At 42.1% G+C, this 144,179-nt stretch overlaps 1 protein-coding gene across 2 annotated transcripts; it reads right to left on the bottom strand.

Annotated features, from left to right (window-relative positions):
- Positions 1-14,728: 14,728 nt before the first annotated feature.
- On the bottom strand, positions 14,729-119,863 carry cpvl (carboxypeptidase vitellogenic like). Of its 2 annotated transcripts, none has more exons than XM_060825362.1 (13): positions 119,688-119,863; positions 94,856-95,037; positions 90,471-90,589; positions 82,110-82,224; positions 78,392-78,450; positions 60,800-60,879; positions 59,824-59,890; positions 50,598-50,720; positions 50,189-50,320; positions 46,126-46,224; positions 38,574-38,747; positions 30,218-30,400; positions 14,729-15,527 (listed from the first exon to the last, which is right to left on the bottom strand). In XM_060825362.1, the coding sequence occupies exons 2-13, from the start codon at positions 95,034-95,036 to the stop codon at positions 15,426-15,428; spliced, it is 1,434 nt and encodes a 477-aa protein (XP_060681345.1). In that variant the 5' UTR covers position 95,037; positions 119,688-119,863; the 3' UTR covers positions 14,729-15,425. The 2 variants fall into 2 exon arrangements, with proteins under 2 accessions (XP_060681345.1, XP_060681346.1); XM_060825363.1 differs by lacking the exon at positions 119,688-119,863 and adding an exon at positions 119,558-119,663.
- Positions 119,864-144,179: the final 24,316 nt, after the last annotated feature.

The raw sequence follows: 144,179 nt of genomic DNA on the forward strand, positions 1-144,179 counted from the left end.
TTGCAGAGAGTGGTAACAGATAACATCAAAGCAACAATTCACACATGTCCCAAAATTCTTACAGCTCAGTATGAGATCACTCAGCCCATCGTGTCAGCACTGGCCCTCTCAAGTGCTTTCCAGAATCTAACTGCTCGGTCTGTGAGATAGATACTCCTCATGTTGCTGTTACTTCTTTTACTAATGACTTTACATCAGTAGCCTCTCAGTCTTGATCCTTTTCATGAGTGGGAACATTTTCTCTCTATTTACTCCATCCAGACCTTCCATTATAAGACTTCAATAAGATATCTTCCCACGCTGCTGGCCTCCAAGGAATAGCCCAAAATGAAATCAACTTACGAAAATGAAAATTAAACTTGACCAAGGTGACTAAGTTGAAGAAAAAAAACATTTGAAGTGAAGAGGTATTCATCTGGGGATGAGGACACAACATGGAAACTGGTGATTATAAACATATCAAATACTAGGATGTGCCTTTCAACAGCAGAATCATGATGCTAAGCACAACATTGAAAGAACAGAAATCAAAGATTGTATAGATCACAACTAGAAACTGCAATGAATTCAGAATGCATACAGTTAAGTCAAAAAGGAAATCTAGGAACTAACATTTTAATGGTGAAAACTGTGGTGGAAGAAACTCCAAATACAAAGAATTTCAGACAATGGTGGAAATTATGTACTAAAAAGTAAAGCTGTTTTTAAGACTGAAATATTCCCAAGTGCAGAATAGGGAACAGTGTGGTTATTGATAAAATGGTAATACTGCTTGTGGGATAGTAATGCTCTGCATTACAGCTATTCATTAGACAGCACAATGTGATGGAGCAGAGATAAAGACTAGATGTTGAAAATAGCCAACCAGCAGCTGCAATGCTTTAACTGGAAACAGGTGAGAGAAGAAGGTTATTGAAAGGTCAGCACAGAACTAATCTGAAATTATGTGGATTTCTTTTCCAGGATAGAAAACTATGTATTCATTGTAGAATGAAATGGAAACTTACAGCTAGTCTCCTTGCACAGAAAGGATCACGCCACTCCAAGAGAGTGGTGGTATTATCAACAGAACAGCCCTAGAAACGTTTGCCCCTTGTTAAGGGGAGATTTACAATATCAGCATCCTCAAGCCAGGGATATTACCCGTCTGCTTTCAAGATCGGATGTTTTTCTGCTGAGGCAAAGTGTCTCTGGCCTCACATAGAGCATGGGCTGGATGTTAGTTTGCTTCAATGTAAAGTGATCAAAACATTTAATAGAAATATCAAGAGTTCACTAATCCGTAAGGAAAGGGTACATTTTATGCAACAATTTGTTGAAAGATCAATAGAAGATGACGACTTGTTAAAAGAGTTGGTGTTCAAAACCTTGAAAAGATTGACTAGAACAAGCCTAATACTTCTAAGGAACAGATCGTCTAATCGCCCTCCCCCTCAATTGCCTTTGTACTCACACCATAGAGGGAACAGCATTTTATAGTTACTAGTGACTATGAACTTCAGTCAGTTCTCAACTATCTGACCTGGGGGTACCGTGTAGAATGAGCTATCAGAGTTTCTGTAGTCTCAGTACTCTCCCAGGGATGCAAAGTAAAACTCCAATGGAATTAATTCTCTCAAGAGTTAATTGTATCCATAAGATTAACCGAAATATATTTCTGAATAGTTGTCAACTTTTATCTGGATAATGCGTGTTTAATGTAAGACCTGGTTCTATCTCATAATGACCGCGATAGCTTGAATTGTGATGTAAAATAAAGTTTAGTAAGTAACAAGTCCATTAGGAACTGTGCTACCGGTAAACAAGGAACATAATACATTCAGGAATGTAAATGGTGCACTTATAGCCATTTTCAATATGAAACAACTGAGACACAAAGGTTCAAAACTGGTAATTATCAACATATCAAATGGTGGCTAAAACATACATTCTAATCAGAAAGGGATATAGACAAGTCAAAGGAAGAAAAAAATGAGTTTCCAGTAATATATATCTTGCAATTCAAAAGTCTTTGTAATTGGTGTTCATTTTCACCTGTAACTCTAAATTCCACATTGATGCTGATGTCACCCAATTCAGTGTCACTGTCACTTCATTTGACCCCTCAACCAAATTTCTTTGTGGTATTTTTCTTGGTTGTGAACATACCTTTTAAGATTGCATGAAATGAGCTGCCAGAGGAAGTGGTGGAGGCTGGTACAATTGCAACATTTAAAAGGCACTTGGATGGGTATATGAATAGGAAGGGTTTGGAGGGATATGGGCTGGTGCTGGAGATAGGACTGATTGGGCTAGGATATTTGGTCGGCATGGACTGGTTGGACCGAAGGGTCTGTTTCCAAGCTGTACATCTCTATGACTCTGTGACTCTATGCTCCTTGGCCCCACATTTAAAAGAAATGTTGGTTGTTGTCTATTCAGTACATTCTGCGTTGCCATGCAGTCTGCACAGAACATTGCCCTCCATTGCCTATGATCTATCACTTTGTTTTCCTGAGATCCAGAGTCAGATGAGAAGACATTTGCTCCAACTAACTATTGAGAAGACTGAAATCATTGTTTTCAGTCTACTGTACAAAGTCTTTTGACATTAACTCCATTGATTCCTTTCCACAGCCAATTTCTGAGGTTGAACTAAACCATTCGTGGCCTTAACATTGAAGTTGAACCCAAGACTGATCTCATATCTTCTCCACTATTTAAAGAGTATACTTCAATTTGTGTAGTATTGCCATATAGCTGCAACTCACTTGTTGATGAAACACTCATCCATACCTTTGATAACTCTGAACGTGACCCTTCCAATGCTCTTCTGGCCAATCTTGCACCTTGTTGAATATTGAGCTTGTCTAGGACTCTGATGTTTCCGTCCTAACTCTCATCAAGTCCAATTGACCTAAGACCACTGTGCTTGCTGACTTACATTGGCTTCCAGTCCAGTAGCAGCTCAATTTTAAAATTCATATTTTTGGCTTTTCTTCTCCCTATGTCTGCAAACAGCTTTTGAGATCTCTGCTTGTTTTCCAATTTTGATTTCTTGCATGGTCTTGATTTTCAAAGCGGGGTGTGATGGCCTAGCGATATTATTGCTAGACTATTAATCCAGAGACCTAGGCAATGTTCGAGGAACCCACGTTTGAATCTAATCATGGCCGATGTTGAAGTTGGAATTTAATAAAGATCTAGAATTAGGAGTCTAATAATGACCATGAAACTATTGTCGGGAAAAAAAAAACCATCTGGTTCTCTAATGTCCTTTAGGGAAGGAAACTGCCATCCTCACTTACATGTGACTCCAGACCCACAGCAATGTGGTTGGCTTTTAACTGCCCTCTGGGAAATTAGAGATGGGCAATAAATGCTGGCCTAGCCAGTGATGAATGAATTTTTAAAAAGTTTCAGGCTTTCAGTACTGGCCTCCACATTCCTTCCCCCCACCTCTACCACTCCCCTTGCCCCTGACCCGACCCCAGACTCTCTAACTCAATCTTCCTTAAAGCTGTGCCCTAAAAGCTATATCTGACCAATATTTTGCTCACCTGTATTACCACTTGTGTCTGGTTGTGTTTTCTTTACACACATGTGAACCACCTTGGCATTAAAAAAAACATTCTAAATACAAGTTGTCGCTTGATCTGGTAATCTGATGAAAGCCTTTGAAGTTCATTTGGTGTGTAACGACTAGAGCTATTTCAGGCACAAAACTAGGTCAGCCTTATAACAGAAAGAGGGATAAGAAGTATCATAAGAAGTGAAATAGTGTGTAATTCAGACAGGTAGATACAAAATTCAGAAAACATCCATGACAGGGTAATTACACAACAAAATTATAGGGAAGGCTACTGTCACAAAATTTGGTTTCAGCTATATATGCTACCTTCCAGTATTAGCCAAGCTGGATAGCATTTTGGATAATTCATTAATGTGGACATCGGGCATATGTCAGAAATATGTAGGGTAGGCAGACTGTAACATCAGTCAGTTTGCAGTATTGATTTCAATTTAATGCAGGTCAGAGTTACTCAAGGTCTCCAGAGAATAATTCATCTACATCAATTTCAGTGAAAAACATTTTAGATACATATTACAGTCAGACCTTCAGCCTTAGCAGAGTGACAGTGCCTAAGAAATTGACCATGGCCGTGAGTTTCTGCCCATTAGACTCCAACCAGTGTTGAGCAGGGAGTGTGCCTAGTATCTTGCAGTTCACCATGCAGTTAAGTAAAGAAAATGTTGTTGCATTCAAAGTGAAGGGTGTACATTTCATTCTGTCTCTTAGGCGAGAAACAGGTACTTGCTAGAATAGCGATCTTCCCCAAGGTCCAGGAGACAATTCATTGCAAACGGTGCTCTGCTGCTGCCAGAGGCAAATTCTGGAGGAGTCTTGGAGTACTGTATTGAGCATGGGTCACAGTTTGTTTTGGTCTGCTACATCCTGCACACTATTACCATCATGACGGCACAGTCCTTGGTCACCAGGGATATGGAGAGCGGCTGAAGAGAGGAGGAGAAAATGGCAACCAATCCATCCCATTTATGGCTAGGTTGTCCGGGATTGCCTCATCCAACTGCGATATCAGTAACCACAATCCTATTTTCCCATACATCATCAGTCCCATACCTTCCAAGGAAGCAGGAATAATAACCGATAAGTGGATAGAGCTTTTGAACAATATATTGACCAAAACAGACAACTAAACTAAACTCTCAATGAGTCAAATCCCAGGGGAACTGTATTAAATGTTAAGATTCAGCAGCTATATGCCACGTGAATGTCTATCTATGTAACCCAAAATGCATATATATGTGGGAGATTTGAATGATCATTTTGAGCGTTTGCTGCAGTAGATTAATCATCTCCTTAATGCAGTGCTTTAAGTGTTTGAAAAGAGTAGAAAGCTCTTTATTCCATTTATTCGGAGATAGTATTTGTTCCAGATAACTGTTTGTTATGCTTTTGTAAAAAAAGATCAGCCTTGGGTCACAGCTGAAAGGCTCTGTGCATTTCTAGCCCCGTGATAAGGATGCATCTCACATTTATTGGCCTGGATAAAGGCTGGAACTTAGCATCGAAGGAACTCTGGAACCTTATTCAGCGTGCTGGTTTTGGAGCTGTCTGATTCAGTCCATCATGTTGACAATGCAATCAAGTGGGTTTGTGGTGTTTTCATGCTGCAATTCAAAACCCCGAAGTACGTCTAAGCTCTTTGACTGGGAAACAACAGGCATGAACGCAGGAATTCACCAGAATCTTCAGGGCTTCAGGTTTCAAGTCTGAAACATAGACAAATAGAAAATAGGAGCAGGTATAGGTCATTTGACTCTTCAAGCCTGATCATGGCTGATCATCCAACTCAGTATCCCATTCCTGCTTTCTCCCCATACTCTTTGAAAAGAATACTGCACCTATGATAGCTTCATCTGCCACATTTATCTTGCATTGTACAGCCTCTGTCACTGTTGCATAAACTTCCATGGTTGTCCCTGCGCTAGTCACCATACAGGCCTCCTGCAGAGAAATGACAAGTGCCTTAACGGATTGGTTGTGTCTTTTACTCATCATCTTGTACAATGTTTGGAGTCAACCAACCTGTCTGGACCCAATGCAGTGAAAGTAATCTGTCTGACTCATTAGCTTTCTTGCAGAAAGTGAGGACTGCACATGCTGGAGATCAGAGCTGAAAAATGTGTTGCTGGAAAAGCGCAACAGGTCAAAATGATGTGTGTGGTGAATTTGTGGTGGATATGGAAGGATCTCTTGGGGCGTTGGAGGGAAGTTGCGGTCTTTGAAGAAGGAGGCCATCTGGGTTGTTTGGTATTGGAATTAGTCCTCCTGGGAGCAGATGCGGTGGAGGCAAAGGAATTGGGAATATGGGATGGCATTTTTACAGGGGGAAGGGTGGAAGGGGGTGTAATCTAGGTCTAGGAAGGGGAGGGAGGAGTCTGAGATGGTCCAGGACCGTCCCAGACTCCTCCCTTCCTTTCCTAGACCTCTCCATTTCTATCTCAGGCGACCGATTCAACACGGACATTCACTATAAACCCACCGACTCCCACAGCTACCTAGATTACATATCCATCACAAGTTCACCTGCACCTCCACACACATCATTTACTGCATCCGCTGCACCTGATGTGGCCTCCTCTATATTGGGGAGACAGGCTGCCTACTTGCGGAACGTTTCAGAGAACACCTCTGGGACACCCGCACCAACCAACCCAACCGCCCCATGGCTGAACACTTTAATTCCCCCTCCCACTCCGCCAAGGACATGCAGGTCCTTGGCCTCCTCCATCGCCAGACCATAGCAACACAACGCCTGGAGGAAGAGCACCTCATCTTCCGCCTAGAAACCCTCCAACCACAAGGGATGAATGCAGATTTCTCCAGCTTTCTCATTTCCCCTTCCCGCACCTTATCTCAGTCCCAACCCTCGGACTCAGCACCGCCTTCTAGACCTACAATCTTCTTCCCGACCTCTCCGCCCCCACCCCCTCTCCGGCCTATCACCCTCATCTTAACTCCTTCCACCTATCGCATTCCCAATGCTCCTCCCCCAAATCCCTCCTCCCTACCTTTTATCTTAGCCTGCTTGGCACACCCTCCTCATTCCTGAAGAAGGGCTCATGCCCGAAACGTCGATTCTCCTGCTCCTTTGATGCTCCCTGATCTGCTGCGCTTTTCCAGCAACACGTTTTTCAGCTCATTAGCTTTCTTCACCATTTTCCATGCCCTTTTCACCATCAGCCTGGTCTCTAGCATCCTTTCTTCACGGGCTGATGAGAAGCCGTGTTTCTTATCAATGGCCTTAGAATCATTGAATCCCTACAGTGTGGAAACAGGTCCTTCGGCCTAACAAGTCCACACCGATCCTCCGAAGAGTATTCGCACCCAAATCCATTCCCATACCCTATTACTCTACTTAACATACACATCCCTGAACACTATAGACAAGTTAGCATGGCCAATTCATTTAACAGGCACATCTTTGGACCGTGGGGGGGGGGACCCAGAGCACCCTGACGAAACTCACGCAGACACGAGGAGAATGTGCAAACTCCACACAAACAGTTGTCCGAGGCTGGAATCGAACCCAGGTCCCTGGCGCTGTGAGGCAGCAGTGCTAACCACTGAGCCACCGTGCCGCCCCAGCTGAGCTGAGAAATCTGCTACCATTGGTAATGGGTTTTCTGATTCCTAATTTCTCCCTGATAGTTGGAGCTTGGCCATAGTCTTGGAAGGTTTCAAGCTGTTGCAGTGAGTAAAGTCAGGGTGCACAGGTCAGGTATCTATCTTGGTTGGACTTTCCGTTTCTTTTGCTGTTACCACATCTCAATTTTCATGATCCATGGCTCAGTAATGATCGAGCTCAGTTTCGTGTATTTGTTTGCTTTGATCTGTGTGGATAGCATCTTGACTTGTGCAAATATACTGTTCCTTCTTAGGTACCCTTAGCCCATGAAGTGGCAACATTTCAGTACCACTCATGTTGGAAGACACCATAGAAGTGGCACTTTTGTTGTGCTGTTTTCCAACATTACGGGTGTCTAAGCATTTAATATTGCTGTTGCAATTGCTGGGCCCTCATCACACACTGAGTGGAAGGCAATTCAATGCCTCATCTTGAATCAGTCCAGCCATCCATCCATGCAGGTGATCTCTATCTGCCCCAGCTTCTTATTCAGGACAACTCTCCTATCCTGCAGGATTGGGCAGGAGGTGGGAATGCCATTGGTTTGGGTTTCCTAGAACCATGTTAACAGAGTTTCTTTGACTTTACGATGAGTAGCCATTCTCATCCTCTTCCTTGCTGGAGCCAATGCTCATGTTGAACAGTCCCAAGATGTTCTTGGTTTTCAGAATGGAGGTAATTTGCTTGTGAAACCTCTCACTCTTTGGTTGATGTCTGCTTTCCACGTCACGACACATTTTCCAGTTGATCTGCCAATGTCACCATCTTCCCAGCCAAAAATACTTGTACTTTTCTCACAAGCTTTGTCATTCCAATGTGCTTTGTGTGTTGCATTTCAGAGAGATTGGACTGTGAAATGATGGCCTGTCCAGTGTTTCAAATGTGAGCGCACTGATATTGACAGAGATACTGATCAGAGATACTGACAGTCTGGTACCTGGCTCTGAGTGAGGCAATACTAAAGTCAAAGACTGTGCATGTGTAAATAAAGAGTGACTTAAACGTGGGGATAGTGGCTGTTGTGGAGTTATTTCAGTCGCACCCACTGGTGGAAGAGGCTGACCTGCTTGCGATGTGGGAGCTCCTTCTTTTGCACAGGATTACAGCATTAATTTTCGTGCTGGCACCAAACAAAACTTTGGCTAAAAGCAGATCAATCTCTGCAGATTTTCGACTTGATCATGGACATTATTATAGGACTTTTGATATTCTGTCAGTGAAACTGGTTGATAACTTTAACACAAGCTGAATTTATCCAAGTAGGTGATTCAGCAATATTTCACTGTGAACTAATTGATTAGAATTATTCAAAATTAATGGATGGAAACAGAGGAGTGAATGAAAGGAAAATAGGACAACAAAATTAACAACCTGGAACAACACCAACCCAGATGTTTAAAAGCATCATGTTGGTGTTTAAAGTTGGGGAAGGGAATGTTCATGATAATAAGCATTTGTACTCTTCACAAATAGAGTGAAACCCAATGCGTAACTAATGGTCAGACAATACCTGTACTCCAGTTCAGACCAATAGGCCTGCTGAATTGAAAGATGCTCATATGTCAATATGTATACAAGTTTTATTAACATAAAATGATGATAAAATAATTGATGTACATGATATTGATTAAATGGATTTGTTCAAATAAAATATTAGTTTAATCTTAACTATATCACCCAGATAAAAGTTGATGCCTCACAGATACTACAAACTCCATTAGGAAATTTTGTTTTGAAGGAGAAAAAATAAAGTAAACCTTAACATTGAGTGTGTTGTGGGCTGTTGGAATTTGGTAGAATCAGGATTAGATATGGCACTGACATCACATTACATGAGATTCAGAAATCATAGAAATGACTCCAAACTGGTTCCCATTCAGATACAGACAGTCAAGAATGTCACCGAGTGACATCGGAATACTCTAGGCAAATGTTGCCATGTTCAGCTAGGATATTTAATGACAAACGTGCTTCTAACTTGGCCAGCCTGCCATTAATCTGCCTGTTTTGAGTTGTCTTCCATTTTACAGGGAGGTGGTGGAGGTAGTGGGTAGCAAACCCATCCTTAAGCAATGGAGGCCCATGCCAGGTTCTTTTCAACAAACTGGTACCAAGCAAGACAGTGGGGTACTTGTTTTGGGGTCATATGCTAGAGGAAATCCCCTCATAAGGCCATATTCTTCCTTGTAATATTCATCTCACCAATCTCTCAAAACAGGCCCAGTACTCAATCCAATGGTGCATGCAGACCAGTGGGTTTTAGTGCTAGTGCCCAGGCTGGATGAAAGAGGAAAGCCATCGAGCAGTAAAACCATCATATCCAAAACCGTCATCAAGGCTGATCAACCAACATAATGGTGACCCTATGTAACATAGGAAAAGTCAGAAGAGGAAGAGTGTAACAAGGAGGGTACATTTGGTGAAGGCTACATAGATTATAGCAAAGCTTTTGGCAAGGTGTCTGTGCCTGACCACATTTGGGATCCAAGGGAAAGTGGCAAGCTGGAACCAAAATTGACTCAATGACCAAAGCAAAGAGGCTCCATGAAGCAGGTCTGTGATGGAATGATGTATCTTGCCTCTTAAATTTACCCAATATTTGGATGATGTTTTTGTAATATTTGATTCTGCAGTTTCTCACATATCTTTATATATCATTATTTACATATATGGGTTCTCTACAATCTATCACAAACCTATATTCACTGAAGTTCATACAGCTCCATTTGTTATTACTACTGTTTCTGATGCTCTATGACTGGCCTTAGTAAAAAATCTTATAAATAGGCCCCGAGCCATTTGCTCACTACACAAACTTGATGCTGAAATAGGGTGCTTCAAAGTGATTCTGCAAGATAATGGTGACCCTTGTTTGATCATTTCTTGCTGTTTATTGAGCAAATTCATGGACTGGTCTAATGCCATCATCGTCAATCTTGGAAAGTTCCTAGTTTACCTCAGAGTACCCTCTAAGGTATAATAGAGAAGAAGAAAGCTAAAGATTGTTGGAAGAGAGTTTTTGCCTGAAACATCGATTCTCCTGCTCTTGGGATGCTGCCTGACCTGCTGTGCTTTTCCAGCACCACACTCTCGACTCTAATCTCCAGCATCTGCAGTTCTCACTTTCACCTGGAAGATATTAATGGATTGGTCAAGTGGGCAGAAAAGGAATTTGGTCTGGAAAAGTGTGAACTTGCCATTTGAGAAGACAAACAAGATCAGGGGATATATCATGAGTGAAGGATTCTGAGAAATGTAGAGCAAAGTGGGTCATTGAGTGCATGTTCACAGAACCCTGAGGGTAACCAGACAAGGAAATCAGATGGTTAAGAAGACATACAAGAAACTATTATTAATTGAGGCAGAGAATATAAGAAAAGGGAGGTTATGCTAAGAATGTATAAAATTGTAGGGCGGAGCTACAACACAGCATACACTTTTAGTTATTGCATTACAGGATGGATGCAATTACACTGGAGAGAATATAGAGGAGGCTTGTAAAGTTGTTACTGAGGGGAAGAATTTTAACTATGAGGGAAGATTGGATAGGCTGGGGTTGCTTTCACTGGGATATAGCAGCAAGTACAATTTATCTAAGGTGGATCAAGTTACAAGGGGGCTGAATAGAGTGGACACGAAGATCAGATCTGTAAAGAGATCAGTGTTATAAGCAGAGGCATAGATTATAGGATGCAGTTATGGGCAACGTCACCAGTACGCTGTAGTATCTAGTCTGCAAATGCAAAATGTGAGAGAGCTGAACCTGATTACTACAACAGAAACACTATTGTGTTTGCACCTCCTGGGCTATAAACCAAACACAGGCCCATATCATCTCATCTGCCTTTGCTTTGTTTTGAAAGTTTTTATTCTGGTATTTTCACAGTCCCCTCAATGATGTTCATCTGAATGTGAATGATCCCTCTTCTCGATTCCTAAAATGTTAACTGATTCAATATTTTTGATAAATAGGAAATCTTTGCAGGGTAACTGCCGAGCTTTGGATTATTACAGGACAGAATAAAAACAGTTTGAGGAATCGACCCAGCTCCCTGTTCTCAGCAAGGGTCACTCAGTTGTCTGAAGATTAATTGGAATGGTTAATGCTGTGCACAGGGATTGATTCACACAGAAAAGTGCAACTGCGCCTGAACAGAGCAAACACAGTGGCCACTTCTGTCTTGGGAACAAACACTGTAGATTTTAAGTGGTAAAAGTATTAGATAGAGATTGCAGAATGACATTTTCACTAAAAGGTCTCCTTCCTGAAAAAGAATGCCATCACATTTAAAAAAAAATTTGCATATGCACTTGAAAAGAGACCAAAGGGGCAATGTTTTCATGCAGAGGCTGGTGTGGGTATGGAATGAGCTGCCACAGGAAGTGGTGGAGACTGGTACAATTGCAACACTTAAAAGGCATCTGGATGTGGACATGAATACATTCCTGATGAAGGGCTCTGGCCTGAAACGTCGAATTTCCTGTTCCTTGGATGCTCCCTGACCTGCTTTAACCAGCAACACATTTTCAGCTGGGGACATGAATAGGGAGGGTTTGGAGGGATTTGGGCTGGGCGCTGGCAGGTGGGACTAGATTGGGTTGGGATATCTGGTCGGCATGGATGGGTTAGACCAAAGGGTCTGTTTCCATGCTGTACATCTCTATGACTCTAAGACTTGAAGTTCGAGAACCCACAGGGTTACAAATCAAGAACAGGAAGCTGTTGTTGGAGTAGCTACCTCCTTTTCAGCTAGGATGGACTAACTGACCTCCTTCTGTGCTCTAACTCTTTCTACGTTTCTATGTATTGACAAGATTTGCATTAGATGGTCAGTGTTTTTCACTTGTCTATGGAAGAGCAGCATTCCTGCTGAATCACAGTTTATTGATGAGATTACACTCTCGTTTAAAATGTGGCTATGAATCCCGTGAGCCTCAATAAAATGTTGCTTTACTTACAGGTAAACATGCTTTCCAATGATGAAGCAAACCAGAGTCAGGTTTGTTTACAGGTCAGAAACCGATTAAAGTTCTGATTTTGCAAGGCTGATGCCCCCATTTGTTATGGGATATTTATGGCTTCTTCATAAGCACTTCATGCATTGAGCTGAAAATGTGTTGCTGGTTAAAGCGCAGCAGGTCAGGCAGCATCCAAGGAACAAGAGATTCGATGTTTCGGGCTAAAGCCGATGAAGGGCTTTAGCCCGAAACGTCGAATCTCTTGCTCCTTGGATGCTGCCTGACCTGCTGTGCTTTAACCAGCAACACATTTTCAGCTCTGATCTCCAGCATCTGCAGACCTCACTTTTTACTACTTCATGCATTGAGCCAAGCCTCCCCGCCTTGTGGTGCAGCAGGGAGCCCTTTATGGTAGATACCATTCCCCTCTGACTCCAGTTAAGAATTACTGCTACTTTCTGCTCCTCCTGCAATGAACTCCTTCTTTAAGAGTTGCAATGTCATCAAGGTTCACCTCTCTCTAGGGAAATGCTATGGAGAATCCACAAGTGATCGAGAGCCCTTCAGGGGAGTATTGCAAGGAGCCTTTCACCTGTGAACACATTGGAAGTGCATCGTCACAACTCTGATTGCCAGGTCAATGCTAGTCTTGCTGAGCAACTCTGAGTGTATTATCTTTGTACTTCTGTCTGGTGTTCATGTTGAGGAATGGAAGAATGGATGGTCACATCTTGAGGAGATAACTTTTGACAGGTAGAATTTGTTCAAATACTTTGGAGGGACCGAGGAAGCTGGAGTGAAGATCTGAGGAAGCTTAGCCAGGCAATGAATGAAGCTGCTCTGATGGCTGCCAGGAAAGTGAGTGCACCAATGAAAGAAGCTCTGGTTGCAGTCCCTCACAAGCTGGATTTGAGGGCATCAAAGCCATTTATGTTGATAACTTTCACTGGTAATCGTTTAACGGCCACAAATGCAAATGGTGATACACTGTACGTAGCAGGATCCAGCAACAGCAGGGAAATCCTGCAAGGACAAATCTAGGGCAAATATATTGGATAGCTCTGGCCAAAAAAGTCATCAGTGATTTGTGAAATGCTTTGACATTCAACTATTTTCAAGATGTTGTAGTTGATCTTTAGAAACGGCCAAAATGAATTTTTGATGGTTACACAGTGGTTAGTGCTGTAAGATGCAATGTCTTTGTAGATGAGGGCAGAGATGTTTATGAGCATCTGTATGAAGAGCCACAGGTTTGTTCAAGGATCAGCCATCTCCAAAAAGCTCACACTTCAAAGATCGATCCTGTCTAGAGTGTCTGTCTCCCATTGCCTTCTTGTCCCTCTTATTCCTCCTGTGCATACCTTACTCTCGTCTCTTTTTTAAAAATCATATAATTGGGATAATGTCAGTTTAATGCCAGACAGACCCAAATCACCCACACTTTTTATATGCCACCCAACTTTCTTGACTTCACGTCAACTAAATTTGAGCAGGATATAAAACTGGCAATCAGTTATTGCTCACCTTTCTTCACCAAGGTAAAAATAGCCCCATCAATTTTCTTGAAAACCAGGCAAGCATAAGATACTCATTATTACCCTGCATTACAGGTCATTGGTTTGCTTATGTTGACTACTTTTGTCCCATGTTTTGAACTAGAGATGCTTATGCACAATGCAGATAGTCATCTGCATGCTCCAGAGCTCTGTTGTTAGGCTCAAATCGGGGTCCGAAACCTATGTTGTGTGGGGAACAGTCACTCAATAGGTTTTCACCAGAACAGCCAATTAATGGCCAGAGAGCAGGCTTGCCCCACCAAGTTAAGGATGGGCTGTCTAAACTGCAGGGTCAATCAGGATATCATGGCAGTTGTAGAACTGTAAGTTAAAATTTGACTTTTCCATTATTTCCCACCCCACACCCCCATCTTCCCAGTGATCCCCCTGGAGATTGCTTCCACCTCTGAGAAATTGGAGAACAAGTGGAAAATTAACCATTTGATTTAGGTTGTCTGGCTTAGAAGATCTTTAAATGGACCAATTGGCTATCTGCTGCTTGCAGATGGGTAGACTTCTGCCTTCACTCACCCCATATTCCACCAAAAGTACTATTGGGAAAAGGGGGTTGAGCCAGAAGTTGACATGCAGACCAGAGATGTGATGTCCATTGTCAGCTCTCAGTTGTTTTCAGTAATCTGGATAGATCATTTTATCTGGGCCTGATGACAGTACTTTTTGTGGTCCTAGTAATTCAAAGTGAATATTCCTGGGAAAAGTTAATTCAAATAATCCAACAATTTTAAGAAACCTTTTCTATTAAGAAAAATAAGTTGAATATTTATTAGGTTTATTTAATATCCCATTATTCAAGTAAAATACAGCCCTGCTCTTTGCAACAAGATCCCATCTTTCAACTGTCCTCTTCTCATCCACTTAATATTTCTTTTCATCCTACCAGTATTTTTACATAAATACGGAGGGTAGATGTTTCAGATCCACCAAGGATTAAAGTGACTAATTCTCACAAATGTAGCTTCCTCCAAAGAAAATAAATTCTTATATTCAACCACAAAAACATTTCTTTGTAAATGAGTTTACTCAAAGTCTGCTTTTTTTTTCGCCCATTGACAAAGTGTTCATTGACATTTTAACAGAAATGGCTGTTGGGTAACATTGCCTACGTAGACATCAATTTATCACACATTATGAATCAACAATATCAAAGAATTTATTTCAGTTCATATTTGAGTTTTACAAGAACTTAATAAAAATATCAAATCACAACTTTTTAATACTTTCACAAAAGCAAAATACCACAGAAAATGAAAATCTGAAGTGAAAACTGAAAACCTAAAATAAAAGCAAAATGTGCTGAAAATACTCAGCAACACACTTATGGGCTCTCTAAACTGCAGAATCAGTCAGGATGCCATGGCAGCTGTAGAACTGCAAGTTAAAATTTGACTTTTCCATTATTTCCCACCCCATTCCACCAACCTTCGCGTGATCCCCCTGGAAATTATCCCCACCTCTGAGAAATTGGAGACCAAATGGAAAATTAACCAGTTGATCTGTGTTAGAGAGCCCATGCTGCGGTGAGAGAAGCAAAGTTAATGTTCCAAGTCAATGACCTTAGTCTGGTCCCTGCTCCTGGCACCAACTTAAAATGGAGGGATGAAAGTAAAATCCTGCATACTCTTATACTTTGATTTCTCATTTAATAAATGTGATATCATAAACTAAAAACGAGAGAGATTTAATTCCACAATACAAATCAAAGGAATTGTTCTTTTCTGGAGATGAAACGGTCAATCATGTCAAATGCCCTTTCAGGTTGATCATACGGTAAGATGTGTCCTCCACCTCGTATAATTACCTTGAAAAGAAAATATAAAATATACTTTAATAAGTTAATAACAACAAAATAAAAATCACAATCTAACATTCATATTGAATCGCTCCTAGATTTAATTTCCAAGAGCACTCAATACACATTGCAGATCAAAGTCATGTGAAGATTGCCCTGTTGTCAACCATGAAGTGAAATCCTCATCCATAATGCAATATTCTACGCATTGAAGCTCAAAGAGTAAAAATAACTTTGCTGGCAATGGTTTTTTAAAGTATACATCACACTGAAATTAAGTACAAATTTGCCACGATCGACCTCATTTCAAAAGAAGTTTGTTTCTTTTCCTGTTTTTAATGCTGTGACATGGTAGCGACTTGTTGCAGTTTATGCAGGGAGTCGGAGTTGCTGTGTCAACATGCAAATGTCCACGCATGGGGTGATATGGAGGTATGGATAGTACTGGAAGAAGCTCCAACTCTTTTTCCATCATAGAGCTGATCAGGAATCTGTCACTTTTACCACTTGCTGTTGGTGAGTCCTAGAAGGAATTGTATGGAGACATTCAACTTGTTTGGCTGCGCCATGAACACACCTTCCTTGACCACCAACTCTTGAAGTTGGACTCAAACTGTGCCAGCTAACACCTCTGAATTGATGCAGTTTAGGTCTCCTCTTATGGCACAAGGTGACTACGAAGATGTGTAAGAAATATTCTCCAGGACACAATTTCTGCACTTATTTGTGGCGTGAAAAAGTGACTAGCTCCTGTACAGAGGTCAGATTGCTTAGTTGGATGGATGGCTGGTTTGCAATGCAGACAGATGCCAAGAGTTTGGGTTCAATTCCCACACAAGCTGACGCTGGCATGAAAGACTCTCTTTCTCAACCTATCCTCTTGCCTGAAGGGTGTCAACCCTCAGGTTAAACCTCCACCAGTCCGGTAAGACAATGCAAACTTTACTTCCCAATAGCAAAAGGGAGAACAGCAGGTGAGGAAATGAAGTGCTGAGCCCTGATCTATTGCTCTGTAATTTGCCAATATTTCATTTTTGATCTTTTAACATAATAAACTGCTGGCATAGGCAAGGACACAACGTTGAAACTTCAAAAACTTCAATGAAACCATCAGGATTTGGGGGAGGTGATTTTGAAAAACTTATTACCTTTAAAATTCCTGGGACACAAGGACTACTAGGCACAGATTTGGAAATGTAGCAAACATGATGTGGAAAACAAACCTATGCAGCTGCCTATCCTCAATTCTTCTGGCAGCACTGGTGGGGACAGGAACTAAATGACCTTTCAGAAGAACTCCAATGATCCTTGACTGAAGCTTCCCACTCCCCAACCAGAGACAGTGGGGTGAATCTTTGTGGCAGTGGCAGAAGTCCAAGAGCCATGTCTGAAAGCGAGATGCCTATCTGCTCCAACTGGCAGCAGGACCCAGGGAGAGGGGGACAGGGAATGGGGAAATGTATTGCAAGCAATAGCCAGTTAAGAGCCACCTGGAGAGCTGCAGGTTTGGGGACAGAGAGAGAGAGCAAGAGCGTGACAGAGCGAGAGAGCATCTCAATGGCCTGAGACCCCCTCAGAAAGGTGAGGGAGGAGTTGGGGAATTGGGGACTTTAGAATTAGAACTAGCTTTATTGTCACATGTACTTACATGAGCACACTGAAATGTTCATAGGTCACCACTTAATGACACCATCTTAGGGACCAAAGTACCTAGATACAGATTCTTAAGTGCAAACTCTTAGGGGGAAAAATTAAAGAAATAAAATGTCTATCAATAAATGACACAAATAAAGTTTTTCTAAGAGTTCAGAATAACAGTGCTTCCAACCCAGACTACACCAGGCTTCACCTTGAGGCTGGGATCTCAAGTCCACGCTGAGGCCTGGAGACCACATTCACCCCGAACATCGCCAATACTGCCCGAGAACAGAAAGAAAAAAGAGAAAAAAAACAAAAATTGTGAAGAGAGAGAGAGAGAATGAAAAAAAAACAGATGGAGCAGATGAGCTCCAACTCAGGAATCCTATTCCGCCACATCTTGGCGACTCATGGATGGGGATGGGTCAGTGGATGCCATTAATCACCAATATACTATTATTGTTGCAAGGATGGCCATACTACAACTTTGTATGTCCAAGGCATAGAGGGCTCTCTAACGCACTCGCCCTCATAGAACACTTTGGGACACCACCATGTCTCCCCATATGCCACCCAAATTTGGGCAGTCAATTTGACCACTTCCCCACCATTGGCACAATCACATGACTACATAAAGACATAGGGTAACCACCTCAAGGCCATTTTGTTTGCCAAATGGCTTTGAGCCAGGAAGGCAATGTGTTTGAAAATTTCCAATCAACATTTCTAAAGTTGCTTTGACAATTCATGGATTTTGCTATGATTCCAAAACTCAGTATTTAAAGTTGGAAGAGAGATGAAACATTTCAATGAGGGACCCCATCTCCTGAGATCAGATTTGTCATCCACCTCTGGATTTGTTCGAATTTTCAAAAAAAAACGATTTTGACTTTCCACTCTACACGCAGCCCTTTCCAAAAACCAATCTTGAAAGTTAAAATTTCCCCTCATGAATCTAATCTTACATACAGTACCTTTTAGGTCTGCTTGAAGAGGACATAAAGTTCCAATTTCAAATGAGAATTTGTCACAGGATGGACTTTTTAAAGCTTTACTTCAGAGGACGGGTCAGTCAAAGCTCCAAATCCTCTTATCTCCAAGTCAGAAGAGGGTGAGAGTTCAAGACTCACTCCACAGACCTCACCTCAAAAATCTAGGCTGAAGGGCAATGGGAGGCCAGAGATAAGCAGGAAGGCTATTTGCACAAGGAGAGATAGGAGGCGAGACCTGCTCCAGGAGCGGCAGGAGGCGAGGCCTTTTCCGGGAGGTGCAAACAGCAAGATCTGCTCCGGGAGTGATGAGAGGTGAGGCCTGCTCTGAGAGATGCAAGAAGTGAGACTCTGAAGCCATCCTCCATTTTTTTTTGCACAAGAATGATGGGAAGGCTAGCGGTTGAGTTTGAAGCTGTCAGGGACAGGGTTAGAAATAAATAAACTCATTTTTATTCTGTTGTGCAGGCTATGTTATTTTACAGGGCGAAAGTGAGGACTGCAGAAATTGGAGATTAGAGTCAACATTAGAGTGGTGCTGGAAAAGCACAGCAGGTCAGGCAGCATCCGAGTAGAAAGAAAATTAACATTTCGGGCAAAAGCCGTTCATCGGGGTGAAGGTTTCCTGATGAAGGGTTCCAGCCCGAAACATCGATGTTCCTGCTCCTCAGATGCTGCCTGGTCTGTTGTGCTTTTCCAGCATCACTCTAATCTTGACGTTATTTTACAAGTAGGCATAGTCACTTTTACAGAGAAATTTGCTTCCTGATGCTGGAGAATGCTGTTTTTAAAAAACTCTTTGCATCACCTTGAGATTGCATTCGTTGGAAATTCAATCTTGTAATAACATTATATCAAAGTTGTCTCTTCTCTGTTCTTCCCCACCTGCAAATTTCTTCACAAATTCTTGCATATATTATCTGCTCAAAGTGCCCTGAAAATATGCATGTTGCATTGATCTCTGCACAAACTTAATAGTCTGCTGCTTGGAGTTTATGTTCTACAAGGGTTAAATTGCATTCCCATCCCTTACCACATAAACAGATCGAAGTTAAATTAATTCACAAGATAACAACTCTTGCGGTTAAGAGTAAGATGAAAAAGAGCAAAATTTTCTCAAAATATTGTAGTATTTCTCCTGCTACAGAGTTACACAGCAAATGTTCATTGACTTAGCATGCCATGAATAAAACTGCTGAAAACTTCAACCCAAATATGAAAAAATGCATACTTTAAATATAAAGACTTGACTCAACTGGAGTGCATTCTATTTGGAGTGCATTTGATGGTACTTTAATAATCAACAATTTCACAATCGTGATCCAAAGTGTTTAGTTTTAAGCAGATTGAAATCATTACAGTTGACTATGGAACAGCAGTGTCTGCAAGTTGAAAGAGCTAGTATTTATAACTGTGAAGTGTTGTGATGCAGACTGATTCACTCCGTCCCACTGCACTTCTGGTCTGCAACAAAGCAACTTCACCTGGATAGAAGTGGAATAAAAGGAAAAATGTCACCGAGGGAAAGTAATCAAACAGCACCACACCTTGGTGATTACAGTAACCACCAAACAGTGACTTTCAGGTGGTTTTGTTAAGAGGTAAGCAAACAGAGTTCCGTCCAGAGGCGATCAGGAACAAAATAAGAAAATACAAGGTGGTTACAAAGTCTTCAGCTACCACAAATAATCTCACTGATTCTATGGAGCTGGTTGACCCCATAAATGTAGTAAGCTCTTACTGTTACAACCTTGTCCACTTGTACAATAGTGTAACCAAGGGAAGCAACAATAACTAGAGCTTGTGCTTTGGTTCATATATTTGTTTCGCTTGCAGGAGTACACGACAATTTATTTGAAAATGTACCAAGCAAGGAGTGAGGGGACATGAGTTTGTCGCGATTTTTACATGTTTCCTAAATCTCCTGCAACACCTAACTTTAGTGTCCCCAGTCCTTTTTAAAATGTACTGAAATGATTTTCTTCTAAAACAGGTAAGGCACACTACAAATTTGAGGCATCATGGTATTGTCAAATTATAGTATAGAAATTCTATAAAATTAAAATTCAACAACCAGAAGGATTAAAATTTCTGTAGTTTGTGTGAAAATGCAACATTTTAGCATGGCTATTAACCGGTGACATTTTTCTTCAGAAAAGAAACACTCTTTAGATAGCTAGGTACCATTCATTTAAAATGAATTGATGTTATTGTTTGAGCCCAGTAAGGAATGCTCCAAATACACTGAAAGAGTTCACCAGCATCAAGTGAAATTAAGAAATCAGAAGACTGTCATAGAACATTGGGGATAGGAGCAGCAGTAGAACACTTGACTTTCATCTGAATTCCACCATTCAACAAGATCAAAGTTCACTTTCTACTGCAAGGCATTCTCTTCCCCCATTCCCATGTCCTGTAATTCACTTGGGAAGCTAACAATTCATGCTGAAAATCTACTTAAGTGACTAAACATCCACATCTTAGGATAGAAAATTCCAATGGTTCACAATTCAGAGTGAAGGAATGTCTCCTCATTTCAGATAATTGTAATGTCTCCAGCCAGAGAAAACAAACTTTCAGTGGCTAACCTTCAGGAAGGGAATTAGAATCATAGAATCCCCAGAGTTTGGAAACAGGTCATTTGGCCCAACAAGTCCACACCAACCCTCCCAAGAGTATCCCACCCAGACCCATTTCCCTACCATATTACTCTACATCTCCCCTGACTGATGCACCTAACCTACATATCCCTGAACACTATGGGAATTGTAAGAAACAAGATGGAATGTGGGCTATGGAAAATGGACACAATGATTGCAATGCATGGTTATCCTGTGACGCTTTATTGAAAAGCAGGAAACATACCAAGTTTGTGCTATCTATTCAGAATAATGATCCCTGGGTATAGAGTTAGTTGCATAGTACAGGGTCCAACATACTAACCTGTCAGCACCACAGATAGCCTGCATGCATTTGTGCAGGAAATCAGAGAAGAATGACACAAAAAAAATGAGACAGCAGGCTCCACAGTTTTCATATAATGCCCTGACATCACAGATGGAACAGAGTAAAGAGATGTCATATACCTGCAATGTTGCACAACTCTCTTAAATTTGCATGGTCAAGTCGTAGAGAGCCTTGGACATCAGTGTTCAAAGCAAAACACCAAGAAGCTGAATGCAGTGTTAAAGACAGTACTGTACACTGACCTCACAAAAATTAACAAGGTGACTAGAGGTACTTTCAAATGCTAAGTATTGACCGACTGCACCACTGGCTTCACATTACTGCATTCCCACCACTCAACTCTCTATTAAATCAGACCTCAAGAGCTAGATTGCCCATTCTGATGTACAGTGAAGCACATTGCTTAGGCTTTAAAAATTCTAAGTGGCACCTGGACGCAGGGCCCCAGATACCCCCAGCCCCTAATCATCACACTGCAATTTTCATTGGGCGTGTATTGGGACAAGCTGGGATCCAAATGCCTCAACACTGCTGGAACCATTGCAGAAGCGGGCATTGTAGAACTATGGCAGTGTGTGAGTTTTAGAAGGTGATGTGAATCACACCAACGCAGGTGTCATGAACCATGAGGCAACCATGGATTTCACTTGGGAACTGTGTAAAGGTTGAGTATAGAAGATGTTGCCTACTTTACATACCATTATGAAATGCATAGAATATAGTATATCTGTTTTACTACAGTGACTGACAAAGAGATTGAATTCAAAAAGGTAAGCAAGCATTAAATAATATGCTGCCTCGTTGTTAGCTCTGACAATTGTCAAAATCTCAAGGAAAAGAACAGCATTATGGAAGAGGTAAAAAACTTCAGATGCATGAAACATTCCACTGTATAAAGTGCAATTCTGCAGTGCCCAATTTTGAAAGGCAAGTCCAGTTTGAAATGCAAATCTAATTTTGTAAAACAAACTCATTGCTTTAATTTTTTTTCTTGAAGTTCAACTTAACCATCTGTTTTGGTGCTTTGGTGTCTTATCAGATGGCTGACCCCCTGTCATTCCTTAAACACTCAAATGCAATCTGCTCACAAGGGCTAATTTATAGATATTTTCCAATCAACCTGTACAGAGATGTTACTGCACACCTTTGGATTAGGTGGGACTTGAACCAAGAAGGGCTTAATTCGATAGTTTTTTTGGGAGAAGGTCAATTTGAATGCTTGGCTGCCTTTCAAACCACTCATGTTGTACTGAACAGGGGTTGTTCACACAGCTCTCCAGGGATTGCTCATTTTGACAGCTTTACAATTGCATAAAGTGTACTGCGTTTTTGAAAAACAGCTATTCAAGTGATGTTTCTTTATGTTGACAGCTTTAGAGCTTCAAAATGTTGTCATGGGAATGGAAAGTTCAGTTTAAAGTAAATATTGGTCTTTGGGTTTGAGGGTGAGGGCCTCACAATGGTATTAGTGAACAGGTGTGTCTTTTAACCTAGCCACTTTTATCTCTGCCTTAGGACCTGTCACTTCCTGACCCTAGGCCACCCCTACGTTCACCAGATGACAAATCCTGCAAGCCAACACTTCCAAGTCCTGGCTTACAATTCATGCCTCAGTCTGAAATTCTGGCTCTGTACTTCACATTCATGGTATAAAGTTTAATCTTATGGACTATTGTCAAAAACTGGGAAGAAAAACTCCTTCAAACTAAAGAAACAGTGGACAAAGATTTATTTTTACAATGTGTTCAAGTTACTCATTTTCATCTACAAAGTTGCTTTATTCAAGCGCTGGGGGGGAGTGAACACCAGACAGATTGTCTCCATGTGTGTTCAGGAGAGTTTTGCCTGCCTTTATCCTGAAACTGATTCCTCCCCTTTATTCATTTATAAATGTCACAAACCCTTTGGGGGGAGGAGGGGGGGGGCATCCTTTCTACACCCACTCTGTCTGTCCATTTAAGACTTTTGTAAGTTTCTTTGAGATCGCCCCTCATTCTTCTAAGTGTCAAAGCATTCTGACAGAGTCTTGTCAAAGGTCACTCCCACTATCCCAGAAATCAATCTGGCAAACTCCCGCTGCACTCACTCTATTGCAAATACGTACTTCCTCAGGGAAGAGGTCCAGAACTGCAGCTGATACTCAAGGTGCAGTCTCACCAACATTCTATATAACTGAAGCAATAGGTCTTTGCTCAGATCAGCTGCTGTATAGTTTGATGGTACAGCAGGTCTCAGAGCCAAGTGGGCTTATTGTGTTCCTAACCCGTGCTGGTATACTCTCTGCCTGAAAGTAGGTCCTTGGTGACTATATGCTGAAACCCCCGTTTACTGTGACAGGTAGGATGTGGAGGTAAGTCTTCGAGTCTGCCTCAGCCAGAATGGGGATTGAACCTTGTGCTATTGCTATAAATCAGGGGCATATGCTAGCCATCTAAGCTAACCATACTCCCAATGGGTTTGATATGCAAGTAAACTGATAGAAGCTGTGAAATATCTAAAAGGTACATGCAGATATGTTAGAAAGACACTCTCAACATGAAATACAAACTTTCTAAGTATTCACAGAATTGAAGCTACATTTCGCAGCTGCTAAGTTTTCATTCAAAAGTATTTCCTAAGAAAAATGTATTTGGCAACAGTAATGTAAACAAAAGAAGCATATTGATGCACATGCCAAAGATTTATAAGATAGTCCTTTAGAAATTTTAACACTGGCCTAAACCTTGGAAATATCTGGAGCTGTAATTTTTAAACAAACCCAGAATTAAGAATTGTTCCAGCACAGGAGATGGCTATTTGGTCTATTGTGCGCACCCCAGTCCTCCAAATGAACAATGCACTGAATGCTTCTCCCCAAGACCCAAAGTATTCTCGCATTCTTCCTTCTCCGACAGAAATTCAACTCCCTCTTCAATGCGTTGATCAACCCTGCCTTCACCACAATCTCTGGCTACACATTCCAGATCTTAACAACTCGCTGAGTAAAAAGGTTGTGGGTATTATGTCTCTATTGCTCCTTTTGCCTACTGCATGAATTCTACATCCTCCTGTCCTTGAGCCTTCCACTAATGTGAGCAGATTTTCCGGTCTTCTCCATCTCGACCTTTCATAAGTCTTAAATCAGTTCAAATCTCCTCTCAACGTTCCCATGTTCAAGGAAGGTTCTCCAAACATCCTGAATATATTGATGTAACTGATGTTATGTACCAGTCTCTCAGATATGTCTTGCATCTTCTAATACCTTCACATTTTCCCTAAGGTGTGCTGTCAAAAGCTGGATGCAATATTCCAACTGAATGAAAAAGAAAACTTAGATCTTGGTGTACAGGGTACAGTTCCAAAATTTCCAGATGACACAAAACTTCAAAGCATTTTGAACTTTGTAAAGAATGTTGTAGTACTTTGAAAGGCCACAGTAAAGGTACTAGATTAGGGCAGACAAGTGGCAAATGAATTTTCAAGTGGAAAAACATGAAAAGTCGTAAATATATGAGGAAAAAGGAGGAGTTACAACGTCATTAATTGGGCCCTCTACTACAAAACTTTCTTCCAGGCCAAAAACATCCATGAAGTACACCTGTTTTTTTAAAAAAAAGCAAAATACTGCAGACACTGGAAACAACCAGAAGTGTCGCAGAAACTCAGCAGGTCTGGCAGCATCTGTGGAGGGACAAACAGAATTGTCTGGACCAGATGGGCCAATGGGCTGAGAAGTGGCAGATGGAGTTTAATTCAGATAAATGCGAGGTGCTGCATTTTGGGAAAGCAAATCTTGGCAGGACTTATACACTTAATGGTAAGGTCCTAGGGAGTGTTGCTGAACAAAGAGACCTTGGGAGTGCAGGTTCATAGCTCCTTGAAAGTGGAGTCGCAGGTAGATAGGATAGTGAAGGCGGCGTTTGGTATGCTTTCCTTTATTGGTCAGAGTATTGAGTACAGGAGTTGGGAGCTCATGTTGCGGCTGTACAGGACATTGGTCAGGCCACTGTTGGAATATTGCATGCAATTCTGGTCTCCTTCCTATCGGAAAAATATAGTGAAACTTGAAAGGGTTCAGAAAAGATTTACAAGAGAAGAAACTGTGGAGATGGATCAGCAAGCTGTTCCTAGACCTCGATCAGTGTTAGTCAAATGGGCTTAGTGCAGCAGTATTGCTCCAGTTAAATTTGCTCAGGTTCACGTCTCTGGTTTGGGAAAGGGAAATACTTGATATCTTCTCCAGGATGCTTTCCATTTACCTGTCTACTCACATGGAGAACTGCTACTGAAAATTCAAGTCCTATAGCCTTTTGGTGTTTGATTGATTAGCCTTCTCATCTACATTGTTTAAAAGACACCTGAAAAAAGAACTGAAGTATTAGTTCTAGTGTAAATTATAAGTAAATAAATACAATTGATTTAAAGTCCCATTCAAAATCTAATTCAGCCATTGTATTGACCTGTCTAAAGGATCTGAAGTTATTTGGTTCATCAGGAATCGGCAAAGCATCGCTTTATTGATTGGCAACTGTTGAAATTCACTATATACTCAATTCTGGCCCAAGTCTTATGCACAATGTAAACACGAGGAAGAAGTCTTGAATAAAAACCATACTTCCTCACCCTTCAATTCTGGTCACAAGCCAGCAAAAGCTCTAAGCTTTGCACCTTGTTCTTTGACCAGAATCTCACCTAGACAGCCAAGTAACTGCTGTAGCTAGTGCAACAGGCTCATCAACCTATTTCCTGAAACCCAAAGTCTATCCACCACCTGCAAAGCAGACATCAGTGGCGTGTTGGAATACTCTCCATTTGTCTAGATGAATACAGTCCCAATAACACTTGTGGAATTTGTCTATTTGTTTGTGTATGGCAATTTTGAAGAAGACACAGTTAAGTTATAGCGTCACAAATTAATAATTCAGACTTCTTTCGTCTCATTGGTTAAACAGTTAATCAAACACTTTGATTTTAATAAATAACAATTTTTGCGTTAATTAAAAAAAAGTTTGCATTTTCTTTTAACCTGAATTAGACAGTAAGTAGCATTGTGCAATTCAGTGGTTTAATCAAATTAGTACAGTTTTGATTGGTCTAGGAATCCTGGGATTTGATTTCCACCACATTGCCTCATGATTCATGACAGGTAGAACAGTTCTATGTTCTAATTCTAACTGATGGTGAATGTCCAACCTTTCACTTTCCCAGCAACCATGTAGAAAACGAATGCACAACAGACATAATATCTGCAGTTCAGGCCATTAATGAATACACCCGAGAAAAACTAGAAGTCTTTCTTTCTTTTAAATATTGCACTGATGGCACATGACAATTCGCTATCAATGTTAACACTCTCCATAATTTAAACAAAGGAATACTTGATACAATGCCTCATCCAAACTCAATCTTGTCTTTCATTTTCAGCTGCTGACTTTCTTCATATGTTCAGCATTGTTATCACCAGAATACATCGTCTGTGTTTTGATTGACATTCATTTTTATGTTCAAATTCTGATCCTAAACATAAATGTACTGAAATGATAAAGTAGCTATTTATCATCAATAAACTATACTTCAGTTTGTACAAGATGCCTACACTTGTATAATGCAGAACATAGGGGATACTCCCTTTAGATATTTTAAAGTTGAATTCAACTTCTAAGTTGTGGTTTCTTTCCCACAGCACTCAATTCCATGCTCTGCACATGTGCAAATTTGCTATCAAAGTGAAAACATAATGGCATCATTCTGCTTGTGGTTTAAACAAAAATCTCAAACTTCCTTCTTCCAATTTCATTGCAGTTGCCATCTGGATGAGTTTTAAGGCATCGCTGGGCTTCTGAATTTGTACAAATATAATGAAACATGATTTCAGACCGCCTCATAAATTGGGCTATAACTGCTTTAATTTTCAAGAAATGGATGGTCTGAAGAGTTCCAGTCACCAAAACATTTTAAATAAAGACCCGCCACTGGAGGGTCTGGATTTAAAATGCATCTGAATTTCACCCAAAGATTATTTAGCGAATCGACACTATACATAAAATAAAACCTTGCATTTATATATGCTCTTTCATGATGCAGAACATAAAATCCCTGCAGTGTGGAAACAGGCCATTCAGCCCACTGAGTTTACACCAAACCTCCATAGAGTATTCCACTCTGATGCACCTCCACCTACCCTGTCCCTGTAACCCTGCATTTCCCACGGCAAATCCATCCAGCCTGGACACCACGGGCAATTTTGCATGGCCCATGCATTTAATCTGCATATCTTTGGACTGTGGGACGAAACAAGAGTATCTGAAGGAAACCCATGCAGACACAGGGAGAACATGCAAACTCCACACAGATAGATGCCCGAGGCTGGAGCCAATCCTAGGTCCCTGGCGCTGTGAGGCTGCAGTGTTAACCACTGAGCTACCATGCTGCCCGAAGCACTTCTCAAATCACTTTTCAACCAATTAACTATTTTACTGTTTTAATGAAAGGAACACAAGAACCAATTATTGTGCAGTAACTTTGCATATAAAAAATCTAAATAGTTCTGATGAAATGGATTTAAATCCACCTGAAAAGCAGATCAGGCATTATCTACAGTCTCATCAAACGAGGGGACTTCTGGCATTAATAGTTCCTCAGTAATGCAAAAAGGGGTTAGCTTTGACTAAGGACAATGAGGAATGGGCTAAATGAGATTTTAATAAATATAGATTTTGGCATTTGCTTAAAGTTTGGCTTTGTAGCACAATTTGGTGATAAGTACAGGCTGGATTTTTGGAGAAGTGGCAATCTCTGGCAGATTGCTGCTATGGCCCTTCTCTTTTAAAAAAAAGATGGAAGCTCTGTAAATTGAAGAGGAATCATCGAGTCATACAGCACAGAAATAGGCCCTTCGGCCCACCATTTCCATGCTGGCCAATAAACACCAAACTACACAAATCCTGTTTATCTGCAATTGGTCTATAGCCAGTCACTAGTTCATTTATTACATCCAAGACAAATACTCTTTTAATGGCCTCTTACTACGGTCTGTCAAAATGCATACGTTGCCATCCTGCTGGAATAAGTGTTTTTGGAGGGTTTTGCTCAGCTAGAATAAAAGCCCTTGTGGGGTAGGGGAGGGAGCACATCTCTATGACTCTGTGTTATAGAGTCATAGAGATGTACAGCAGGGAAACAGACGCTTTGATCCAATTTGTTCATGCCGACCACATGTCCCAACCCAATCTGGTCGCCAACCGCCAGCACACGTCCCATACCCCTCCAAACCTTTCCTATTCATATATCCATCCAGATGCCTTTTAGATGTTACAATTGTACCAGCCTCCACCACTTCCTCTGGCAGCTCATTCCATACACATACTACCCTCTGAATGAAAAGGTTGCCCCTTAAGTCTCTTTTATATCTTTCCCCTCTCGCCCTAAACCTATACACTCCTGTTCTGGACTCCCCCACCCCAGGGAAGAGACTTTGCCTTTTTATCCTATCCATGCCCCTCATGATTTTATAAGCCTCTATAAGATCACCCCTCAGCCTCCCATGCTCCAGGGAAAACAGCCCTAGCCTATTTAACCTCTCCCTTTAGCTCAAATCCTCCAACCTTGGCAACATCCTTGTAAATTTTTTCTGAACCTTTTCAAATTTCATAATATCTTTCCGATAGGAAGGAGACCAGAATTGCACGCAATATTCCAACAGTGGCCTAACCAATGTCCTGTACAGCTGCAACATGACTTCCCAACTCCTGTACTTAGTACTCTGACCAATAAAGGAAAGCTTACCAAACACCACCTTCATTATCCTATCTACCTGCGACTCCACTTTCAAGGAGCAATTAACCTGCACTCCAAGGACTCTGTGTTCAGCAACACTCTCTAGGACCTTACCATTAAGTATATAAGTCCTGCTAAGATTTGCTTTCCCAAAATGCAGCACCTCGCATTTATCTAAATTAAACTCCACCTGCCACTTCTCAGCCCATTGGCCCATCTGATCAAGATCCCGTTGTAATTTGAGGTAACCTTCTTCGCTATCCATTACACCTCCAATTTTGGTGTCATCTGCAAACTTACTAACTATGCCTCCTAGGAGAAAGTGAGGACTGCAGATTCCTGAAGAAGGGCTGATGTCCGAAACATTGATTCTCTTACTCCTTGGATGCTGCCTGACCTGCTGCACTTTTCCAGCAACACATTTTCAGCTAACTATACCTCCTATGCTCACATCCAAATCATTTATATAATTCTTCCAGCCTCCTGCTTGTCTACCTTGGATTCCAGCATCTGCAGCTTTGTTTTGTCTCCAAAACTGCACTGTAGCAGTAGCTAGCTGTTTCCTCTTCTACCTGACCTCTGTATTATCTTTTTCATGCTTAACAATCTGGGTTTTAAATTACTTCTAGTCGTGACAGTTAGCCAGTCATCAAAATTTGCTTCCTCCATAAATTGTTGTTTCCCCCTATGTGGGATTAAGATCCTTAGAACAGTAAAAACCAGGTCTGTTTGAACTCAGCACTAATTTTAAATGACCCTGCTGAGTTCAGGTTTCCCACCTGTTGTTCCCATCATGCTCCTATTCCCCGCTGCCAGCATGAATGGGATCTACTAGAAATCTTGGGCCTTCTGCATCCAGGCTCCACACCCACCATTTTGAAAAAAGAAAATCAGCCTCTGGACTCTGCCTAGCTCTGTGAAAATCTGGTCACTATTGTCAGATGTCAATCGGAACATCACCTTCCATAATGGTGGCCAATGTTGAAGCTCTTATTTATGGTTAAAAATATTGGAGATAGAGCATCACAATTTTGCAGAGTGTCCACTCCAGATTATTGAAAAATGCAGCCTGCTGTTTCAGCCAATCCCAGAGGGCCTTCTATTGATTCTCCAGCTTCAAGAAGACTTCTGCTGTCCTTGATTGGTTGGCGAGCCAGCTACATATCCAGTCACTGGCCAGTTTTGGGAAAAATCACATCTGATAACTGTCCCTCCAAAGTCCAGACTTCAGATTCTGACATCAGCCTCATTTTAGGCTCATGAAATCCAAAAGGAAAACTTGCCTAGTAACTCACAGCTACCAAACTGTGTTTTAAAAAAAAATTCAGCAAATAATTATGATCGCAGTACCTGATAAAAGTCACCAACATTTCGAACGTAGCCAGCCACTTCAGTGTCATTGGGATTGACAAACCAAAAGTTTCTCTTTGCGTTTTTGAATTCTTCAGCTTTGGACCATGGCACAGTAAGCAGAAAGCGTTCAGTTAAAGGAGCTGCCACAATTACATCAAGTTGACCGCTATACATCAATACCTGAAGGAAGTAAATCCAGAAGAGGAAATATGAAGGACATTATCCAAAATCCACTTTATTGCATTAGGATACAAAGTGAAGCATCTTGAATATTCAGTCTGTAAGTTCAAAACTTTTGGTGTAGATAAGTTTTTTGTTTAAAAATGGTCTGGATCATGACAATTCAACATACATGCTGCTACATCATTTGCTACTCCACTTGCTACCATGCAAAGTATTTAAATATTCAGCATTATTTGTGTAAAATAATCCAATAAATTGGATGAAATAGCATTTCTTATACTTTCAAAAATCTTTGCTGCACTTAAGAATTGTAACTGAAGGACAGAACAATTGTCAAGTGTTCTATACAAAGCCCTCACAGCTGTGCGCATATTGCAATGTGGAAATAATCAAGTGATCCCTGAACACATGGCAGAGACTAAAGTACATTATGCACTGCAGGCCTGAGAGGCGTAATTAGTCTAGATAACAAACCATGAATTACTTTCAGGAACTGACAAGTTTCCACCCAACATTATCTTGAGTAAGTTTTGACTTTCAATTTGTTTCTCTAAAACTCTGTGTGTGTGACAGAAGCTAACTGCGTCCCTCTAAAAATGGAGAGAGAAAAGTAAAAGGAAGTTTATCACAAACCTCAACATCCAATTATAAGATTACTAAATTTATTGACTGAGTACAGCACCAGGACATGTATTAAAATGTATAACATGCTAGAAACACTCAGCAGTTTGGGCAGCATTTCTGTTGATGCACGTTTTCAGCAGAAACCAGAAAAGTTGAGATGAAATAGGTTTTAAGTAAGTGTAACAATAAGAAAACAAAAGTGTAGACTTGAGAAGGTACACAGGAAAAGGCCTGTAAAACAGTGAAAGACAAGGGAGGTCAAATGATAAAGAGGGGATAACTAAAATGGCAAAAGGTATGGAAACTGGACAAATGACTGAACAAAACAAATGGTCTAGAGGAGGCATAAATGGAAATAACAGAATTGTTGCTCTCTGAAACAACAGAGGATAGGATTTGAAATTATTGAACACAAATTTTGAAAACAATAAAAGACTCAATCGAATGAGGAGATGCTGTCCTTTGAGTTTCTCTGCAATAGGAGCAGGCTAAGAACAGATAGGAGTGGAGTGGAAAGTTAAAATGACAGCAAACTTGGGGTCATGCTTGCAAACTGAATGGAGAAATTCCACGAAATGAGAACCCAATATGTGTTCCGTCTTCCCAAAGAAGAGGGAACAGCATCAGGAAAAGCGAACCATATATGCTAAATTTAAAAAAGTATAAGAAAATCGCTACTTCACCTGGAAGGAGTGGCTGCAAATTTGGTCAGCGTAACAGGAGGAAGTAAAAACGGCCTGTACTGACACAGGAAGCTGCTATGGGAATGGGAGCAGACACTATAAGTAATCGAGGAGTGGACTAGAGTCACAAAGCTCACAGTCCGGAAAGGGAGGAACATGTGTGACAGTGGTACCACTGTTGTGGTTCTGTTCGCCGAGCTGGAAGTTTTTGCTGCAAACGTTTCGTTCCCTGGCTAGGGAACATCATCAGTGCTATTGGAGCCTCCTGCGAAGCGCTGCTTTGATGTTTCTTCCGGTATTTATAGTGGTTTGTTCTTGCCGCTTCCGGGTGTCAGTTTCAGCTGTAGTGGTTTGTATATGGGGTCCAGGTCGATGTGTCTGTTAATGGAGTTTGTGGATGAATGCCATGCCTCTAGGAATTCCCTGGCTGTTCTCTGTCTGGCTTGTCCTATGATGGTAGTGTTTTCCCAGTCAAATTCATGTTCCTGGTTGTCTGAGTGTATGGCTACTAGGGATAGCTGGTCGTGTCGTTTTGTGGCTAGCTGATGTTCGTGGATGCGGATTGTTAGCTGTCTTCCTGTTTGTCCTATATAGTGTTTTGTGCAGTCCTTGCATGGTATTTTGTAAACTACGTTAGTTTGGCTCGTGCTGGCTATTGGGTCCTTTATTCTAGTGAGTTGTTGTCTGAGTGTGGAAGTTGGCTTGTGTGCTGTTATGAGTCCTAAGGGTTGCAGTAGTCTGGCTGTCAGTTCTGAGACGCTCCTGACGTATGGTAGTGTGGCTAGTCCTTTTGGTAGTGGCATGTCCTCGTTCCGTGGTCTATCTCTTAGGCATCTGGTGATGAAGTTGCGTGGGTATCCGTTTTTGGCGAATACCTTGTATAGATGTTCCTCTTCCTCTTTTCGCAGTTCTGGTGTACTGCAGTGTGTTGTGGCTCTTTTGAATAGTGTCCTGATGCAGCTTCGTTTGTGTGTGTTGGAGTGGTTACTTTCATAGTTTAGGACTTGGTCTGTGTGTGTTGGTTTCCTGTGTACCCTTGTGGTGAATTCTCCGTTGGGTGTTCTCTCTACTAACACGTCTAGGAATGGGAGTTGGCTATCCTTTTCCTCTTCTCTCGTGAATCGTATTCCTGTGAGTGTGGCGTTGATGATTCGGTGTGTTTTTTCTATTTCTGTGTTTTTGATGATTACAAAGGTGTCATCGATGTATCTGATCCAGAGTTTGGGTTGGATTTGTGGTAGGGCTGTATGTTCTAACCTTTGCATAACTGCCTCTGCTATGAGTCCCGAGATTGGTGATCCCATGGGTGTTCCGTTGATTTGTTCGTATATCTGATTGTTGAATGTAAAGTGTGTGGTGAGGCACAGGTCTAGTAGTTTAAGTATGCCGTCCTTGTTGATAGGTTCGGCCTCCTGTGTTCTGTTATGTATGTCCAGTAGGTTGGCTATTGTTTCTCTGGCTAGGGTTTTGTCAATTGATGTGAACAGTGCCGTCACGTCGAATGATACCCTGGTTTCTTCTTTGTCTATGTGTGTATTCCTGATGATGTCCAAGAATTCCTGTGTTGATTGTATGGAGTGTTTGGATCCGCTGACTAGGTGTTTCAGTTTTTGTTGTAGTTCTTTGGCCAGTTTGTATGCTGGTGTCCCTGGTAGTGATACTATGGGTCTGAGTGGGATGTCTGGTTTGTGTACTTTGGGTACTCCGTAGAATCTGGGGGTGTTGTTGCTTTCAGGTTTCATTCTTTGCTGGTCTGCTTTGGTTATCTGTCCGTTTTTTTGTAGATTCCTTAGTGTGTTGATTATTCTATTGGTGAGTTGTGGTGTGGGGTCGGAATCCTTCATTTGGTAGGTGTTGGTGTCTGCGAGTAGTTGTTGTGCTTTATTGATGTAGTCTGATTTATCTAAGATGACCGTCATTCTGCCTTTATCTGCCGGTAGTATGATTATGTTCTTGTCATTTTTCAGTGCTTCCCTCTCCTTGGTGTTGAGGTTATGTGTATGTCGTTTTCTTATCATCATAGGTACGACCGTTTGTCTCACTGTTTGTTGTGTCTCTTCTGTCAGTCCATTGTTCCTGAGTGTGCATTCTAGTGCTGCTAGGAAGTCTGCTGTGTTGGCATCCCTGTAGTTGTATTTGAGTCCTTTGGCCAGTATAGTTCTTTCCATGTCTGTGAGCTGTCTGTGGGAGAGGTTTTTAACCCAGGTGTGTGTTGTAGTGTCCTCCTGTTTGTGGGTTAGTTTGTCCATTTTTTTCTTTTAGTGCCGTTTTTTTGCGAAGTGTTGTCCTGTTCTGTCCTATAGTGATAGCCTGTTCTATGGTCCGGGTCCATTCCTGATTAGTGGTTTTTAAAATTAACGACTTTTGGCGCGCAATTTCTTGCTTGTATTTGTGTAGTCGGTTGTGAGCATCTGTGATCATTACCTGGACAATCCTGAATCCGTTCTTCTTGGCTGTTTCCCTGGCTTGTGGATTATTTACTGGAGGTCTGTATTTGACACATTGTGGCAGGATTTGATTTTTTCTGCACTCGTGGAGGAACCGGAGTTGTTCATGTGTTGCGCTTAGGCGGTTAGCGCAGGATTCCCATCTCCTGGCTTGTCTCAGCGTTTCTCGCCCGTAAGTGTTTAAAGTCTGGTTGAAGATTTGTAGCTTGGGTGTCCGTTGTTGTGGTTCTGTTCGCCGAGCTGGAAGTTTTTGCTGCAAACGTTTCGTTCCCTGGCTAGGGAACATCATCAGTGCTATTGGAGCCTCCTGTGAATCGCTGCTTTGATGTTTCTTCCGGTATTTATAGTGGTTTGTTCTTGCCGCTTCCGGGTGTCAGTTTCAGCTGTAGTGGTTTGTATGAGGGGTCCAGGTCGATGTGTCTGTTGATGAATGTTCTTGCCGCTTCCACGTTGGAGATTGCAGAAATGTTATCAATCTAAAGCATCTGTTGAATGTGGAGGTTGGTGACATAGAAGGTGAAGATAAATGTTCTGTAAGGGAGTAGAGTGGATGGGAGCGGGATTACAGAAAATGGCATAGATATTCACAAGAACTCTGATGACCACGTTTGAGGAAGTCCTCAATTTCAGGAAAGGAAAGATCACAATATAGGACAGGAGTTGGAAAGGTTGGAAAATGACATTTTGTGCGAAGACAATTTTAAAGAGGAGGAAAACAACGCCCAACTAAAAATAATATCAGTAGCGTGCACTGGATTTTAATTAAATTATTGCTGTATATTTCCTATGCTAACAACTTTCTATACTGGATAATCAGCCATTGCAGTATTTAATTCAATGACGTGACACCAAAATTGGAGGTGTAGTGGATAGCGAAGAAGGTTACAACAGGATCTTGACCAGATGGGCCAGTGGGCTGAGAAGTGGCAGATGGAGTTTAATTCAGATAAATGCATTTTGGGAAAGCAAATCTTAGCAGGACTTATACACTTAATGGTAAGGTCCTAGGGAGTGTTGCTGAACAAAGAGACCATGGAGTGCAGGCTCATAGCTCCTTGAAAGTGGAGTCACAGGTAGATAGGATAGTGAAGAAGGCGTTTAGTATGCTTTCCTTTATTGGTCAGAGTATTGAGTACAGGAGTTGGGAGTTCATGTTGCGGCTGTACAGGATATTAGTTAGGCCACTGTTGGAATATTGCATGCAGTTCTGGTCTCCTTCCTATCGGGAACTAGAGGGCATAGGTTTAGGGTAAGAGGGGAAAGATATAAGAGAGAGCTAAGGGGCAGCTTTTCACACAGAGGGTGGTACGTGTATGGAATGAACTGCCAGAGGAAGTGGTGGAGGCTGGTACAATTGCAGCATTTAAAAGGCATCTGGATCAGTATATGAATAGAAAGGGTTTGGAGGGATATGAACTGTATGGTGGCAGCTGGGACTAGATTAGGTTGGGATATCTGGTCAGCATGGACAGGTTGGACCGAAGGGTCTGTTTCCATGCTGTAAGTCTCTATGACTCTATGACATCTTCCTGTGTAGAATGACATCGATGTAACTGCTGGGTATTTCCATAGCCACCTGCCCAACCTGTCAATAACAACATCCAAACTTAGCTTCCAAATGATAAAGTAATGTGCACACAGCAATATTATTTTTGCTTTGATGTGGCTCCATTTGTAACACTTAAGGGAGATGGTGCTGTAGTGGTTATGGCATTGGAATTGTAATCCAGAACACCAAGCTAATGCTCTGGGTACATGGGTTCAAATCCCACCGTGGCAGATTATGTAATCTGAATTCAACATAAAACTAGTCTAATGGAAGTCACTTAACCTCTCTCGATCGATGTAAAAGTCAATCTGGTTCACTAATTCCTTTAGGGAAGGAAATCTGCCATCATTATATGGCCTGACCTACCTGTAACTGTGATGTGGTTGACTCTGGACAATCTGGGATGGGCAATAAATGCTAGCCTTGCCAGCAATGCCCACATCCAATAAATACAAAATAAAATTGTGCCTTTGAGTCAAAAGGGTGTAGATTCAGCACAAAATCTCAAGCACATAATCCAAGTTGGATGAGATGTAAGCCAAAAAAGTTCCACCTTCCCTTTCAAGTACAAGGTCCTATGACAACTGCATCAGGGAACATGGTAGTTATGGAGTCCTGGTAATATTCTCCTTTAACTGATACCACTAAAACAGATAATGAGGTCATTATCATATATGCTGTTTTCAGATATCTTCCCTCCATTAGGAAAGTGGCAAAATTTACAAAATATCTTATTGGCTGTACATTGGTTTTGCACATCCTAAGGTCATGAAAGGTTTTACATTAATGTCAGACTTTCTTCCTTTCTTTAAAATTGGTTGTTTCCCTCATATTCATTGGATGTAGGACAACACAAGCAAGTTCAATATTTATTGTCCATCTCTAATGGCCCTTGAGAAGGCAAGGGCAGAAAGACTAATTCTTGAATAATACTGAAGTCTTCCTCGACCATTTCAGTGGGCAGTTGAGAGCTAACCACAATTGTGTGCATCTGGAGTCATGTATAGGTTAGACAAGGTAAGAATGGCAGATTTCTTTCCCAGAAGGACATGAGTGAACCAGTTTTAGTTTAAGTACAACAATCTGGTACTTTTGTCAATACTGTTACTGGTGCCAGTTTTTTAAAAAAAATTCTAATCTTATTTGATTAAGTGAATTTGAATTCTCCAGCTATCATGGTGACATTTGAACTCATGTCTCCAGATATTATCCTGGATCTCTGAATTACAAGTCCGGTTACAGAGCCACCATTCTACCATACCTCTGATAAGTAATCATGAAAAATGCAATTTCCTGATCATAATTTGTTTTCAACATAATAATTGCATCACATGCAATGACACTGACAGTATTGGAGCCAAGCCTGTAAAGTGATGCCTATTTTTAATTTGTCTAGCTGTCACAAAGCTTATTTAATTATGAACTGTGCTACCCTTGTTAGCAAATTAAATATGCCCCTTTTAGTGGAGGGACCCTTCATTTTCAGTGATCTTCATCTTGGTCTATCATGCCCATGCTTCCCAGAATTCACTAGCCTTTTACCCTCAGTAAACCTCTCATCCCCAGGATCTCTCCATCTTTTTCATAGCTTTCCACTGGAACACAATGTCCTGTTCCCACTTGCTCATGGCCAGGAAAAGATGAATGCATACATTGCTAATCATTGGGTCTATATAATTATGGGGGCCCAGCCTGGGATGACACTGATTCTTAAAGGCCTCAATAAGCTCACAAAAAAAATACGCAATGGGCGCTCCACTCCAGGACTTTTGACGTGCCTTATAAATAAATGTAGAGTACAAACGCAAAGAGATTCTGCTAAGCTTATATAAAATAACTCAATCCCATTGCGATGATGGCTCCCAGTTGTGGGTATCCAGAGATCTGAAGGGAAATATAAAATATGTAGAGGTGGAGTGAGGCAGTAAGGAATCTGATACAGGAGAAGCAACATGGCAAACAATTTCTCCCTCAGCCTTGGTTTTGATTAATGATAATGCCATCTTTGGCTGTGACCTTGAATTCCTCATTGCTTGCATCTTTATTTAGATGATCCCTCTATGCTGCACAGCTGCCTGAAACTTGCCATGAGTTGGCACCTTTAAGCTATCACACATGCAACAATAAACTTTAAAAGGCCCTAACACAAATAAATTGCTTGATTTTATCAAAAACAGCATGTACTGGCTTGCATCTGTTTATACTTTTCTAATGCACTTATTGGTGTCCAGCCTCTTCATTCCTGATCTGTAAGCTAGGTAATGTTGTAAATAGCTCCCCCCTTCAGTTAAAGTCTATTTGCTTTTAAAATGGGATTGCTGCTCACCCTCACCTCAGATTAAAAATTCCCAACATTGCTGTTTAAATTTGTCCACTGCCTCATCCAGTTCCATCTTTGTCTTACCATATTGAAGCACCACACTCATGCTTCTCAGTCTCTGTTCCCTTCTGCATTGTCTCTTCCCTTTATCTCACCATAAGCTGACAATGCCTTCTGCCGGTAACCTCAAGCTCTGGAATTTTCCTTCTCATCTAAACAACTTCCTCTGCCCATCTTTTTTCTAAAACTCAGTTTAAAAAAAAACCCTCTTGTTGACATCCCCTCAATGTATCCTCTCTTAACTCAGTGACTTTTTTTATTATTTCATCTGAATGGAAAGTTTTGGAATGATTGTATGCATGCGCTGTAAGTGCAAGTGCTCAACACTCTTGCTTTATTTTTTACTATTATATTGTATTCTCCAATCTGACCAAAATGTTGGTATTGTGCTCACAAAGTGCAGCTTCTCAACTCTCAAAAACCATAATTATTTAAACATTTGAGAATTTTTTCCAGCGGCCTCACCTCTACAGAAAGTGCCACTTACCCTATAATTATTCATTAATATGGCTACCCATGGCTTCACTGATTGCATAATATCCTTCAAAAGATGTTTCTCCACTTCTGATCCATCATGGAAGGTCAGATTTCCCACATGAATAGAGTTTCTCACTTCAGGCAGTGATAAATAGTCACCATAGTAGCTTTGATCCAAGGGCTCCTGTCAAAAATAAATCCATGAAAACATCAAATAGCATCGTGCTTATAGAAGATTTTAAAATCCTGCATTTACATTATGAATAGGATGACATCACATAAGATTAGTTAAGAGATATTGATTAAGCAGTTCAAATTTTTCATTTGAATACCTTCAACTTCACCAGCTTTTGTTCAAAGTTCCCAGTTTGCTAAATACAAGAGAAAATCACCACTGTAGCTGAGTCTATTCATCCCACTCACCACCATCTAACCCCACCCAGAGACCTTTAAATCTGGCTTCGCAATTTTCTTTTTATATGGGCCCATTAATCCCATTCTCCAATGTCACTTGATTTGAAGACAGCACTTGGCGTTTCATTGCCATGTACAACCCCATATAAGCCACACATAAACCACCCCAGAGCCCATAAATAGATCAGCGGAACAAAGACCATTATCCTCCACCTCCAGGGATAGCCATGACGACAGAAAAAAACATTTGGTATTCGCAGAAAAGATAAGGTAAAAGGAATTTGGCTTTAGCATTTGACTAGCAATAAGAAATTACATGTGCATGATCACCCAAACATGTTTTCATTTGGTAACAACTGGTGAAATATTGCCTCCATATTCCCTGTACCTTCTGTTATAAATAACACAGGAAATGTATTGTAAGCCACATGCAAATCCAAGGAACGTTTTGTTTTCAGTGCACTCTTTGATGCACAAATTTATTCTCTGCTCCTCAGCAAATGATACACGTCATAAAGTCTAATTCCAAACTAGACTTAATTCTATACATTACAGAATAGTACTAGTGACACACACGTTTCTGTTGATAGATGCATTCCTTCCAATTCCCCACTCCCGACTGAACAGTTTTTAAACAATTCTGAAATCTGTAAATTTGGGTCAGATTAGATGTGCATCTTCGAACATTTGCTTTACATCTGTTAACAATCCAGTAAAACCTTTCAAAAGTAAAAAAAAAGAGTTAAAATCCAGCAAGGTAAGTTGTGCCATGTCCCTATAACTGAGTTCCATTATCAAAATGGAACTTGGAGGCGACAGAGAGGACCAGGAAGAATCTGCAAGTGAGCATTGCTTGGAGCATCCAGGGAAAAGAGTGGGAGCAAGATAGGAGCTTGATTAACTGTCAGAAATTCCTTAAGCAGGATGTCCTAGATACCAAATGTTTGATTTTTGCTGGAGATTGGGAAGAAAAACGAACAGGCATGTTTTTGTAGAGTAAAAGACAATGCCATTTTATGATACATATGTTCTTTATTTGTGCTACACAGCATTTCCCATTGAACTGGCATTTTACACGGTACATTTACACGGTCCAAAGATGTACAGGTCAGGTGAATTGGCCATTCTAAATTGCCCGTAGTGTTAGGTAAAAGGGTAAATGTAGAGGTATGGGTGGGTTGCACTTCGGCGGCTCGGTGTGAACTTGTTGGGCCGAAGGGCCTGTTTCCACACTAAGTAATCTAATCTAATCTAATCTAATTGAAAAATGAGACTGCAGCTCAGAGAATAAGGACGTACAATACAGAAACAGACCCTTCGGTCCAACTTATCCATGCTGACCCAATATCCTAAACTAATCTAGTCCCAAGATTATTTTAGTATCCGATCATTCCAACTTCACCAATTTTGACTGATATATATTAATTTCATCGTATATTTAATATATTTAAAATCTTTTGCTTTGGGAGTAACCAAACCAACAAAACAATATACAAATGGGACAGAAACCAAAATTATTTAAAAGTTTGGACAGTCAAAGCTTTCATACTACCAGTAGTTGGACTTTTCACAATGTGACTCAAAACCATCAGAAACAGAGCTGGCATAAAATACACGCTTCCACTTTCAGTTTCCTGGTGGTGAATCAATAGGGTTTATCAATTTTTTTTTGAGTGCGAGCAGTGACTGAGTTTAAACGAACCCGGAAGACTACAGCTAAGGTAAGACAGTTTGTTTTAAAATTACTTACCGGAAGCGGGCAGCGGTGTTTTTTTTCTCTCTCTCTTCACAGAAAGAGCAGGAGAAGTAGGGGGAAGTGACGACGACCAGAGGGGCAATCGGGAAGGGAAGCAGTGAGCATAAATACTCACCCTTCGACACCAACGGTCATTTTGAGAATATAAATCAGGAAGGCGGCTAAACCTGAGACTCTACAACTGTAATATCTCCCACCCACTCTCTTCCTCTAACCTCCTTAAGTACTTTGGTTTTTTTTAAGGTAAGGATTTTCTATTTCTTTACCAGTGACTGATTAAAAATTTACTCTTTTTGTTTATCTATTAATTCTTCATTTTTAGGAAAAGACTATAGCAGAGAGGTATCAGAAAGTATTTTAAGTCAAACCTGTACAAAGTAATTAACTAAGCAGAGATGGCTGGGCAGATGATGTACTGTAGCTGTATGATGTGTGAGCTGGCTGATCCCATTGTGAATGGCAGTGACCACATCTGCAGCAAGTGTTGGTTGCTGGAAGAACTCCGGATCAGAGTTAATGATCTGGAATCTGAGCTTCAAACACTACTGCACATCCGGGAGGGGGAGAGTTACCTGGATGCTTTGTTTCAGGAGGCAGTCACACCTGGGAGATTAAATAATTCACATTCAGTTAGTGATCAGGCACATCAGAACGTGACTGTAACTGAGGCAGGTAGGGGGAACCAGTAGGGGTTCTGAAGGGACTGGGGGCATTCTAGCGAAGTTTGCCGATGGTACGAAGTTAGGTGGACAGACAGATAGTACTGAGGAAGTGGGGAGGCTGCAGAAGGATCTAGACAGTTTGGGAGAGTGGTCCAGGAAATGGCTGATGGAATTCAATGTGAGCAAATGTGAGGTCTTGCACATTGGAAAAAAGAATAAAAGCGTAGACTACTTTCTAAATGGTGAGAAAATTTGTAAAGCCAAAGTACAAAGGGACCTGGGAGTGCTAGTCAAGGATTCTCTAAAGATAAACATGCAGGTTGAGTCTGTGATTAAGAAAGCGAATGCAATGTTGTCACTTATCTCAAGAGGGTTGGAATATAAAAGCACCATTGTGCTACTGAGACTTTATAAAGCTCTGGTTAGACCCCATTTGGAGTACTGTGTCCAGTTTTGGGCCCCGCACCTCAGGAAGGACATACAGGCACTGGAGTGTGTCCAGCGGAGATTCACACAGATGAGCCCTGGAATGGTAGGTGTAACATACGAGGAACGGCTGAGGATCCTGAGATTGTATTCATTGGAGTTTAGAAGATTAAGGGGAGATTTAATAGAAACTTACATGGTAATACATGGCTTGGAAAGGATGGACGCTAGGAAATTGTTTCCATTAGGCGAGGACACTAGGACCCATGGACACAGCCTTAGAATTAGAGGGGGTCAATTCAGAACAGAAATGCGGAGACATTTCTTCAGCCAGAGAGTGGTGGGCCTGTGGAATTCATTGCCGCAGAGTGCGGTGGAGGCCGGGACGCTAAATGTCTTCAAGGCAGAGATTGATAAATTCTTGATGTCACAAGGAATTAAGGGCTACGGGGAGAATGCGGGTAAATGGAGTTGAAATGCCCATCAGCCATGATTAAATGGCAGAGTGGACTCGATGGGCCGAATGGCCTTACTTCCACTCCTATGTCTTATGGTCTTATGGGTTCCAGAGCAATAATCTTACTGAAGAGTTTTAAGTTATAATTGTGATGCTGGCAGTTAAACTAACGTAATATGTCATGTATATCAATGTGTGCCAAATGGTCCATACTTTACTAGAACATAGAACAGAGAACACAGAAAAGTACAGCACAGAACAGGCCCTTTAGCCCACGATGTTGTGCCGAGGATTACCCCCTAATCTAAAATAAAGTAACCTAACCTATGCACCCCTCAATTCACTGCTATCCATGTGCATATCCAGCAGTCGCTTAAATGTCCCTACGGACTCTGCCTCCACCACCACAGCTGGCAACGCATTCCATGCACTCACAACTGTCTGCGTAAAGAACCTACCTCGGACATCTTCTGTATAACTTCCTCCTAATATCTTAAAGCTATGACCCTTCGTGCCAGTCAAACCTGCCCTGGGGAAAAGTCTCTGGCTATTGACACTATCCATGCCTCTCATTATCTTGTATACCTCAATCAGGTCACCTCTCTTCCTCCTTCTCTCCAGAGAGAAAGGTCTGAGCTTAGTCAACTTCTCTTCGTTAAGACAAGCCCTCCAGTCCAGGTAGCTTCTTTACAGCTTCTTTGCACCCTCTCCAAAGTCTCTGTACCTTTCCTGTAATAGGGCGACAAGAACTGGACATAATGTTCCAACTGTGGCCTCACCAGGGTTTCGTAGAGGTGCTGACCACATTCGCAAGACTGACTGATCTGTAACTATTAGGGATTTCCTTATTCCCCTTCTTGGAAAGAGGAACAACATTTGCCTCCCTCCAATCCTCCAGTACGATTCCCGTGGAGAGTGAGGAAGCAAAGATCTTCGTCAGCGGCTTAGCAACCTCCTTCCTTGCTTCCCGGAGCAGCCTAGGATAGATCTGGTCTGGCCCTGGGGACTATTCAATCTTAATGTTTGCCAAAATTTCCGGCACATCAACTTCATCAATCTTGATCTGATCAAGCCTGTTTCTCAGCTGCTCAAAAGTTCTCATTCACAACAAAGTCCCTTTCCTTAGTGAAAACTGAAGCAAAAAACTCATTCAGGGCTTCGCCTATCTGCTCAGACTCCACGCACAGGTTCCCTATGCTATCCCTGACCAACCCAACTTCTCCCTGATCATTCTCTTACCCCTCACGTAGGAGCAAAATGCTCTTGGGTTCTCCCTAATCCTTCCAGCTAAGCCTTTTTCGTGTCCCCTCCTGGCTCTCCTCAGTCTATTTCTGACTTCCTTTCTAGTAAGCCTGTAATCCTCTAAAGCTGTGTTAGATCCTTGCTTCCTCCACCTTACGTAAGCTGCCTTCTTCCTTTTGACGAGAAGCTCCTCTGTTCTTGTCATTAAAGGCTCCTTAATCTTACCCCTTCTTGCCTGTCTCAGAGGAATAAATTTGTGCATCACTCACAACTGCTTCTTAAACAGTCTCCACGTGTCTGTTGTGCCCTTTCTGTAGAACAATTGCTCCCAATCTGTATTTCCCAACTCCTGTCTGAGAGCGTCATAATGTCCTTTTCCCCAATTAAATATCTTCCCTTGGCTACTGCTCCTCTCCCTCTCCAAGGCTATGGTTAATGTGAGGCAATTGTGGTCACTGTCACCAAAGTGTTCTCCCACCCTGAGATTTGACACCTGTCCTGGCTCATTGCCAAGCACCAAATCCAAAATGGCCTCTCCCCTCATTGGTCTGTTTACATACTGAGTAAGGAAACCCTCCTGAACACACCTGACAAAAACAGCCTCATCCAAACTAAGGAGGTACCAGTCAATAATAGGAAAGTTGAAGTCACCCATAACAACAACCCTGCTACATCTGCATTTTTCCAAAAGCTGCCAGCCAATGAGTTCCTGCTATATCTGCATTTTTCCAAAAGCTGCCAGCCAATGAGTTCTCTCTACTGCTCTTAGGGGGTCTGTATAAAACCCCCAATGAGGTGGCTGCTCCCTTGCTGCTCCTAACTTCCACCCATACTGACTCAAACATTTTTCAGATTCTGGTCTTCACAAGTTGGTAACAAAAAGATTTGGAGGGAAAGGTGTTATGGTGTTTTGACAACTTTCATCACTTAATTGTAGGATGGATATTATCATAGAATCCTATAGTGTAAGAACAAGCCATTTGGCTCATCAATTGCACAGACTCTCTAAACAGCATCCCATCCAGATCCACCTCCCTACCCTATCACCATAACTGCATTTGCCAAGGCTAATCCACATAGGAGAAAGTGAGGACTGCAGATGCTGGAGATCAGAGCTGAAAATGTGTTGCTGGAAAAGCGCAGCAGGTCAGGCAGCATCCAAGGAGCAGGAGAATCAACGTTTCGGACATGAACCTGAAAGATTCCTGAAGAAGGGCTCATGCCTGAAAAGTCGATTTTCCTACTCCTTGGATGCTTCCTGACCTGCTGCGCTTTTCCAGCAACACATAATCCACATAGCCTACGTGTCTGTGGACACTATGGGCGATTTAACATGGCTGAACCACCTACGCAGCTTTGGACTGTGACAGGAAACCCACACAGACACAGGGAGAGCATGAAAACACCACACAGTCACCCAAGGCTGGAATCAAACCCAGGTCCTTGGGACCGAGGCAACAGTACTAACCATCTAGATTATTCCATGGACCTTTTTGTTTTCAGTGCACTCAGCATCTAGTTTCACAGGCACACTGGTAGGGAGCCAAAAGAGTTTTCCTGCCAATCTTTTTAGCCTGGGAGTGGGACTTGAAGAAGGGCGTAGAACCTTTTTCTATTAGCTATTTCCATCTTATATTCACAATTTCTGTTGCAAATTAATAGACATTAGGAATAGAGTGATGAGTCAGTCAACAGCTGGTAATCTCTACATACTTCCTGTGAAAGACAAATACTTTGTACAGCACGTTGGAATTATGCAATTTTAAACTCAAGATGAAAGACATTGCTGATACACAAGGTGTTGGTGGAAGGCATATAGAGTACGGCATGGGATAATCAAAAATTTATTGGTCTGGATATTGCAGTCAGCTGTGAATAAATGGCATTAGGCTTCCATTACATTTACACTGGTCAATAGACTTCCTTTGGGATTTTCCACTGAAATATGCTGTCATTAAGAATTGATTTTTTCATAGCGGCCTCTACAGAGGATCCAGCAAATGATCTGAATTCATTAGCCTGATGGATAAATACTTCCTGAAGTTTTCAGAGTTTGAAGCATCAATTATAAGCTAGAATAGCTATTTAAATGTAAAATCAGATAGGTGGCAAAATAACGGGATTGAAGAGAAGCAAGTATAAGGGACGGAAAGAAAAAGGACACTTAGAAATCCAACAACAATTAATATCAGAGGGAATGACATTACACATTTGCTCAACTTTCAATGCCAAAGATTATAAAAGGAACTCCAATAGCAGCTTGCTGATTTTATAAAAGGATATATTACAGCATTATAGTAAATGTGGAGTTGATAATAGATTCAATGTATTGCAGCAGTTTTCATGGACTACAGTCTTTGATTTTACATTACTTGCTGGGTCAGGTGATTGTCACACTAAAAATTTTTCTGATGTACGAAGAATATACTTTAGATTAGCTTCACTGAAATAATTCCATGCTCTGCCACAGTACCACCTTGGTGTAAGATGCCATTATGTAAAACTTTTCAATTCTGTTATCTTCCTCAGTTTCTCAGCTGAAATGCAAAGGATATCCTAAAGTACACAAAGATGGCAAGAACGTTTTTAAATTATAGTTACTCACTGTGCATTGAAGAAAATTATAATAGTTGGTACATCCTGTGACATTCTTGTAGAAGGATGGATATTCAGTTGTATCACCATTCAACAAAGTATCAAACACCTAAAGGGAAGCAATTAATACACAAAGCGTGAATCAGGAAATATCGTAAGTAATTAATTTTGATAAACAGCTTATTTTTTAAAATTGGATATGAAATGTTAGTAAATACATGCAGACTTGACTTTTGAAAATATGATAATAGGATTTTACAGGAGCAAAAATAAGTCATAGAGATCTCAGATCCTCATGTTGTAGAGAATAGGATCATAGGAAAACATGAAGTTCCAAAACTGACCAGTGGGCCATAAAAAAATTAGCTGGTCTCAGGATAAAAGGTGAAGATATAGGAAGTTAGACATGGCACCAATGGATCAGGTTATGGAAAAATAAGTTAACACAGGTTCTCACTCTGGAAATTTATCCAACACGCCTTGCCAAAAACTGTAATGATGATGACCAATTGTAGATTCCAGTTAGATATGACACTCTTGCCTTTACCAAGTTGCTTATATCCCCATACAATCATTTCCTGCAAGAGATATTGCACCACTCTTGAAAGGAGCACTGTATTTATGAATTTCAGAAGGTTATGGTACAGAATTAAGCTATTAAGTCAATCAAGACATTGCTAATTTCTATTAAAAAGTATTTTCCCTCTTTTAGATCTCCTGACCTACAGCATTATTTGAAATAAACAACATTACCTAATGTGGCAGCATTTGTAGGTAACAAATTAGCCCTGCCATTAAGGACTGGAATGAAAAGCATGCTAACTCCTCTACTGAAATGTAAGTACAGCTCGCTATCTTGTAACTGCTATGCGTTGGCAGTACAAGCACCACTCTGCCTCAATATCCTTAGTTAAGGAAGGGTAAACCCATTGAATCCAATGGAAGTGTGTGAGAGAAGATCAGACAGTGTGGGATTTTGGCATAGCTATAATACAGCCACAACAAACAAATTAAAAATAAGGTTAAATATATTGTTGTTGTTGTTGGGGTGGGGAGGGGGATGGGGCAGAGGTGGGGTTGCATGGAGGTATTTTTCCAATATAAATAATCTGAGTTACTATGTTCCAATTGCTAATCAATTAACCAGCCAAGAGGCAACAGAATGAGTGAAGCAATTTACTTATCCAATCAGTTAGATCAGAATACCGGCTGATTAATGTTTGAACATGAATGCTTCGATTTTTAAAACCTCCCAAAAATAGATAGGTCATTATTGGTATTTATATATAATTTCCTCCTTTTCCTTTCTTCCACAGAACTGATTTGCAACATGGGTCTGTGTCATATTCCTTTTAACTACAAGCAGCTGTAACACAAGTCTATTCTGGAGCATTTTTAAGAGGCATTACATTTGCTGTACTCAAACCTAAAATTATCACATGTGGAGATAAATTCAGCAATAGTCATCCTCAAGTTAATTAGTTTAATTTGTTGTAGGAAATTATTATTTTATGTGTGATTTTTCATTTAAAATTGCAAAGTCCAATGTAACTGCTTTGATTAACATGCAAGGAACAGTTTACCTGAAGAATTTAGATAGAGGAAATAAAAATAAACTTTCCAAAGTCTGAAAGGTCAAAGTTCAGAAGCACAGAGCTAAGGTGATTGGCAAAAGAAACAGAGGTGACACGCAACAAAGCTTTTTTACTCATTGAACTGTTAAGATTTGGAACGTACCAGCTGATACAACAGTGCACTGAGTTTCAATAACAGCTTTCAGAAGGAAATTATATAAATGCCTGAGGGAGATAAATGACAGGAATATGGGAAGAGGAAGGCAAATGAAACTAACTGGATTGCCCTTGGCAGATGCTAACAAAGGCCCAACGGGCCCCCTTTGTGCTGCATGATTCTCTGATTCTATGAATGACAAACTTTACAAAGGCTTTTTTAAACAACAAAGCATGTATTTCCTCATGAAATACTGTCATGTAAATACACATCTAAAGCAAATACTTTTTTGATACCTGTTGGTATAAATAAAACATTAGAATAAAGTAAATAAACCAAATTTTCAAATTCAAAAGCTGGTCCATTTTGAAACAGGAGATTTTTATTAAATCAGATATAAATCTCTCCCACGAGCCTTTAAAAGAATATGTACATATTGTAGCAATCATACGAGATTAACTATTGTGTTAATTATAGCTAATGATTGAAAACAAAGCTTGAAGAGGTCAGAAATGGTCTTTTTGTGAAGATTTATTATAAAGCTACAATGTTTGTTACAAACAGTGCTTGTCAAAGCAGTTTTCCCCTTCACATGTTTAAGAGATTAATGCGTATATACAACATTCCCTTAAAACAAACTATTTAAACAAACTACTTTATTGCTAGATCCAATAACTAGTGTATACTTCAATACCTCAGCACCTATAAATTGCTAACGTTTAATTTGTGCAAAGAAATCTGTTAATTGCTACATATGTGTAAACACACCAGTTATGATTAAATGCCCATGTGATATAAGTGAGCCCTGAACAGCGGGAAATTCTCAGTAATATCCTCAACCTGTCTGACTTAAGATACTTCCAGAGAATCTGGAGCTAGGGGTACTACAATTGGCACCAAGGTCACTGAGATAGAGCAAGGACAAAACATTAGCAATTGCCCCATTCCAAGTTACTCGACAGTTTACACTTTCTGGATATAAAAGCACATAAAAGATCAGGTGAAGATCAAATCATAATGTCCTGGAATTTTTGCCTGGCAGCATAATGGAGGGAAAGAAACATTTAATAATTTGAAAGGGAATTTGAATAGGGTCTTTGGTGAACTTAAGTCGCATCGTTGCAGTGGTTGACTGGAGGAGTGGAACAGGACTGGAGCAGAGGAATATATAGAGTAGACAGTCAGAAACTTTTCCCCCAGGTACAACAGAGTGTTACAAGGGGACATAAATTTAAGGTGAAGGGTGGAAGGTATAGGGGAGATGTCAGGGGTGGTTCTTTACCCAGAGAGTGGTGGGGGCATGGAATGCGCTGCCCGTGGGAGTGGTAGAGTCAGAACCATTGGCAACCTTTAAGCGGCAATTGGATAGGTATATGGATGGGTGCTTAATCTAGGATAGATGTTCGGCACAACATCGTGGGCCAAAGGGCCTGTTCTGTGCTGTATTGTTCTATGTTCTATATATGGGTACAATGTCTCCTGCAGCCCAAGGTCTCTCAGCTCCCAGAAGCACAAGTGATGGGTGGCAGTATAAGGTAGTGAAGAATAGCAGATACCTGTGAAACTGTAATTATAGGATGTGGTGCAGCCTTCAGGCCAGATAGCAGAAACAGGAAATGAAAGGGAAGGGACAGTGCTCATATTTTATTGTGGAACAGAAAAGGTTGTCACCAAATCTAATTATGAATGAGATTGTTCATAATACCTGCAAAATAGGTGGTAGATAACAGGGTTATTGAGAGAGTGGCAAACTGAAGGAATAAACGTCCTTGCACAATGTATTTTTCACCAAAATGTATTACAATATTAAATTACAGTAAGGAAAATGATTAATACGAAATACAGGGATAGAGCAACAGCCTGCTCATCCTGATATTGCAAGGCTGATTAAATTATCACCATATTTGGAACGATAAATAGCAGAGTGAACTAGAAAAGGAAAGCCTGCCAATCAATAGAACAGGGTTGAATTTAAATTTCTCTTACTTTTATAGAAATGAGGGCAACATTTAATCAGGCACAAACTTTTATTTCCTAGCATTAGATTACAGTATTGAGTCCTTCTCCTAATGCTCTTCAGTTGTCATTAACTCATCGATCTAATGACAAGTACAAAAGCATTCTACTCTGAACACCAAATATACAATTCCGAATTGCTCTATGAAGAATCATAGATCATATTGCATTTTGAAAAGGGGGAGTGTTCATGAAACAGATTGCTTTTAAGCTAACAACATGCCATTGAGCAACACACTTCTGACCTCCCATCATGCTCTCCACTGACCCTCATTTTACTCAGATGTTTCCAATTTTAAGGCCAAGACCAAGATTTGGGTACATACTTCAAAGGCTTCCCTCCATTTCTTCTGTTGGATGTAACGCACTCCTGTGTCTGTCTGCTGCTGGACGTACTGCTTTTGTTTCTCATCGATGATCCCAATCTGGTACATGAACTCTGCATAACCACCTAACATCTGTGTAACAGACGTACAACAAAGGAGTAACTTTGTTGCCTTACAAAAATTCAATTTCAAAATTTCAAGAGTGATTTTTCAAAGTCAAAGGCTGCAATCAGCTTGGTCAGCAAGGTATAATTTAAAGCAATCTAGTAGTTACTGGCAAGATGAACATATGGTAAAAATTAGTGTCTTGAAGTTATGAGGAAGTAGTCAGAGAACTGACTTCCTTTTATCATGATAAAACTAAATTACAACTCAAGCATTCTGCTTAATTTATAACAAAACCACTTACTACTTCGGGATCACTTAGTCCATCGCCAATAGCCATTCCCTTGAAGTTGATTTTTACTTTGGCAGTAGGATTGCGGACATGGATATAGTAACCAATTGCAGGAACATACTTCCCTGCATAGGACTGAAAGACATTTACATATAAGATGACATATATAAAAACATCAGTGAAACATCTTTATTCCATTCGTGGCCCCATTGCTTGGAATGATATTACTAATTTTCCATATTCCTCTAATAAAATCAATGCTTTTAAAAGACAAGAGAGATTTTATGCGAATTATCATTAGCAATATAAAATTCTCCAAACTTTGATTGGGTAATTGAAGGAAAAACAGAAGAAAAATACTTGGTTTTGCTAAAACAAAGCACAGCTGCAAATGTGTTGCTGGTCAAAGCACAGCAGGTTAGGCAGCATCTCAGGAATAGAGAATTCGACGTTTCGAGCATACACAGTATACATTGGTGGGTCATAATTACATATAAATAATCTGCCTATGCTGGTAGATAGATATATCTGATTGTATCACAAGCTGACAGACTTCAGAACCTCACCATAACAGTGCCCAAAACTCTTGTGACATTTGCTACATCAGAATTTTATGGGGAAATATTGACAAATCAGCAAATGCTGGCAGAAAAATATGATCATGAATTATGTACATGATTTTAATAAAAATGTGTAATTGTCCACTATCTATTTTTGTGTATTGATTCTTGTGGCAGGGCACAGCTTTGTACATACCAGGAGCCCGGTGAGGTCTCATCCAAGAGCTCTTTCCTCACTTTCAAATCTAAACAGCAGGCTCAGATTCAAGAGTGCATCCCTCAAATGAGTCTCACGCTTCTCTTAGTTAACGTTCACTGCAGTGAAGAGGCCATCACTAATAGATAAGCAGAACTACAGCTATGACCAAAGTGATCCTGCATCGTCAGATAATACTAAGCTCAAATATAGCAATACCATAAATTTGAGCTGAGTATTAATTAGCCATAAACAGGTATCAACCTTAAGATGTTTTTTGGCCCACACAGTTTAGCACCAGGTTTATTGCTCTGGATTTTCTGTTCCTCAATTCTGACCCAGATTAAGCAGATTTTCTGGACTCAATTCCAATGTGGGATTCACCCCAACAGAACATCCTAGTAATCTTACCCTCCAAGTAACTGCATCAGAATGGATTCTTATAGAAAGCATGCTCCCTTTTTTACAGCATTAGCTATCATACCCCAGTAAGTAAACACAGTTTAAAGGTCCTAAAGCCTTGGTGACAGCTATGGAGTGAAGGTACACATGTAAAGCAATGAGGTGAGGATGTAGAGTGGCAGGGGCTGGTAGGTGGGTGAGGAAGCAGGCTGGCAGGTGGACAGGAGGTTGGGTGACAGGTAGGAGGGTTGAGTTGGTCAGATGTTGGCAGGGAAGTTGGATGACGGGTGGAGTGCAGAGTGCTGGATGGCGTGAATATTTTAGGTCACTTCAATTTATTGGGATGATCCACAGGAAACTTAAGGGTGTGATGGTCAGTTTTGCAGATGTTAGAGCAGGTTTTCATTCCTCTAACTTGCCCTTGCTAACAATGAAGCTAATTAAACTGAGCCCTCCAAAGTCTCTGAACGCTAACTCAGAATTGGAGGCTTTTGCAAGGGTGTTCCAGGCATCTGGTAATTTCCCATTGGACGTTCAAACTTCCCAGCCAATTACCCCCATATAGTCTGTGCTTTTGAGACGTCCTGATGCACATCTTCCATTTCCCCTCTGACTGAGCACAGACCAAAAGATCTCGGTCCAATTATCCACTTATTACCAAATTATACATTTCCAGGACTATCAATCCAGCCACTGCTGACTGAAAAAAAAAGCACAGAGCATGAGAGTGTAATATTTTTAAAGATGCTATTCTGCTTCTATGTATTCCACGGGGAACAACAGAGGAAGATAGGGAGAGTGAAAATCCAAGTGGTTGATTTTCATCCTCTCCACTGAGTTGGATTGTGCAATTCCACGATCAAAATCATGACACAGACTTATTAGTGAGCTTCCAGTTCTTCCATTCTCATCATGATTTTGAAGTGGCCTGGGATATAGGTGAAAAGTGCTCCTTCCCACAATGTGCGGGCACCTACTTAGCGTATGAAAAAGATAGATGCCTCTTGCATATATCAGACACTGCTGTAATAATGGGCTTCCACTGGGTAGCATGGGCCCATAGTTAAACTATACATACAATAAGTTATTCAGGGCTCCTTAAAAGGGAGGTACTCTGAAAACCACGCAAGCAAGTTCCTGCAGTAATTCTTCTGGTGTCCAGGCAACCCAAATGCACCTCATGACCTCAAAGGGTTGTTCATCTTTGTAACACTCCACCCCCAAGAGCAGTAGAAGGCTCCTTGGAACCAGGAAATGTATTCAGGCCTTTCACGATAACATTGGGCAGGTCTGGGCAATTGAGAGAGAAGTGGGTTTTCACGATGCCTTCGAAAAGCAAAATTCTTCAAATGGTTAAGGGAATTATTCACTAAATTTACAAGACATACGTATCCATGATTTGAAATATTCCCGCTTTCACATAATTTGTGCCACCAAACAAATTGCAAGTCATTTTTTTTTAAAAATCAAGAGTTGCGTTAAATGCAAAAATACAAACATCTAGCTCTTCTGTGGCATAGAAATCACTTCCAGCTCTGTTGTAGCTTTGAAATTAAACTTTTGATATTTGAAGTATCTCTAAAAAAAATCTGAATATCCAAGCCCATTGCCAGCCCAGATTTCAGCCACATAGAGCGTAGAACATAGAACATTATTGTGCAGTACAGGTTCTTTGACCCTCGATGTTGCACTGACCTGTGAAACCAATCTGAAGCCCACCTAACCTACTCTATTCCATTTTCATCCATATGTTTATCCAATGACCATTTAAATGCCCTTAAAGTTGGTGAGTCTGGTACTGTTACAGGCAGGGCATTCCATGCCCCTACTACTCTTTGAATAAAGAAACTACCTCTGACATCTGTCCTATATCTATCACCCCTCAGTTTAAAACTATGTCTCCTTATGTTAGGCATCACCATCTGAGGAAAAAGGTTCTCACTGTCCACCCTAGCTATCTCTCTGATTATATGTCTCAATTAAGTCACCTCTCAACCTTCTCTCTAATGAAAACAGCCTCAAGTCCCTCAGCCTTTCCTCATACAACCTTCCCTCCATACCAGGCAACATCCTAGTAAATCTGTTCGGAACCCTTTCCAAAGCTGCCACATCCTTCCTATAATGCAGTGACCAGGATTGTATGCAATACTCCAAGTGCGGCCGCATCAGAGTTTTGTACAGATGCAACATGACCTCGTGGTTCTGAAACTCAATCCCTCCACCAATAAAAGCTAACACACCGTATGCCTTCTTAACAACCCTATCAACTTGAGAGGCAACGTTCAGGGATCTATGTACATGGACACTGAGATCTCTCTGCTTATCTACACTACCAGAGTCTTACCATTAGCCTAGGGTACTCCTTATTCCAGTTGCTCCCTCCAAAGTGAATCACCTCACACTTTTCTGCATTAAACTCCAAATGCTACCTCTCAGCCCAGCTCTGCAGTTTATCTATGTCCCTCTGTTACCTGCAACATCCTTTGGCATTATTCACAACTCCACCGACCTTAGTGCCAACTGCAAATTTACTAACCAATCCGTCTACACCCTCATCCATATCATTTATAAAAATAATAAACAGCAGAGGTCCCAAAACAGATCCTTGCGGTACACCACTAGGAACTGAACTCCAGGATGAGCATTTCCCATCAACCACGACCCTTCGTCTTCTTTCAACTAGCCAATTTCTGATCCAAACTGCTAAATCACCTTCAATCCCATGCCTCCGTATTTTGTGCAATAGCCTACCGTGGGGAACCTTATCAAACATCTTACTGAAATCCATACACACCACATCAACCGCTTTACTGTGATCCCCCTGTTTGGTCATCTTCTCAAAAACTCAATAAGGTTTGTGAGGCATGACCTAACAGTACTTTATAAAACCATATTGACTGTCCTGAATCAACTTATTCCTTTCTGGGTGATTATAAATCCAATCACTTTGTAACCTTTTCCAACACTTTACCCACAAACAAAGTAAGGCTCACTGGTCTATAATTACCAGGAACGTCTCTACCCCCTTTCTTGAATAAGGGGACAAAATTTGCTATCCTCCAGTCGTCTGGCACTATTCCTGCAGACAATATTGACAAAAGAATAAAGCCAAAGGCTCTGCAATCTCCTCCTTGCCTTTCCAGAGAATCATAGGATAAATCCCATCCAGGTAAAAACAATGACTGCAGATGCTGGAAACCAGATTCTGGAGCAGAGTGGTGCTGGAATAGCACAGCAGTTCAGGCAGCATCCAAGGAGCAGGAAAATTGATGTTTTGGACAAAAGCCCTTCATCAGGAATAAAGGCAGAGAGCCTGAAGAGTGCAGAGATAAATCAGAGGAGGGTGGGGTTGGGGAGAAAGTAGCATAGAGTACAATAGGTGAGTGGGGGTGGGGATGAAAGTGATAGGTCAGCGAGGAGGGTGGAGTGGATAGGTGGAAAGGAAGATAGGCAGGTAGGACAAGTCATGGGGACAGTGCTGAGCTGGAAGTTTGGAACTGGGGTGAGGTGGGGGAAGGGGAAATGAGGAAACTGGTGAAGTCCACATTGATGCCCTGGGGTTGAAGTGTTCTGAGGCGGAAGATGAAGCGTTCTTCCTCCAGGTGTCGGGTGGTGAGGGAGCGGCGGTGAAGGAGGCCCAGGACCTCCATGTCCTCGGCTGAATGGGAGAGGGAGTTGAAATGTTGGGCCACAGGGCGGTGTGGTTGATTGGTGTGGGTGTCCCAGAGATATTCCCTAAAGCGCTCTGCTAGGAGGCATCCAATCTCCCCAATGTAGAGGAGACCGCATCAGGAGTAACGGATACAATAAATGATATTGGTGGATATGCAGGTAAAACTTTGATGAATGTGGAAGGCTCCTTTAGGGCCTTGGATGGAAGTGAGGGAGGAGGTGTTGGCGCAGGTTTTGCAAGTCCTGCGGTGGCAGGGAAGGTGCCAGGATGGGAGGGTGGGTTGTTGGGGGGCGTGGACCTGACCAGGTAGTCACGGAGGGAACGGTCTTTGCGGAAGGCAGAAAGGGGTGGGGAGGGAAATATATCCCTGGTGGTGCGGTCTTTTTGGAGGTGGCGGAAATGTCGGTGGATGATTTGGTTTACGCAAAGGTTGGTAGGGTGGAAGGTGAGCACCGGGGGGGGGGGGGGGTTCTGTCCTCGTTACGGTTGGAGGGGTGGGGTCTGAGGGCGGAGGTGTGGGATGTGGACGAGATGCGTTCAAGGGCATTCTTAACCACGTGGGAAGGGAAATTGCAGTCTCTAAAGGAGGCGGCCATCTGGTGTGTTCTGTGGTGGCACTGGTCCTCCTGGGAGCAGATACAGCAGAGGCAGAGGAATTGGGAATACGGGATAGCATTTTAGCAGGAAGTAGAGTGGGAAGAGGTGTAATCCAGATAGCTGTGGGAGTCAGTGGGTTTGTAGAAAATGTTGGTGTCAAGTCGGTCGTCATTAATCGAGATGGAGAGGTTCCTGGACTAGGGGAGATAGGACAGTTTCAAGGTAGGTAGAGATGAGTTCAGTGGGGCAGGGGCTGAGACATTTATCTCTCCACCCTTCAGGCACTCTGCCTGTATTCCTGATGAAGGGCTAAATCCCATCCGGCCCAGGGGACTTACCTATTTTCACACTTTCCAGAATTGATAACACCATCTCGTTATGAACCTCAATCCCGTCAAGTCTAGTAGCCTGTATCTCAGTATTCTCCTCAACAACATTGTCTTTTTCCAGTGTGAATACTGACAAAAAGTATTCATTCAGCGCTGCTCCTATCTCCTCGGACTCCACGCGCAACTTCCCACTACTGTCCTCGATTGGTCCTAATCTTTCTTTGGTCATTCTTTTATTCCTGATATACCGATAGAAAGCTTTAGGGTTTTCCTTGATCCTACCTGCCAACAACCCTTCATGTCTCCTCCTGGGTCTTCTTAGCTCTCTCTTTATGTCGTTCCTGGCTAACCTGTAACTCACAAGTGCCCTAACTGAGCCTTCACATCTCATTCTTACAGAAGCCTTCTTCCTCTTGACAAGAGATTCAACTTGTTTAGTAAACCACAGCTCCCTCACGAAACCATTTCCTCCCTGCCTGACAGATACATACTTATCAAGGACCCACAATAGCTGTTCCTTGAATAAGCTCCACATTTCAATTGTGCCCATCCCTTGCAGTTTCCTTCCCCATCCTATGTATTCTAAATCTGCCTAATCATATCATAATTGCCTTTCCCCATGCAATAACTCTTGTCCTGCGGTATATACCTATCCCTTTCCATTACTAAAGCAAATTGAATTGTGGTCACTATCACCAAAGTGTTCACCTACCTCAAAATCTAACATTTGGCCAGGTTCATTGCCCAAATCTAATATGGTCTTGCCCCTTGTTGAAAAATGTGTTGTTGGAAAAGCGCAGCAGGTCAGGCAGCATCCAAGGAGCAGGAGAATCAACATTTCGGGCATAAGCCCTTCTTCAATTTGTTGCCCTTGTTGGCCTGTCTACATACTGTGTCAGGAAACCCTCATGCACACACTGGACAAAAACTGACCCATCTAAAATACTCAAACTATCATATTTCCAGTCAATATTAGGAAAGTTAAAGTCCCCCATAACAACTACCCTGTTACTCTCATTCCTATCCAGAATTATCTTTGCTATCCTTTCCACTACATCCCTGGAACTATTCGGAGGCTGACAGAAAACTCCCAACAGGGTAACCTCTCCTTTCCTGTTCCTACCTTCAGCCCACGCTACCTCAGTAGACAAGTCCTCAAACAAGTTCCTGCCACTGTAATACTGTCCTTGACTAACAATGCCACACCTCCCCTCTTTTACCATCTTCCCTGTTCTTAATGAAACATCTAAATCCCAGAACCTGCAACAACCATTCCTGTCCCTGCATTATTCATGTCTCCAAAATGGTCACAACATCGAAGTCCAAGGTACCACCCCATGTTGCAAGTTCACCCACCTTTTTCCGGATGCTCCTGGCGTTGAAGTAGACATTCTTCAAACCACTTTCCTGCTCGTCGTGCACTCTTTCAACCTTGAAACCTTATGTCTGACTTCACTATTCGCAACCTCCTGGACATTGGAACTACAATTTAGGTTCCCATCCGCCTGCTGAATTAGTTTAAATCCTCCCTAACAGCATTAGCAAATTGTCACCCCAGGGTATTGTTACCCCTCTGGTTCAGGTGTAGATTATCCTGTTTGTAGAGGTCCCACCTTCCCCAGAATGAGCCCCAATTATCCAGGTTTCCCAAACCCTCTCTCCTGCACCATCCCTGTAGCCACGTGTTCAACTCCTCTCTCTCCTATTCCCCACCTCACTAGCACATGGCACAGGCAATGAACCAGAGATAATAACTCTGTTTGTTCTAGCTCTAAGTTTCCTCCCTAGCTCCCGGAAATTCTGCCTTAAATCCCCATCCCTTTTCCTACCTATGTCATTAGTGCCTATGTGGACTATGAGTTGGGGCTGCTCCCCCTCCCCGTCAAGAATTCCAAAAACATGATCCAAGACACATCATGATCTCTGGCACTTGGGAGGCAACACACTCTACCATTGGTGACTGCATTCAGTTTTCTAGGTTCAAACTCTGGAATACCTTCCCTACCCTAAACTATCCACCTCAACGTCTTAGTTTTAAGACACTCAGGAAAACCTACCTCTTTGACAAAGCATTTGGTCATCTAATCGAATATCTCGATGTAGTTTGGTGTCATAATTTGTTTTCTAAATTTGAAGAAGCACTTGTGGTGTGACATTATATTAAATGCACTTTTATTACAAACATAAGTCATTGTTGTATCTCCATTTAAGTCTAAATTATTGAGATAGACATATAATCAGAGAATGACAAAAAGTGATGGACTGAAAATTGAGTCATGCCTGACCCCACAGGAAACAACATTCCAGACACAAAAGCACCAGTCAGCTCTTACTCTTGCTTTCCTATCACAATGAATTTGGATCCAACTTGACACACTGCCTTGGATTCCATGGGCTTTTACTTTTCTGAACACTGTTCCATGTGGCATCTTATCAAAAGTCTTCTGAAAATTCATTTAGGTTACATCAAATGGAGGGATAAAGACAAACATTTATTTACGTAATGTCTTATCTAACATCGCCACACCACAAAATGATGTGCAGAATTGTGGCCATTGGTTAAATAGATGTGACAGAATAAAAATCAAGAAATGCTATGAATGACCAGCTCAGTTTTTTTTTGTTTGGTGGCGTTGACAGAGGGATCAAATGTTGGCCCAGACACTGAGGCAAACTCTCTACTGTTGGGATTTTCTACATCGAACTGGCATGATATTTTCTGTAAAGGAAGACACTTCAACTGTGCAGTACTGGATTAAAGTTTCAGCTTAGAATATAAGGTCAAAGGCAAATTTCCTCCTTTCTGGTTTTGGTGTCAATAATTGCTAATTATTTAGAATGGAGAGTGAAGAGAGGTTTAAGGATTGCACGTCTGTAATGGTGCCTTCTGATTTCATTCATTTACATCAGAGAAGTACTTAATATCACAATTTGCTGAGCTGAATGCATGAGTTGTACTAAACATCCATATGAACATTAGAAAACAAATCAAACATAATGGAAGCTGGTGGTAAAAGTACATTCAAGTCACAACAGATTTTCGAAACAATTGCAATTAATGACCATTGACGTTACTCCAAAAAAATAAATTATACAGACAATGATCATGAATCTTTTCACTGTTTACACAATTACATCAAACGAATAATCTCCAAAGCAGTTTTATGAATTTTGCACCAAAATAGAAGGTCAATCTCTAAACGGTTCTCAACTAACACCTTGAACAGGCATATACCTTCCTCACTATGTTCTAGGTTATGTACTGAAATTACGAACACAAAAACCATCAAAATGTTACACCATGTATACCAATACATCCTGGAATTGAAGGGAGAAAAGGGTCAATGTGCTTTTCAGAAAATATACAATTGTATCTTTCAAGCATCATGTAACCAATAATACCGTTTTTTCCCCCAAGAACAGAGTCAAAACAGAGGCAAAGATTTGTTAAATACATAAATAGAAAAATTAGATGACCAACCTCTCCTGTAGCATAGAAATCATTCTGCTGATATTCATAGAATATCTGAAAGAATTGGATTAGAGCACTGCAAAAGAAAAACACTTTAAAATGTTTCATTTTGTATTAATCCTGTGACTGTACTTTACATCCAACAAGTTGAGAACAGCATTTTATTCTTTTCAAGTGTTTCAGATGTAAACAGGAACAACCCCATCTATACTGACAGAAAAACAATGTGATTTCACTACAGGTCTGAAAATCTTTGCCAGTTTATGGAAGACAGTCATTCATTCACAGTGTTCAGTGATCACTAACAAATCCAATTAATTTTCCTTAGTTAACTTTTTAAACTAACATTTAACCAGCATGAGTAACAGTGTAGCTTCAATGCAGATTTGAAGTTATTGATCCTATCTTCAATACAACCAACTTCAAGTCACCAGTGAAGGCCAAGACAAGAGGCTTTGCATTTCACTTACTGAGGGTTTAAGGACCATGTTTATGGGCAATATTCCAGCACACGGCTTGGAAAACAGCTAAGCACGTGACTATACCTAACATTGGTTGGGGAGGAGATGGACAGATAGTAGCAGTATGAAGTAAATTTTGCGACCTGAAGAGTCTGTCTCATTTCACGACAGAGTTTCTGAAAATTCAATTAATATGAAGTAGGAGTTTCACAAAGGCCTCACTCTACAGAGCTTCAATAAATTTGCACTGGTGCAGAGTTCAACTGGAGGGTCACCACACTTCAGGTGAAAGGATGAGGCTGAAAAGATAGGGACCCACATGGTGACCTTAGCTGTGAAGTGAGTCCACGTAGTTGGCATCACTCTACATCACAACAATGCCATCCAGCCACCTGAGCCAACCACACAGAATGAGGCAGCAATATGAACTGAACTGGTCACATTAAGGGCATTTATTGAAGGAATAGGAAAATACATTGCTGTTTGTTTAAAAGTATAAATACAAATTGTACAAATGTACTGACCTGTACAGGTCCCTTCCTACATCATCTTCATTTTGTGCATAGCCTTCATCGTGGTTAGTAAAGCTGAAGCCAGTGCCAACCTAATGTCCAAGAGTAATGAAATGTTATCTCTACATAAAATACATTGAAGAAAATACTGACACAGACTCCACATGGCAGAATGGCTGGAGATGGATTGGACCAGGCTGAAGTGTGGGTTACAATTAGAGATGGGGGTTGGTCTCTTCAGTTGAGGAAAAATGTGGTGCTGTCTCAGCCAGCCTTTTGAGGGACCAGTAGATGTGACACATATATAAATTGAGAGAATGCAACAACATCCTTGCAGAAAGCTGGGTGCGAGGTGCTGTACTCGAGCTGACTATGGGAGTTGGTGGGTTGACAATGAATGTTGGTGGGCAGCTGATCCTCAGAAATGGAAATGGGTGAAGTCAATGAAGAGAAGGAACAAGTCAGAGATGGACCAGGTGAAGGTGAGAGAAGAATGAGATTAGAAGCAAAAGCTGCTGATCTTGTGTGGACGACAGCAGGAAGCAGCTCAGATGGTCCAGATGCAGTCTCACCAATACCCTGTACAATTAGAGCTAAATCTCCTTGTTCCTGTACTCCAAACACAGAGACATCAATACAAGTACATACAAGCAGGCTATTCTGCCCCTCAAACATGACTGGATTAGATTGTAATCTCAAATCCAAATTCCCACCTGTCACTAATGACTTTCATCCCTTGCTTAACAAGAATTTATCTATCTCTGCTTAAAAAGAATAACAGACTCTGCTTCCACTATGTTTTCAGGAAGAGAATTCCAAAGATTCTCAAACCTCTGCGTAAAACGATTACTTCATCTCTGTTTTAAATGACTGCCCTCTGATTTTCAACTGACCCCTTGTTCTGATTCTCCTAGAAAAGAAAACATGCTCTCCATATCTGTCCTGCAAGACCCCTTGGGATATTTTGTGTTTCAAATAAAGGTCAACATGGGTATATGCATTCCTAATTGCATGCTAACTCTCTGTGCACCTTGCCTGAGCAAAATGAACCTCCTCGAACGTCAACGCTTGAAATATTGAAAAATTCTCTGCTCTTCTATACTTCTGACCAATGTGAATAACTTCACACTTACCTACATTTTTGGCCATCTTGCATCTTGTTGCACAATCACTCAACATGTTTCTATCTTGTTAGAAAATCTGAAACAAAAACGATCTGCCTCTATCTTTATACAGCCATTTTTTGTGTCATCCTCACAGCTCACCTTTCCAGCTATCTTTGCATCATCTGCAAACCTAGGTCCATTACTTCCCAGCTCTTCAGCTACGTCACCAATGGAGACTGTAAACAGCCGAGACCTCAGCCACTGCCTGTTAACATGAAAATTCCACCTCTGCCCACTGTTTCCTGTCCATTAATGCTATTATACTATTTTCAATTTCCTGAGCTCTAACCTTGCCTTTAACCTGTTATGTGGCACCTTATCAGAATGGCGTTTGGAAATTGGGATACCATAACTGCTAGTTTCCCTTTACCTACCTTACTAGGTACCTCCTCAAAAAAAAGCCAATAAATTTGTCAAACAGCATTTCCCCTGGTAAAACTGAATTGACTTGTTGTAATTATATTATGCATTGTTAAGACGTCTGTAATAATAGATTCCAGCATTTTCCAAAAACTGATTTTCAAGTAACTGGGGCTAGAGTTCTCAATTCTTAAATCGAAGGAATTTTGGAAAATAATGACCAGTGCATCCACTATTTCCTCTGGTATCTCTTTTTAAACTCAAGGATGTAGGCAGCAGGTCACGGGAATGTGTCAGATTTTAGACTCTTAAGTTTCTCCTTGATCATTTCCTTCTTGATATTAATTTCCGTACTTTTTATAGTCTCTAGTATACTATTTATTTCAGAATGAACATGTCTTATCCTATAAAGACAGGAAAATAAAATTGTTCAGTGTCTCAGTCATTTCCTCATTGCCCATAATATTTTCTCTTGCACTTTAGAGGTCAATGTTTACACTAGCTCTCTCCTTTTTATATGTCAGTAAAAGCTCCTACAATCTGTTTCCGCATACCTGGCTAGTTTACTGTTGTATTCCGATTTTCCCTTATCATCAACTTTTTGACAGTCCTTTGCTGGTTTCTAAAATACACTCAGACTTGTTATTATTTTCACTTATAATAGGAGCCTGCTCTTTTAGCCTCATACAATACTTAAGTTACTGAGTGAGCTTCGGACATATTTTTCTTGTAGAGGTTTTGTTGTTTTAATGGAATGCATATTTATTAAACATTCTGAATTATTTCTTTAAATGTCTCCCATGTTTATTTTGAAGTAAGTGGAAACAGAGACTTTAAAATCAATTGCAGCATTGCTATTACCATATTAGTTCAAATCTGGCAACTCAGCAGAGGCTGTAGGTTAGACCAGGAAATGGCCTCAGAATTACATTAACTCAAACAGAAGATAGACATTCAAAAGAATAGAGTGCAAGTATCTGTGGTTTTGGAATGTACAGGGTAAAGGTGCCAGTAAGAGGCTTGCCAATCTCTGGGCCAGCTGCAGAGCTGAAATAAATCAAATCCAGTGGGACTTGCTACATCAATAACTTTAGGCTGAGTGTATAGAATAGCAGAATGTATATTCATGGCTCTCCTCCATCTTGGTTTTGGAGAGCTATTTGTGAGTCCTTGCGGAGGCTTCCATCTGTGACTCCATGTGGCTTTTCTTTGGCATCGTGGGGGTCTAGCCTGGGATTCCAATGGAGGACTTGGGTCCTTGAGCCCAGAGCTGTGAAACGGACTAACTTCTCTTTCTAAAATTGCAGGTTGTTCTGACATAACATGCCTTTTGCTAACACAAATTGGCTATAATGAGATTGACAAATTGTGGACACTGTTGAAAATGTGTTGCTGGTTAAAGCACAGCAGGTCAGGCAGCATTCAAGGAATAGGAAATTCGACGTTTCGGGCATAAGCCCTTCTCATTCCTAATGAAGGGCTTATGCCCGAAACATCGAATTTCCTATTCCTTGGATGCTGCCTGACCTGCTGTGCTTTAACCAGCAACACATTTTCAACTGTGATTTCCAGCATCTGCAGACCTCATTTTTTACCCGAATTGTGGACACTGTTTGGATAACATATACTTTCTACTGATAGGATATAGCAAATTTTCTGGAGATCTCATACAGCGCCATTTTCTACAATGCAGCACTGCAGAGGAACGTAACTGTCAAGTTACAGCAGAACGACTTGTGGAAGAATTTTTTATTTCCTTACTTTTCTAATTTATTAATGTGATTTTGTACTTTTGAAGGGCTGTAACGTTGGACCTTTCTTTATATTTCTATTTTTCCTCCTAAGAATTTATACTCAAGAATCTGTACCTAGGTACCCTTGAATCTAAGATGGCAGCTTAAGTGGCAACTTAGAGTCATAGAATCATAGAGGAACTGCTAAAGGCCTTCCCGCACTCGGGGCATCTGAAAGGCCTTTCCCCCGTGTGGACCCACTGGTGGGTCAACAGGGTAGAGGAATTTCTGAAGGCCTTCCCCCACTCTTGGCAGAAGAATGGCCTCTCCCCAGTGTGGCTGCGCCGATAAATCTCCAGGGTAGGAGGGGCACAAAAGCCTTTCCCCACAGTTACCACACTTCCGTGGCTTCTCCAAAGGGTGGGATTCCTCCGGTTTCTCCATTGCTGAAGCTTCAGTTGCACACAAAGCCATATCCAGCCCCTCCCTGCCATGAATTCCTCTTTCCAGGCCATATAGCAGTTATACGCTCCACACTCAGTGCACTGCAACAGTAGGGTCTCTCATCCCGTCCCACTGAAGCTGAAAACGTACTCAGGCAGGAACCAAAAAGCTTTGCTCCTCCTCACAGAATCATAGTTGAAAATTGTTGTGGTCCTGGAGAGTCAATGTCAAAAAGTGCGATGCTGAAAAAGCCCAGCGGGTCAGGCAGCATCAGACAAACTTGTAAACTTTTCACTGAACTCACATGAATACATGCGACAATAAAGCTAATTCAATTCATTTCAAACTTCATGACTATGCACCTCTCTGCTGGGTCTTCTCCGAACACTTGTGTTCTTGTAACCAATGTCACAGGCTGTTTGTGAAGGAATGGGGAGGTGGAAAGGGGATGCTGCCCTATTGTTAAAAGATTTGTAGCATTGAGGTCTGTTGGTTAATGATGCCCAGGATCCTGTTTAATTAATCAACAGTGATGTTGTTAATGGGAGTTGCCAGCTTTGACCATGGGATTGGGATTTGGTATCAAACTGCCCACAGCTTGAAACCATTTCCAGATTTCCTTTTTTTAAAACATAACTTGAAAGTGAGCCTTTGGGAAAAAAAAGAGGCTGAGACCCAGGGATTTGTGTTAGCATCCTTTGCCAGTAGATGGCATCAGCCAACAGGAGGTGGCAGTTAATACCCTTCCCTTTGAGTTTGCTAGTGGCAGGTAGAGACTATGACTATACTTTGGCTTTAAGGAGTGTATACTGTCCTGGCTTTTCAACTACAGTATGCACTAGTACTACCTGTGATCCAGCTACATCATTACCAAGGATAAACTGCATTTCCAGAACTGAGCATTTCTTATTCCTTCTACCACCACTTCACCACTTTCATTGAACTCTCCAACCTCACTTTAAATAATAGAACATTGCTCTTCTCACTATGAATTCCACATATTACCACTTTTTCTGGCATTACTCCTTCTGGATTATGTAGCTCCTCATCTCTCACCAAAGATGGACTTGCTCCAGTATCTCTCAACATTTTTTTTGTACTCCTCCTGGTTTACATGAGTAAACCTTACCCACACAAGTAAATTCTTTAAAGTGATCTGGCACTTTCTTCTCAACCAATCCCTGACCAGGTTGTACATTCTGGTGCAGCTTGTCAGCTCCCACTGTACTTGCCTTTACCACTTCAACAAAACCCACTGGTTTATCCTGTTTTCCCACACCTGTCTTCCCAGTGCTTTTTCAAAACCACCAACACCGTGATTTCACACGTTTCACCCTATTACATTGAAAACACCTGAGCTTTTTCCCATCTTGCTCCCCCTCATAGGTTACCACAGGGTAAAAAGGAAAACTATATCTACTTTCTTCAATGAGATCTCATTTGCCCTTACCACCTGAGGATTTCTCTTTTCCCCAGTTTCTGTCTCTTACAGATTGAAGTTGATGTTGGAAGCCAAACTTGGATCTATGAACCAATTCATTATCATTGGTCCTTTCAGCTGCTAACCTGGTTTTAACCCTCTGCTCTTCCAAGAGTTCTCACTACTTCAGGAAGTGAATTTTTGAACTCCTCCAAAATAACCGTCTAAGCTGTCATACGTTTGATGTACTTTCAATGCCTTTATCCACCTATAAAAATCACTTTGTTTGATCCTTTCAAAGTCCACATATGTTTGACTATGTTCCCTCCTTAGATTCTTAAAACATTGTAGGCCGCTGGTACTCGTTCATATGCACAGAAACCTCCCCTGATAGTTACACAAACTACTCACTAATTGTATATACCAACTTTGTTTGAATCGACAATACCCACATGGTCATTGGCCATTTCTTTCATCTAGCTACTTTCTCAAATGAAATGAAAACATTCTATCCTTCTCATTGAACTTAGGCAATCCTTGAACATATTTAAACAGATCCCCACCAGGCCTTAGACTACGATGGGATTGCCTTCCGTCACTGTCCTTATCACTATTCTGACCTTTCACCTCTACCTCTGCCATTTTAAGTGACCTTTAATATTTCTTTCCTTTCTCCTCTGCTTTTAATCGTAATTCAAACTGTTTCACTTCCTTTTCTCTTGCTCTTGCCTCAAATTCAGCTTCAGCTGTGACTAAGTTTCAGACATTTCCAATGATTCTGATCGCACTCCTGGCAATTGTAAATATTATGCTGTTGCCACAGTTACTTCCCCTTATCTCACAGACACAGGCAACTCCAATTTGTTTACCAATTCTGAAGGTTTTGCCTTGCTCATTTTCTGTAAAAACACCTGAAGTGATTTCTTCCATCCCCCAGGAAACTCTTAATAACTGAAAGAGCCATTATTGCCCAAGGCACAGCCTATTTAAACCAACTGAATTCAACACCAGGAATTTAAAAAAAAAGCAACACTCACCCCTCGCTGCCAATAATTCTAAATGCAAATTGGAACTAGAGATTTTGATCCTGGACGAGCCCCCAATTTGTTATGGACCAGAGCAAGCCCCCTCAAAACACATCAAGGAGATAACCTAGACTCTGGCTTTTTTTTATTTTAAAGACAAGTGCCCGGGGTTGTGTTTCAGTTGCAGTTCGATTGGTGAAATTATCAAGCTTGAAGTAAAATCCACTTTATTCATACACTATAATTAAAACACAGACAAAATAAAAATAAAAGAATTGGTTTAACTGTAACTCTACCAAAATACTTCAGAAAATAATAAACCATTCATTAACTGTTCCAATATAGTAACATCCCATAAGCACAACCTTGGCAAAGGCAAAGTCAGTAAAACAGGTTGTCTCACATGCAATTGTAGCAGCATGAAGAGAATCCCCAGCTTTTAGCTGTAGCAGAGAGAGAGCAAGTGAGCATGAGAGGGCGAGAGAGAGACAGCGAGAGAGGGCGAGAGAGAGACAGCACTAGACAGGGTGAGAGAGAGAAACAGCGAAAGATAGTGATAGACAGATATCAGAGAGATAGACACACACACACACACACACACACACACACACACACACACACACACACACACACACACACACAGACAGATTTAGCAGTTTTCACAGCCCCAACAGGTACTGAAAGCCAGACTAAAAATCCTGGTTCTTTGGGAGCTTGACCCCACCCATTCAAGCTGCTTCTATTGTTCCACTTCAAAAAAAGACCAAGGTCTCACAGGCTCTTTGCTCTATTGAATTGAAGCACACTGCTCTGCACCTCTGTCTCAAGCTCTCACTATAAGAAAAAGACACAATACACATCTTAACACCATAGCATCATCACAAGAACCTGATGCCTTCACCCTGATGATGTTTGTAGGTGCCAAGGCCTGCGAACAGCAGAGACCAATCGAGCACCGTAACTAGAGAATTATTGCCCATTTATGGGCCTCACCAACTGCCAGTGGTCTGAAACCAGAGGGAGACACATCATTCAGGTGCATGGCAAGCAAACCCCTATGCAACACACTCCCATGGACGTTGCAGTCGTCATCTCTCATTCAACAAAGTTCCTTCCCCAATGAGGAAGGAGTCTACAAAGAGCAATCCTAGTCCTTGCAGCTAATGCATCTCAACTCAGTCTTCCAGGACTCCCTTTGTGGCATACCTCAGCTGGGTGCCTGGGATCCAGCAACACAACTAGGCCACAAACGGGTGTCATAACAACAGAGATAGGACACAGTCTCCCTGTGGTACTGCAATTCAACAGATCCACTTTGAAGCCAAGGAAGGCCCTCTATAGTCCAGGTGAATGCCCAAATGTGGCACTTAATCTAGTGAAGCTTCCCTATCTGAGATGATATGGGACTCTCACAGGTGAAATTTCTCATCTTCCCCAATACCTCACCCCAAAGCCACTAAATACCATGACATATTCGGTGACTATACATAATGCATGCACATCTGGAGGCCTGGCTTCCTCTATTACACACAAATTTTGCACTCATTCCAAACGTGCCCGAGGAGGGTTGCTGCAAAATTTAAATAAATCCAGACAACCTTTCTTAAAGCGGTCCAAGTGATGAATGGTAAGTAATGTCATACCACATGCATTGGCACACACGTTTGTTGAGGGATTTAGAATTCCTGCAGCTGGGGAATTAGAATTATTTTACAACGCGCTTAAAACAAGATTCTTTACAGAAAAGATATCAGAGCTCGAATTTCTTGGTTCCATCACTGCTCCTATGGGCCACTGACGTGCTGAATAAGGCCCACAAGTGGTCATAAATTCTGCTTAAGTAGTACTGTTGCAATTCTAATAGTTTTGTTTAACATATTCCATTAATAACATGATCACGAACTTATTAAACCATATTTCACCTCTTATTCCAGCCCAGCTTCCCTGAGATTGCATTAATATTCTACCAAGTTAAAATAACATTAAATTTTGTATAATATGGGGATATATCCCCCTTCAATAATTTTGATAGAAACACACAGTATTTTATAATGTACACAAAGTACAAAATGCTAAACCTTTAATGCCACTGGGAAAGGGTGGGTGTGGCAGGGTGTGGGGGGGGGGGGCGGGGAAGGGGTATTAAGCTGTCATCTGCTGGGATATCATTTGCCTACAATCTGCATTTGAATACATCAATTCAGAAACAGGCCATTTAGCCCATCGAGTCTGCACTGAAACCTTAAAAAAAAGAGAGACATATAACTCCAACCCCATAACCCCTCATTTACCATGGCTAAATCCACCTGGCCTGCACATTCCTGGAAACCATGGGGTAATGTGCCATAGCAGTACACTGAAACTACCACCCATAACTGGGTCAGATCACAAAGGGTAATTATTTGCAGTGCATGGGGAATGAAATACAATGCCTTTGGAGGAAAAATAGTAGTGCCACAGTTAACCAACAATGAAGGACTAAGAATTATTCTGTCCTGAGATCATGATCAAAGAATCTTTACTTTACTGAACATATCTTTTTAACAAGTGAACATTAAACCATTAATGAAGGTAGGTATTTGATAATTTTTAAAAAATAGCTCCACTAGCAACACATGCCAACAGAGTGAAGATCTGGCCCAATACTGATGATCATGTACAGTCCCTTATAGGGGAGCACTCTGACAATCCCCTTGGTGCAAAAACCATTTAAATAAATACCTAAGTAATAAATTAGACTTTAACAATGATGAATGATATTTGGACAATTTTGGAGGTTAGTAGCGAACTGCCTCTAACTTCTGTTATCCTAAATGCAAGATCCTGAACAGAGACATTAGCAGAAATATTTAGAGGTTAAGAGAAATCCCTTTGTATGGAAATGGGAATCTGGGAATTTGCAAATTGGGCAAATAGACAGCTTGATGTGACACAAGCACAATGGAGCAAATGATTTTCTTCAACGCTTTTTCTATTTTCATTTCAATCCCTTCAAAAGGGGAGGAAAAAAAAGTAGCTAGAAATTGCAATTGTTTTCTTTCATTTTGTATGTGTGCAACAAATCATGACTCAACAATGCAACCGTTCAGATAAATAAACAGAAAAGTATTTCAAAAAACCAGAATATACTTGGCGCGACTGTTTGACACAAATTATTACGGAACAGAAAGAAATGGAAAACTGAGTCAGTAGTAAGGATGTATTAAGCCAATGTTATTGGAAAGAGATCAGATCAGCAATTACGTATATTTCCACTTGTAATTTAATTGCTGTTAATTGAAAAATCACATAACGTGGCTTCGATAATACTTGGAACCACTTTAAAACTTCTTTAATATTTTAAAAAGAAACACATGCTGGAGAGACACTCATAATATTCACACAAAAATCTCAACAGCAATTTATGTGTCCCTAAGGATACATTGTACTAATCACCAGCAAGAGATTGTCTGCTCAATGCCTGTGAAAAACTATCTGGTATGTACAGGTGTGAGACAAATTCTCATTCTATTTTCAATTTTAACCTGACTAATCATGACCACTACGCAAAGCATATTTCCTTTATAATTAATTTAGGGAGGCAGGCATTACTGGCTGGGCCAGCATTTATTGTCTATCCCTAATTGCCATTGATAAGATGGTGGTGAGTTGCTCCCTGAACTGCAGCAGTCTTATTTGGAATAGCTGCACCTACAATGCCATTAGTGAAGTAGTTCCAGGTTTCTGACTCTGACTCTGTCTCTGTAGAAACAATGATATATTTCCATATCAAGACTGCCATTTACTTGGAGGGGAACTTGTAGGTGGTGGCATTCCTATGTAGCTGCTGTCCATGTCCTTCTAGATGGTAGTGGTCATGGATTTGGAAGATGGTAAGGAGCCTTGGTCAATTTGCAGTGGATCTTGCAGATGCTGCTACTGAGCGTTGATGATGGAGCGACTGTGCTTGTGGATGTGAGCTTTGACCTCAATGGTATCAGGTTTCTTGCATGTTGTTAGAGCTGCATTCATCCAAGCAAGTGGGGATTGTTTCAGCACATTCCTGACATGTGTCTTAAGGATGGTGGTCAGGCTTTGAGGAGTCAGATGGTGAACTACTTGCTACAGTCGTAGTTACAGCCAATGCTTTACTATCTCGGGTGTTGAAGTAGTGGTTTTCACCTTGCTCTTTTGTTCTAATGAGAACAATGCCCTGCTTCCCAGATTTGAAGATGCCAGTGTTGGACTGGGGTGTACAAAGTTAAAAATCACACAACATCAGGTTATAGATTTTTAACAAAGTTAAAAATCACACAAGTTTACATGGGAGCACTATCTTTCAGATCGCTGCTCCTTCATCAGGTGGTTGTGCACAATTGTAAAACACAGAATTTGTGGCAAAAGTTTACTGTGTGATGTAACTGAAATTATATATTGAAAAATACCTTGACCGTTTGTTGAGTCTCTCATCTGTTGGAATGACCATGTTAGTTTCACTTCTTTCATATGTAAATCACAAAACATTTTTTAAAAAGTTACATTCTCAGGTTAACTGTAACAATTGGTGTCAGCCCAGATAATGTGTTGAAGGTGTTAGCCCCCTGAATACTGTTGTCTGTGCTATAATATTTAGACTGATTCTAATCTAAAAAATTAGTTAAAAGAGTCTTACATGGATTCATGCAGCCTTTGAGCAAAGTACAAATTCACCCCACAAACACGTGCGTGTGTCTCTTTCTCTCTGGGCTGGGGGGGTTGTGAGTGTCTGTGTCTGTGTGTGTGAGTGTGTGAGTGTGTGAGAGAGAGAGAGAGAGAGAGAGAAAATGAGATTGTAAAGGGGTCTAAGTCTGTGAGACGCTGCATGTGAGAGTATGGGAGTGTGTCTCTCTGTAGGAGCGTGTATGTGAATGTAAAGAGCTCGAAGTCTGTGAGGGGGTGCATGTGAGTGTGGGTCTCTGTAGGAGTGTGTTGCGCATGTCTGTGTACAGGAGTTTGTGTGTGTGTGTGCGCGCGCGCGTGTGTGTGAGAGAGAATGCGAGAGAGAGTGCGAGAGTGTGAGTGAGTGCGAGAGAGCGAGAGAGAGAGAGAGCGCGAGAGAGAGCGCGAGAGAGTGCGAGAGTGAAAGGGTCTAAGTTTGTGAGAGGGTGCATGTGAGTGTGTGTCTCTCTGAGGAGTGTGCGTGAGTGCCTGTGTGTGCATGTGTGTGCGCACATGCGTAGGAGTGCCTGTGTGTGTACAGTGCAATGGTGGTCACCTGTAGTGTGACATGAACCCAAGATCCCAGTAGAGGCCCTCACAATGGGTACTGAACTTAGCTATCAGTCTTTGCTCGGCCACTTTTCACTGCTGCCTGTCCCGAAGTCCGCCTTGGAGGATGGTCACCCATAGGTCCGAAGTTGAATGTCCTGGACCGCTGAAGTGTTCTCCAACTGGGAGGGAACACTCCTGTCTGTTGATTGTTGTGCAGTGCCCATTCATCCATTGCCGTAGCCTCTGCTCGGTTTCGCCAATGCACCATGCCTCAGGGCATCCTTGCCTGCAGCCTATGAGATACAGTCACATGCATACCTGCTACTAACATGGTGGGAGGTGTCCCCACATTTAATGGTGATATCCATGTCCATACTCTGACACGTCTTGCAGCGCCTACTGTGACAGGGTTGTATGGAGTTGCCCTGAAAGTCGGACAGTTTGCTACGAACAATGATCTGTTTGAGATTTGGTGGTTGCTTAAAGGTGAGAAACGAAGGGTGTGGGGAAGGTCTGGGCGAGGTGCTCATCCTCATTGATAATGTGTTGCAGGTCACGAAGAACATGGTGTAGTTTTTCGGTTCCTGGGAAGTACTGGACAAAGAACGGTACCCTGTCGGTTGCAGCACGTATCTGTCTCCTGAGGAGGTCATTACGGGTCATTACGTCGGAACTGGTGGTTGATGAGTTGAGCATCGTACCCCATTTTTATGAGAGCATCCGAGTACTCATCACATTCCTCCTCATCTGAACAGATCTGGTATACACGTAGGGCTTGTCCATTGGGGATGGCTGTTTGGGTGGAAGCTGGAGAAGTGTAGCATTGTGAGGTTGTCTGTGGGTTTGCGGTAGAGTGTGGTGCTGAGGCACCCATCCTTGATGGAGATGCATGTGTCCAAGAATGAGACAGACAGTCGAGAGTAGTCCATAGTGAGTTTGATAGTGGGATGAAACTTGTTGATATCACGGTGTAGTTTTATCACTGACTTCTCATCATGGGTCCAGAGGAGGAATACGTTGTCAATGTACCTGGTGTCTAGTGTTAATTGGAGATCCTGCATAGAGAAGAAGTCTTGTTCAAACTGGTGCATGAAAATGTTGGCATATTGGGGTGCAAATTTGGTCCCCATGGCTGGATGAAGAACTGGCTGTCAAAGGTGAAGATGTTGTGACCGAGGATAAAGCAGATGAGTTGTAGGATGGTGTTTGGAGATTGGCAGTTGTTGGTGTTAAGTGCTGAGGCTGTTGCCGCGATGCCATCATTGTGAGAGATGCTGGTGTAGAGTGCAGAAACATCCATTGTGACGAGGAATGTTCCTGGTTTAATTGGCCCATGGGCGCTGAGTTTCTGTAGGAAATCTGTAATGTTGTGACAGAAGCTGATTGTACAGGGGATCCCCAGCTTCTGTTGCGACACTACACTGATGGCATCGCGGCAACAGTCTCAGTACTCAACACCAACAACTGCCAATCTTCGAACACCATCCTCCAAATCATCTGCTTTAGCCTCGATCACAACGTCTTCAACTTTGACAACCAGTCCTTCATCCAGACACATTGACCAGCCATAGGGACCAAATTTGCACCCCAATATGCCAACATCTTCATGTACAGGTTTGAACAAGACTTCTTCTCTACGCAGGATGTCCAACCAACACTATACATCAGGTACATTGATGATATTTTCTTCCTCTGGACCCATGGCGAGGAGTCACTGTTAAAATTACACAGTGATATCAACACAGTTCATCCCACCATCAAACTCACCTTGGACTATTCTGTACTATCTGATCATTATTGGACACGTGCGTCTCCATCAAGGATGGGCGCCTCAGCACTACAGTCTATCGCAAACCCACAGACAACCTCACAATGTTACACTTCTCCAGCTTCCACCCAAAACATATTAAAACAGCCATTCCCAATGGACAAGTCCTACGCATACACCAGATCTGTTCAGATGAGGAGGAACGTGACAGGCAGTTAGGAGTACTCAGGGATGCCCTCATAAGAATGGGGTACGATGCTCAACTCATTGACCGCCAGTTCCGATGTGCCACAGCAAGGAACTGCAATGACCTCCTCAAGAGACAGACACGAGCTGCAACTGGCAGGGTACCCTTCGTTGTTCAGTACTTCCCAAGAGCCGAAAACTACGCCATGTTCTTCGTGACCTGCAACACGTCATCAATGAGGATGAGCACCTTGCCAAGACCTTCCCCACACCTCCACTGCTTGCCTTTAAACAACTGCCAAACCTCAAACAGATCATTGTTCGTAGCAAATTGCCCGGCTCTCAGGACAACTCCATACAACCCTGTTGCGATAGGCGCTGCGTGACGTGTCAGAGGGTGGACATGGATACCACCATTACGCATGGGGACAACTCCCACCATGTACATGGCAGGTACTCATGTGACACACCCAATGTTGTCTATCTCATACACTGCAGGCAAGGATGCCCGGAGGCATGGTACATTGGGGAAACCGAGCAGAGACTACGGCAACGGATGAATGGGCACCGCACAACAATCAACAGGCAGGAGGGTTCCCTCCCAGTTGGGGAACACTTCAGTCGTCCAGGACATTCGACCTCGTACCTTTGGGTGACCATCCACCAAGGTGGGACAGGCAGCAATGAAAAGTGGCTGAGCAGAGGCTGATAGCTAAGTTCGGCACCCATAGGGAGGGCTTCAACCGGGACCTTGGGTTCATGTCACACTATAGGTGACCACCATTGCACTATACACACAGACACTCTCACAGACTTAGACCCCATTACACTCACACATATACACTCTCGCTCACAGACACTCACAACCCTCCACACCAGACAAACACACACACCCACATGCACACACACATATATGTTTTTGGGATGAATTTGTACTTGCAGAGTTACATTGTACTCTGCTCAAAAACTGCATGAATTCATGTAAGATTCTGTTAATTCATTTTTCAAATTAGCATCAGTCTTAACATTATGGCACAGACAACAGCACACAGGGGGCTAACACCTTCAACATATTATCTGCGCTGACACCAATTGTTACAGTTAACCCGAGAATGTAACTTTTTAAAAGTTTTGTGATTTACATATGAAAGAAGTGAAACTAACATGGTCATTCTAACAGATGTGAGACTTAACAAACAATCAAGGTATTCTTCAATGTATAATTTCAGTTACATCACACTTTTGCTATAAATTCTGTGCCTTACAATTGTGTACTCCACAACCACCTGACGAAGGAGCAGTGCTTCAAAAGCTAGTGCTTCCAATTAAACCTGTTTGATTATAACCTGGTGTTGTGTGACTTTTCAAACTCTGCTTCCCAGAGATACCAATATCAGCCATGGCAATATGACAGAACAAATGGCTCACTAATTTAGAAAATTCAATAATAAGACTGATCACAAATTAAATGCAAGGTGCAATTTTAACTGATCTACGTTTCAGTTGTGAGTAACTAAACCGGACGGATTAATTTTGTTGTCACAGCACAAGTATGAGTATCAAAAGCTGGAGGTGAGCGACATGGTGATTCAGTGGTTAGCAGTACTGCCTCACAGTATCGCAGACATGGGTTCGATTCCACCCTTGGGCAATGGTCTGTGTGGAGTTTGCACATTCTTCTCATGTCTGTGTGGGTTTGCTCTGGGTGCTCCAGTTTCCTCCCACGGTTCAAAGATGTGCACGTTAGATGGGCTGGCCATGCTAAATTGTGTCCAGGTCTGTGAAGTTTAGGTGGATTAGCCATGGAAAATGCAGGGTTATTGGAATAGGGTTAGAGATAGATCTGAGTGCAATGCTGTTCAGAGGGCCAATGTGGACTTGATGTGCTAATTGGTCTGCTTGCACACTGTAGGGATGCTTTGGTTCTATGTGCAATCTTGACTGCCTTTAATCAAGGCTGGTATCCAATTAAGGAACAGGAAATTCAACGTTTCGGGCCAGAGCCCTTCATCAGGAATGAGGAGAGGGTGCCAGGCAGGCTAAGATAAAAGGTAGGGAGGAGGGACTTGGGGGAGGGGCGATGGAGATATGATAGGTGGAAGGAGGTCAAGGTGAGGGTGATAGGCCGGAGTGGGGTGGGGGGGCGGAGAGGTCAGGAAGAAGATTGCAGGTTAGGAGGGCGGTGCTGAATTCGAGGGAATCGACTGAGACAAGGTGGGGGGAGAGGAAATGAGGAAACTGGAGAAATCTGAGTTCATCCCTTGTGGTTGGAGGGTTCCCAGGCGGAAGATGAGGCGCTCTTCCTCCAACTGTCGTGTTGTTATGTTCTGGAGTGACAAGGGAGTCACGAAGGGAGTGGTAGAGGTGTTTCCTGAAGCGTACCGCAGAGGTGTTCCCTGAAGCGTTCCGCAAAGACCACTCCCTTCGTGACTCCCTCGTCAGGTCCACACCCCCCACCAACCCAACCTCCACTCCTGGCACCTTCCCCTGCAACCGCAGGAAATGCAAAACTTGCGCCCACACCTCCTCCCTTACTTCTCTCCAAGGCCCCAAGGGATCCTTCTATATCCGCCACAAATTCACCTACACCTCCACACACATCATCTATTGCATCCGCTGCACCCGATGTGGCCTCCTCTATATTGGGGAGACAGGCCGCCTACTTGCGGAACGCTTCGGGGAACACCTCTGGGACGCCCGGACCGACCAACCCAACCACCCCGTGGCTCAATACTTTAACTCTCCCTCCCACTCCACTGAGGACATGCAGGTCCTTGGACTCCTCCATCGCCAGAACATAACAACACGACAGTTGGAGGAAGAGCGCCTCATCTTCCGTCTGGGAACCCTCCAACCACAAGGGATGAACTTAGATTTCTCCAGTTTCCTCATTTCCCCTCCCCCCACCTTGTCTCAGTCGAGTCCCTCGAATTCAGCACCGCCCTCCTAACCTGCAATCTTCTTCCTGACCTCTCCGCCCCCACCCCACTCCGGCCTATCACCCTCACCTTGACCTCTTTCCACCTATCACATCTCCATCACCCCTCCCCCAAGTCCCTCTTCCCTACCTTTTATCTTAACCTGCCTGGCACCCTCTCCTCATTCCTGATGAAGGGGTCTGGCCCGAAACATCGAATTTCCTGTTCCTTGGATGCTGCCTGACCTGCTGTGCTTTAACCAGCAACACATTTTCAGCTCTGATCTCCAGCATCTGCAGACCTCACTTTTTACTGGTATCCAATTAAGAATGGAGGTCAGTCCTGAAGTGTTGGCTTCCTTAATAGATCCATATTTCAGCAGCCTCACCACAATCAGTGCGGGCCATTGATGAGGCTATAGCTGCACAGGGGACGAGACATCCTAAACTTTCTTTGAAGAAGACTGACAGATGCCAGGACTTTGAAAATCATGAGGGATAGACCAGCTAGCACTGACGGTATCATTGACAAAATGTCAGCTCTGCTATTGGAACCCTCTGCATGGGCCAATGAGTGCCGATACAGAAGTGGGCTTATCTCACCATCCTTTAGGAGGTGACTTGGTTTCACTGAGCCACGTGACCAATTAATCTCATTGCCATTTACGGCAATATGGCACGGCGATGAGGAAGACATCAGGCATCCCTCCTGCACATTCCAATCCCATCCCTCACTATCCAAAAGGGCCAAAAAAGGCCCAAAGACTCCGGCCTAGAATTTTGGAATTTTGACTTGCCAGCACGACGTATAAACATATTTTCAAGTTTAAAATAATCAAGCTTTTGGTTAAGCTCATTAAGAGATGCAGATGTTTCTTCTGCCCAACCTTTTTAATTTTAAGGTGCAGCAGTAAAAACCTGCAATTATGTCGTTATTCAAATTTTGAAATGATTGGCAAATGTGGGGTTCTGCTTTATTTCCTCAGTAAACTCTTTACTTGTTGGGGTCCTTGATAGTCCCAGTGATGCCCCAAATGATATATTATTTATTACATTAATGCAGTATTTAAAGTTTGAGCCATCAAGTTTGAGACATAAACCAAAGATTCACCAATAACGTTTAATGCAGATAGTGAGTGGGGTTCAGGAAAGTGGAAACAGGGACTCTTCGCCAATCAAGAAATCTCCTCAGTACAGTCAGAAAATAGTTTTCTTTCAGCTGCACTATTTTAGAGAGATCTTGATACAATTTCATTCTCACAAGGCCACTTCTCGGGCATGCAATCCATAGCAGTTCTAGAATCTTCCAGCAAATAATTCATGCAAATAACACTACATAACTAAAAACAAACTTACAGGATTGTCGATATACAGCATGGAATACTTCGATGTCCATGGTACCTTTCGTGCCTCCACTAGATTTGAGCATGTAAAATTTGTAAAAAAAAAATTAAAGTTAGCAAGCATACCTCATTGAATTTAAACTTGAAAAAAACCTCTTCTTCAGCGATAGCTGTTCAATGCCAATAAAATTGTCAAGTCTTTACATTTTAAATGAAGGTTTGACCAAATCGCTTTGAGGACTTATACATGAACTGAAGATGGGAACCCATTTGTGCATCCAGTGATGTGCTGTTACGCCACCATTTCAAAAATATTAAATAATCCATGGGTTAAAGCAGTGGTAAGGGAAGAATAACTAAGATAACTATCACCAGAGAAAAGGTATGAGGAAATCTAATTGGGCAAAAGGCTAATAAGTCCCCTGGACTGGATGGGTTGCATCCTAAGATTTTTAAAGGAACTAACTGCAGGAGACATTGGATGCACTTCTTGTAATCTTCCAAGAATCCTTACATTCTGGAAAAGTTCCACAGTACTGGAAAACTACCAATTGAACACCCTGATTCAAAAAGAGACACAAAATAGAGGTAACTAGACACCAATTAGTTTAACATCTCTGTCACTGGGGAAGTGCTATAAAGGGTGTAATAGCAAAGCATTTAGACATACATGAAGCATGGCTTCAAGAAGGGGAAATCAGGTCTGAAAAGATTAGATTTCTTGGAAGAGGTAATAAACTGGTAGGTAAAGAGAAATTCATAGGTATAACAGTTGGATTTCCAAAAGGTATTTTAAGAAGTTGCTATACATTAGGCAATTTATAAGATGAAAGTCTATAGTATTGAATGTAATATGCATCAGGCAGCACGGTGGCTCAGTGGTTAGCACTGCTGCCCCACAGCACCAGGATCCCAGGTTCAATTCCAGCCTCGGGCGACTGTGTGTGTGGAGTTTGCACATCCTCCCTGTGTCTGCGTGGGTTTCCTCCAGCTGCTCCGGTTTCCTCCCACAGTCCAAAGATGTGCAGGTCAGGTGAATGGGCCATGCTAAATTGCCCACAGTGTTAGGTGCATTAGTCAGAAGGAAATGGGTCTGGGTGGGTTACTCTTCGGAGGGTCGGTGTGAACTTGTTGGACCAAATGCTGTAGGGAACCTATCTAATTAGCATGGATAAAAGATTGGCTGTCCAACAGGAAAGAGAGAGTTGGGATAAAGGGGGCATTTTGAGGATGCTAACCTGGAATTAGTGGTGTGCCAAAGGGCTCAGTGCTGGGAGCACAATTAATTACAATATGTATTAATGACTTGGATGAGGAAAGTGAATGTACTATAGCCAAGATTTCAGATGACACAAAAATAGATGAGAAGGCAAATGGTGAGGATGAAACAAAGAATCTGCAGAGGGATTCAAACAGATTAAATAACTTATAAAGTTGACAGTCGCAATGTAATGTGGGAAAATATGAGGTTATGCATTTTGGCAGGAAAAATAGAAGAGATGATTACTATTTAAATGGAGACAGACTTCAGAAAGATACAAAACAGAGGGATTTGGAAGTGCTCATCTGTGAATCACGAAAAGATATCATACAAATTTAGTGGGTAATAGCAAAAGCAAATGAATTGTTGGCATTTATTTCAAAGGGAAATATTGCTGCAAGTATACAACCCATGAATCAGATGTGAATACTGTGACAAGTGTGGTCCCTTTATCTAAGGAATGACATCCTGACACTGACGGCAGTCCAGAGAAGTTCTCACTCACTTGATTAAGGACGTGGAGAGGTTGAATAGATTGGATCTGTGCTCATTCAGGTTTAGAAGAATGGGAGATGACCTTATTGAAACCTGTAACGTGCTTAGGGAACTTGACATATTAAATGTGGATAAGTTGTTCCTGCTTCTGGGAGAGTCTTAAACCAGAGGACATAATCTGAGAGCAACGGGTCACCCACTTAAGATTGAGATGAGGAGGAATTTCAAAGAGTAATGAATCTGCGGAATTCTTTACCACAGAGGGCTGTCGAGGTTGAATCATTATGTATATTCAAGACTAAGACAGGTGCATGTTTAATCAGTAAGGGAATCAGGGTTATGGGGAAAAGATAGAAAAGTGGAGGTGAGGATTATATGATTAACCGTGGTCTATGGCAGAACAGATTTTATAGGTTGAATGGCTTCATTGTGTCTTATGGCCTTAATTTCACTATATACTTTTATTTGAAGTTACTGTGCACAAGTACACGTTGGCATTAGCAATCTGAAATTTCTTTATGTGGTTGGATGGTTGTCTTGCTAACAGTTGAACTGTTGAAGGCAGTTTCTTCTCTTTTAGAATTTTTCCAAAATTCCACTAATGATATTTTACCGGAATGTAATTTCTACTTTCTCAAGAAAGAAAAATATAAGTTTTCAAGAGCAAAAATGCACAACACTGGTTTACTTTTACAAGCAAGAAGCTTTACATTTGTAGTCTGGAGTTGTTCAGAGATTGATAGAATCCCTACAGTGGGGAGACTGGTGCACACTGACCCTCCAAAGAGTAACTGACCCAGACCCATTCCCCTACCTATTAATTTACATTTATCCATGACTAATGCACCTAACCCATACATCCCTGAACACTATGGGCAATTTAGCACTGCCAATTCACCTGACCTGCACATCTTTGCACTGTGGGAAAAAAACGAAGCACCCGGAATAAACCCACACAGACGCGGAGAGAATGTTGCCAGAGGCTGGAATCGAACCTGGGTCCCTAGCGCTGTGAGGCAGCAGTGTTAACCACTGAACCAGATTCATTTCACTGAATGGCGGAACAGACTTGTTGGGTCAAATGGCCTACTTTTGCTCCTATCACTTTTGGTTGATCCATAGTCTAAGGCCCATGGTAAAGTCAACTCTGCCTAATCTCACAAAGAAAGTGGCTGTCAAGAACAGAAAGAGCAGCAAAGGCCAGATCACCTGATGAATTTCAATACCAACATGTTTAAAGCAATCTGGAAATAAAGAAATGTTTCATGTGCGGCAAACTCCAAATGTAAAACAAAGACTTTCATAAAGATTCAATTGTAACCGGAACATGCAGGTCCAGGTTCATTTCTGCATGTAAAATTCTCTAATGTAGAGCATTACTGGATATATTACAGCCAGTATTAAGCTATGTACAGATACAACTAAGTCCTACATTCTTACATGAGTAAGTTAATGAACATGGAAGAACTTGAAATAACATTACACCCATTAGTAGTAAAGCATTGCTATCCCACAATGCCAGCAACCACGGCTTTCGAGCGCAATTATAATTGACACTTTCTCAAAAATAGACTTGGAGAAGGGAAGTGAAAGTCAATTTTTCACCCATCTAAACCTCAAAATAAATGAAAATTCATATCACTACCACTTCTGTGCCTGGGCCAAGTACAAGTAAAAAACATGCACATTCTCAAAAAAAAGTTGCTCACTTCCTGAACCACATAATTAAAACTACAGCATTCTCATCAATTAGCAACTTAAATGCATTTCAGCTTAGCATATCACATTTCAACAGGAAACAGTAATTCAAAGTAAATTGACAAGTCCAAACAAATGATTTTTTTAAAAAAAATAACTGAATGGCCACTTCAAAGCATTCATGGAAAGAAAAGGGTTACTTCACAGGAAGAACAACAGTTAGACATAGGGATATAGAGTCAATATATCCACCTTATAACATCAAAGCTGTACTTACATGTAAGATTTTTAGTGACAACATATGGCCCATGCTCAACAAATAGCCCAAACAATGATGAGCCTCCAGGGCCACCTTGAAGCCAGAGCAATACAGGGGCAGTCTGTGGAAGTGACTGTAAAGGCACACAGAGTTAGCATTAGATTACAAGTAAATGAACCAAAATGATGAATGGCATGGGGTCTGGGGAAATGCTGCAAGAATTGGGAGGGAATAAAATGATTGTACAACATTAAAACTTATTCAAAATTGCGTCTATGCAGGGGATAAAATAACAGCTTTACTTCAAAATAAACTCAAAAGATGATGAATAGGAACAAATAACAAGTTTAATATGTGACCTGGTGGGGAAAGTGCAATGAATAAGGGAGCCTTTATAGGCTCTGTAAGCTTCGGAGCCTTTCAAAGTCAGGGAGGAAGGGGTAGATCATAGCGTATGGTCAATGATTAGAATTTTATTGGGTCCAGTAGAACTGTAAAATCAACCAACAGCTGGTCTCAAAAGAAATCTTGCACTGCAAGATGAAAATCACACTCTGATAAAGGAGTTGTTTTTAAATGATTTCAGCTGTGTTTTTATGGATCAGATTGAAGGGTGCTAGTTCTGTTGAATGAAATATTTCTCTTTATCACCTGTGTTCATCCTCCAGCCAAAAAGCACTACTTGCGCAGTTTAAGGTATGCATCAAGAATCTCCAGTTTTAGTTTAACCTCTGTCAGAACTCCAAGAGCATGTTCTACTCACCCTGGGGAGTTTTCCACAGATACTGTGGAGTATGCCCAAATGATTCTTCATCTAATGAGTTTTCTGTGTTTCAGTACGTCCATTAAGATTTTAAGATGGCCCTGAACTCAATACACATTGGAATCATACAACTGCTTTTCCTCCATTAGGAAAAAATGCAGTTCAACCTGGTTTACAGGGTTAAGATAATCATGTAGTTATAGCAGATAGCCACACAAAAAAAGACATGCATTTATATTAAATTATGCAACAGTCAGGTGACCTAAAGTGCTTTACAGCCAATCAAGTAGCTTTAAAGTGTAGGCATTGCGAAAATGCAATAACTAATGTGCATTTAGTTAGGTTCTACAAACAGTAAATATGATATTGATCAGATTATTTTACTGATGATGGGTGGCCACAGCACCAGGGGAAAAACAATCTCTACTTTTTTTCCAATAGCATCTTGGAATCTTTTATACACACCTAAAAAATATAAATATGACCATGTTTTAGTGTCTCATCCAAAATAATAGATAGTGGATAGAATTAGGGGAAGTGCAGGCTTAGCAACTCCCTTCCATGTTAAAGTACCCAGCACACATGCAAAACTACAGCATAACACAAAAAGGAACAGAGAGAGCAAAGTTAGAAGCAAAACGTGACAGACGCAGAGATAAGAAGTGAAACAAAAGCTGTTAAGTCAGAGACCATACGCTCCAACTCTGCTTCAGAAATACAGCAGGGAATTCTATAATAATCTATTTAAATTTTTAAGCACAGCATTCAAATCTTGTATCTACAAGAAGATCAAGCCACCACCGGCATCTCCCCTCACTGGGTTCCCCATGGTTGCTGCAAGCACAACTCAATGCCACACCAAGATTAACCTGGTGAGGTTTAACTTTCTGATATACTGATGTATTGCGAAGCAATGCTCCACACTGCCATCTGTCTGAAACAAGATTCCCATCGGTCCAACATCCTCCAGAATTTTCTGACAACTTCTGTTCAACATCATTATTTGAAACAAAAGCCACTGAACAATTACTGTTGCCATCAGCTTTCTTCTAATGTTTTTAGATGGTTTCTCATTAGTTGATATTACATACTTCAACAAATATTATTTACACCTTGATTTCCCCTAATGTCTACGTGTCTCTCACTATCTCTCCACTATGTTGCTCCCTCTGTTGGCTCTTCTGTAACAGCCGCTTCACTTTCACCCTGTTCATATTCTGCAACTCTTGTGTCTGATCACTTCTCTATCATTTATGCCTCATTTCTATCCATTTCCCAACTGTTATTTAATTTCTCACTGTTGCTCTGTAGCTGCCACTTTTAAACTTTCTATCTGCACTCTGCACTGTCCTCGGTGGCTTCCTACATCCTTTCAAGTTCCCTTTGATAGCTTTGGTCACTTTGCCACCCCTAGCAGCTCCCCTCTCTGGGCACACCATGGTTCTGTGTAACCTAAAATTTTGAAAAGCAGGAAATTTCACAAACAAGACAATTTTTAATCAGCTTCTACCACTTTGCACTATTCCTCAGTGGAACAGTCGAAAAACCTTTTTATTATTAAAAAAAAAGCAAATTCTCTGGTTCCTTTATTTCTTGGATGAAAAGCCCAGGTTTTGCCAGCCTTTCTCATGTGAACGATTAGTCTTGCAGCTCCATATCTCCTCCAGCACTTGTAAGCATTCCTTTAATCTTAGTGACCAGATACAGTATTCAAGGATACACTAAATTAAAGTCTACATTAGAGTGGGGCTGGAAAAGCATAGCAGCATTCGAGGAGCAGGAAAATCGATGTTTTGGGCAAAAGCCCTAGATGATAATTGTCATTGGTTTTGAAGATGCTGTCGAAGGAGTCGTGGTCAATTTCTGCAACATATCTTGCAGAAAGCGCACACCATCACTACTGAGCAATGGTGATGGAGAGAGTGAATGTTTGTCATTGTGGTGCCAATCAAATGGGCTGCTTTGTCCTAGATGGTGTCGAGCTAATCAGAGCTGCATTCACCCAGACAGGTATAGAATATTCCATCACACTCCTGACATGTGTACTGTAGGTAGTGGGCAGGCTTTGGTGAGTAAGGAGATGGGTTACTGCAGATTCCTAGTCTCTGACCTGCTCTTCTAACCACAGTACCAAATGGCTTATCCAGATCCCTATCCTGTAGCAATGCATTGCTACCACTCATTAGCATCATTATGTTTCTGTTAGAGTGAAAGGTAAGGCTGGTAGGATTAGAGAAAAATGGATGAATAAAGATATTGAACCTCTAGTCAGGAATAAAAAAAAATCATATATTAGATAGAGATAACTGGGTTAAAATGAATCTCTTGAACAGTACAGTGCAGAGGCATTCTTAAAGGGAAGCCAGGAAGGCAAAGAGATGATATGAGATAGCCCTGGCAAATAAAGTTAAGGATAATCCAGAGATTCTTACAGCTACATGAAGAGCAAGAGAGTAGTGTCCCTTAAAGATCAAAAAAGTAGCCTACGTTTTGAACCTCAGGAGATGGGAGAGATATTAAATTAATATTTCACATCAGTTATTACTGTGGGGAAAGAAATAAAGGTTAGAGAACTCAGGGAAATAAATGCTGATGTTTTGAAAACAGGACATTACAGAAAAGGAAGTGCTGGAAGTCTTAGAAAATATAAAAGATGGATAAATATCCAGGACCTCATCGAGTATATCCCTGGACGTTCTGGGACGGTAGGGAGGAAATTACAGGGGCCCTTGCAGAAATATTTCTATCATCTATAACTAGAGGTAAAGGTCTGGATGACTGAAGAATGGCTAGTGTTGTGCCTTTGTTTAAGGAGGGGTGTAAAGACAAGCCTGGGAATTATAGACCTGTGAGCCTGACTTTGGTGGTGGGTAAGGTAAGTTATTGGAAGTGAGTCTGAAAGATGGGATTTATATGCATTTGGAGAGGCAAGGAATTATTAGGGATAGTCAGCATGGTTTTATGTTAGAGAAAGCATGTTTAACAAACTTGATTGTGGTTTTTCAGGAAGTAACCAAGAAGTTTGATGGCATGGTTTACTTGGACTTTAGTAAAGCATGTTAGACTAATTAGTAAAGTTAGACCAGTGGATTTCAGGGTGAGCTGGCTGACTGGATACAAAACTGGCTTAAAATCAGGAGACTGAAAGTGATGGCGGCTCAGTGGTTAGCACTGCTGCCTCACAGTGCCAGGGTCCCGGGTTCGATTTTCGCCTCAGGCGACTTTGTGTGGAGTTTGCACATTCTCCCCTTGTCTGTGTGGGTTTCCTCCAGTGCTCTGGTTTCCTTCCACAATCCAAAAACGTGGAAGTCAGGTGAATTGGCCATGCTAAATTGCCCGTAGTGTTAGTTGCATTAGTCAGGGGTAAATATAGGGTAGGGGCATGGATCTGGGTGGATTACTGTTCGGGTCGGTGTGGACTTGTTGGGCCGAAGGACCCATTTCCATACCGTAGGGAATCTATACCTAACCAAAAAACCTCAAATTCTTGTTCAGCAAAAGAATCTATCTACGTCCGACTTCAAAATATTCAGAATCCCACCTCTACCACCACCTGAGGCAGAGAGCTTCAAATAAGAGAAAATCACATCTCATTTCTGGCCTAAAAAGATGACCTATAATTTTAAAATAGTGCTCCTAGTTCTGAATCCACCTACAACAGGAAACATCCTGTCCACGTCCACCTTGTGAAGATCTTATACACTTCAATCAAGTCACCTCTCATTCTTTGAAACCCCAGTAGAAACAACCAATTCATTCCAGGTATCAATCTAGTCTGAAACTTCCTCTGAACTGCCTCCAATGGATTTTCAGCTTTCGATGTGCTAATTAGATTAAACACAATATTAATCTATTGTGTCAGGTTAATGAAAAGGGTATGTCAATTATATAGCTAAATACAAATAGAAAGACAGAAAATGTCTAAGCAGAAAAGTTAAATTTGAAGTTCACAAGCTGAAGAGAATGGTGCTTTGAACAGTGATGACAAGTGTGTAGTTAACCATACTGCCCTCTGGAGGAAAGTTCAGCAAAACTGTGATGCTGAGGAGCTGGTGTTGGACTGGGGTGGACAAAGTTAAAAAAAAATCACAACACCAGTTTATAGACCAACAGGTTTATTTGGAAGCACTAACTTTCAGGGCGCCGCTCCTTCATCAGGTAACTAATGGGGCAGGATCATAAGACACAGAATTTATGGCAAAAGATCAGTGTCATGCAATTAAAACAATATATTGAACAAATTTAGATTGCAGTTTAGTCTGTCATCTTTTAGAATGGGTCGCAGGTTTTATTTATTGATATGAAAATCCCAGAACTTCTTTTAAGTCACATTCTCGAGATAACTTAAAGTTTCATTAAAAAAAAGTGACATCTCAGCTCAGACAATACATTAAAAGGTGTGAGGTTAAAGTCTGTCTGTTTCCCAATGTTGAGTCAGACTGGTTCTAACGCCAAAGTAGAAATTTATTAAATGCTATATGGATTGACTGCCTGCAGGTGGTGTGCTTTTTGAGATTAAAAAAAAGACTATCTACAAATACAATTTCACTTTTGTTGACGACATACTCAACATTGTCTTCCATCCATGAGAGTCAAGGTGGAGATATTCCAATTTTAGTATCTAACCTCACCATATCTATTTGGGAGTTTGTAATTTATCCTGTACTTCATCTACCTCATCAATCTGTACCACTCCAATTCAGAACAAACAAACTCATTTTGCTGGAACATAACTTTACATTACAAAAACTAACGCAACTCCATAATATCCAAGGCAAAACATTAGAAGTAATGAATTGCATGAAGCACTGTATAAATGTAAATTACTTCTGTACTTCAAAAACAAAATGGATCCAAATCCTTTAGTAGCCATGTTGTCAAAATCAAAAATTAAGTTGGGAAGTGTGCATCTGACCCCTACATCCCAATGTCCTGACACAAACCTAACATAGAAATTACCTGAGAAGGTTAAAATCTCCCAAGTCTCAGGACTTAGCTGGATAAATACCTCAGAAATATTACACTGCTTAATACCTGGTCTAACACAAATTAGCCAATGGAACTGAACTAGGTACCACAACTTACCCACCCCATCACACCACATCCTCCCCATCAAATATGACCCTCTCTTCTATCATTTGCACCTAGAACCAACCCTATCTCACTACTCCCTACCCCAAAAACCTGGCTGAACTACCGCCTAACCTGATCAGAAACAACCATGTCTCTTGCCACCATCATTCTCCAACTGACCCTCCCCTTAATCTTACCATCCTGATTCTCTTTCTGCCACGAATACTCACTCACCCCAATCCAAGTACACTCGTGAGCCAACTCTATCTCACCACCATCGCAAGCTGACCTGACTGCTCATCCATTCGCTTGTTCACCCACCCATTCCATGACACACAACCTTTAAAAACTTTGCTGGTTATAGCAGCTAATGTCATAAAAGGATCTCTGCTCAACCTTCTGCACGACGACTGCACTGGTCCACAAAGTGTTAGGGCAGATCTCAAACAATGACAAGACAGAATGCAGGAAAGAGATTGAGTGCTTAGCTGCCTGGTGTAAAAACAACAATTTTTCTATCAACAAAACAAAGAAGCTGGCCATTGACTTCAGGAAGTGGGGTGGAGGGCATGTGTCAATGGTGCTGAGGTGGAGATGGTTGAGAGTATCAAGCTCCTGGGAGTGATGATCACTAACAGTCTGTGCTGGTCCACAAACATTGATGCAATGGTCAAAGAAAGCACAACAAATGTTCCTACTTCCTCAGGAGGCTAAGGACATTTGGCATGACAAGAACTTTCACCAATTTTTATAGAAAACATTCTATTTGGATGCATCATGGTGCGGTTTGGCAACTGCTCTTCCCAAGACCGCAAGAAACTACAGGGAGTCGTGAATAGAGCCCAATCCATCACACAAACCAACCCCCATCCATAAACTCCATCTACTCTTCCCGCTGTGTTGGGAAAGCAACCAATATAATGAAATTTAAAAATCACACAACATCAGGTTATAGTCCAACATGATTATTTGGAAGCACTAGCTTTCGGAGCACTGTTCCTTCATTCACAATCACCTGATAAAGCAGCAGCACTCCAAAAGCTAGTGCTTCCAAATAAACCTGTTGGACTATAACCTAGTGCTGTGTGATTTTTTTTAAACTTCGTAAACCCCAGTCCAACACCGGCGTCTCCAAATCATGAATATAATCAAAGACTCCTCCATCCTGGCTATACTCTCTTCCACCCTCTTCTGTCAGGCAGAAAATACACAAGCTCGTGTACACGCACAAACAGATTCACGAACAGCTTCTTCCCTGCCGTTAGTAGACTTCTAAGTGGACCTCTGTAATTTTAAATTTAATGTTGATCTTGCTATTTATGCATCTTCTCTGCAGCGGTAACAGTGTATTCTTTGCTCTATTCTATTAAACGTTTGTATGGTATGATCTACCTGTACTGAACCCAAATCAAAACTTTTCACTGTGCCTAGGTACATGGGACAATAATCGATCAAATTAAATCAAATTAGAATCCTGACTGGAATATTGCAACATTGCGGCTGCAGAAATCTTCACAGGCAGTGGTGTGATGCACAGTATTGACATGGACTGGAAATGCTGGACCTTGAGCTTTGAGCTAGTTAAACTATTGGAATGCTACAAATACTGGCAGTGACCCTAGGATATGAAAGATATAATATTGTAAAGGGTTCCCATCTCTGGTCACTTCTAAGCTCATGGACATACTGAAATCTTGCCCATTTTGAGGGCTGCAGGCTCAGTAAAACATTTCAACAACAGAGACAGCACACAGTAAGGAAAATAACAATAATGGGCAAATTTTTTATCTATTCACCAAGCAAAGAGACATCGAGAAAGAAATAGTTCTGTTCTAAACGTTACCATAGTTCAAGGTTGACATTTTCTTCTTGCGTCAGCTGAAAATAATCTGCAAGTTATGAGTCCTAACTGTAAACGATAAGAGGCGTTATTTCCCAAAACTCTAACCCTCCCAGTTAAACATGCTGTTATAGCTGCCCCATGCATTCTGCAAGAGGATACATCCATCCAAAGTTCCAAATGATTAAACATTGACTTTACAGCGTTCCTTTTCCATCCTTTGAAATTTAGAATTTGGAGCAACGCAGTGGCTCAGTGGTTAGCATTGCTGCCTCACAGCACTATGTCCCCGGGTTCGAATCCAGCCTCTGGTGACTGTCTGTGTGGAGTTTGCACATTCTCCCCGTGTCTGCGTGGGTTTCATCCGGTAGCTCCAAAGATGTGCAGGTTAGGTGAATTATCCAGGCTAAATTGTCAGGGATGTGTAGGTTGGGTGCATTAGTCAGCTGTAAATATAGGATAATAGGGTTGGAGAATGGGTCTGGGTGGGTTACTCTTCAGAGGGTTGGCGTGAACCTGTTGGGCCGAACAGCCTGTTTCTACACTGTAGGGAATCTATGATTCCATGAATTTATACAAAGTCAGATTTATATATCAAAACTAAGTGCCCAAAAAAAATCCACAGTGAATGCTTGTTACACTCTTTCTGGAGTTTTATTTTGAGCAAGATATTTGGGTCATACACACCATTATGGATATTTACCTGTGCAGGGAAAAACCAGAAGAAAAGGTTGCTGTTGTAGATCTTATTCACTGTCAAAAGTCCAGAGTAGCTCTTCACAACTGGGCCTTCTAGTGGACCCACTAAACTCAACTCTCGAGCTGAAAAAAAGTGAACAGAGTTAACACTTCTACACAAGTCTGAAGAAACGCTATGCTTGTTCAAAGTTCAAAATTTCTTCATGGTTTTCAAATTAGTAAACATAAACAAATTTCCCTCAAATTTAGTCAAAAAACACAACTGGAAAACAGCCTTAATAAAACTCTATCCAAAATGCAAGATTCGGGAGATTCCCAAGGCATTCTCCAAGTATGAGAAGGGGAAAGGAAATAAACAGGGATCGAACAGGGCCTATTAGGGACTGTGGGGGCAAGGTGTGTTTGAAACTAGAGGACAATGGCAGAGTGTTCACTTCATATCTGTCTTTACTCAGGAGGTGGAGGGTGCAAGTACAGAATTCGAGAAAGGTGGACTGTGAAATCCTTGAACCGATTCATATAAGCAGCAAAGATGTAGTAGAGGTTTTTGTAGGTTTATATGTGGTCAACTACCCATGTCTGTTTGAGTTGTGACCTGGGAGATGAGAGAGGAAATTACAAGGGCCCTGACCCAAATTTTCAAATCATCTCTAGCCATAGGAGAGGCGCCAGAGGACTGGAGGACAGCTAATGTGGTTCCACTTCACAAGAGGGGTGGCAGAGATAGACCAAGAAAGTAAAGATAACTGAGTCTAACCTCAATGGTAGAGAAACGTTTGCAGAAATTAGTGAAGGAGTATTATTAATCTCCATTTAGGGGAGAGACAAGACTTGAACAGGGATAGTCAGCATGGCTTTGTCAGAGGGAGGTCCTGCCTAAGAAATCTTGTGGAATTATGAGGAAGTACTGAGGATAGGGCAGTTATGTAATTTATATGAATTTCAACATGGCGTTTGACAAGGTTCCATATGACGGACCGATAAAGGTCAAAATACATAGGATTCAGGGAAACTTGTTAAGTTGTATCCAAAATTAGCTTAGGTGACAGAATACAGAGGATGGGGTGGTCAAAGGCTTTTTGTGTGACTTGGGCCCAGTGTGCAGTGGCTTACCACAGGGGTCACTGCTGGTCCCTTTTTTTTTGTGATTTTCATAAATTATGTAGATGACAATGTGGCGCATAATAAATAAGTTTGCGATTGACACAAAGATTGGTTGGGTAGTTGACAGTGAGGCCAAAGGTGTTAAGTAACAGAGAGATAGATTAGTCAGATGGTCTGATCGTTGGGATCTGACCATCTGATGAATTTAACCCTGGTAAATGTAAGGTGATATACTTTGGAAGAAGGGAGTATTCAATGAATGGTATGCCACTCGGAAGCTGAGAGGAAGGGAGAGATCTTGGGTGCTTGTCCACAGATCCCTGAAGATGGCAGGTCAGGTTAACAGTGTGACAATACTATGGCTTTAAGACATGCATTTTGTCCTGGTTCCTTTTAGGCAGAGATTGGGGTCAGGTACTGAGCAGCCTCTGAGAAGATAAACAATTTGAGGGGCCTTGAGGGTTGTTTTTAAAAAAATGTTGGAACAACAGAAACAGCCCAAGTGGGTGTGGTCAAGCACCCATCGATACAGTCAAGAGTGTGGTACTGGAAAAGCACAGCAGGTCAGGCAGCAGCTGAGGAGGAGAATCAACGTTTTGTGCATAAGCCCTTAAACAGAGAGAAGGGGAAATGAGGAAGCTAGTGAAATCCACATTTATCCTGTGTGATTGCAGAGTCCCAAGGTGGAATATGAGGCGTTCCTCCTCCAGGCGTTGGGTGGTAACAGTTTGGCGGTGGAGGAGGCCCAGGACCTATGTGGCTGTGGTAGCGAGTCTGCTTGAGGACATGGCTGAAGAGTATGTTGCTGGAATAGCGAGTTCCATCCACAGAACCAGAATCTTTAGCCCAGCTTTCAGCAGTTGCTGTTGGGGGTCTGGAAGTCAAAGCTATTTTTTGTCCCACTCTCAGTCACAGCTGAAAGCTGAGGTTCTCTGCCTGCTACAGGAGTGCATGTGAAACAAAACTATTTTCTCAATTTGCCTTTTGCCAAGGGTGTAATTATGGGATGTTATTATATTGGTACAGCTACAGTTTAGTAGTAAAATAATCTATCATTCTGTTGCTGTCCAATAAAATTAAATGATTCCTTTTTGCTTTTTCTTTTGTTGTATCTTAACTATAGTATTTGAATAAATTGTCTTTTGAATAACATTAAGTAGTTTGACCAATCAAATTGCACCTGCAACACAGCACCTCACACTTACACTTCAAACAAGAAAAAGTTAGGCTCTGCCTTCTTAATATATTTTGAGGGGGGGGGGGGGGTCTGGTCTGGTTCATGACAATAGGGTGGTTAAGGAAGCACTTAACATCCTCAATTGCTGCATAGATTAGAAGTCATGTTGGAGCTGCACAGAACTTTAGTGAGGCCATACTTGGAATACTGTGCACAGTTTGGGAGTTTTGGTTACAGCTCTATGGGAAGGATAGATTCCACTGAAGGGGTTGCAAAGGAAATTCACCAGGATCTTGCCCGAGATGGATGGATTTCAGCTATGAAGACTGGCTGGATAAGCTGGGCTTTCTTCAGAGCAAAGAAAGTCAAGGGGCAGGAGGGGGTGGGGGTGGGGACCTGATAGAGGTATACAAGGAGGGCACGGAGAAGGTGGATAGAAATTATTTCAATGGTCAATAATTATTAAATAAAAGGCAGTCAGGTTAGATGGAATTTAAGGAAAAGTCTCCCCCACCACACAGGGTGATAGAGGTCTGGAACGTGCTGCCTGGGGGGGTAGAAGAGGCAGGAAAATCTCACAACCTTCATAAAGAACTTGGATAAGCACTTGAAGATAAGCATGTAACATTCAAAGCTATGAGTTTAGTCTGGGCAAGAGGGACTAGCGTAGTTATAAGTATATACTTTTGGCAGTATAGACTTGATGGGCCGTAGGGCCTCTTCTAGACAGTATGATTAGATTAGACTTACAGTGTGGAAACAGGCCCTTCGGCCCAACAAGTCCACACCGACCCGCCGAAGCGCAACCCACCCATACCCCTACATTTACCCCTTACCTAACACTATGGGCAATTTAGCTCGGCCAATTCACCTGACCCGCACATCTTTGTGACTGTGGGAGGAAACCGGAGCACCCGGAGGAAACCCACGCAGACACGGGGAGAACGTGCAAACTCCACACAGTCAGTCGCCTGAGTCGGGAATTGAACCCGGGTCTGCAGGCGCTGTGAGGCAGCAGTGCTAACCACTGTGCCACCGTGCCGCCCATAACAGCCTATGATAAGGCTGTTACTCAGACGTCATCAAATAAAGTCCACTTTATTACACTGAATTTTAGCATATTCAAATTAGTGTCTTTGTATCAAATTGTAAAATGTGATCCACAGGGTGAGGTTATCTGTTCAACAGCAGTTGAAACTCTTACCTATGCTTTTGTTAACTGCATATCTGACTATTCCAACACACTTAACACATCCAGAACTCTTATGCCCATTTTCCAACATATACCAAGTCTCATTCACCCATCATTTTCTCACTGACTTAATTGGTTCCTGGATGAGTAATGCCTCAATTTTAAAATGCTCATCCTGGTTTTCAAAGCTACACCTCATTGATCTCTAGTACCTCCCTCCCCCAGCCCCACAACCTCTCAAAATAACTTCACACTTCTTAGTTTATGTATCCCTAATGTTAATCACTTCACCATCAGTTGTGCCTTCAAGTGATAAGCTCAAAGCTCTTGAATTACCTCCTTAAACCTCTCTGGTACACTACTGTTTTCCTCCCTAAAATCACACCTTAAGACGTACTTTATTCACCAAGCCATTTGCTCATCTGTCCTCATATCTCCTTACATAGCTCCATGTTAAATGATGTTTGATAATACTGATGTGACATGCTTTGGGAACACTACACTACATTAATTATAAACAACAATTACATTTGGAATCTAACAGAACTGAACTACTCAATAATTTCTTCCTCTTCCAATTCTATGTTTTTTCTTTATTTCTAATGCTTGACAAAGTACATGAAAATGATTCAATCTTTGGGATCCATCAACATTCTTTAAGAACACTGCAACTTCACTCATTTTAGCTCGCCATCAGAAATGCTCAGCTAAATTATGATCGGAATTAGAACGTAGTCTAACAGAAACCTATTAATCTCTCATTCATATTCAGAATGTTTTCATAATTAAGTACAAAGAAAACTAACTAGAAGATGATTTAAAGAATCAGGAAGTTCTAATTGTACCCTTCTAAATTAGAGTTAAACAGCTTGATGTTTGCAATTATAAATCAACTGTTGGCCAACGTTTATCTCACCTTTCTCAATTTCTCCACGTTCCAGGTAAGGAGTGAGAAAGAGGGGTTTCCCAGGGTCTACCACCGAGGGTGTAGAAACTTTGACACCATTAAACATTTGACGGAGAAAAGTAAACCTTCCAGACATCCAGCATGGCTGAATGGAAACGAGTGCAATGACAAATAGCCGTGTTTGCCACATCCTAAAGCCAAACGGACAGAGAGGTTGTTTAGTCTTAGGAAAAAAATGCTTCACATTTCTCTGTGTAACGGAGCTGCAATGTGGTAAATCAAATTGTTAGTTAAACAGCCAAATACAAAACAATTAATCTTATTAATTGTAAACTAAATAATGGGTGCTTTATAAATCAACATTAACAAAGATGACATACATCTATCAGTAATTATATTATTGGATTAATAATCGCCCCTTCCATTCTGTTTAAAGCATTCCTACTGTACAGGAATCAATCGCTGCAGTGAGACTTCATCAGTTATGAATTGCATGACTTCAAACATATTGTTGATATGAAATGAATTCATGGTAAGTCAATTCCCATGCTTTGGTGTTGTCATTGAGTCAGAGCCATATAGCAGGAAAACAGACCCTTCGGTCCAATTACTCCATGACGACTGTGCTCCCAAACTAAATTATTCCCACCTGCCTGCACTTTGCCCTGTCCCTCCAAACTTTTCCTATTCATGAACGTATCCAAATGCCTTTTAAATGTTGTAATTGTACCTGCATTCACCACTTCCTCTGGAAGTTTGCTCCAGACACTAACCACCCTGTGCAAAAATGTTGCCCCTCATGTCCTTTTCAAATCTTTCTCCTTTCACCTTAAAGATATGCTCCCTAGTTTTGAACTCCCCCACTCTAGGGAAAAGACCCTTGACATTCACCTTATACCCTCTGCAAGATCAATCCTCAACCTCCTAATCCAATGAAAAAAGTCCTAACCTATCCAGCTTCTCCTTATATCTCAAAACCTTCAATCCCAGCAGCATCCTGATCAATCTTTTCTGAACCCTTTCCAGTTTAATAATATCCTTCATATAACAGAGTGACCAGAACTACACACAGTACTCCAGAAGAGGCCTCACCAATGTCCTGTACAATGTCAACATGATATCCCATCTCCTACTACTCAAAGGTTTGTCATACAGTGCATGCTCTGCCCACTAATATCTTTGGAACCATTTTATTTGCAAAGGGCAGTGGTTGCTCACCATCGTCCTCTAGTCTGAGGGCAGATTTAGGTAGCACGTACCTAGTTGACCGCAGCCATAGCAAAAAACTGACCCTACGTGTTAACATTATTCTGAACTCCATGCGAGGCTATCTAGCCAACGGAACTAATCAGCCTCCGTTACAACACTGGATAGAGCAGTAAAAGGTGAGACTTAAATTGAGACATTAAAAATCAACAATGTGAAAAATGCCAGAGGAAATAATAACATGCAGCTAGAAATCACTTTTTTGGACTGAGTAAGAAGCCTTCTCTTCTAACCACTAAAATAATGTATTTATTGTTTGTTAACAAGTCAGCAATTAGTATGGACAGAGACATATGTAGCAGCTGCTTAAGACCAACACTTTTGGTATGTATGTGACATGATTTCAGCTCAGTTTTCTTAACACATTGAGCTAGAATTTACTGTAGCTGTTCAGCATTCTTTAATCATTAGATTCAATGATTCTCGAGATTTCCATGATTTTATTCTGCACATAATTGCCATGGGAGCTGGAAATGGCACTACACTCTCTACAGGGGATCCAGGATCTGCGTGAACAGAACAAATAACTGTGCATCTCTGGAATCGTCAGACTGAAGTACCTTAAATGAACAACAAAGTCTGAATTAGGATATGAAAGTAGTAAATTCAACATCAGATCAGATACTGAAAGGGAACTAGAAGAAAAAGTAGGACTGAATTAAGTGCAACTATATAAGAATTAGAAAAGAGAGGATTTTTTTTTAAAAAAGTATATACATCTATAGTCATAGAACCTTGCATGTGAAACACATTCCATATCCAGCATCTTGGGATAGAAAACCTGGTCACAACCTTAATCATGTCATTGCAGATTGATGATAGTCATCTTTGAGAAGAAGAAGTAATCAGAGGCAACTTTAAAAACGGCAGCTGCGGACTACAATTCATAAAGACCCAAGATGTCAGACTGCATAAGGGCACAGGGCGGATTTCCCTCTCACTTCAAACACCATCATGGTCTTGTGTGCAACACTGCCTTTCTTGGATGATGTTGGGATGGGGGTGTGTGGTAGGAATAATGTTGGACTAATCCTACCACATTCACGTTCTCCTATTGTATTTGTGTAGTAACGTTTGTGCTGCAGACAAAATCAGAACAAAGGTCAATGTAGCAGTATTCCATGGCCGTTCCTGTCAGAGTCGTTCGAGTCCCACTGTAGGAGGACTGCATTAAACTGGCATTTGTATGTAATGTGAATGCTGACTGCTCCTGACTAAGATATTGTACTGTTTCTGATGTTCCAAAGTTTACCGAAACTGCAACCAATGAATCCAGCCATAACAACAGGTCATCATTAATGAGATATTGATAGGTGAACAGAACGACAGCAAATTGAGATATTGTGGGAAAATGTGAAGTCATTCATTTTGAAAGGGAGGACAAAAGAATAGTATTATTTAAATGGTGTAAAACTGCAACACAGAGAGACCTGGCAGGCATGTGTGCACGAAATGAAGAAAGCTAACACATAGGTACAGGAGGTAATCAGGAAGGCCAGTAGAATGTTGGCCCTTATTACAACTGGAGAAGGTGCTGGTGAGACCACATCTGAAGTACTGACAGCAGTTTTGGTCCCCAAATTGAAAAGGTATCATTTCATTGGAGAGAGTTGAGAGAAGGTTCACCAGGGTGATCCCTGCTATGTAGGGATTGTCTTATGAGCAAAGGCCAAACAGGTTCAAACTCTGCTCACTAGAGTTTAGAAGAATGAGAGGTGATCCCTTTGACCAAATAGGCCTCTTAAAGGGTGTGACAGGGTAAATGCTGAGAGAATGTTTCTCCTCGTGGAAGAGTCAAAGACCAGACAGCATAGTCTCAGAATAAATTTCTGGGCGCCAATTTAAGGTTGAGATGAAGAGGAATTTCTCTCTCAGAGGGTTGAGTCTCTTTAGAATTCCTTGCCACAGAGAGCTGTGGGGGCAGTGTTCCCGTGCATATTTGAGGCTGAGATAGATAGATTCTTGATTAGTAGAGGAATCAGGGATATGGGGAAAGGCAGTAAAGTAACACGAGGCATGTCAGATTAGCCACGCTCCTACTGAATGGTGGAGCAGCTTTGAGGGGCCAATTGATCTACTTCTGTTCCTATTCCTTATGGTCGAAGCACTGGACCAGCAACAGTCTTCAGCAGAAAGAGCTGTAGCTGAAAGTCCCCTCAGGTGGTGGTATAGGAGGGCCAAAGTCCAAAAACTCAAGCATAAAGTCTGTTTCCTCTTCACAGATGCTGCCAGACTTGCTGAGTTTCTTCAGGAATTTCCGAACGTATTTGTTTCAGAACTCCAGCTTCCGCAGTTATTTGTTTTATTTTTAAAGTTTGTGCAGCTGGCTATTTCTCAGAATCAACTGGGGACCTGTGCAGGATCTCTCAACCCTCAATCGTATCAAGATTGTTACTGACACAATTTGTGCCAGATTACACCAGCTCATTTCTATTCCCCAGTGACTAGGTCAGTATTGCAGTTTGTGACATAGCCTTACCAACATCACTGGCTTCCTCTAGGGCTTGACATGACAGACTATGATGTCGCATTGAGAGCGCCATACTCTAATGCAATTGACCCCACCTCCGTTCCATGAATATACAGGCCATCACAATCACATCTTGGAAGTCTGTACCAGGTACCCCAGGAGCTGCCATGACACTTATATCCTTGAGAACTCTCATGTGCCTACTTCATTCCAAGGTTTGGATGCTTTACAATGAGAAACAAACAATGAGAGCAAGTATAGATATAATGCAGCCCATTCAATGCCACATAATCCTACCATTCTATGATCTGCACAACTGAAGCAGGCAAAGTGCTGGGAAAGTGGCAGCAGTCTTCAAAGGAGGAAGATCGAGGGCAATGATGGGTGGTACGTCACCTTCAGCATGATAGAGCCCAACAATGTCAGGTACAAAGTCCTATTGATATGCGTTGGGTGCAGTATCATCTAACTGTAAATTCATTGTTGGAAACGCAAACAGACCTTGCTCATTCCCAGAAAGAAACACACCTTCTTTGGTGTTTCTTCGCTTTTGCTGTTGTTGAACAAAAGTGAATGGTTGCAATAGTTTGAAGGCATTCCAACATGTGACACACCCACACTGCAAAATGAGATGCTGTTACATGATGGGGCGTGTTAAGGAAAGACTAACACGCCCCTTAATAAGGTTGTAACATAGTATGGTGTTAAGGAGAGGTAACCTGCAAAACCTGTAGCTGCAGTTTACAATAACTGTCAATTAGACAGGTGATGTCAATAATATGGCAACACATTTATGAATGCAAGCTTGAACTTGTAATGAAGTATCAGCTGGGCCACCCGTGTGCTCTCAGCAGCGTTTCTTTATTAATCCCCACCCAGTGCGTGCACTGCCAGGGGCAATTCCTGTCATTGGGTTGAAGTTATGGTTTAGGAACCTAGACAGATCTGGAATGTTGTTCAAAAGACACCAACATGGGAATCCCGAATGGTAATGGTCAGCTGTGCCCTGCATGACATTACTCTGGAAATGAGATCAAAGCTGCAGCAGGATGAAACATTAAGGATAATTCTGAGGAGGTCAAAGAATCGGATATGCCCAGGATGTCTGCAGCCAATCACCGAATGTCAAAGAAGCCTCATCCAGACATAGTTCCTGAATGCAAGAATCGTGACAAGATAGTGTTGAAGCCACAACACCATTCCCCTGCAAACACCAAACCCCCCCTCCCCGAAACAATCTCAACATAAATCATTCCAATACCATATCCAACCCATTTGCTCACCCTTCACTATGACCATAATATTTCCCCTAAAAGGTGCACCTCTATTTGGCAGGCAGGGTGAATCATAACAGGTTTGGCATAAGATTCATAATTCTTAAACACGTTCAAAATGTGTTACGCCGGTCACATCGTAACAATCACCCTGCAAATTCCTCTTTCCCTGTATATTTCCTATTGCTCCTGGGTGATTCTACACCCTGGATTCAGCAGATTAGACATCTGACATCAGAGATGCTTGTGCCATATAGCCAGGCTTTAAGAGTCGATGGTGCCACCAAAGATTGCCCTGCTCTACATGTATGTGTGTAGGAGCAGCCACTGGGCTGCCGGGAGCAGCCAAGTAACAGCCAGTGGGGATCTGATCAAGCGAATTGATTTGTGGAGAAGGGGGGAAAAGAATGGGGTAGCTGAGGCAAAGTTTACACGTCCATTTTAAATTGCGCCATCTTCCCTCTCCCGGCTGTTCCATGCTTCCCACAAACCAGGAGCTGGACAGCATTGCGCACACAAGACGGGGCTTCCCGTCACCTTGTTTGAAGTTGTGGGCCACATATACAGGTCATTGGTCAGAGAGAAAAACACTTATCAGTTGCCTTCAGTATCCGATGCTCCAAGTAAGTGGGCTTACTTTAGAAATCCTTCAATTAACAACCATGGATCGTCATCATACCTACATTCTGTGACTAATCAGGAGACTAGAAAGGGGAATGCTAATAATAGAGTCAGACCTCAGAGATGTACAGCATGGAAACAGACCTTTCAGTCCAACCCGTCCATGCTGACCAGATATCCCAACACAATCTAGTCCCACCTGCCAGCACCCGGCCCATATCCCTCCAAACCCTTCCTATTCATATACCCATCCAAATGCCTCTTAAATGTCACAATTGTACCAGCCTCCACCACTTTCTCTGGCAGCTCATGCCATACACCTACCATCCTGTGTGTGCAAAAGTTGCCCCTTAGGTCTCTTTTATATCTTTCCCCTCTCACCCTAAACCTATGCCCTCTAGTTCTGGACTCCTCACCCTAGGGAAAAGACTTTGTCCATTTACCCTATCCATGCCCCTCATAATTTTGTAAACATCTATAAGGTCTCCCCTCAACCTCCGACGCTCCAGGGAAAACAGCCGCAGTCTGTTGAGCCTCTCCCTGTAGCTCAAATCCTCCAACCCTGGCAATATCCTTCTAAATCTTTTCTGAACTCTTTCAAGATTTGCAACATCTTTCTGACAGGAAGGAGAACAGAATTGCATGCAGTATTCCAACAGTGGTCTAACCAATGTCCTGTACAGCCGCAACATGACTTCCCAACTCCTGTACTCAATACTCTGACCAATAAAGGAAAGCATACCAAACGCCTTCTTCACTATCCTATCTACCTGTGACTCCACTTTCAAGGAGCTATGAACCTGCATTTCAAGGTCTCTTTGTTCAGCAACACTCCCTAGGACCTTACCATTAAGTCTATAAGTCCTGCTAAGATTTGCTTTCCCAAAATGCAGCACCTCGCATTTATCTGAATTAAACTCCATCTGCCACTTCTCAGCCCATTGGCCCATCTGATCAAGATCCTGTTTTAATCTGAGGTAACCCTCTTCGCTGTCCACTACACCTCCAAACTTACTAACCTCCAAGTTAGTGTCATCTGCAAACTTACTAACTGTATCTCTTATGCTCGCATCGAAATCATTTATGTAAATGACAAAAAGTAGAGGACCCAGCACTCCACTAGTCACAGGCCACCAGTCAGAAAAACAAACCTCCACCATGACCCTCTGTCTTCTACCTTTTTGAGCCAGTTCTGTACCCAAATGGCTAGTTCTCCCTGTATTCTGTGAGATCTAACCTTGCTAATCAGTCTTCAATAGGGAACCTTGTTGAATGCCTTACTGAAGCCTATATAGATCACACCTACCACTCTACCCTCATCAACCCTCTTTGTTACTTCTTCAAAAAACTCAATCAAGTTTGTGAGACATGATTTCCCATGCCCAAAGCCATGTTGACTATCCCTAATCAGTCCTTGCCTTTCCAAATACATGTACTTCCTGTCCCTCAGGATTCCCTCCGACAACTTGCCCACCAACGATGTCAGGCTCACTGGTCTATAGATTAGATTAGTCCTATAGTGTGGAAACAGGCCCTTCGGCCCAACAGGACCACACTGACCCTCCGAAGAGTAACCCACCCAAACCCCTTTTCCCCTCTGACTAATGCACCTAATTGACAATTTAAGCATGGCCAATTCACCTGACCTGCACATCTTTGGACTGTGGGAGGAAACCGGAGCACCCAGAGGAAATCCACGCAGACACTGGGAGAATGTCTGTATGGAATTTACACAGTCACCCGAGGTTGGAATCGAACCCAGGACCCTGGTGCTGTGAGGCAGCAGTGCTAACCACTGAACAATCATGCCATGGTTCCCTGGCTGGTCCTTACTACCCTTCTTAGAGTGACACCATGCTAGCCAACCTCCAGTCTTCCAACACCTCACCTGTGACTATCGATGATACAAATATCTCAGCAAGAAGCCCAGCAATCACTTCTCTAGCTTCCCAGTGTTCTATGGTACACCTGATCAGGTCCTGGGAATGTATCCACCTTTATGCGTTTCAAGACATCCAGCACCTCCTCCTCTGTAATATGGACATTTTGCAAGGTGTCACCATCTATTTTGCTACTTTCTATATCTTCCATGTCCTTTTCCACAGTAAATACTGATGCAAAATACTTGTTTAGTATCACCCCCATTTTCTGCGGCTCCACACAAAGGCCGCCTTGCTGATCTTTGAGGGGCCCTATTCTCTCCCTAGTTACCTTTTTGTCCTTAATGTATTTGTAAAAATCCTTTGGATTCTCCTTAATTCTATTTGCCAAAGCTATTTCATGTCCCCATTTTGCCCTCCTGATTTCCCTCTTAAGTATACTCCTACTGCCTTTATACTCTTCTAAGGATTCACTCGATCTATCCTGTCTATACCTTACATATGCTTCCTTCTTTTTCTTAAGCAAACCCTCAATTTCTTTTGTCATCCAGTATTCCCTACCAGCCTTTCCTTTCACCCTAACAGGAATATACTTTCTCTGGATTCTTGTTATCTCATTTCCAGCCGTCCCTTTACCTGCAAACATGTGCCTCCAATCAGCTTTTGAAAGTTCTTGCCTAATACCATCAAAATTGGCCTTTCCCCAATTTAGAACTTCAACTTTTAGATCTGTTCTACCCTTTTCCATCACTATTTTAAATCTAATGGAATTATGGTCACTGGCCCCAAAGTGCTCCCCCACTGACACCTCAGTCACCTGCCCTGCCTTATTTCCCAAGAGTAGGTCAAGTTTTGCACCTTCTTTAGTAGGTACATCTACATACCGAATCAGAAAATTTTCTAGTGCACAATTAACAAATTCCTCTCCATCTAAACCCTTAACACTATGGCAGTCCCAGTCTATGTTTGGAAAGTTAAAATCCCCTACCATAACCACCCTATTACTCTTACAGATAGCTGAGATCTCCTTACGAGTTTGTTTCTCAATTTCCCTCTGACTATTAAAGGGGGTCTATAATATAATCCTAATAAGGTGATCATCCCTTTCTTATTTCTCAGTTCCACCCAAATAACATCCCTGGATGTATTTCCAGGAATATCCTCCCTCAGCACAGCTGTAATGCTATCCCTTATCAAAATAACTACTCCCCCTCCTCTCCTTCCTCCCTTTCTATCCTGGAACATTAAGCTGCCAGTCCTGTCCATTCCTGAGCCATGTTTCTGTAATTGCTATGATATCCCAGTCCCATGTTCCTAACCATGCCCTGAGTTCATTGGCCTTCCCTGTTAGGCCTCTTGCATTGAAATAAATGCAGTTTAATTTATTAGTCCTATCTTGTCCCTGCCTGCCCTGACTGTTTGATTCTCTTCTGTTCTCAACTGAATCACTCTCAGATTGATCTCTTTCTTCACTATCTCGCTGGGTCCCACCTCCCCCCCCTCCCCCAACCTTACTAGTTTGAATTGTCTTGAGCAGCTCTAGCAAATCTCCCTGCCAGTATATTAGTCCCCTTCCAATTTAAGGGCAATCCAACCTTCTTGTACAGGTCACTTCTATCCCAAAAGAGATTCCAATGGTCCAACAATGTGAATCCTTCTCCCATATACCAGCTCCTCAGCCATGCATTCATCTGCTCTACCTTCCCATTCCTGCCCTCACTAGCTCGTAGCTCCAGGAGTAATCCAGATATTACTACTCTCAAGGACCTCCTTTTTAAATTCCTGCCTAACTCTCTAATCTCCGTTCAGAATCTCAACCTTTTCCCTTCCTATATCGTTGGTTCCAATATGGACAATGACCTCTTGCTGGCTCCACTCTCCCTTGAGAACATTCTGAACCCTCCCCGAGACATCCTTGATCCTGACACCAGGGAAGCAACACACCATTCTGATTTTTTGCTGCTGGCCATAAAAACCATACAACACTAGGTTATAGTCCAACAGGTTTATTTGGAAGTCCAAGCTTTCGGAGCACTGCACCAGGAGTTAGGCTTTCCGATGTCATGGCAGCATGGAGCATCATGACAGCCCATCCGGCTTTCCTGTGATCTGTAGTTAGAGGTATTGTGAGTTTTTATTAAAAGGCCCTGTTTCCTGTTTGGCACAAGGTGGAGATGTTCTTGTCAAAGTCAAGGTTTCCATTTTCAGTACCTCGCAGTCATCCTTGGGATGATCTTTTAATCATTCTCCAGGATTCTGATGATCCATGTTACCTGCCCATCAATGAAACGCAACACTCTGAAAGCCTGTATTTCAAAATAAACCTGTTGGACTATAACCTGGACTTGTGCAATTTTAACTTGGTCCACTCCAGTCAAATATCGGCACCTCCTCCTCATAGTTTAAGCAAACAACGAAATTTGCAACTGACCTCGGAGGAACCTGTGTGGGAGAGCTCACAGCACAGGAACAGATAAGTGCATAGTTAAATATAACCATGCTATAAATCTACAATAGTGAGAGGAGTGGGGTTTTTTTTATTATACGTGTTATTGACATCTGTTTCTTGATTACATTTTAACAATATAAAACTTAAGTACTAAGCTAGGCTGGAGCAATGTTTTTTTTAAAGAGCAGGAAGACTGCTATTTTTTGGGTCTGTAGATTGTTGAGAAGAAAAATGGCCTTTAGTCGAGTGGTCTGCTCTTCCTGTTGGATATGGGAGATTAGGGAAAGTTCCCATGTTACTGATGATTATGTCTGCAGGATGTGTCTTTGGTTACAAATCCTATCAGATCACATGGATCAGTTGGAGGAGCAGTTAGAGGTAATGAGGAACTTACAGGAGTTAGGGGGGTGTGATGGATGGCAGTTATAAGGGAGATAAATCACAGATAGTCAGGTAGAAGGTTGACTTCCAGGAAAGGTTGGAGGGGGAGGCAGGTAGTGCAGGAGTCTCTTGTGGCTATTTCCAACTCAAACAAGTATGTTGTTTTGGAAAATGTAGGAGGTGAGGGACTTTCAGGGGAATGGAGCGCACACAGCAAGATTTCTGGTACAGGGACTAACTTTAATATATGAGAGGTACATTAGGTTCAAAGTGATTGATTGTGTTAGGGGACTATCTAGTCAGAGGCACAGACAGACGTTTCTGCGCCCAGCAGTGAGAAATCAGAATGGTGTGTTGCCTCCCTTGTACTAGGATCAAGGATATCTCAGACAGAGTACAAAATATTCTCAAAGGTGAGAGGGACCAGCAGGAGGTCTTTGTACAGATTAGAACTAATGACATCGGAAGGGAAAAGGATGAGATTCTGAAGGGAGAATACAGAAAGTTCGGCAGCAATTTAAAAAGGAGGTCTTTGAGAGTAGTAATATCTGAATTACTCCTGGTGCTGCAAGCTGGTGAGGGTATGAATAGGAGGATAGAGCAGATGTATGCGTGGCTGAGGAGCTGGTGCAGGGGAGAAGGGTTCACATTTTTAGACCATTGGAATCTTTTCTGGAGTAGAAGTGATCTGTACAAGAAGGATGGATTACACCTGAATTGGAAGGGGATGAATGTACTGGCAGGGAGATTTGCTTAAGCTGAAACACCCACTTCACACCTGCCTTTAAAAATAAGAAAACATTAGTGTCTAGGCTATCTTCCTATGTTATTTTGAGGTGATCTGGCCTGAGCCATAACAGAGGGAAAGTGAGGACTGCAGATGCTGGAGATCAGAGCTGAAAAATGTGTTGCTGGAAAAGCACAGCAGGTCAGGCAGCATCCAAGGAGCAGGAGAATCAACATTTCGGGCATAAGCCCTTCTTCAGGAAACGTTGATTCTCCTGCTCCTTGGATGCTGCCTGACCTGCTGCGCTTTTTCAGCAACACATTTTTCAGCTCTGATCCATAACAGATCCCACAACTAATGGATCAGATTCACGCTCTGCAGTCCTGTCACATCCAAATCAAGAACAGTGTTCCCTGTAATAATCTTTCCCAAAGTACACACATCCAACATCTGTGCATGATGGAGGCTTTGACTTTCAGTTTCAATGTGTTGTCTCGTCAATGGAACCTTCAAGCAGCTGCATGGCCAAGCATCTTATAAGGAACTTTTGTTTCATATTCACAACCAAACAACTCACTGGAAGAGAAGGCTTCTCAAAGTTAGCCATCAATGATGGGGGAGCCCAGCACACTCTGCAAAAAACATGGCTGAAGCATTTGCAAGCATCCTGAGCCAGAAATGCCAAATGATAATTCACCTCAGTCTCCTCCTAACGTCTCATCAACACACATCAGACTTCAGCCTATTTGACTTCTCCATGTGAAATCAAGTAATAGCTTAAGGTAACGAGACACTGCAAAGGCTCAGAGCCTGACAACATTCCAGCAACAGAACTGAAGACTTGTGCTCCAGAACTAGCTCATTCCTTGCCAAGCTGTTGCAGCACAGATACAGCACTGGCATTATCCAACAATGTGGAAAATTGCTCAGGTATGACCAATTACCACCCCATCAGTCTATTCTCAATCAAAGTGATGGAAGGTGTCATGAATAGTACTATCAAGTGACACTTAACTGCTCTGGGTTCAGCCAGAGTCATTCACCTCCTAACTTCATCACAGCCTTGGTTCAAACATAAACAAAAGAGAGGAAGGGAGGGTGACTGCCCTTCATGTCCAAAGAGCATCTGACCAAGTGCTCCACCAAGGAGACAGTGCAAAACTGGAATCAAACCCCTCCATTTAGAGTCATACCTGTCACAAAGGAAGCTGTTTTCAGTTATGGAAGTCAATTATCTTAACACCAGGACATCTCTGCAGGAGTTCACTGCTGGCTACACAATGTCCAACATTATTTGCAATTCCACAGACACTGAAGCAGTTCTTGTCCACATGTAACAAGTTCTGGACAACATTTTGCCTTGGGCTGATAAGTGGTGTGACTGTTATATGTCACATATATGCCAGGCAATGATCATTTCCAACACAGTCAATCTAACCATTGTCCCTTGACATTCAGTGGTATCACTATCCTTGAATTTCCCCATTTTCACCATCCTGAGGGTTATCACTGACTAGAAACTGAATTTGACTAGGCTAGGAATTCTGGATTCCTGACTTTTTAAAACCTGTCCACCATCTAAAAAGTACAAGTCAGAGGTGTCATAAATACACTCCATTTGCCTGGATGAGTCAATTTGCAAAAAAACACTTAAGAAACACCATTCAGAACAAAGCAGCCCTCTTGACTGGCAATCCTGTCTAACGCCTTCAGCATTCACTCACTTCACCACTGAGGCAGTACGTATCATCTACAAGATGCACGGAAGCAACATATTGAGACTTCTGTGACAACAACTTCCAAGCAGTCTCTATAACCTAGGCAGACAGAATGTGGAGGAGTCTGTGTTGGACAAAGTTACAAAATCACACAACACCAGGTTATAGTCCAACAGGTTTATTTGGAAGCACTAGCAGGAAATACATGGGGACATTGCCACATTCAATTTCTCCACCATCCTGTCTTGTCACAATCTCTGGGTCAAAATCCTAGAACTTTCTGCCTAATATTACAGTGTATGTAGCTACACCACATGGGAGTGCAGCAGTTTAAGAAGTCAACTCACCACCGCTTGCTGCAGGACTTGTCAAGAAAGGCAATAAACACAGGCCAAGGCAGCAATGTTCATTCATGGATGAATGAAAAGTCTAAAAATTTGCATTAGACATCTGAAACAAGATCAGTCGTCCCAAACAACAGCAAATTCTTTATTCATCCTGAAGCGTGGCTGTTTCTTGCATTGATACAAATTCACTGGAAACAGATTGTGCACAGTTTGTTTTCAAATGTGTTTTTGTGGTAACTAAAAAAACACAGGGGAGCTTAGCAAAGATTTCAAAGTTGTAAAATCAATTGTACTGGAGCTAACTAACTAAAACCACGGAAGTTTCATGGATTTCACTTCGCAGTTAAAAGTTGTAATATCAGATTCTCAAAATCCTCAAAAAGGTTGGATTGTAATCATGGCACCATCAGCACTGCACAGCTGGACAAACAAGATAACATTGTTCTAATAACTCTAATACAAGCCATATTTGGAATAAGAGACGATCGCAGTAAGCCAATCTTTTGTACAAAACTACTGATGCCTTTTTCTTTTACTCCTAACACTTAATATTCATAGCTCTGTCTAGTCTATGGGGACTTTGCATAGCCAGGTTTTAACTGTAGTACCATAGTATTCATGGTACATCGACTGCGATGTGCAGGCAAGATTCTGTGGCATTTACAGCTCTAAGAAAATACTAACAAGTATTTAAACAAGATTTAAAAGCTGCTGTTTTGGTAACCAAATAGTCTCAGGTTTTTTTTAATAAGTAAACATATAAATGTTCACCCATCAAGGCCCATGCTAACAACAGTTATTCCTCGTGCATATATTGAATCTATAGCAGGTTCCCTCAAGTGTTTCATTCATAACCAGTTAATCAAAACGTGCTTATTTTAAAAAAGGCTGAGTTTAACCAATGCAAGACTTAAAAAATTGCCATCCCTCCAGAATATGGAATTGGTCTCCTTTACACCAGCTGCTAACAAACCAATGGAGGAATGCTCTCCTAGAGGTGGGCACCGCAGGGTGTGGAGTGTTTTATTTCTCCCTTTGATTCAGTTTTGATTTAATCCCTGCCCTCCCTATCACCTTTTTGATTACTTAGGCATTGTGCTTTGTTGAGAAGGGCTCTGCTTGTCACTGGCCAGTCAGGTCTTTTTTTTCCCGTGGAGGAGTATAAATAAAGATTTCTGCACTCGCTGTTCTTCAGCGTGTCCTACACCTGCGCATACACAACAGACGGGTTCTGGGGAAAATAAGCACTACCGCTGTTTGGCTATAGTGTGATTAAAAAAAGGATGGAGAAACTTTTCTTATGCTTTCAGTTCATACCATACCCTGGCTGTCTTGGTCTATGGATCCTGCTAATTGTCTGGCACCAAAGATGCAGCTGCTTGCATTTCTAATAAAGTCGTGTTAACGGTGGAAGGAGCTGCTGCAGATTTCAAAGCGTACAGGAGAAAACTAAGGCTAATCTAGAAATTTATATACTGTATTTAAGTGAGAATTGACAGGAGCATAAAATTGAAGCCCTAATCTTTATTAAAAGGCTCAATAAATCTTAACACTCTTGAGAAATACATTGTAAGAAAAATAAACTTCAAGGGAAACGTAATTTAATTTGCATTTTGCTTTTTGAAGAGTTTGGAATTAGGAAAAGTCGTGTTGGAATTTACACAGTGCCTTTCATGACCACCAGATGGGGTTGCACATTAGCTCAGTGGTTAGCACTGCTGCCTGAAAGCATCAGGGACCTGGGTTTGATTCCAGACTCGGACAACTGTCTGTGTGGAATTTCACATTCTCCCCGTGTCTGTGCGGGTTTCCTCCGGGTGCTCCGGTTTCCTCCCACAGTCCAAAGATGTGCAGGTTAGGTGAATTGGCCATGCTAAATTGCCCACAGTGTCCAGGGACGTGCAGACTAGGTGGATTGGCCACAGGGAAATTTTCGGTAGGGAAGTGGATTTGCATGGGCTGCTCTTCAGAGGGTTGATGTGGACTTGATGGGTTGAATAACTTGCTTCCACACTTTGTAGGGATTTTATTCTATGCCCCAAAGTACTGTACTTCCATTTAAGTACTTCTGCGGTCACTGATAAGCATTTTAAAGCAACCGATAGGTTATGACACGCCTCTAGCGCAGGTGGGAATTGAACCGGAGCTTTCTAGTCCAGAGACCACAACATGTTGGAGCAGAAGTAGGCCATTCAGTCCATCAATTCAACTCCACTTCTTTCCTGCCTTTTCCCCACAATGGATGTTAGCTATCAACCAGTGCATTTAACTGTTCTTTGTCTCGTTCCCTTCTTAAATAAAGGTGTTACATTGACAATTTTCCGGAATCTACAGATTCCTGGGAGATTACTACCAGTGCATCCACTATTTCTGTAGCTGCTTCCTTTAATATCCCAAAATGCATCACATAAGGTCCAGCAGAAGTATTGGTTTGTGGCTCCATTAGTTTCCCTAGTACTTTATCTCCAGGGACAGTCAATGTATCATTTTCTATCCTCCTTTTGCTCCTTGAGTGTTTAACAATTTTGGAATGCTTCCAATGTGAAGACTAAAGCAAATATTTGTTCAACTCCCTATTATTATTTCCCCAGCCTCATTCACGAAGGGACAGATGTTCACTTGGGCTTCTCTCTTCCTTTTTATACATTGAAAGAAGCTGAGAGAGAAGGTCACTACCGCTATGCCACTAGTCCTTTTGTAATTTCTCCATCTACCACGGTGAATACAAGCCCATATGCCAAGAGCATTAGCCTAGATCCCCGGATTACTATTACAGCAAAATGACTATCACCTTCCTTTATGTAGTCACAGATATAATGTAAGAAATGCAACCACCAGTTAGGGCACATCAAATAGCCACAAAGCAATGTAATAATGACCAGGCATTCTGTTCGTGTAATACTGATTGAGGGAGAAATATTAGACAGGATTCTGGGGATAGCTCCCCTTGTCTTTCTCAAAACAGTGCCATGGGATCATTAACATCCGCTCCAGAATCAAAGTGAGGCCTTGATTTCATGTATCATCTCCAACAGTATTGCACAGGTATATCAGTCTTGAATTTGTTCAAAACCTGGAATGGATTTTCACAATGGAAGCCTGTGACTCAGAATGAGATTGCTGCCAACTGAGCCAGGATTTTAATTCAAAGCCATGACCAAAATAAGGATTAAAGGTAAATAGAAGAAAAAATTGTTTTAAATAATGTAGTCATAGAGATGTACTGCATGGAAACAGACCTTTCAGTCCAACTTGTCCACGCCACCCAGATATCCCAACCCAATCTAGTCCCACCTGCCAGCACCCGGCCCATATCCCTCCAAACCCTTCCTATTTATATACCCATCCAAATGCCTTTTAAATGTTGCAATTGTACCAGCCTCCACCACATCCTCTGGCAGCTCGTTACACACACACACACACACACACACACACACACCTCTGCTTGAAAAAGTTGCCCCTTATGTCCCTTTTATATCTTTCCCCTCTCACCCTAAACCCATGCCTTCTGGTTCTGGACTCCCCGACCCCAGGGAAAAGACCTTGTCTATTTATCCTATCCATGTCCCTCATGATATTACAAACCTCTATAAGGTGACCCCTCAGCCTCTGATGTTTCAGGGGAAAAAAAAACAGTCCTAGCCTATTCAAACCTCAGCCTATAGCTCAAATCCTCCAAACCTGGCAACATCCTTCTAAATCTTTTCTGAACTCTTTCAAGATTCACAACATCATTCTGAAAGGAGGGAGACCAGAACTGCATGCAATATTCCAAAAGTGGGCTGTCAATGTCCTGTACTCAATACTCTGACCAAGGAAAGCATACCAAATGCCTTCTTCACTATCCTATCCACCTGCGACTTCACTTTCAAGGAGCGATGAACCTGAACTCCAAGGTCTCTTTGTTCACCAATACTCCCTAGGACCTTACCATTAAGTGTATAAGTCCTGCCAAGATTTGCGTTCCCAAAATGCAGCACCTCACATTTATCTAAATTAAACACCATTTGCCACTTCTCAGCCCATTGGCCAATTTGATCAAGATCCCGATGAAATCAGAGTTGGTCTTCTTCACTGTCCACTACACCTCCAATTTTGATGTCATCTGCAAACTTATGAACTGTACCTCTTAAGCTAACATCCAAATCATTTATGTAAATGACAAAAAGTAGAGGACCCTGCACCGATCCTTGTGGCACTCCACTGGTCACAGGCCTCCACTCTGAAAAACAACCCTCCACTACCACTCTGTCTTCTATAATTGAGCCAGTGCTGTATCCAAATGGCTAGTTCTCCCTGTATTCAGTGAGATCTAATCTTGATAATCAGTCTCCCATGGGGAACCTTCTCGAACACCTTACTGCAGTCCACATAGATCACATCTACCATTCTACCCTCAATCCTCTTTGTTACTTCTTCAAAAAACCTCATTCAATTTGTGAGACACGGTTTCCCAAACAGTATCCCTAATCAGTCCTTGTCTTTCCAAATACATGTACATCCTGTCCCTCAGGGTTCCCTCCAACAACTTGCCTACCATTGATGGCAGGCTCACTGGTCTATAGTTCCCTGGCTTGTCCTTACCACCTTTCCTAAAACAGTGGCAACATGTTAGCCAATCTCCAGTCTTCCAGCACCTCACCTGTGACTATCGGTAATACAAATATCTCAGCAAGAGGCCCAGCCATCACTTCTCTAGCTTACCACAGAGTTCTCAGGTACACCTGGGGATTTATCTGTTTTTATGCATTTCAAGACATCCAGCACTTCCTCCTCTGTAATATGGACATTTTTCAAGATGTCACCATCTATTTCCCTACATTTTATATCCTTCCATATCCTTTTCCACAGTAGATACTGATGCAGAATACTCATTTAGTATCTCCCCAATTTTCTGTGGCTCCACACAAAGACCGCCTTGCTGATCTTTGAGGGAGAAAGTGAGGACTGCAGATGCTGGAGATCAGAGCTGAAAATGTGTTGTTGGAAAAGCGCAGCAGGTCAGGCAGCATCCAAGGATTCCTGAAAAAGGGCGCATGCCCGAAACGTCAATTCTCCTGATTTTGAGGGGCCCTATTCTCTCCCTAGTTACCCTTTTGTCCTTAATGTATTTGTAAAAATCCTTTGGATTCTCCTTAATTCTATTTGCCAAAGCTATCTCATGTTCCCTTTTTGCCCTCCTGATTTCCCTCTCAAGTATACTCCTACTTTCTTTATACTCTTCTAAGGATTCACTTGATCTATCCTGTCCATACCTTACATATGCTTCCTTCTTTTTCTTAAGTAAACCCTCAATTTCTTTACTCATCCAGCATTCCGTATACCTACCAGCCTTGCCTTTCATCCTAACAGGAATATACTTTCTCTGGATTCTCATTATCTAATTTCTGAAGGCTGCCCATTTTCCAGCCATCCCTTTACCTGCGAACATCTGCCCCAATCAATTTTTCTAAGTTCTTGCCTAACATCTTCAACATAGGCCTTTCTCTAATTTAGAACTTCAACTTTTAGATCTGGTCAATCATTTCCCATCACTCTTTTAAAACTAAGAATTATGGTCACTGGCCCCAAAGTGCTCCCCCACTGACATCTCAGTCACCTGCCCTGCCTATTTCCCAAGAGTAGGTCAGGTTTTGCACCTTCTCTAGTAGATACATCCACATACTGAATCAGAAAATTGTCTTGTACATGCTTAACAAATTTGTCTCCATCTAAACTTTTAACACTATGACATTCCCAGTCGATGTTTGAGAAGTTAAAATCCCCTATCATAACCACCCTGTTATTCTTACCAATAACTGAGATCTCCTTACAAGTTTGTTTCTAAATTTCCCTCTGACTATTAAAGGGGATCTATAATATAATCTTAATAAGGTAATCATCCCTTTCTTATTTCTCAGTTCCACCCAAATAACATCCCTGGATGTATTTCCAGGAATATCCTTCCTCAGCACCGCTGTAATACTATCTCTTATCAAAAACACCACTCCCCCTCCTCTCTTGCCTCCCTTTCTGTCCTTCCTGTAGCATTGGTATCCTGGAACATTAAGCTGCCAGTCCTGCCCATCCCTGAGCCATGTTTCTGTAATTGCTATGATATCCCAGTCCCATGTTCCTAACCGTGCCCTGGGTTCATCTACCTTCCCTGTTAGGCCTCTTGCATTGAAATAAATGCAATGTAATTTACCAGTCCTACCCTGTTCTCTGCTTTGTCCCTGCCTGCCCTGACTGTTTGCCTCGCTTCTTTTCTCAACTGTATCTCCCTGGGTCCCATTCCCCCACCTTACAACTTTAAATCCTCCTGAGCAGTTCTAGCAAATCTCCCTGTCAGTATATTAGTCCCCTTCCAATTTAGGTGCAATCCTTCCTTCCTGTACAGGTCACTTTTACCCCAGAGGAAATTCCAATGATCCAAAAATGCGAATCCTCCTCTCATACACCAGCTCCTCAGCCATGCATTCATCTGCTCTATCCTCCTATTCCTCCCCTCACTAGCTCATAGCACTGGGTATAATTCAGCTATTATTACTCTCAAGGATCTCCTTTTTAAATTCCTGCCTAACTCTCTGTAATCTCCCTTCAGGATCTCATCTTTTTCCCTTCCTCTGTCATTAGTTCCAATGTGTGACCTCCTGCTGGTCCCTCTCCCACTTGAGAACATTCTGCACCCTCTGAGACATCCTTGATCTTGGCACCAGGGAGGCAACACACCACTCTGACTTTTCGCTGTTAGCCACAGAAACATCCAATCAATCTTTTGGAACCCAACGTATCCTTCATTGCATTAGAACCAGCCTCAATACCAGAAACTTGGCTGTTCTCCTGAGAATCCATCACCCCCTGCACTTTCCAAAACAGTATACTTGTTTGAAATGGGGATGGCCACAGAAGACTCCCGCATTTCCTGCCTACCTCTCTTACCTTTCCGAGAGTTAGCCCATCTATGTGACTGTACCTGTGACTTTTATCCCTTCCTATAACTGCCATCCATCACACCCCCTTGCTCTTGTAAATTTCTCACTGCCTCTCACTGTCGCTCCAACCTTCCATTCGATCGGATAGAATTCCCAACCAATGGCATTTATTGCAGGTGTAATCCTCAGTAACACGTAAACTCTCCCTAAACTGCCACATCTGACAAGAAGAGCATATCACACCACTGAAGGCCATTTCTGCTTCTTCCAGTCTGCAGGCGCAGAAAACAACACTGTCTTATTGCTCCAGGCTAACTTAATACTTATGGCTTATAATTTTTAAGTTTAATCAAGAGACACAGATATCATGTTGGTGATATCAACTTTTTACTCACTAACATTATCATACTTTAAAGTATTTTAAAGTATTAAAATATCCCAATTGCTTCTCAGGTGCATTTTGAATCCAAACTTCATAACAAGCTACAAAAGCAGTTGGTGATAGTAAGGACTGCAGACGTGTAAGTCAGGGTTAATAAGATGTGGAGCTGGAAAAACACAGCAGGTCAGACAGCATCTGAGGAGCAGGGAAGCCGTCATTTCAGGTCAGGATCCTTCATCAGGACTGGGGAGTGGGAAGGGATCTCAGAAATAAACAGAGGGAGAGGGGTGGGGTAAGGTAGCTGGAATGCACCCGCATGGGTCTAAGCTATGCCTGCCTCTTTGCAGGATACATGGAACAGTCTCTCTTCCACAGCTACACCAGTAACATCCCCACCTTTTCCTCTGCTATGTTGATGGCTGTGCTGCCTTGTGCTCCCAAGAGGAACTCGAACAGTTCATTAACTTCACCCACACCTTCAATCCTGACCCCAAATTCACATGGACCATCTCTGACACCTCCCTCTCTTTCCTGGACCTCGCCGTCTTCATCTCAGGTAATCAACTTAACACAGACATCCGTTTCAAACTCACCAACTCCCACAGTTTCCCAGGCTACACCTCCTCTCACACATCCTCCTGCAAAAATGAGATCCCATACTCTCAATTCCTCCGCCTCTGCTCCCAGGATGAGCAATTCCACTCCAGGACATCCCAGATGTCCTTCTCCTTCAAGGACATGTGGCCAGACAGACTGCCCAAAATAACTGGTTTATGATGAACTTTGATAAAGTGGCCAGAAATGAAAGAATGCTGGGAAATAGAACCTAGCCTTGACTAAAATGACTGTGCTAATCCACATGCTGCAGAATCCAGAAAGGCTGCAGCTGCCCACAGATGGTTTGCAAACAAACCTGACAGCTGCAGACCCTGCAATATACACCTCTAGTCGGACTTGAATTGGACAATGGAACGTTGCCCTCAGGACAATCGGGACCATCGAATCATTTGCTAGACACAGAGGCACCTAAGGGCCACCCTGCCATCAATGTGTCAATATCGGGTTGGGTCTGATTGATCGGGGTAATCGAACCTGATCAATCCATTGGTATCCTCATGACCCTCCCAAATGGGCACCAAGGCTCAGAAGGTTAAAAATCACCACAAAACCCCACTCAGGCCAGTAACTCGAGAATAACCACTGAAAGAGAAGACACCTCCAAGATCATCAAAAGAAGAAGGCATCATCACGTGGAACCCAGCCAAGTTCTATTGGGGTGGTATACGATCAATCAACTATAGGATAGAGTAGAAATGTATATCGTTAGTTCATAGTAAGTTTGTTGTTCCACTATTAATTGTTTCAATAAGTGAAAATCATTGTTTGCAAGAGTCAAATCTCAGTTCCTTTAATGAATATAAGAATTTAAACACAGCATGATAGGCACAATAGACTGGGATTTCCCTTCTCGTGTGATTAATAATGCCCTCAACAGCATCTCCTCCATTTCCCACACTTTTGCCTTCAAACCCCCTCCCCCCCAACAATAAGGATAGAGTACCCCTGGTACTCACATACCACCAGACCAACCTCCAAATCCAAACGCATCATCCTCTGGCATTTTCGCCACCTTTAGATTAGATTAGATTACTTAGTGTGGAAACAGGTCCTTGAGCCCAACAAGTCCACACCGCCCCTCTGAAGGGCAATCCACCCATATCCATTCCCCTACATTTACCCCTTCACCTAACACTACAGGGAATTTAGCATGGCCAATTCACCTGACCTGCACAGCTTTGGACTGTGGGAGGAAACCGGAGCACCCGGAAGAAACTCATGCAGACACGGGGAGAATGTGCAAACTCTACACAGACTGTTGCCTGAGGCGGGAATTGATCCTGGGTCTCTGGCGCTGTGAGGCAGCAGTGTTAACCACTGTGCCACCATGCCACCCACTGTGGTCAGACCCCCACCACCAAACAGATTTCCTTCCCCAACCCATCTGCTTTCCACAGGGACTGTTCATTCCGAGACTCCCTTATCAGTTCCACCCCCGGCACCTTTCCCTGGAATTGCACGAAGTACAACACCTGCCCCTACATCTTCCTTTCAAGGCCGCAGATGCTCATTCCAAATCCAGCAGAGATTCACCTGCACTTCTAACCTGGTCTATTGCATCCAAATGGGGTCTCCTCTTCATCAGAGAGGCCAAACGCAGGCTTGGAGATTGGAGCGTACAGAGCAGAGATGCTCAGCGAATCAATCAAAACCACCATCTGGTTGCCAGCCATTTCAACTTCCACTCCCACTCCCCTGGCAACATGAACATCCTGGGCCTACCCCTCTGCCAAAATGAGGCCACACGCAAACTGGAGGAACACCACCTTATATTCCACTTCAGGAGCTTACAGTCCAATGGCCTCAACATAGAGTTCACCAGCTTCAAAGTCTCCTCACCCCCAACCTCATCCCATGTCCAACCCTCCCTCTCCTCCTCACCTTCTTGACCTACCTTACCCATCCATCCCCCTTCTCACTTATCCACTCCACCCTTACAACTGACCAATCACAATAATCCCCTACCTGCATCAACCTCTCACCAACCCACTTACCTTTCCCCGTCAGCCCCATCCACCTATTTATTTCTGAGCTCCTGTCCCGAAACATTGTCTTTCCTGCTTCCACATAAGCACTTGTTTGTGACCACAGGTAGCCAAAACCTAGTCAAATGGGTAAGTTTGAAGAAAGCCAGGGAAAGTTTTAATTTGGAATGCTTAAGGTTTAGGAGTTGAATAACATCGATCCATGCATTAAATTGATTTCTACAGCTTAAGCAGGTTCAGAGATAGAGAGGGAGTTTATTCAAAAACAAGGATACGAAGTTTAACACTGAGATGTTGCCAGATTGGAGCAATGTGGGTTGAGCATAAACTAAATGGAACTTGTGCAGTTAGGTTACAGGGTTTTGAATGAAAACACATTTACAGAGGATGCAATGTAAGAATAGGGGAAACATCACAAATTTTTATTTAAATACTACTTATTTTTAAATCTCTAATCCTTTCTGTCTTTCTTCCGTTTTGTCAGTGACATTGCTATTTGATACCATTGATAGCTTTTGATTCTATGAAATCAAAAAAAAAATTGCACTTGGTGATTCTGAGATATTGGCAGATGTAACAACGACACAACTCCAGAGCAAGTAGGATTTGAACCCTGACCTCCAGGCTCGGAGGTAGAGACACTGCACCACAAAACCCCAAACTTGCAGGCATAGCAATGCTTACAAACAGTGGGTGAATGTCACATGAGTAAATGACGTGCACCACATCACATGATCAATTGCACATGATCTAGTAGCAGCACAGAGCGGAAAGTTTCCCATATACCACCCGGGAGTGCCATCCTAACGGGAATGCGACGAAATGCAGTGGGTCAGAGCTGCTCATACGCCCCTTCCCCAGAATCCCAGCCCCAACGGGAAGTATTAGTTAATAAAACAGAGTGGTACCCTCTCTTATGACCAAACAGCAATAGGAATGCTGCATTCTGGCTAACCATAATCACATTACAGGCAATGAACTGCAGCTTAAAGGATTTTCGAACATTTAACCCCAGCTTGCTGACTCTTTTCCTTCACAACACTGACTGCATTTCAAAACGAACGTCTCAATGCCTGCTTTGGGGCGTCCGGAGGTGCCAATTGAATGCAAGTTGATACTTTCCCCCTCCAGCTGTATGTAATATTTAAGCCCCAAACCCAATCCCTACCCCCCTGAATGCCACCCCCAATCTGGAACATTTACTCCACAAACACCTGGTGAAGGGGCGGCGCTCCGAAAGCTAGTGCTTCCAATTAAACCTGATGGACAATAACCGAGCGCTGAGGGATTTTTTTAAAAAAAACTTTGTAAACCCCAGTCCAACACCGGCATCTCCATGTCATTACTTTCCAGGGAGACTCCCTTGGGGCGTGTACGTTTGGTCGACTCCAAGACAAATTCTCAGGAGGACACACATCTGTCCATGCAAGAGCAGTCTGCATCCCACTGACCTGCCAATATTCCGGGTCTGGTTGTATTTGGGGGAAACCTAGTACAGTAATCGCCTGAGCTGCAGCTGGGCTTGGAACAGAGAGAGAGAGAAGGGTCAAGAATATTCATAAAAAGAATGAATTTGGAGGTGCCGGTGTTGGACTGGAGGGTATACAGTTGAAAAAAACATCACAAGACCTGTCAGACCTAGTGTTATGCGATTTTTACACAGAAAAAAAATTGGTAACCTTAGGTTGACAGCTCACGATATAACCGGCTCTCGCCCCTTTAGATCAGAATCGGATGAAAATTCAAATGCAAGGCACGGCCACCTCCAGCAGAGAGGGGGACTTCCTCGGGAGAAATACCAAAACTCACCCGGACTGGAGGCTGGCTCGGAGCTTCCTCTGAAGTATGCTGCTGCTGCTGCTGCTGCTTCCTGTGTCCCGGCCTGGGGAAATGACATGGGGGATACAGCAGAGAAGTGAAACCTGGAACCGGGGGGAGGGGAGGGAGCAGAAACATAAGCAGCAACACTCAGCCCTTTACTGCCACAACGCTACAGGGAGAAACACATCCTGATACCACATCGGGGAACAGATTAACGACAACAACTGCTTGCATTGATATAACGCCGGTTAAACCTCTTTCCTCCTCCCCAAAGAAGCATCTGGCACTGATGGAAATCGGGTAACCTGACTCGGAAACGCTAAAAGCAGCACGCAGGGTGGTTCACTTAAGCCTCGCACCACAGAGATGGGTTTTGATAAGTTTTTCTTTTCCCCCCAAAAAGATCAGTGAACGTTGTAAAACGAGTGGACAAACTTAGGGAGAGAGGGAAGCCAAGAACCGAAAAGTGCATATATTTGCATTTATATAGCACTTTTCAGCTATAATCTAGGGTGGTCCAAAGTATTCTACATGTCATGAATCATGTTGGGGCCCAGTCACAGCAGTCAATGTGCACAGGGCAAGTTTCCAGTCACAGGAACGAAGCAAATTACCAGATTATTGGAGCAGAAACTGAATGACCTGTGTTGGTTCAGTCTAAATTCAATGGACTATTTAAATCTGGTTGCAAGATCATTGTATTCTCCTTAGCAAAGGCGTAAAGGAAAACCAGGGAATGAACAATATATTGGGTTCTGATGTTTCGACAGTTTGGAGGTAATCACCATCAACAACAGGGTTGAGTGGGTTACTGATGCTCATGAGTTGAACTCTTCTAACATAGTTACATCAGTATTGGTCAGTAGAATTTGGTGATGCCTTTGAAAATTAAGGACTTAGGGGGTGGTGTTTTTGTAGCAAAATCTCATTTTCAGTTCCCAGCCTTCCATCATCGGTTCTTGTTTTGGTTTTAGTTCTAGTCCTGGTCTTTCTAATAGGTGCAGGAATTAGTCATTGGATGTATATTTATAGAAAAGGATGTCATTAGAGAATCTAAAAGTGTTTCTCTGGAAAATTAGCACTACCAGTTAAATAAAAGGAGGTACTATGGTCTCAGTCAGATTAGGTTTAATAACAACAGGGTACCAGTTGAGTCAGAGCTGACCTTTAAATTAAATAGATCAAACAATAATCTGATAGGGGGGGCAATGGAGACTGCTGTCCCCAAAAGAAGAATGGTCAACTCCAGACACTGTTGGGCCAAGTTGAGCACCTCACACTCCCTGGTCTACCTTTTTTGTACAAGACAGACAGAAAACACTGCTGTATGAATTCACTCGGCCCAAACAGCAGGACAGCGTAAGCACAAGATCAAACGTATAAAGAGATGGCGTCAGCCCACTACAACCACACATATGTTCCTTAGCCCCTAGTGAGGTCAAGCCTTGAGAGGAGTGGCTGAGAATGACAGTGGGTATGAGTACTGATCTGCTTCTCCAAAGTGATAGACATTTATGGTCACCGACTGGAACTGGCCAAGGATGATCTTAAGCAGATTGTTGTGGCCATGTGCTCCCCAGAGCTAAAAGTAGATTTAAATTAGGACACGCCGAACAAATGCATGCTGGGGAAGTCGCAGGCTGGTTTGTAAGGGGGATAGTGGTTGGCAGTGGCATAGTGAAAATGTAACTCTAGTAATCCAGGATCCCAGGCTAAATCATGTGGACAAAGGTTCAAATCCCATTGTGGCAGTTGCTGAAATTTGATTTCAGAAAAAAGCTATTCTAATGGTGACTATATAACCACTGTCAATTATTGTTTTCAAATTAAAACCTATCTGGTTCAGTAATGTCCTTTAGGGAAGGAAATCCTTGCCTGGTCTGACCTACACGTGACTCCAGACCCATAGCAATGGAATTGACTCTTAACTGCCCTTTGACCATTTAGGGATGAAGAATAAATGCTGGTGTTGCCATTGACACCCACAAACAAATATTGAAAAAATGTTACTGGGGGATGGGAACTCCGACAGTAACTGAGTCCTCGTTAACACCAAGTAGGATCCTAGCAAAAGGCCAAACATGTTCACAGTCAAACTCCATGACTTGCACCAACATGAGAGATGGTAAAGGTTACTATTTTAATTCACTCCGTTTAAAAAATCTATTTTTGAACAGCCATTAGTGAATATCACTCTCGGCATGTACAACACCAACATAATCCGTTGGGAAGGATTAGACTCATATTCCCATTTGGCCTGGAAGCAGATTGGTGACAATGCTCACTGAACTCCTGCTGGCCACAGTTCAAGACCATCCAAACTCTCATTCCAAGAAGTGATACCCTAGCATGCTGCCTGAATTGTAACCATCTGAGCCTCGATGCCCACGATGCTACAAAAACTTCAATGTTAAAACTGACAATAGCAATCAGCCCCACATTTACTTCCTTTCCTGTAGAGATGGATCCTGTTGAGCAAAAGCTGGAGATATTGGAGACTAGAGGTGATGGCAGATCAGTAATGGAACTCGTCAAATTGCTAGCGTGTTTCAGGAACTAGGGCAAATAACTGAAGGTCCCCAGTGACTCCAGCAGGCCTCCCAGTAAGAGGTGATTGCCCTTCAACCTGGTGTTGATGATAGTGCGCACTGTAGAATACAAAGACCATCAGCAATTAAGTCTGTCGAGTACAGCTTCTCTGCCACCATCATTCATTGCCTCTGCCCTGAACCAAGGAAGGGTGTGCCCAACTTCTATGAGACTTTGGAGTGGATTACAAACCAACTACATCTGATGACCCAGAGCTGCAGGCAGTTCTCAAATCTGTGCCAGATGTACTTGCAACCTATAGATATAACGGTGGAAATGGGACCAAACTGGGAGATATTAATGAGCCGGTATATGCTGTCATGCAGAAGGACTATTACCCTGCTGCCTTGGCAGGAGAGATGTCCTTCAGCGTTGTTGATCTTACAGACATTATGCCTGAATATTTGTGGGATTGGCATCAAGGAGCATTATGGTCTTCCCCTTCCCAACTGGTATCACCCAGTAATGAAAGGCAGTCGCCGTCCTATTGCCTGACTCTCCCTGGAATCATGAGCACATTTCTCCCGCATGCACATTTATATTGTGTCACTCATATCTATCTGGTCATTCTGGTGCCTTGTAAGTGCACAGCCCACCATACCACTGAGAAGGAATAGTAATATGGTGATTCAATCAATTCAGAACAGTATTCACCCGTCATTGACCACAGATGTTCATGAACCAAGGTTCTCAATGGTGACATTGAGGTTGCCATGATTGTTCAGTGATTAGTACTACCACCTCACAGCATCAGGGACCAGGTTCAATTCCAACCATGCATGACTGTGGAGTTTGCATGTTCTCTCCATGTCTGTATGGGTTTCATCTGGGTGCTCCAGTTTCCTCTCACAGACCAATGATGTGCAGGTTAAGTGGATTGGCCATGGTAAATTGCCCCATGGTGCCCAGGGGTGTGCAGACTATGTGGGTTAGCCATGGTAAATGTGGGGTTATGGGGAGCTGGGTCTGGGTTGGATGCTGTTCAGAGGGTTAGTGCAGACTGGATGAGCAGAGTGGCCTCTTTCTGCACTGTAGGGATTCTGTGACACTAGCACCTGGTATTGCTCTGTGGTCTACAATCAGATCTCATAAGTGCTTTCTCATTCATGCCAGTCTACTAGTTTGCAAATCTACCTTTCCAAACCGCTGCGCATCATTGATTCTCTATGTGCACTCGATTCCAGGTTCTTGCAGTTATCCTGTGACTGCTCACTATGTCTCCATCTTAAGCCATGCTTTCTTGGTTATGTTCACGGGCTCTTCCCATCTTCTGAAAGCAGGTTATCCTTCCTTGGGCTTGTTACTTGTGGGAACTTCTCCAGGGAGGCATCACCTAGTCATACAGCAACCCATCCTTGTCCTGTGCAGAAGCTGCTCCTGTGCAGACACACACCAATCCTCTGATATGGTTACCTGAATGTCTAAGCATCTGTATCACATGATACATGTAGATGTAACTTATTATGTGAAGCAGCTAACACATGAAAAGTCCCTAACATTCTCAGCTATTTGATAGGATTAAAACATGACTGGTTGATGTGGCCAAGAGTTTGAGATGACAACATTTTAAGCAGTCAAGCAATTAATAGGTACTCTATTTGTAGACAGACTACATTTAAGATAATCCAACCAGAAGTGAATATTTTGTGAACTGTCTGCGTGTATTATTAAACTAGACAGGCAAATAGGATCAGGATTGAGACTTCTGAGGTCAAGGGTCAATAGCTAGTAAGAGCTATCTGCAACATGTATATAGGGGACAAAATCTGAAAACTTTAAGTTAATAACATGGTCTATTGTTTGAAACATATGTATTAACACAACATTGAAATAGCAACATGGGGGTTGGAGCACAACACAATCTAAAAATTAGAATCAGATTTTTCAATAGTGCAAGTAGGGAACACTATGACGTGCAATGAATGTACAGACTGAAATTCTTTTCAACAGTTGATGCCTGATTAATTGTAAGTTCTAAGTTTGAGACCATAGAGTTTTGCTATCCCAAGGTACTCAGGGACATGGGAAGGTAGGTAGGCAGAGGTCGGTTGCTAGTCAATGAATGGTGGAATATAACTGAGAGACTAAATGGTCTCATTCTGGTCCCATGGTCCTTCTCTAAAAGAAGGACATCCAGCAGTAATGAATATCATACCTGTTCCCGTGAAGTGATTAGAGTAGGTAGACAGGACAAAATTCTATGGTGTCACCTTGTGAGAAATACTGAAAAGCAAATAGAGATCTGCATGGACAGAATTGGATAGGTAACCCCGTGAAAATAATTTTCTTGAGAAGTTCCGGACTGTTCCATCTCAGAAATAATTGAATTGTACTTGTTCCATGCAGTGCTGGCAACAGATACACCATTTAATTCTTAATCAAAATTACTCTTTGTGCATTATTAATATGAAAGCTCTGGGATGTAGTTTCTCTGGCTTTCATTCTAAGATATGAAAATCCAGGCACATAGGATTTAATAGGCAGATAGCAGGAAGATTCTGGATTAGTGGTGCTGGAAGAGCACAGCAGTTCAGGCAGCATCCAAAGTGCAGCAAAATCGACATTTCGGGCAAAAGCCCTTCCTGACGAAGGGCTTTTGCCCGAAACATCGATTTCGCTGCACTTTGGATGCTGCCTGAACTGCTGTGCTCTTCCAGCACCACTAATCCAGAATCTGGTTTCCAGCATCTGCAGGCATTGTTTTTACCAGATAGCAGAAAGAACATAAAAAAAGCATACATTTTTTAAAAAAAAGCAAAGTGGCTTCTGCCAGTTTATCCTGTCACAAAATTTATTTTGACTGAAAAATATGCCAAACTTCTGAGGATATTCTACCACTTAATTACATGGATTTCAGACAAGCCCTTATTTAAAGTTCAAAAGAACCAAGCACCTAAAATTTAAGGAACACAAGCGAATGAGGTAACTATAATTTTTAAATAAGCAAATAATTCATACCTAAATATACATTCTCTACTAGCAATATATTATAAATTAATCTACCTACAGTTTGGGTAGATATGTTTATAATCTGTGCAACATAGAATATTTTGATGCTATAGATGAAAATAGAGTGCTCAAACAGAAACCAAAAGTAAGCTAGGATTAAAATCATAATCACATATTATTTGAATTGAACTTTGATGATCATTGATTGTAATATCAGAATTCAAGAAAATTAAACTACTGCACAATGATCACTATGTTGAGCCAGTAGTTACTCTTGTGACACAATATGTACACAACTCCTTCCCTGATAATGTCTGAAATAACCCTGTATTTTTTCTTAAATAGGCAAGATAATGATAACTTGCCACAACTTGCAACAATTTGTACAGCAAAATAGATAAGGACAAAGTTATAGTTAAAACAGAAAAATTGGGAAGTGATTGTCAGAGATGGAGATTTGCAAAAATCACTTTTAACAGCATTACTTATAAATAAATTGAACAACTATAGTATTCCTATATTGCATAGCAGATACAGAATAAACTCAACAATGAAAGTTAGTGTTTGTCCTTTCTAGTCTCATTATCTGCTTTAATAAATCTTAATTATCACCTTACAGTCTCTCTGAATATTAAAAATACATGAACATGGGCTTGCATTCCTTTATCTTTAAGTTGTAGTTACAAATTAAAATATATTCAATACATTTTTTTACTTCCTTTTTGTGTCTTTTCTCTCCCTCTCTTATTCCAGTGTTTCTTTCCCTTCATTTATTTCACTACCTGCAGCAGATTTGACATTTAAGTCACTATGCTAACTTCCACTTCTAGTTCAGTTAAAGTACTGTTTACTTCACAATTGCTTAAGCCTGATCATGTCGAGAACATTGTGTTATTTTGAACTCACCTACAGCATTACTACTTTTTTACAAGTTAGGGTAAACTCTGGATCCTTATTTTTACATTAGATTTCTTCATAACTACATGCTGAAAAAGAACTATATGGAAAAGTAGGCACAAAGGTAATCAGAATAAACAATGGAATACCCAGTCATTTGTGTGTTTGGGTTTTACATCATGGCATAAAGGAGCAAGCTGAGTCTGTCATATGGATTGAGATCAGGTCTGAACGTGCCTCCGTTCAAATTCTTGAGCTTATTAAAACTGATGTGCAACTTTAAATCATTAAAGTTCTTGAACTATTGTGCTGGAATTTGCTATCATAAGATGCAAATACCCAAAAGGTTGCTCTTGGACTTCTGTCCTCACCCCTTCTGTTCCCTCCCACGACAGTGATACAATCTCCCATTTCCTCACTTACCATCCCCCCACCATTCAACCTGCACACACCAGGCCATGTTATCACGTGGTCTGCTATTACTCAACCATTGTGATCGCTAATAGTCCCCATTCGTAGCTATTCATTCACCTAGGCTAACCGTTATCCACTCCTTTGTCTGTCCAAGTGTTCTCCTCTCTCTTTGGACTCTAACCCCAACTATTGTATACTTCTTTCCCCCCTCCCCCCACTCTACCTTCTGCAGAAAAAAAAGCAACTTTGTCCGAACTACCATGGGTGGGTTTCCTCCCCGTATCTGTGTGGGTTTCCTCCGGGTGCTCCGGTTTCCTCCCACAGTCCAAAGACATGCGGGTCAGGTGAATTGGCCATGCTAAATTGCCCATAGTGTTAGGTAAGGGGTAAATGTAGGGGTATGGGTGGGTTGCGCTTCGGCGGGTCGGTGTGGACTTGTTGGGCCGAAGGGCCTGTTTCCACACTGTAAATAATCTAAGTAAAATCTAAGTTCTGAGGAAGGGTCACTGAATCAAAACGTTAACTCTGGTTTCTCTCTACAGATGCTGGCAGACCCACTGTAAGAGTGACCTTCAGGGAGGCAGTAACAACTTAGAGGTGGAGGAGTTGATTCAAGCGAACCGCAGGGTTTATTATAAGCAGTTACTAGTAAATGCAGGGAGGGGTGTTCCACGTGGACACGCAGGAATACTGGACTCACTCTGAATCGTGAGCATGAGTTACAGCCTTTTACACAGAAATAAACAGAATCATCAGCAGTTTATCTCCCCCACCTTTCTCATGTGGTCACTCTCTGGGGTATATCATGTACTCTCATTTTAGTTTGATAACTTAACCAGTGTTTGATCATTTAATCAGCTACCTACTTTATCAGCTATTCCTGTCCTATTGTCTTGTCTAATCCCGTCAACCAGCTATCTAACCGTCAGGGTGCATAGTCCTGTGGTCTAACTGAAATGTCACAGAGATGTCAGTCATTTCAACATATAGTCAGTAGACCACAATGTTCTTCCCGAGTAAGCCTTGCTGAAACTTTTTCAGTCAAATATTTCATGTCTATTCTGTTATACTAATGTGTGTGTGTATGGGAGATTTTTCCCTTTCACCTGCTGAGCTTTTCCAGTAATTTCAGTTTTCGTTTCAGGAAGGCTGCTGTCTGAAGTGTGCTGTTGCATTGTTAGCTTCAGAATCCAGCATGATCTACATCATTATTAAGAGGTCTTGAAAGGTGTGAAGGTGTTGTATTTGTGGAATTGTTAGAAACTAATCTCACCACAGATCTTCAGGGCTAATAGTTTGAAGCAGGGGTAACTCTTTAACAGTATAGACCCATAGAGTCATAGAGATGTACAACATGGAAACAAACCTTTCGATCCAACCCGTCAATGCTGACCAGATATTCCAACACAATCTCGTCCCACCTGCCAGCACCTGGCCCATATCCCTCCAAACCCTTCCTATTTATATACCCATCCAGATCCCTTTTAAATGTTGCAATTGTACTAGCCTCCACCATTTCCTCTGGCAGCTCATTCCACCTCAGGGAAAAGACTTTGTCTATTTATCCTATCCATGCCTGTCATGATTTTATAAATCTCTAAAGTCACCCCTCAGCCTCCGACGCTCCAGGAAGAACAGCCCTAGCCTATTCAACCTCTCCCTATAGCTCAAACCCTCCAACCCTGGCAACATCCTTGTAAATTGTTTTGGAACCCTTTCAAGTTTCACAACATCTTTCTGATAGGAAGGAGACCAGAATTGCACGCAATATGATAAGTGTTAATGACTCCTCATCAAGACTTTATTATGTGTGGTGAGTCTCATTCTTTCAGATTTTGATTTGTTTGGGAAGATTTTAAAAATGTGGAATTTTTGATTTACAGGTTTTTCATTGTTTTGCCTTTATTTTACTTTCTCTTAGTTTAACCTCTTTGTTCCCTCTTTTTTTCTGGAACTGGTTCAACATTGAGTTCACCCCCTTTATTTCACCCTTCTTTATATCCTTTTCGTGTTTATTAAATGTTTATGTAGAGTAATTGAGTTAAATAGCACGAAAACAGACTTATCAGTCCAACTTGTCCATGACGACTAGATGCCCTAAAGTAATCTAGTCCCATTTACCACCATTTGGCCCATATTCCTCTAAACCCTTTCTATTCATTTACCCATTCAGATGCCTTTTAAATGTTGCAATTGATCCAACCTCCATCACTTCCTTTGGCAGCTCATTCCACGCACGCACCACCCTCTGCATAAAAAAGCTACCCCTCAGGTCCCTTTTAAATCTTTCCCCTCTCACCCTAAACCTATGCCCTCTAGTTTTGGTCTCCCCTATCCTGGGAAAAAGATGTTGGCTATTCATCCCATTCATGCCGCTCATGATTTTATAAACCACTGTAAGGTCATCCCTCAGCCTCCGATGCTCCAGGGAAAACAGCCCCAGCCTATTCAGCCTCTCACTGTGGCTCACATCCCCCAACCCAGGCAACATCCTTATAAATCTTTTCTGTTCCATTTGAGGTTTAACTGCATTCTTCAATAGTAGGGCAACTAGAATTGAATGCAGTATTCCAAAAGTGGCCTCCCTTGTACAGCAACAACACGATATCCCATCTCCTATACTCAATGCACTGACCAATGCAAGGGTACCAATTAACTTGTTCACCAGCCTGTCTACCTGCAGGGATGTAAAGTGCAATCCCTGACAGCAAATGTAATTGAAATTCAATTAATTTTCAGGGATTATAATGAAAAGCTGAGTTGTGGAAATGAATTAACCTCTTTCAGGGGACCAGCATGGACATGAGAGGCCAAATATCCTCCTTCTGTGGCACGACGTCCTGAAATTCCATGGAGCGGCATCTTATAGGAGTCTGAATAATGTGCACTAAGGCAAGAAATGTGGCAGAGTCATGCAAATACACCAATGAGTCTTGACATCAATAGAATCTCCTTGCATCTTATGCTTTTGACAAGCATCAAGATGCAGCTCTCGCAATGGAGCAGTGAGCTAACAATTAAAACCATTAGACTATAAGATGTAGGAGCACAAAGTTTGTGCGAAGATTTGTAGCTCGGGTGCTTGTTGTAGTGGTTCTGTTCGCCGAGCTGGAAGTTTTTGTTGCAAACGTTTCGTCCCCTGGCTAGGAGACATCATCAGTGCTCTGGAGCCTCCTGCGAAGCGCTTCTTTGATGTTTCTTCCGGCATTTATAGTGGTCTGTCCTTGCCGCTTCCGGGTGTCAGTTTCAGCTTTCCGCTGTAGTGGTTGGTATATTGGGTCCAGGTCGATGTGTTTGTTGATGGAGTTTGTGGATGAATGCCATGCCTCTAGGCATTCCCTGGCTGTTCTCTGTCTGGCTTGCCCTATGATAGTAGTGTTTTTTCCCAGTCGAATTCATGTTGCTTGTTGTCTGAGTGTGTGGCTACTAGGGATAGCTGGTCGTGTCGTTTCGTGGCTAGTTGGTGTTCATGTATGTGGATTGTTAGCTGTCTTCCTGTTTGTCCTATATAGTGTTTTGTGCAGTCCTTGCACGGTATTTTATAAACTACATTAGTTTTGCTCATGTTGGGTATTGGCTCCTTTGTTCTAGTAAGTTGTTGTCTGAGCATGGCTGTTGGTTTGTGTGCCGTTATGAGTCCTAGGGGTCGCAGTAGTCTGGCTGTCAGTTCTGAAACGCTCCTGATGTATGGTAGTGTGGCTAGTCCTTTTGATTGTGGCATGTCCTCGTTCCGTGGTCTATCTCTTAGGCATCTGTTGATAAAGTTGCGCAGGTATCCGTTTTTGGCGAATACCTTGTATAGGTGTTCCTCTTCCTCTTTTCGCAACTCCCATTCCTAGACGTGATAGTACAGAGAACACCGAACGGAGAATTCACCACAAGGGTACACAGGAAAACAACACACACAGACCAAGTCCTAAACTATGAAAGTAACCACCCCAACACACACAAACGAAGCTGCATCAGGACACTATTCAAAAGAGCTACAACACACTGCAGCACACCAGAACTAAGAGATAGACCACGGAACGAGGACATGCCACAACCTAAAGGACTAGCCACACTACCATACATCAGGAGCGTTTCAGAACTGACAGCCAGACTACTGCGACCCCTAGGACTCATAACGGCACACAAACCAACAGCCATGCTCAGACAACAAATTACTAGAACAAAGGAGCCAATACCCAACATGAGCAAAACTAATGTAGTTTATAAAATACCATGCAAGGACTGAACAAAACACTATATAGGACAAACAGGAAGACAGCTAACAATCCGCATACATGAACACCAACTAGCCACGAAACGACACGACCAGCTATCCCTAGTAGCCACACACTCAGACAACAAGCAACATGAATTCGACTGGGAAAACACTACTATCATAGGGCAAGCCAGACAGAGAACAGCCAGGGAATTCCTAGAGCATGGCATTCATCCACAAACTCCATCAACAAACACATCGACCTGGACCCAATATACCAATCACTACAGCGGACAGCTGAAACTGACACCCGGAAGCGGCAAGGACAGACCACTATAAATACCGGAAGAAACATCAAAGAAGCGCTTCGCAGGAGGCTCCAGAGCACTGATGATGTCTCCTAGCCAGGGGACGAAACGTTTGCAACAAAAACTTCCAGCTCGGCGAACAGAACCACTACATGGTTAGCACTGCTGCCTCACAGCGCCAGGGACCTGGGTTCAATTCCCGCCTCAGGCGACTGACTGTGTGGAGTTTGCACGTTCTCCCCGTGTCTGTGTGGGTTTCCTCCGGGTGCTCCGGTTTCCTCCCACAGTCCAAAGATGTGCGCGTCAGGTGAATTGGCCATGCTAAATTGCCCGTAGTATTAGGTAAGGAGTATATGTAGGGGTATGGGTGGGGTTCGCTTCGGCGGGTCGGTGTGGACTTGTTGGGCCGAAGGGCCTGTTTCCACACTGTAAGTAATCTAATCTAATGTAGGAGCACAATTAGGCTGTTTGCCACATCAAGCCTGTTCTGCCACTTAATCATGGCTGATATGGTTCTCAACCCCATTCTCCTGCCTTCTTCCAGTGACCTTTGATCCCTTACCAAATCAAGAACCTTTCTCTCACTGTCTTAAATACACTCAATGACTTGGCCTCCATGGCCTTCTGCGGCAATGATTTCCAAAGAGTCACCATCCGTGGACTGAAGTCATTCCTCCTCATCTTAGTTCTAAAGGGTGGTCCCTTCACTTTGATGCAGTGCCCTTTGGTCTTAGTCTTCCCTCCTAGAGGAAACATCTTCTCCACATCCATTCTATCCAGGCCTCTCTGTATTCTGTAAGTTTCAATGAGATACCCCCCATCCTTCTAAACTCCATCAAGTACAGATCCAGAGTCCTCAACTACTCCTCGTATGACAAGCCTTTCATCTCCAAGATCATTATTGTACACCTCCTCTGGATCCCCTCTAACAACACAACCGATAGGGGAATCCAAAACTGCTCACAGTATTCCAAATGTAGTCTGACTGGAGCCTTACACAGCCTCATCGGTACATCCTTCCTCTTGCATTCTAGCCTTCTTGAAACAAATGCTAACATTACATTTGACTTCCCAGCCGCCAACTGAGCCTGCATGTTAACCTTAGGAATCCTAGTTTCAGGACTCTTAAGTCTCTTTGTGCTTCAGATTTCCAAAGCCTTTCCCTGTTCAGAAAAATAGTGTAAGCCTCTAATCTTGCAGAACCACACACTTTCCCATATTGTATCCCATATGCCACTTCTTTGCCCAGTTCCTGGGCACGAGCAAGTCTTTCTATAGCCTTCTCGCTTCCTCAACATTACTTGTCCCTCCACCCATCTTTGTGTCATCTGCAAGTTATCAACAACGCCCTCAGTTTGATTGTTAATGTATACTGTAAATTGTTGTAGTCCCAACACTGAGCCCTGCAGAACTCAACTAGTCACTGGCTGCCATCCTGAAAAAAGACCCCTTCATCCTTACTCTCTGTCTTCTGTTCAGCAGCCAGTCCTCTGACCATGCCATCACCTTGCCCCTGACTCCATAAGCTCTTATCTTATTTAGCAGCCTTCTCTGTAAGTTCCTTGCACTATATGTTCGATTATAGCCTATACCTAATGGTCAGTATACTTGTAAAACACATGCCCATGATCTCATTCCTGTATCATGGTATGTGGCCTGAGGGTCCACAGGTCTAATATTCCATCTCACCTTATTTTTTAAAATCTGAACAAGGGTCACTGGACTTAAAACATTAATTCAGCTTTCTCTCCACAAATTGTGCCAAACCTGAGTTTTTCCAGCAGTTTCTGTTTTTGTTTCTGATTTCTAGCATTCTTTGGTTCTTTTTTAACTTTATTTTTGATTCACTTGTGGAATGTGGGCATCCCTGACTCTCCCAGGGTTTATTACCTGTTCCCTGAGAAGGTGAGCTGCTATCTTGAACTGCTAAAGTCCCAATCCTGTAGGTAGACCCACAATGCCCTTAGGGAGGAAATTCCACCATTTCGCCCAGTAACAGTGAAGAAATGGTGCTATATTACTGAGATAGTGAGTGGCTTAGAGGGGAATTTGCAGAGGGTGGTGTTCCCATCTGGTGCCTTTGTCCTTGCAAATGGAAATGCTTACGGGTTTGGAAAGTGCAGTCTAAGGATCTTTAGTGAATATCTGCAGTATATCTTCTTGGATTCCACACACTGCTGCTACTGAGCATCAATGAATGTTTGGAGATGTGGTGCAATCAAGCAGGTTGCTTTGTCCTGGATGACGTCAGGCTTCTTGAGTGTTGTTGGAGCTGCACCCATTCTGGCAAGTGGTGAGTTATTGACAAAGCTAAGTACCATGCCAGTGGCCAACTGTCCATGTTCCTTAATATGGAATGCAGCATTCCTGGCATGTTCCCAATGTGTCCATCAGCATTTTTCAGTAACCTGCCCCATTAAAAGTCTTCGTCGGAGTCCATTGCAACTAAACTTGCATCTGACCTTGCCCTCCAGCAAACTGCTCTCCTGATGCCTATTGCTGGTCACACCCAATGTCTGTCTGCATGCAGACCCCCACCTCCAATCTCTGCTGTATTATATGTGAGGTGTAAGAAGCTGAGCTGGAGGCTGCAAGAATGAAATGAAGTGTCACTAGAGCATCGTCATGGCACTCATCTTGGTATTGCACCATCGTCTGGTCAAGTTGAAGTTCAGGAGTTTCCAAAAGCTAAATGCCACAAGGTAGGTCGTGATGAGCGAAGGAGATAAAAGTAAAAAATCCATGCTTACACAATAGACATCTTGTTAGGTGGAAGAGATCCTGGGCTGAAGGTGAAGTGAGCTGTGAAAAGGAGGATTAGGTACAAGGCTACTGTCACCTTCAATAAATTCAGCCTCTCAGCTGACCAAAATGCTATTCTAATAATAGTTAAAAGTTACACAACACCAGATTATAGTCCAACAGGTTTAATTGGAAGCACTAGCTTTCGGAGCGCCGCTCCTTCATCAGGTGGTTGTGGAGGACACAATTGTAAGGCACAGAATTTATAGCAAAAGTTTACAGTGTGATCTATCTAAAATTATACATTGAAAAATACCTTGATTTTCTGTTGAGGCCTTCATCTGTTCGAATACCATGATAGTTTCACTTCTTTCATGCGTAAATAACAAAACGTTTTTTTAAAAGTTGCATTCTCAGGTTAACTGTAACAATTGGTATTAGCTAGACAATATGTTGAAGGTGTTGGCCCTCTGTGTTCTCTGTCCATGCCACGATGTTTAGATTGATTCTAATCTAAAAAGTGAGATAACAGAGTTTTATGTGAATTCATGCAGGTTTTGAGCAAAGTACAATGTAACTCTGCAAGTACAAATTCACCCCACAAACGTATATGTGTATGTGTGCATGTGGGATTTTGTGTGTGTGTGTACCTAGGTTGGGGGGGTTGTGAGTGTGAGAGAGAGAGTGTATATGTATGTGTATGTGAGTGTAGAGTGTTTTAAGTCTGTGAGGGGGTGCATGTGAGAGTGTGGGACTTTGTGTATGTGTGTGTCTGGGGTCGGGGGTTATGAGTGTCTGTGAGAGAGAGGTTATATGTGTGTGCATGAGTGTAGAGTGGTCTAAGTCTCTGAGAGGATGCGTGTGTGGGAGTGTGTGTGTCTGTAAGGGTGTATGTGAGTGTCTGTGTATATGAGTGTCCGTATATATATGTGTGTGTAGGAGTGCCTGTGTGTTTGTGTTTGTAGGAGTGTGTGTGTGTGTGTGTGTGTGTGTGTGTGCGTGTGTGTGTGTGTGTATAGTGCAATGGTGGTCACCTGTAGTGTGACATGAACCCAAGGTCCCGGTTGAGGCCCTCCCTATGGGTATAGAACTTAGCTATCAGCCTCTGCTCGGCCACTTTTCGCTGCTGCCTGTCCTGAAGTCCACCTTGGAGGATGGTCACCCAAAGGTCCGAGGCCGAATGTCCTGGACCGCTGAAGTGTTCCCCAACTGGGAGGGAACACTCCTGTCTGTTGATTGTTGTGCGGTGCCCATTCATCCGGTGTTGTAGCCTTTGCTCTGTTTCCACAATGTACCATGCCTCAGGGCATCCTTGCCAGCAATGTATAAGATAGACAACGTTGGCTGAGTCACATGAGTACCTGTCACGTACACTGATAATAGCCAGCCATGGCATCTCCTGTTGGGTAAGAACATGACACCATGCCTGTTGCCCCCTGCTCAGCTCTTGTCGTCGCTAGTCACCTTATGTTCTCAAGAGAGAAGTAAGTGTGCAGCTGCATGTCACACAATCTGTTTAAGTGACGCAGTGTCATGGTTAAAAAGCTGACAATGTATGAAGACTGAAAGGTGTAGATGTCAGGTTGTGGCGGTGCTAAGTGTGTGTGAGAGAGGTGGAGCATATAAATGTTAGTTATGAGTAAGATAGAAAATGTTGAAGGGTGAGAGGGAATGTGGATGAGGGGATTATTGAATTGAATTGAATTGAATTTATTGTCATGTGTATTGAGGCAAAGTGAAAAGCTTTATCTTGCGAGCAATACAGGCAGATCACAGAGTTAAGTACCATAGGTAGTAAATAATACATAAACAGCAGCAAAAACAAACAAACAAATTAAGTGAGGTTACTGGTACAATTGGAAGGATATCGTTATTTAAGATGTACCTGGACAGGTACATGAATGGGCAGGGAGCAAAGGGATACAGATTATTAGGAAATAGGCAATAATTTAGACAGAGGATCTGGATTGGCGCAGGCTTGGAGGGCCAAAGGACCCGTTCCTATGCTGTAATTTTCTTTGGTCTTTGTGCTTTGATATGAGAGTTAAAGTTGATTAGCCAGCCTTCATCATTCTTATAGGCCAGTGAATGCCTTGCAGGAGTGTATTCAGGATCTTGAGACTTGCCTCCTGCCACTGACCTCCATGATTACTTGCTCCCATTGACTGTGTTTCTGAAGACCTAGCCGGTCCCTTGCAGATACAGGCCATTTCTTCTCCTTCCTACTCCCTCCAAGATATTGGAGTCAACTTGATCCAATGTTGCATCTGTTTCATCCCTTCTCAAGTCAGCTTCTTGCACGACTTCCCCCAACACAAGTTCTCGTCATGATGCATCCCTCCTTTAAAAGCAGGTGCAAGTTAGCTTTAAGAAATGCAGGGAAGTTGTGATGAATAACTTCCTTGAATAATACAGTCAGTCTTGGCTTCACACCACAATCATACCAATTTAACACAGCTTTGGTACGCTGCCTGCATTTCAAACAATAGGCCTGGATTAATCGCACATCACGAGTACCGAACCCATTGTGGGAATGATTCAAATGAGCACTGAAATAACTGCACAGCGGCTGGGTCCCATCACCAAGGCACCTTTGATTTGCTAGTAGTCAGCACTCTGACTGTGGCTGGCCAGCCAGCTGAGAGTCAATTCTCAACTGAGGACATTTTAATCTCCTGGTTCTTTTTATTTGTTTCATTAACCAGTACAAGTTACAAACAAACATTTAATAGGTACAGCCACGTACAAGAAACAGCAATTTACAAGGGAAAGCCAGGCGCCAAACCCCGCCGTTCAACCAGTTTTCAGGGAAATGAGGATAAACCTCAAATCTCACATTCATTCATCGCAAAATTAACAGTAACAAATACATACAAGACAGTCTAATCAAATGAGAAACAGTACTTAGAATACAGACGCCACCCAACCCCCAGCAAGCCACTCGTCCCTATCTCCTGGTTATGGTTGTCAGCTAAGGCTTTCATGATTGGCCCAGGCTAACAATCCCAATCAAGCACTTCCTAGTTAATAAGGTTGACCTGATCCAAATCACGACAAGAAGCCTTTGATTTTATGGCAAATAGTAACTCAGTCTACACAATGAACATGTCACAAGCTGTAAGCATTCCACACACAGTTCCACTAGATGGGGCCCTTGCTTCGGTTTTGAAGCAAATATCTATGCATAATTTATTTTGGATGAATTAAAATGTTTCCTCAGTATTTTCTGTAATTCATCATTATTTCTTGTTGTTCAGATGTACAAACATTTGCTTACACTTAGTACTGCCTAGGAATAATACTTGAAATGCAACAATAGTGTTACAGTGGAATTTGCTGTCACTACTCTTGCAGGTAGTGCATTCCAAATCATAGCAATTTGTTATAAACAAATCATCTAATCATTTCTCATCTAATGCTTTTGCCAATCATTTTAAAGATTGTCATTATTATTACCAATGAAAACAATCATTTTATTTACTCGATCCAGAGCTTGATACTTTTCAGTACTTCTATGACACCTCCCTTCAGCTTATCTCTCCACGCTTCAGGCTCACTACTTTTACTCCTGATGAAGGGCTTTTTGCCCGAAACGTCAATTTCGCTGCACTTTGGATGCTGCCTGAACTGCTGTGCTCTTCCAGCACCACTAATGCAGAATCTGGTTTCCAGCATCTGCAGTCATTGTTTTTACCTCCCTTCAGGCCTAGTCAAAGGGAACAATCCCAGTTTAATTACTTTCCTCACAAAACCCAAGACCCACATACAGTTTACCTGGGAAGTGACCTGCCACCATCACCAAACCTTTGACATCCTTCCGAAAGTTTGGTGCCCTGAGTTCCATGTAATATTTTCCCAAAGGCTAATTATTGATTATAAATTATCACTGTAACTTTTTTCTGCCTTCATGAAGCTAAATGAGCCTGCATTGTTTCTTTTAGAGCTTCATCAACTTGCACTGCAAGCTTCAAATGTTCGAAAATGTGAACCCTTGGGTCTCTTTAAAATTGCATTATTCAGCTATATGTCCTCTCTTTCTTCCTCAAAAAGAATGAATCATTTCACACCTCTTGACTACATTTCATCTGTATATCTTCCCACTTAACCGACATGTCTGTGACCTCCGAACTTTATTACTATCCAATTCTCTGCTGATTATGTTTCCATGTTTTGTCATCCACAAGGCTATGAAACGTTCCTCACTATACCAAACTCTGAATCCTTGACACAGGTCAAAACAAACAGTGGTCCAAATATTGACTGCTGAGGAATATATATGGCCTGTTAAAAAAAATCACCACTAATCTCTGCTTTCTGACTCTCAAGCCACTGATTAGACTTTATTTGTGCTTAGCTTCCTGTCATTTCTGAGGTTTGAGGTTTGGAAAGGATAGCCTTTTCTCCTAAACAGCCAGTGTCAAGGAAGTGGGATGAAGCCAGCATGGCAGCTACCAGGACAGCTGTCACAGCCTGCTATCTATTACACACACGCTAGACTGTCAGTGTTATACATTGCTGTAGGTGCTGTGTGATGGGGACTGGAAGGGTTGAGTTATAAGCAGAGGCTGGTTAGGCTGGGACATTTGTCTGGCGGGTAGGAGGTTGAGGGGTGACCTTATAGAATCATGAGAGACATGGATAGGGTGAATGGTCAAGGTCATTTCCCTGTGGTAGGGGAGTTCAAAACTAGATGGTATAGGTTTAAGGTGAGAGGGGAAAGATTTAAAAGGAACTTGAAGGGCAACGTTTTGACACGTTGGGTGGTTTGTGTGTGCAATAAACAATTAAAAGATTTGGACAGGTACATGAATAAGAAAAGTTTAGAGGGATATGGACCAAATGCAGGCAAATGGGACTAGATTCATTTTGGAAACCTGCCTGGCATGCACAAGCTGGACCAGAAGCTCTGTTTCCATGTTGCATGACTCTATGGCGTGTTTTATTATGAAAGATGCCACAGAAATGACAGAAGGAAATACTGTAATGGAATAATGGAATTCAGGAATCGGAGGCCTGAATTATTCTGATCCCACATTGAGGGTGAGTGACAGGGTGAAAGGGCAGTGTAAGGGAACAGGTGCAGTAACTTCCCTAACTATAGGCATGGTCTGCTAGCTTAGGGTAGGTTCTCGCCTATCCCCACAGACAGGCAGCGAGATAATGTTGACTCGAGAGAGCCAGACTGGAGGGGGCTGGGACTGGAGGAAGCCGGGCCTGCAGGGGGTTTGGTTATGCCTGTTGAGGGCCGGGCTATGAGACAATGGTGACAGAAGATGGCGGATGGTCATGGCTGTGGTGGTTGGTCAGGACAGACACACTGGCCTTCCCAGAGTACACCTAAACTGATGCCACTCTGGGACAAAAACAGTGACATCAGCAGCACACGCACAGATGCTTCCTGCAGGTAGTGCCACAGACAGATCATTTTGATATTTGGGACAGTCGCTAAAATTGCCACATTGTTGGTTAACAGCTACTTCACATCTAAGTATTCTGGGGACCACATTTCCAGCTGCACTGGAGAGTTTGTTCATTGTATAAATGACACTGGCTGAGGTACAATGTTCTACACAGCAAGTTAGAATTTTAAAAAAGTTCTCATCTTTCAATCCTAAAGCGTAATTACTGGAAACGTTTGGGAAGCAAAGAACAATCTTTACGCGCAGCATTCGGTGATTAAAGTCACTTCCTCTTCACATGTGTGCTATTAATGTTGCTCTACACCAAGAACAGAGCTTCCCAAACTGGGGTCTTGACCCCAAGTGGAGTCATAAGCTCTGACACAGCAATGGCTGCCATGGAGTTAGGGTTTGAGTACCAACATCTGCAAGGGTTCTTTAAACCCTCACCATTTTTCTAATGGTAGATGTGGCTGAAGAGACATATCATTGAGACCCAATTCCTGCTGAAAAATGAAGAAATAGCCTGTGGAAAGGTGGGGTTTACATTCTTTCATTGTGGGTAAAGTTGGTGCTTAATCAGTGAGTGAGGTCTGTGACAGTCTCCATGATAAGGTGCAGCCCCCCTACACCCCTTGGGATGAATGATGGGTCGGTCATTCCAGGCTTGCGCTCTGTTGTGCATTCAGGCCATCTCTGACCTACCCACCTGCTGTGTCTTCATTTCGCAGCTCCAGCTTCCTGGAGTCCAGTTTGCCCCAGCTCCCTATTGCAGCCGACTATGAAAATGCAAGTACCAACCCCATTAAAATAAAACACATTTTTGTCAATGGCCCAAAGACTATTTCTGACTAACATTACTTCCACATTCATTACAAATGGTTACCACTGTCAAAGCTCCAGAAACTCTCAAAAGCAGCACTCTGGCAGTCCAAATAAAGTCAGTAATGGTTCTCCTAATAGCAACTGATGTTTAACATGAAAGCCACTGTGAACCATAGGCTGCTCTTTAATTAGAAAAAAGAGAGGCGACTGGTGATGACGGAGGGCCATCATGATTAGATTAGATTACTTACAGTGTGGAACAGGCCCTTCGGCCCAACAAGTCCACACTGACCTTCCGAAGCGTAACCCACCCAGACCCATTCTCCTAAATTTACCCCTTCACCTAATACTATGGGCAATTTAGCATGGCCAATTTGCCTAACCTGCACATTTTATGGATTGTGAGAGGAAACTGGAGCACCCGGAGGAAACTCGGAGGCAGACACGGGGAGAATGTGCAGACTCCACACAGTCAGTCGCGTAGGTAAAGGCCTAGGTTAAGAAGACAGAGACTTTGTGGTGATTTTGGTGTCCTTATGGTGCCCTCTATGCTGGCCGCATTTACACTGCTTTGTAACTGATTTAGAATTGACAACTATGATTCTACAGCTACTGAAACAGGCATTTGGTTACTATTAGGGCATTTTAAAAATGATATGTTGATTTCATTTCGAACTTTGAAAAAAAACCCGTTTCAATATCTTAGTGATTCGCTTTTTTAAAGGAGAAACACAATTTCCAAACAGGAATTTTGATTATAAAAAGATTAAACAAGAAAAGTCATGTACTTGTGAATTTTTTTGATGTCATATGGAAGTATCTTTTATATTTCCAACAAGTCAAATTGTTCTGTTGTGACAGCATTGTCAAATCTGTGAAAAGTACTTCATATAAATGCATGAAAATGCCATCAGATTGTAATTAGATGCCATCAGATTGTAATTTCTCAAACCCATATTCCACAAAAGCTACATCATTCCTGGCTTAATTCCCATCAATGATGGGAACTATGCAATGGAAATGCATCTCCGTCAAGCTTCCTCCTTCAAAGGAAGGAGGAGCAATTGGATTTTGATACTTTCTTCTAGTCTTTCCATGTGTCTGGCATTTTTTGATCGTTCATAAATATTTCTGGCACATCTTGATTAAGAAGACATAGCGTTTCTTGCTGTAATTCTGTCTTTTAGCAGATGATGCTAATGTTAACAATGTATCATATTACTATACTGCACTTGTGTGCAGACATAATACTCACCAGTTTGAAAATTTGTTCAAATTTGGGCAATTCTGAAATGAAATTGGTGCACTTTTCAACTGATATAAAAGAGTATTTAATTGACGCAATAAAATCTGTGGATGTAGCATAGTCTTTCATTGTTTAAATGTTTGTTTGGGTCACCATGTATGTGGGAATATTATCTGTAACCCTTTCCAGTGTGACTGTCAAAGCATTCCAAAAGATTGGATCTTGCTAGAAATCCTGACCTGAGGAAATCCTTCTATTGTGTTTAGCACAGCACAGAGAGCAAAAGGAAGATATCCCCCTCCGGCACTTTTATTTTGAAAAGATTCAGTAACTATTCCATTATAATCAAAACTCAAGTAGACACAAAGATGGATTATAATCTCTTTCTGGATTGCTGAAATAGATAAATTATATGAACACGTAATAAATGTGCAGCAAAGCTATTGACATGTTTCTTTCTCGGGATTGACCAGAATTATCAACTTTAGCAGTTCCTCAGGACCGATCGGTGACTTTTCTTCCACACTGGAGTTGTGGGCCTTGGGATATATCCACGCTCCCTGCTGCAGGAGGGCTGGATGGTGTTTGAGGGACAGGGTGGGTGGGATGTTCAAGTTTCTGCAAGCCCTTCCCATGCTTGTGCTTGGCTCCACCTTGACCTGTAGGACAGGTTCAAAACTGTTGGCACTTTGTAGATATGTCTTCTCAAGTTTTGGTGATCTTAAGCAAGAGATTCCATTGAGTGAATGTGAATGTTGTTCTTTTCAGGGAGGACATCCTCCAAATGTTTGTTCCACCCTCCGAGTAACTGCTTGCAGTGGTGAAGCTCAGGATAGTGTTTTGTTTTGGAAGTTTTGATTACAGATGAGTTGACCCATCTAACTCAGCTGCAGCCTGTAACTAGAGCCTGAGTGCTGGCACTGTTGAACTGAGGGGGTCTCTGTCATTGGATTTGCCGAATTTCACGCATGCAGCACTTTTGATCATTCTCTTGTGATTTGAATTCTCTGTTGCACATTAGTCTTTGTTCTTGGTGCAAACAGGAGACCTTTAACACTCCTGCACTTTGAGCATGAGCTTAGTGTGGAATCTGAGAAATATTATCTGTAATCCTTTCCAGTGTGACTGTCAAAGCATTCCAAAAGATTGGATCTTGCCAGAAATCAGGACCTGTGGAAATCCTCCAATTGTGTTTAGCACAGCGTGGATAACAAAAGGAAGATATCCACCTCCGGTACTTTTATTTGAAAAGATTTTCAGTATTCAGTAACTATTCCATTATAATCAAATGTTAAGTTGACACAAAGATGGATTATAATCTGTTTCTGGAGCCGCAGGCAGCCTAAGGTGGCATCAGCTCACAGGGGGCGACGTAGAGTTTCGTTGTCAGTAACTGCCCTCAATGAAAGATGGCTGTCAAGTTATGAGAATTAATCTATGTTGCCCAGCAACTTGCCATAGTTCCTGGCAGTCTCCGGGCTGTTTCCTGTGGCAGAAGCAGGTTAGTAAAGGGCTTCTGGATGTTTAGACCATTCCTCATATGCCTTCATGAATGTATTGAAGATGGCTTGGAGCTCAGCCTCTGAGTGAGCATGCATGTAAGCATGGCCATAAAATCATAAAATCCCTACAGTGTGGAAGCAGGCCATTCAGTCCATCAAGTTGACACTGACCCTCAGAAGACCATCCCACACAGACCCACCCACTACTCTATCCCTGTAATCCCTGCTTAATGCAGCTCAATGACAGAGGTTAGGGTGGTATTGGTTATGGATGCGACGTTGGCCAAACAGTTGGTCAGCTTGTCTCATTCCATCAGGTGTTTTGTTCCTCTGGGGTGAAGTGTTGCAGTGAGGAAGATGGAGAAGAGCATTAATGTGATGTCACAGACATGCTTGACCCCAACTTATGCACATATTGTGTCCGTGATGAGGATCAGGGCTTGCATGTTGTCATTCAGCAGGTAGAAGATGGAAACCAATTTCTGTGAGCAGCCAAATTTGAAGAGAATACTCCAAAATTCCTCTCAACCGACTGAGTCAAAGACATTTGTGACCTGTAAAAAGATCATATATTGAAGTTACTAATGTTCTCTATATTTCTCATGGGCCTGGCTTGCTGTAAAGACCATGTCCACTGTGCCTCTCGATGGACAGATTCTGGATTTTGGCTCCTGAAGGAGTCAGTGGTCAAGGCAATTGATAAGGTTTCTTGCAATGAACTTCCTTGGGCAGGAGAGAAATCCAGAGTTGCCTCACAAGGGTGGTTTCTGACAGGTTTAAGAACAGAACAGGCCCTGTGAACATTCTGTGGTTTGCATTCTTTGAACATCACCAGATGGACTGTGAGATATTGATGGAACAAGCCTATCTCCCCAGCATTCTTGAGTCCATCGATATTGAATTTCCTGAGGCAGTGTTTTTGCTGCTTGTCACTTTATTGTGAGGCTGGCAGTGCTTATAGACCAAATTAGGTGATGGATGGTCCAGCACTCGTTAGCTCCTAGCATGATACAGATACCCCCACAGTTTCTCAGTCAGATGATGATACTCAATGTCTGGAGTAAGGATGCTGCCATAATGCCTTGTCTTTGTCTCTCTAATTAACCCTGCTGTCTATTATGACTGGGCCATGCTGCAGGCATTTGATCAGGAGGTCTCCATTGGCATTTCCTTCCCAATTCTTGCCATGCTGATTACATTCTTCCAAATGTTTGTGCCCTTTCTAACTCTGAAATTATTGAGAAGAATCAGTTTACTCCCATTGGGAAATGGGACAGTGACTGATATAGGCTGGAGTAGAAATCCTCTCTGGCCATTGACATTGCTTCTGGGTTGGGTATACACACTGATGATTGTGATGTACTGCTTCCAGGTCAGGGTAAGCCAAAGGGTCATGAGGCAT

The sequence above is a fragment of the Hemiscyllium ocellatum genome, chromosome 5 (assembly GCF_020745735.1).
Source record: "Hemiscyllium ocellatum isolate sHemOce1 chromosome 5, sHemOce1.pat.X.cur, whole genome shotgun sequence".
NCBI classification, from domain to species: Eukaryota; Metazoa; Chordata; class Chondrichthyes; order Orectolobiformes; family Hemiscylliidae; genus Hemiscyllium; species Hemiscyllium ocellatum.

Bases quoted from the DNA above. Each gene is read 5' to 3' on its own strand.
- cpvl (XM_060825362.1), bottom strand. From the start codon at position 95,036: ATGTGGCAAACACGGCTATTTGTCATTGCACTCGTTTCCATTCAGCCA. The intron at 90,590-94,855 runs GTGAGATAAACG...ACTTTTTTTCAG, and splicing joins ACGTGGAGAAATTGAGAAAG to CTCGAGAGTTGAGTTTAGTG. The intron at 59,891-60,799 runs GTCAGTACATTT...TTTCTTTTGCAG, and splicing joins GTAGGAAGGGACCTGTACAG to TGCTCTAATCCAATTCTTTC.